Consider the following 121896-nt stretch of genomic DNA (forward strand, 5'->3'; position numbering starts at 1 on the left):
GTGACATTACAAGTGTGTGTAGCACATCTTTGACAAGGCAGGTGAGAAAAGCTTCTCAAACCAGATGCTTTGAACATGCTGTGGTGAGTATGGGATGGATAGGCAGGAAATCACAGAGTTGGGGGACATCTAGCAAGCCTGGTCTCGAGAGACTTCAGCCATAAACCTGGGCTGAATAAAGCCTGCAAGGTGTGTGCATCCTCATTCCTAAGCCCAGAGGGGCTGCACACTCAATGCATGGTGTGGCTGAAGGCTTTCTAGGTGACTCTCTGCCCATATGGGAAGGCAGGGCGTGAAGGCAGGTGTCTGGCTGTGGCTGTGTGTGTTTGACTCCCACTGGGGCTCTGCAGATGCATTTGTCATTTTTCCTGGTTTCTTCCTGCAGCCTATCTGTTTCTCACTGAAAGCCATCATTTTGCTTGGAGGTCCTCTCTTGGGTTGGAAAGCGTGCTATAATCTCTGACCAGGCTGGTCGTCTTGTCTCCTGGTCTTTTTCTTCAGTAGCCACCGTGTGCATTGGCACCAGCAGGAGCATCACACTGCAGCGGTAGCTGGTGCGAGCAAGGAGAAATCAAACCCTTTGTCTCCTGTCCTTCAGCACTCATGCATCCTCTGGGAGCTACTGCCTTCATCCCTGACACTCCTAACTCTACTGCTTGTTCTCGCTCTGTTTGCCTATCTGATTTGATCTTCTTTTTCTTTATCACTGTCTTTTGCTGTCCTTCTCCCCCATGCTCTTCCCCATGTGTGCGAATTCCTAATCAGTGCAGAGAGCAGGTCCCAGGTGTGTGCTGTGCCAGGCTGCTGCGGCAATTAGCTAACGTTTGGAGAGTGCTGAGCAGCACAGTCTCTGGCATGCTATTTTAAGATGTGCAGTCTTGATCACATATACTGGTCTACCTGGCAGGAAAGGAACTGAGGCAGAGCATACAGCTGACGTTCCCTGGGCTCTGGACGAGGGCAGTTGTTAAATGTACTGTTTAGCAGTGGGAAGACCATTTTCTGCAGAGAGAGAGAGCAAGCAGGCACTCGTTAGGACAGGCACAGTCCAGTGGGAAAGATTATATGCCCCACTGTCAGCAAGTGCTTGGTATCTTCACCTATTCAGGGTGAATAGACAAGAATCCCCCTCCCTCCAAGATGAACTGTAGGAAACCTTTCTCCTTTGTGTCACTTCCACAGAAATCATCGGGATGATTTGCATAAATATGCAAGTGGTAATCAAACCTGGGGAGTTCAGCTGGTTTATGGTACATTTTTTTGTACATGCTGTGCATACAAAGCAAATAGATTTTCACTCTGCTTAAACTGCACAAGGTCACTGAATTGAGCAGGGACCAAAGTAATGGAAGGCACATTTTGATCCCCTGCTTCTTGGTATGATACCTCTCCTGGGATGTAATACAGTTACTGTCACAGCCAAAGAGCACAGCAGATCTGCTGGTCCTCTAGTAACGGTCCTGTTCTTCTGCCTGCAATTTTCTAACTAGTTGAAAGCAGTAAGTAAATGAGGACAATTACAATTGCTGATCCTGTTAAGAGACCTTTTCTTTCATGTATATTTTACATACTGAGACATTCTGATGAATCTAATTTACAAGCAAGAAAGAGTCTACGAAGAATTAAGTGACTGAAATTCCTCACTCTTGACGTTTTCATTTTGTTTTCTGCTTGATTCCCTGCTTGTTCTGATGTTCAGACCAGAGATTAACACACACTCCACAAAGCTTCCTGGTATTTTATAGAAAGTACTCAAGGTTTTTTGTGTGGCTGTCCAACAATGGCAGAGCAGAGGGCTCCAGAGCTTTACAGAATGATCAAATATATAACTTCAGCCATGTCAGTTCGCATGTCGTTAAAACTGGGAACTAAAGATTTGATGATTTTTCAGAACTGAAGTAAATGAAGACCAGCATAAGAACTGAACCAATATGAGGATTTAAGTATCATTCTCTTAATTACCTGACACAATCCTGCCATTTTTGTTTTAATAAATTACTTAAGTGCCAGCTAAAAGAAAGTCAATTACCTAGAAATCTGGTAATCATTTATTGAGTTGTCTAAGAAACCAGCACTTCCCAGTTACACAGTGAAATATTTATGACTTCTGACTAGTGGTGATGCATTCTCAAGGCAGATGATCAGATTGTACGTAAAACAAATCAGGCATCGGTAGTTTAGGAAGGTATCATTAAAGTCCACAGTTTTGAGGGGCTTGTAACTTTCTGATGCAATCACTTTGGGGAATGAAGTTTTTCATTGCTTGGTCCCTTCCCGAAGATGATTCCTTTTAGATGTTCATAATATTTCTAGCTTCATATCTATGTTTGAAGAATGCATTATATCAGCATACTGTTTCGTATGATTAACACTGGTATCTGCTGATGAAAAAAGTATGGTGATACAGGATAAGGAGTGGACTTAAGATGGTACATGTAACTCAACATTTCAAATGTTGAGGGCCAATGATAAATGCTTCACTATACAACTTGATGATGGCGATCTGATGTATTCACAGAGGGAACACATTTTTCATTGAAGACAAATTTTTATGCTACATTGGTTTGAATAATCTGATTTTTCTAAACAAGTGGCATGTTAATAAATGTTTAATAAAACACTGCAGAAATTATAAGCAGTGTTAAAGAGTACCCTTTTCTGGGATTAAGGTTTTGAAACTTTTCTCCCAAGTTTTGTATTCTGTTCTCATCTCCTTGTACAGAGATGGCTTGTAGAAACAGTTATGATTAACAGTTATGATTAACATAATATGCTTTAAAGAAAATGGCTTACCTGGATGAAGGCATATATTAGGAATAGCTGGTTTTTAATAGTTCAGTTTGTATTTGCATTGTGATAGTTAGTTACATTTTTGTTTTTGTAGGAAAAGCCATGTCTGCCCTGGCCCATACGGCACGATTGTCAGCATTTCTGTGGCGGCTGTCCCCCGGTGCTGAGGACTGGGGTGAGATCACCTTGGGCATTGAGCAGTGCAGACCTGCTCTATTCACCTCCGACAAGGAAGCTGGAAGCATGATGAAAGGTGCTTCTCCCCAACCTGCAAGTTACACGGATGCTTTCCACTACAGAAAAATGACGCTGTGAGATTAAAACAAAAGTAAGTGCCCTTCATCCCAGCTCCAAACATGGTTCACAGCTTTTTATTCAATAGCAAAACTCTTCCAAACAAAGCCTTTCTGTAGGGGCAGCTGTGCCCCCAGGATACATCCCTCAAGGGAGCTGCAAAGCAGTGGCAACCGGGAGGTCCCCCTGAAGACACCAGCAGCCACCACACAGGGCCAAGGAATGCACTCCCAAGTGCCCTCCACAAAGGCAGCGTGGGCAGACCACGATGCTGCCACTGCTGCTTGAGGCAAGAGCCGCTGCTGAAGTTGGCTATGGCCTCCAAGGAAAATGATGATCGGTTGCACTTTATTTTTATATGCTGAGCTTTCATCTTTACACTGGTAAAGGAACAGCTGCCTCTAATCTCACTTCTAAATCCCGAGCCTGGTATGGCAACCTCTCCGACATTGTGGATGCTATCCTTAACTGGCCAATGAGACTCAAATGCCAGCTATTATCCTTACGGCAACTATGTGTGGCATTAGTTGCGGGCCTTTTTTGCTGCCTATTTAATTTTTGCAGTAGCAGTTGGGGCTCGGGAGTCAGAGAAAAACTCCGCAGTCACTTCTCTTGCTAAACACTCAGATTCACTCACCGGAGGTGTCCGGAGGGTTGTTTGGGGCTGCTTTGACACTAAAGGTTTCATTTCCAGAGACTGTCACATGGTAATGCAAACTGCCAGGGGAATTTAAGCAGAGATGATTAATGCATAGTAATGTAACCTGTGGACTAGCTGAGCTGCTATTCCTCCAGAAAGACAGCCTTGTAATATCTCATTTATATAAGAGCAATGAGACACTCTGGCCTCAGAAGTGCCATGGTGTGAGTTCAGCATTTCCATAAGAGATGTGAAGCAGGGGCAGGAGGCTTCTCGGCAGGGTAGGCAAAATGCAGCTCTTCCTACAATGGATGAGACTCAGCAAAGGCTGCAGAGGCAAGGCTGCAGGAAAGCAGTCTGCTCTGCCTATACATAGATCTGGTCCAGCAAAGAAAATAGTCTCCATACACATCAGCCTCTTGGTGTATTTCTGCCTTGTGGAAAATAAAGGGGGGACCTTCGTTTCAAATGTCTGCAAGAACGTGGAAATGTATCTATCGTGCGGAAGCTCTTCCTCTATTGATCGGGGAAGAGCTCAATGCAGGTGAAAGAAAAACTATTTCCGTCTTCCCTGAGACTGGTAGTTAAGTATGAAAAGGCATTCCCCCTTCTTTTTGCTAACTTTTAGTAAAAGTGAGCAATTCCTTCCAAAAAAACTTGACCGCCACATACTCCTGTGTGGGTCAGTGGAGGCAACACTGAGTAAACCCAACTGCTTTGGAGGACAAATGAATGCCTGGGAAAGAGACAGGGGGAAAGTATAGAGCAAGTGCAATCCAAGAGACTGGAAAGACGTCATTTGCTCTTTTTGTCACAAAGAGTAGTTTTATAAAGGGCTTTGCAGTTGGTGCTTGTATCCAGATAAGATTTAATACATATTCTTTCTGATGATGATGGATCACATTGGTCAGAAGAGATCCTTTTCCAGATATGCAAGACAGAAGGCTTGGATGGAATATTTTCTGTTAGAGTGACGGGAGTAGTACTAAAGGTGCAAGCTGCAGTGTGCCTTCAGAGCTAGTGGTTTGCTGACTTAGCATTCCTCTTCCAGGAAAGCCAGCATGCTGAACGAAGACCAGGCATCCTTTGTGTTCCTGGCTGCAGGCTGTGGTTTGCTCAGGCACCAAGGGATTATTGTCATGTGTCCCCTTGCCCAGTCTTGACCCCACAGAGAATACAGTATTTTAAAATGTGAGATATCCTGGTGATAGAAGACATCAAGAAGAGAGATTCATGCTTAAAAATATGAATTCTTCTCCTGACTTAGATTCACCAGCCTTCCAGTCTGAGCCCATAGCCTGAACTGCTGAACACCAGCAAGTCATTTGAAGATGGTTCTTTTATATAAACAAATATATGCACAGATGTGTGCAGGGAGACATCTACAAATGTTTGCAATTCACTGTACTGACAGAGGACATAAACAGTATGAGGGATGTTGAAATTATTTTGCAGAGAAAGGTGCAATAACTTCAGCCTCACACAATTCCTACATATTCCACATGGCCTCTGTTGGTTAGTAACTCGCAATATGAATAATTTTTAAAAGTTGTAAAAAAGCTGTTTATCTCCTTTATCAGACTAGGTAACAGAAATGATAGCAGCTTCTATCCCATGCACAAGCAAGGCACCACTCCACTCCTGGCAGCATAGCTCCGAGATGTCTGGTTTTCCTCAGGGCCATGCTCCAGTGATTCACCCACCGTGTTCTGTCCAACCTACCTTCCTTCTCTCCCAGACTCATTAGCCTTTCTGCTCTATTGCAGGCACAGAGGAACCTTCCACCCACCTACACTAAACCTAAAAAAGCCAACAGAAACTTTGGGTCATGTATTGTCTGTGCTGAATATACTAATTTGCATAAATATATATTAGTTTTACTTCCTCTGCTGGCAGATTGCGCTGCCAGGAGTTTTTAATATTTATCATGCATGTACTGGGAGTGGTCCTGCTCGCCTGTGCTATCCCAAACACCTCTTGCTTTCCAGGATGGGAAAGGATAGAGAGCAGAGCAGCTAAGGAAGAAATGTGTCAGGCCCCTTCCACTAAATGAAGGCTGGATTAAAAGGGCAGATGCCCGACCTGCTGTAATGGAGACAGGAAAAGAAGTGAAGCTTTCCCTCCGTCACCCTGTGCTGAGTTCTGTAAGGGAAAAGGTCTCAGTGCCTCCTGGCAGAGTTTTGGGGCTTCTGTCTTGACCCTCCTTTTATCAGTGTATGCAGATTATTTTTCTTTAGACTTAAACAGTGAGAGACAGAGAGAAAAAAAGGAGAGGCAAAAAAAACTAATGAGTTTTATTATTCTTTGTTCATGGGCTTTGTCTATATTCTAGAATTGCCTTAGGATTGAGTCTTTTTAGAAATATGGAGAATATCTACCTCAGACATCATTTAATCTTTTTTCCCTTTTTATTGTATTAGCATATCCCCCCACATACGTTCCACTGAAAACCAGATCACTTTGAAATGCATCACCTGGGCTAATACTTTGTTTTCAACTGCACTGGTCATGCTTGAGTACTCTTGGTTCCTACTCTTCATGAGTTTGTAGTTATCAAGCAATATTAAAAGTAAACATGAAAGCCTTTTACACCAGCATTATAGTCCTGATCTCTCAGGGCAGTCAAACCCTCAGTTTTGTTTCTCTGCTACTTTTTTTTCTCAACTTGTTTGTACAATTTTTTTTTTCTACGATATCGTTACATAGCAAAGGCTAATCTGAAAGACTTTTCTTCATCAAGCATTGCCTTTCACTAATAAGCATGTCCTATTAGAGCTGTAGTGTTTCTCTCTGGTTCTTTGATTGCCCATCTATGAAAGTTCATAGCCGGTCCACTCGGCTTGAACAAGGAGAAAGCTGACAGGAAGCCCTTCAAGACCCTGTTCTTCTGCTGGCTTGCAAGCTAGTTCTGAGCTAGTAATTCCCCCTGAAAAGTAATAGCTTTTATTTTGCCTCATTTGTTCATTAATTCCCAGTTCAAAACAATGCTTTCATTACCTGATTTTGCTTCTGCAGCCACAACTAGCTTGAGAAAGACTGAGCTGTTTATGTGCAATTTAAAATGGATGTCTGAGACACTACTTTTTTAAATAATTGCTTTGTATCACTGACTGATTTTCTACTAAACAGGCACAGTTACTTAAATGATGCTGTGATATTCACACTTTGTCTTCTGTTCAGTTCCAGGAAATTTGTCTCATGAGGATTAGACACGCTGCCATCTGCAATACAGACATTTCTATCAGCGGATATGACCAGGAAAACCTACTGTTTATGAGTAATTTCTTCTAAAAATAAGCACTGTCTCTTAAAAGTGAAACAGGAGAGTGACACGTAGCTTTAAAACTATTCTTCTAGTTAGTAGCAGAAAATAACCCACATCTGTGACTATTTTGTGAGGCAAATACTGTGGGCATGGAGTGGGGTGCTAATCCCCTCCCAGCCCAAATGCAGCTTTTGAACTTCTGTCCCACAGCAGTGCTGGGACCATCGGCTGGGACCATCAGCTGGATTTCAGGGTCTCCAGCCGATGGTCCCAGCTCCATTCACCTCTGGGGGGTGTGAAGCTCCTGTTTGTTCACACGGTGGAGAGGAGTTGCAATAGCAAGGGGCAGGGGAATGGCACAGACACCCAAGCTACTGAGATGGGAAGGGAAAGCTAGCATGGGTCAGATTAAGGGGCAGGATCAGACCTTCTCCTTATCCCATAGGACCAACCTGGGCAGGTACCGAAGCCTCCATACGTCCTCTGAATGACATAACAGACCTTCTTTTGCAAACTGCTAAGCAAGAGAGTAAATCAGAGCTTATCATCAGTAAAGTAACATACGACAGCTCTTCTTGTCTCTCTCTTAGCACTAGGTCTTTTGTGCCACCAAGAGGCAATTAAATTGACACCAACTTCTTAATATACTTGCTTGAATGACAGGACTTTTGTCACTCCTAGCTGCACCTCTGCTTTAGCTTCAGACAGGATTGTTACCTTTGTAGATAACTGCTCAGGCAGTAATGCATTAGGTACAAACAGTAACTGCCAGTTGTCATTCTTTCCCACAGACCCACAAGGGGAGGAGATTTTTGTCCCCTCTCTTAGAGACAGGCCATAAAAAGATCACTGATTTAGTCTCTGGCACAACTGAGAGGGCAGAGACCTGTGGCCAGGAGGCAGGGGGTAGAAATGGGGCAGGAACCTCCTAGGCAATAAAAAAGTCAACTAGTTATAGTTTGTGAAAATGATAACCAGTAAACAGTCCACCATTTAACCTCCTACTTCTACGGTCGTACTTAGTCATTAAGTCTCAGTGTGACAAGTGAATGAAAGCCTTCTTTTCCAGAAGTGCCTAAGGCAGGGCCAACCTTGTCTTTAAAAATTATGGCTTTCTAACAGGGCCACCTGAAACGTCTAGCAACTTGGACTTCCAGTTCAGAGAAATAATCACTACTGGCACTGAAAACAGAGAAAACATCTTCCCATGCCCTACGTCTCGCTGTCCCATTGGCAAGAGTTCAAGGACAGTCCATTATCCACCCTTGGTCAGCAGTCAGTGGGGCATTTCTGGAGTCTTGTACTTCACAAAGTCCATGGAAGAAAAATAATCTTCTAGCAGTCTTAGCTAATGGGGTGAACACGATGTGAAGCACTCCTCTGCTTTCTGACAGCAGGACACATATAGACCGAATCAATTTCCATCTTCCAGATTGTCATTCTTACCCATAAGCATCTCCTAGAGCCATCTAGTAAACAAAAAGGGAAAAGTTTTCACACCAGGACTCTGAGCAAAGCAGAGGGGAGTCTGCTAAGCGGAGGCAAATGCGGAGCCAGCCGAGGGGCACTGTCTGGTGCATTACCTGTGCTCTGCTCTGGGCCAGGCATCCTCCAGGCAATTCCACTGATGAATGGGTTTCAGGGGCACTCTTTATTGGGTATGAGCATGAGATGGCAGAATCTGAGCTTTTAAATTAGTCTGATTTCAGATAGTTTTGGTCTGGGTTGCTTTTTGTGACTTGCCCAAGCTACAAAAGGTGTGAAAGCAACAGGAACTTAGCTGGAGAGCATAATCTGGAGAGCACATGCATGATGTAGTGCAGGAGAGAGTTGGGAGAAATTTGTGGAAAATCAGCAGAAGAAAATGGTGAAGGCTTGTCAAAAAGAATTTCTTTACAAAGTGATGAGCTAATCAAAGCAAGTTGTAAGAAATCCTGGCTGCTTGGACCCTACAATTACTCCAGGTGAAGAGAGAAACAGTCTGCACTGGCTGGACCTGTTCTTCTTCCCCTCAAAAGCCAGAGCTCTGGGGTGGCTTTTTCACAAATATTTTACAGCACAGCTCACTATGCAGCCGGCAGGCTGAGGCCAGTTGTGCGGCCATTTCTGTCCCTAATGGCCTGATCCACTACAGCCCATGTAAATCAGTGAGAAATATTCTCACGGGAAACTGGGGTCTTGAAAAAGGCCCTGAAATATGGCAGATAAATCAGCAGCAGTGTTGGCATTGCATAAAGGGCAGGGTGAATAATAATAGCAACAAAGAACTCCCAGCATCCAGAAAGCGTGGTAGAGGTTAGGCTCTGCCACCAAAACAGTTGTTCAGGAGAGATCGAAATGTTTTGAAGGAAAGCTCAGCAGGGCAATTCCACAGGGAGCTACTAAAAGGCTCTGTTCAGCGCTGGCTGAGGATGCTGCCACAGAGCATGGCCTCTTCAGCACTTCTCCATCTGTCTCTGAGCATGCATGTCCCATAGCCCACTGCCCTGTTGCAGGTGGTTCAGTCCATGCTGGTGGGCTGTGAAAACCGAAGCCTGCTCCCCAGCAGCCTGTTAAAAGGTGCCTCCAGCAACCTGTGCTCTGGCCAGCTCTTTCTGCCCTCCCTGGCAGCCACCTTGGCCATTTGCAGCTCAGCAAGTCACTCCTTTTCTTATGGAAATACAAGCCTGGGGCTGGAAGCTCCCACCATCCAACCTCACTCTCCATACTCCCATTGCAGCATGTTGCCAAAACTTCCCTTGCAGACCCCAGCCATGTTCCCAGTGGCCACTGCATTCCCAGCAAATTCTCCCTGCATCCCTTCAGGGAAGCCTTAGGGGAACACATTACCAGAGCTATCTCTACTGTGCACTGGCTCTTTGGAGTCTGGACAGACTGCAACATTCTCAAATGTGTCTGTTCTTCAATGTATTATTTTTTAATTTCTTCAACAATTAATTATTGGTCTGTACCCTGACTCACTGAGTGCTGTACCTCTCTTAAGTAATGTATGCTAATGATCATCTGCTCTGGATTTTACAGCTAGTAGTGGTGAAAGATGAAAGCCCAATATTGCCCATTATACTGCGGCTACAGTCAGATATTAAAAAAAAAACCCCAACCTCCAAGATGACATCTGTTGTAGCCAAAGTTCATATATTCCTTCATGAAAATTCAACTACATTAAAAAAAAAAAAAGAGACTTTGCAATAGATGGAAGATGATTCATGCTTAAATATACAGATGAATGCCACTCAAAATTCTCTCTTTCCCCAGTCCTTGCTGTTTTGTGAGTCCTGCCAGGGAGGAACTATGATCAGCGCTAACAAATCTCCATTTTCTCACCTTGCCATTCAGCATTTCATCAGAGATAACAGTAAAATCTGATGCTCTTTTGACATCACACAAATAGCATTCCCTAGCTCTCTTCTCCTCTCTCCAGCCTGCTTTATCTTCAATTGAAGCAAATCTTCACTTGAAGCTAACGTTTAGCTGCAAAAATGAAGTGTATGGAGGATATGCTTGAATACAGAAAGTAGCAGGACTGTCACTGAACGGCCTTTTTTGGAGAAATTGGCCCCATATCAGTGGTTAGTGAACAGCTGCCTCCCAGCTGAGATTTGTCAGCTAAAGAGAAGGTGATACACAATCTAGCAAAAGTAATGGAGAGCTATGAAAACTGAGGGGCTTCTTTCTGGCTGTACCCTGGAAGTGCCTGAGCCTGGGCATTTACGTCCCTGTGAAGGATGCCCGCGTGTGTACGAGCAGCAGACCTGCTCCCAGCAGCTCCCACTGGGAAGAAACGGGCCCCTGCAGTGAAGGGATGATGCTGCTGAGTGCCAACTAGTAGAAGAAAGCAAAGCTGAAGCCCTGAGACAGGTGCCCAGATTGATGTCTGGCACAGTCTCCTGTATCGCTGTGCTGCAGAAGTAGGTCAGAAACTTAAGAGAGAGATTGTAGCATTTCTATCCAAGTAGCAAGTGCTTCCTTGGACCATCCCTGATTTACAGCTGTTGAGTGTCTTCTATTTCTCTTGGTCACTTCAGTCCCTTGGTCACTTTGGCTAACATCCAAAGCCAGCCTGGGTCTCCTGCTCCCCCTATGCAATGCCTCAGGCTGAGGTGGAAGCTGGAAAGAGGTGCTGGATCACAGGAGGGGGTAGGGTGCTACTGCAGCCATTGCTATCTTCCTTTCTGAATGCCTGCGGCGGCAAAGTGAGGTGGGACCATCCTTCCATGGACTCTTGTCTCCATTACCTGTTTCTGAGGACTACAATTGGCTGTAATTCAGAATGAAGTGATTGCAGTTTTGTGGGGGAAGATTAGCCCGCTAAGATGCTGGCCCACCTCCAAAGCAGCCACGGCTGGATTGTCAATGAGTTGGAGGCATGTGGCACCAGGTTGCAGGAATGAGACAGGGAATGTGACACCCATGTAGGTATCCTACAGAAACCATGGAAGGAAAAAAACGGGGCTGGGACCCCACGGATAGGAGAGCTGATGGAGAGAAGCACGCAGACATGGAAACCATTGCCCAGGGGAGTCTGGGGCTGAGCTGTGTTTTGCACAATACAAACTTCTAACATCTTGCTTACGTTACCAGTTAAACTGGGAGGTTTTGTCTGCCAGAAGCAAAGAGGTACTACCAAACGCCTAGGTTTTTCTTCTTATTTATATAATTCAGTTTTCATGTACCCATCAGTTTCATAGCAGGGCTGGATCCTTGGGGAGGATGCTTCAGCGGGGTCCTGCGAGGCTCCAGGGAGGGAGACCATGCAAAATATGCCACACCAGGCAAGGGAGGTAGGATGCCAGCCAGGAACCGTGAAGACTACTTTGAGGTTAAGTCTGGAGGTTTTTTGTCCTTCTTTCATGTCTCAGGATGTTCTGACTTCTGAGGTTTTTATGGTTGTTCTGGTAATTGGGTGATTCTCTGTGGGAAAAAAAATGTTATTTACAAAAATTCCTTGCAAAAAAGTGACAATTAACTGCCAGCAATTTTTGTAATATGCACTGCAATCACAGCTACCAGAGTGCTGATTAAAACCAAGGGCCACCCCTGCAGATACATGGGGAAAATCACTCATGGTCTCTTGCAAATTGCAATTTCGCATGCTGGCAACCCACCAAAGCGCCCCGGCTCAGCCCTGGCCAGTAAAAGCATGGGAACAGCTTTTTCATGTGTTTCTCCACTAAAGTCTGGCATTAATGGAACAGGATGTTCCAATAACCTTTTAAAAGGTTGGACCAATTCAGTCACTTGGTTTTGCGAGAGCCGAGCTGCGTTAGTCCAATTATTGGGTAATAAGTGAAGGGAGGCAATGTAGAGGGGAGCGGGGCAGTGGTTTAAGGTGATTTCACATGGCAGTTGGTATAAAAAGACAGATGAGCTGACCAGTGAGGAATTTGGCTTGCTGACAAGGGACCAAGGGGATAGACACCCACAAGGGTGTTGTCTCTCCCTGGCATCACCAGTCCCTGAGCCAGACTGCATCTGGGCAGCTCCAGTACTACCATCCTGGAATGAGAGGGATATGTGGAGATGAATAATTCGGCTGCAAATCAGCTCTCCGACTGCACAGCATTTTTTTCTGGGTTGCTATTTTTAATTTAGATACTCCCACATGTGTGTTTGGTGGATTAGAGACATATGAGAAATAGGAGAAGGCGGCTGACGCAGGCAGGTAGCAGAGCCTGGGGGTGGTGGAGGTTGAGCCAGCGCTGGCCTAGAGCAGGTCCGGTGCCACCTTCCCACTCAGGGCTGAGCACCTCTGAGTCCTCCTTACTTCAGTGGGAGCTGAAAATGCTCACCACTGCTTGTGTGGATTTACAGCCCTGTGTTGGCAAGCACAAAGAAACAGTGGAGGTGCCCATACGGTTATAGCCGGGGCTGGATGTCAGGGGATCTGGGTTCAGTTTTGAGGTCAGCTACTTATCTCCTCTGCACAAACCTTGTAAATCCTCTCTCTTGTTCTTCCAGATTCGTTAGTGGGAAAATCATTACCACTGCTTCCTTTGGTCTGCCTCACCTAGTTATAAGCTCTGGGGAAGAAACTGCTGCTTGTTTATAGCTATAGAAGATAACTCACGGGGGAGCCTCTTCTGTTGTAAGGTGGCATCTTCCTATCATATTTTTTAATCATGAACACCAGAAGGAGAGAGTCATCAAAATGGTTTAAGAGGAGAAAGGTTTTAGCTGCAGCAGCTCAATGAGGAGGTGAGGCACTGTAGGAAACAATGGGACAGAAAAGCTGCCAATTTGGGCAAAAGCAAAAGTATCGCTACATGCTCATCTTTGTGAGACTCCAGATTTCCAGAAGAGACTGGCTGGCATTTTGATTTGTACACTAGTTCCTACAGATTATAAAACCAAAGATCAAAGCATAAAGGAAATCCTATCATGTCTGAGAATCTTTTCTTTTTCCCCTTGCTGTGTATACAGTGTTTTCCAATAAATTACTTCAGATGAGACCTAATACTAGTAATAACTTCTTTTACAAAGCCTAGACTGCTTTTGCAAATCCCTGGCTGGTAAAGGCATTTCTGTGTTCCTGCGGACTCAAGGAAAGCTTTGAAATTTAGAGTAGTTCACCTTCTTCTTAAGTTTTCAGGAGTCTCAGCTTTTCAGCTGTATGTCACCGGATATGGGGAACCTCTTAAAAATAAGATAAGAGGGAAGCAAGTATTTGAAACCCAAAAGTGAAATAACTAATGTGAGATCATCCTGTAGACTACTGCCAGGGTTGGGGAAAGCACACGTGTTTCTGAGGCATGGTGTACTGTGCTACCCCTTCTCAGCATCGAAATAAAGGGCTTTATGTAAGAAAAGCCCTTTACTTCATTCTCTATTTCTTGATCTTAGTGATCAAGAAAATCTTGGACTATTGCTTAATTGCTTGATTCCAGGTCAGGAAAATCTGCTGCTGCTCCCAAATTTTTGGGGAAAAGAAGGGAAATAGAAAAGGAATCTGTAGCGATGAAGAAGCCAACATCCTTCGTAACAGAAATTTCATGACTAATGGTTCACAAAGCCTAGTGGTCAGTTTTAACCCTGTGATATCTAGGAGACTGGAACAAAAAGCACTCGCAGTTACACTCAGTTCAGAAAGTAGGTCATTAGCCAATGAGCTAGACATCTAATAAGCTCCATTTATCATGCACCTTTGGCCTCCTGACTTCTCCTGGGAAAACAACGAGCACCAACAAGTTCACACCACATGGTGGCTTCTCACACCAACATTTTACAGAGAGTAGCTACAATTTTAAAACACAACATGCCAGACAACGGTTTCTCTTTCTTTCCTAAAGCACGCATTTAATCTCCAAAAGCTACACTTAACTGCAGCCCCCAAACAGCCAGGCTACAGCACTGAAGTGGAGTCTGGCTCAAGATACAGAACCCTTGGAGGCATTAAGGCAGGAATGGATTGCTTTTTATCATTAGAAAGCCAAGACTGTCTACTTTCCTAGGGGATATAAAGCATTCAGTTTGCAGTTCGTACTTCACCAGATACTGAGCCATAGCGCTGCCCCAGAATTAGCTTTTGCATAGGCATTGCAGACCATTTTAGAGTTTCTAAACTTTTATTAAAAAATTGATTACTTTTCTTCTCTCTAATGGCATGTCTAAAGGCATGATGCCAACTTCTTATATACCTTTTTACCCACCTAATTCTCTGTCACTCCTTCTAGATTTTTGGAAAGTTGTTGGTATGTAAATTTTTCTTTCTAGTTGGTATTCTCCAGTTTTGCTGAAGCTCAGACAGATAGAGAGACAGCCCCTAACCAGCTTTCAACCTGTGAATAAGCTGCAGTACACTCACTTGGTAGACTTCTATCAGGAAAGCACTGACATTTGATTTCCCACCAGCAATTTGGTAAGTCATGGACTTACAATAGCCTGTGGTAACCATCTCCCAACACATCTGTGCAGCCAGTGTCTGTGCTGGCTCCTAGCTCCAGGCTCCCTCAGCACACAGAGAAGCTCCCTGAAACTCCACAGCATTAGGAAGATGTTTTGGAGACATCACTCAACAGCCTTCATCAGCATCACTCCAGGTTGTGGAATGGTCTCAGTACGCCAACATACGTTTGTGACACTGGATGTACAGGGGTACCACCACTCGCGCAGGCAGGGTTACTGCTCCCCAGCGTGTTGTGAGTGCCAGCATGTCCAGCAGTCCAGAAACTGCTGCTGAATGATTGTCCACAGTGTCCTGCGGGGAGCGTCCTGTGTTGGAATAACACCTCAGCCGCAGGCAGGCATGCATGGGAGAAGCCCTTGGTTTAGGATGAAGAGAAGTGAGGAGTACTTCAATGGAAGCCTGAAAGTGAGTGAGAAGTACTCCTCAATTTTTCTATCCTTCTTTATATAAATGATGGGCCATTTTTTCTCCACATACAGCAAAACACTTAATAAAGAACAGGCACTAAAAATCCTGGACAGGCCTGAAGAAATCTTACCGTTGTGTTCACGTAAAAGCAGTGCTAATGTTGGCTGGGGATTCTAGGTGTCAAGCTACCTTCTAATCTTAATTCCCCTAGTGGGCTTTTGAATGTTAAAGAGTAGAAAATAATATTTAAATTAGCATAAGGTTAACAGTATAAGTATTGGGTTGCAAAACCTACTTAAAAGCTGCAAACATTACATGCTCTGCTTATACTTGGGAATGTTAACAGGAAAAAAATATGTCCGAAGAAATCTTTAGAAGTAAGAATCAAAATGTAAGAATCTGACTGTATGGGCTGTAGGTACAGAGTGCCTGAATAGTGTTTTGGTATTTTGTTTACTTCATGCAGGTTCTTTTTCACAAGTTCAAGCTGAACTAAAAAAAAAGTGGAGTTTGGCTGCTGAAGCAACCCTGTACTTCTTACGTAGGACACAACGACAGGACACACAGACAGGTCACCTCAGCATCCCTGTGGGTCTGCATAGCTAGAAGCAAAACTTGCCTTGAATTCCAGAATATAACTTGGCATTGTTGAGTTTATTTATGGCAACAGAACCTAAAATGAGCCATACTCTCCAAAGAGACACTCTCAACTGTTTAAAGAAAAGTTGCACTCATGTAAAAAGTCTTACATTGTTGAAATATAGCTACTTAACATTTAAAATATATTTTCTTTTTTTAGATATATGTCTCAAACATCTATGAAGAAGCAATATACTCCACTTTCTTATACAGTTTTTGTGACATCTTTTCCTATAATTTCAGCTACAAAGAGAAAATGAGTGGCAGGTTTTATAACATCAAATCCTGAAAATGAGGTGTTAATTGGTATTTAGGAATTGCAGTCCAGACCATTCCATCGTCTGTTAGTTATCTAATCATTGGGAAGCAAGTGGATTTCTATCTGGTACCAATGGATCTGAATAGCATATGCATTACAGCTAACGACCAAGACCATTCTATGTAATGGACTTAATATCTCCCTAGTCTGTGTGGCATTAAATATATCTGTTTGATAGTCACATGAATAAATTAATAAAAATAGCAAAAAAAAGGAAAAAAGTTAAATCATAGTAGATGATCATTAGGAAAGACCGCCAGACTTCAAACAGCATCCACAATGCTTTACCAATACTGTGTTGCTTCCTTTCCAAAGAAGATTAAATTAAAAATTCCTTTAACAGGACTCAGAGCTGCAAATAGTGCTAATGAAGAATATAAGGTACCTGCAATTGCATGAGACAGCAGGGGACTATAATAGTGTCATAGCTTTCCCAGCTGTAATATATGCAATATCCTAAAGCAGCACGATAGTCTCTCTGCTGGACCGTGAGCAGGATTCCCCTCTCCCCTGTGCGTGCATCCCCGGCCATCATGGCTTGCTGGGTCCAGTATTTAGTTGCTCTTGTGCTGGTCCTGCCTTGGCTGCCCCAGCTAATAGCCTTCACCATTCCCAAATCTGGTCTGAACCCTTTCTGGGTGTTGGGGCTCCCAGCCCAGCACTTGTTTCCCCCCTCTGCTTCGCTATTGGGCTGAGAGTCTGACTTCTGACAGCAGGTTATCAGCAACTTCACTCCTCCTAGGACCTTCCCGTTAATCATTTCTTGTGTTTGTTGGTGATGGAGCCCTTACTGTGTCAGAAGAGTGCAGCACACAGATTTGGACAAAACATCACACTCAACATTTTGTGAAATTTCTCACACTCAATTTATCAAGCTGTTCTTACATGCTGTTGGCTTTTCGGCAGGTTTTCTCCTTATCCTGGCATCACAGAGAAGCAGCAGATTGGTAAAGGAACATAAAATACTGATTTTAAAATGCAGAGATGTCCTGCAGCTTTCACATCTTCACAACAGTCCATCATGCCCAGAGGGCACGGGTGAGTGAGGTGTCGACAAAAGCTATCCTTAGGGGAGGCCAGCTCCCTTCTTCGGCTCCTTCTGTAGTCAACGGAGAGAGCAGGGGTCTGACTCAGGTACCCTGTGTTGCTGCTGGATGAATGTTCTCCCTTAGTGCAAAGCCTTCCTCAGATAAAACAGGCCCTGGTGAACATTGTCCCCAGCCCTGTGCCCGGGGGGGCTCCCCAGAGTCCCACACGCGGCTCCTCACTGGCCTGGGACAAAGTGACCCACACAATCTGGCTACCTTAGGTATTAAATGGGTACAATGTCCTGGCACAAGAAAACAGTCTGTTTGTCCTTTGCAGCACTACCTGCTTTATCACCCCAAGAGCAAGGAGCTGCCACGGCTCAGTTGTAAAAAAAAGCTGATGGGGAACAGCACTGAGTCACCATCCATGACCATCGTTCCTGGGCTTAGGTCATTCTTGAGTGAACAAGTGATTTTCTTACGTCAATAAAGTATGAATCAAGGTATATCCTGTGCTGAAATTGCATGTCCTTTGCTTGAATCTGCTTTTTGGGACAGAAAGGCATGGAACATCCTCTCCTGCCTGTCTCTAGCAAGGCATTTCAATGGGAGTAAGGAATGCTGAGTGAGCTTATCCGGTACATCTGGTACGCCTGCAAGCCGTGCAGTCAGTTTTGCTGAAAAATGTGCAGAAGAACCTTCCCCCTGTCAAAATGTAAATTTTCATTTTTATTAAAGCATAATGAGCTTTGAAGGGGGAGCAGAAAGTGATTTAGAGAAATGCCAACTTTGCGTTACATCTATGAGACCTTCAGGTTTCCCACTGTACTGTAGGAGGGATAGCATGGCTGTATCTGCCTTACCTTGTGATTCCAGGCTAATTGCTAATTGTGGGAGCAGCTCGGAACACCTGGCATTTGAATCAAGAGTGAATGTTAGAACTTGTGCTGCATGTTTGCCAAGCCTTTGAAGAACTAGTTTTACAAGGTCAGGTCGGAGGACTGCCTGGTGTGTGCCTGGGAAGATGTGGCTGAAGACAGTCACGAGTATGCGTGTGGAGTGTGTGTTTATCTTTAAGTGTTCTGAGGAATGGCAAACATCCCAGTTGAGCCATATATGCAGTCCTGTTTTAGTAACATATAAATGTGCTGTAAGAGACAATGAAGAGGTCTTTTTGGCATTGCTTTGGAACCATTTTGTTGTCATCCCCAGTGCCTCTTTCATCGCCGCATTTTTGGTGCCCCATGTGAGGCTCCAGGAGACTGCAGAAAGCTCAGAGGAAGTTTGCGGCGACCTGCAACCCAACGGGTGAGTAATTGTGGCCACAATTCCTTAAAAATCAGGAACAGTAGCGTCCGTTGAATGGAAAAGCTACGGGGTTGTGTAGAATAGCACGATGGGACAAGCTGTATCACAAGAGCATCGCTTATACTTAAAGGTTTCGCAACAAATAGTTCGTGCAGCGGGATTTAAGCTTACTGAAAAGCAACTAGAACAGTTATTGCTCTCGGTAAAAGAGCATTGTAATTGGTTTCTGCAGAACGGTACCTTTGATACAACGCTTTGGGAAAGAGTGGGGGAGCACGTGCAAACAAGAAAGGAGCTAGGGCTTGCTTGCTGATTCCCGATTCAGCTATTATAACGTGGAAATTCCTTTTTGCCGCTTTACAACCGTTAAAGGCTTCTGAGGCTGACGCGGAACAAAAACCTGAGGCTGATGGTGATAATAACCGTGATTCTGGCGATGTTATGCCATCGGCTCCAGCGGCCCCCCAACCAGAACCAGATTTATATCCCCCACCGCCGCCCGCACCACCACCGCTAACGCACACGCCCCGCCGGCAGGCGGGCGGGCAGCGGGCGGGCGGCGCGGGCTCCGCGGGGTTGCCGGCCCCCACCACCGCATGCGGGTCCCCGCCGCCGCCTCCCGCCCGCTTCGCCGCCGCCGCCGCCCCCCCACGCACCCCGACCGCCCGGTACTCCCCCTCCAGGGTTTGCAGAACTTAAAACAGAACCTGGCTTTGCTGCCCTGCCTGTATCCCTTTCTCCTGCTAATGCGTCTGACTCTACGCCCCTGTCTAGTCCTGTGCCTTCTGCCTTACAGCGGTGCAGGGAAGAGGCTGTGTCACAAGGAGATCGTACTACTTTCCCTCTCCCTGTAATATTTCGCCAAAATCAAAACCCTGTTCACGGCGGCTTGCCTTATCAGGTTTTTAAAGAATTAAGGAAGTCCGTACAGGAAAATGGTTTACAGAGCACGTTTACAGTTGGAATTGTAGATGCTATCTCGAATTCTTATACAATGACACCTTGGGACTGGTTTGCATTAATGAAAACGGTGCTTACCTCAGCACAGTACTCTGTTTGGAAATTAGAATACCAAGAATTAGCTATTATTATTTGGGTTCCAAATTCAAAACAAGTTCCCCGAGGTGAAGGGAACTTTGGTAGCACAAATGAAAATGTCTTTCCGACAAAAGCTATTACTACAAAACAGCCCACATTAGAAATTCAGATACAGGGAAAAAAGTTTTCGGGACTAGCAGATACAGGTGCCGATGTTTCGATTATGTCTCAAAATGTTTGGACACCTGATTGGCCTGTAGAACCAGTACATACTACCATCACAGGAATAGGGGGCTTGCAAGTACCGCTTCGGAGCATTCATTTGTTAGCAGTAACTGGCCCTGAAAAAAAGGGGGCATGGATTCAACCTTATGTAAATGCAAACACCCATGAATCTATGGGGACGAGACTTGTTGCAGCAATGGGACATGACATTAACCACGGAAAAGTCAAATTTATTGTAGCGGTCACTGACATTAAAGCCCTGCTCAAACTGAAATGGTTAACAGAAAAACCAGTTTGGGTTAGTCAGTGGCCATTAAAAGGGGAAAAGTTAACTCATGCCATACAACTAGTCCAGGAACAGCTTCAAACAGGGCACATTGTTCAGTCTTATAGCCCACGGAATACCCCCATTTTTGTTACCCCTAAAAAATGAGGGAAATGGAGACTATTGCATGATTTGAGAGCTATTAATGCAGTAATGCAATCAATGGGATCTTTACAACCAGGAATCCCAAATCCTACCGTTTTACCAGCAGACTGGAACCTTTTCATAATCGATTTAAAAGATTGCTTTTTCACTATCCCTCTCCATCCTGAAGACTGTGAACATTTTGCTTTTTCTGTGCCTTCTGTAAATAATGCACAGCCAATGGATAGATATCATTGGACTGTGTTGCCACAAGGAATGATGAATGGCCCTACAATTTGTCAACTGTATGTTGCTGCCGTTCTGGCACCCGTTTGACAACAGTTCCCTTCTAGTATCATTTATCACTATATGGATGATATTCTCACCAGTGCTAAAGAACAAACATATATTGATCAAACCATAGAACAATTACTGATAGCACTTCAAGCTCATGGATTGCAAATTGCAAAAGAGAAAATTCAGTCCATGCCGCCCTGGAAATATCTAGGGTGGGTTTTATCTGAATGACATGTTAAGCCTCAGACACTAAAATTAAATGTACAAATTGGCACCCTCAACGATGCTTAAAAACTGTTAGGAGCTATTAATTGGGTTCACCCTATGCTCGGATTAGCTAATCATCAACTGTGTAATCTCTTTAATATATTAAAGGGCGATTCCAATCTCGCTTCGAAGCGAACATTGACCTCTGCTGCAGAGCAAGAGCTGAAATTAGTTACTGAACTCATTTCAAAGATGAAAGCAGATCTCATAAGGAGTTCTTTGCCTGTCTGTTTCTTTGTACTCAGGCCAGAGCATCAGCCAATTGGATTAATAGGACAGCTAGAAATTACAAACAAAGTATATTATTTGGAATGGATTTTTCTCCCCAACACGCTAAAGAAAACAATCACTACTCCAGCTGAACTGTATGCTCTTCTTATAATGAAAGGCCATGCTCGGGTGCAAAGTATTACTGGTTATGATCCAGAAATAATTCATCTGCTGCTCACTACCTCTAATTATCAATTCCTTTTAGAAAATTCCGAGCAGTTTCAGATTGCGTTGGCTGATTTTGTAGGCAGAATTACATTTTCCTATCCACCCGATAAATTCTTACATAACTTAATATATTTACCTCTAGCTGAAGACATAATTGTTCAACGGAAACCTATTAACGATGCTAAAACTGTTTTTGTAGACAGCTCCAGAAAGACAGGAAAAGCAGCTGTATTGATTGTGGCATGACAACAATAAGTTGAAATATTCAGAAACAAAACATGACGGATCTACTCAAAAAATTGAACTCTGGGCAGTTTTGCATGCCCTCACCTTGTTTTCACATGAGCCCTTAAATATAGTATGCGACTCTGAGTATGTTGTTAATATTGTCCAACGTATCAATGGTGCCTTTCTGAAAGAAATTAATGACAGAGAGTTGTTTGATTTGCTTTTTCAAATTCAGTCTTTGATTTCCCATCGAAAACATCCCTTATTTATTGTTTACATTCGATCTCATACCACTTTATCAGGACCCTTGACAAAAGGTAATGCAATAGTGGATTCATTGACAGTAGCTGTATTACGATTTGATTATGCAAGAGTATCTCATTCCTTTTTTCACCAAAATGCTGCTGGCTTAAGCAAACAATTTCAGATTTCTTTATCTCAAGCCAAGGACATTATTCACTCTTGCCCTGATTGTCAGCGACTGACACCACACAGTTTTCCTAGTGGTGTTACACCTCGACGCCTACAAGCTAATGAAATATGGCAAACAGATGTTACCCATGTAAATTCTTTCGGCCGTCTTAAGTATGTACATGTATCTGTAGATACCTTTTCTGGAGCGCTGTGTGCGTCTGCACACACAGGGGAGAAGGTAAAAGATATCAAAAAACATTGGACCCGTTGTTTTGCAATTCTCGGGGTTCCTAAAATGATAAAAACAGACAACGGGCCTGGTTACACCGCTAAAAGCACACAATTGTTTCTGCAACAATGGGGTATAGCTCATGTCACAGGGCTACCCTATAACCCACAAGGACAAGGTATAATTGAACGCAGCCATGCGACCTTAAAAAATATGCTGTTAAAACAAAAGAGGGGGAATATGAGCCCACAGGAACAATTAGATGATGCAATTTATACCTCAAATTTTTTAAATGTGAATTCTCAACAATCTGTCACACCCATGGAAAAGTATTATTCTGGTGAACAGGTGAAGTTTACAGAATGACCAAAAGTATTATATCGAGATCCATTAGTAAGTAACTCATGGCTTGGTCCTATTGCACTAATAACTTGGGGAAGAGGGTATGCGTGTGTTCTTCTACCAGCAGGACCCAGGTGGCTGCCCGCTCGTCACGTCAAACCCTATCATGAGCTGATGAAACCACTCAGACAACCCAATCCTGCAGATGAAGACTCTGAATTTGAAAGAGTAGAAATGAATGAAGAGGAAGTGGCGCATCGAGAATGAAAAAGCTATCACGTGGGGAGATTTGAAGAGAATGCAGCAACAAGCTAGCATGATGATGCAACGTGTAGGAGCAGTTCCTAGTCCAGAGAACGCCTTTTTTAGCATACCTGGCAATAGTGGCCAGCAACAGTACTGTAAGAATTCTGATCTTTTTTCTTTACATAGTCACCATGGCTCAACCACAATATTTTTATTGGGCCCATGTTACTGACCCTCCCTTGTTTAGGCCAGTAACGTGGTGGGATTCAGAGATTCCTGTCTCTAGTAATGACACAAAATGGATGGGAGGGGTATGGTTACCACCTCCTGGCCCACTAGAAGAAAAGAAAGAATGGATCCGTGTCAATGACACACATACTTATTATTCTGAATTTCCTCCTTTTTGCTTATCCAATCAAGTTGTAAATAATTGTTTGCCAGTGACACCCAAATTTCATTTGCTTTATCAGCAACATGAGAATAAACAGTCCCATATAGGAAATTTGACTTTTATCTCTATTACTGGCATTGATCATGATTCAATCATTAATGACACTAATCTTTCTGATTGTAGATTGGGGACCCAGAAGACACCTTATAAGTAGTTCATCACATCCAGTTAACTTCTCACAAGTAACGAATGAAACCCTCAAATGGTCCGAGGGAGGATTGTTTGGGCCAGTATTACAAGCTCAGTATAATAACAACACTAGACCCTTTTTTCATGAAGTCATGGATGATAGGTATGCCATTTATAAAATGACAAATAGCTCATGGTGATTATCGAAAGAACAATTCGTTGTATACTTTGAACCTGACACAGAATCACAAAGATTCAGTGATGATATGTACTTCACATCCTTATGTATTTGTAGCAGCTCAATCTGTAGATACCGCTTTACATAACCATGCTTTTGAAACTAATCTGAGTCAACCTTGGTATTTTAGCTGTTTTACTCATAAGAATATATCTGAACTAAGTCTTATAGTAATCATGCCAACGCGACGTCATGCTGAATTGTGGATCCCCGTAAATATGACCAAATCATGGGAAGGGGAATCAGGATTAAGTCAATTATCAAGGCTTTTAAAGCAGACAAACAGTCGCCCAAAATGATTTATAGGATGGCTAACTGCCTTTATAATATCAGCTATTATTATTGCAACTACTGCTGCCGTTGCTACCATGGTGCTTGCGAAATCCGTTCAGACTGCTCACACAGTAGCTAGTGTATTAGAAAATGTTACAGCTGAAATGAATACCCAGGTACAAATTGATCAACAAATACTAGCACGATTGGACGCTTTAGAAGCAGTGGTAATTTGGCTTGGAGTGTATTGGGTTTGTGTGGCAAGGTTTTGGTAGCAGGGGGTTACAGGGGTGACTTCTGTGGGGGCTGCTGGAGGCTTCCCCTGTGTCCAATGGAGCCAATGTTGGCTGGCTCTAAGATGGACCTGCCGCTGGCCAAAGCTGAGCCCATCAACAATAGTGGTAGCGCCTCTGTGATAACATTTAAAAAAAAAAGGGGGGGGGGGGGCGGAGAGAGAGAGAGAAAAAGAAAAAGAAAAAAAAAAGGAGGGGGGGTGTGCGGGACACACAGAAACTGCAGCCAGAGAGAGAGTGAGAACATGTAAGAGAAACAACCCTGCGGACACCAAGGTCAGTGAAGAAGGAGGGGGAGGAGATGCTCCAGGCGCCAGAGCAGAGATTCCCCTGCAGCCCGTGGTGAAGACCATGGTGAGGCAGGCTGTCCCCCTGCAGTCCATGGAGGTCCACGGTGGAGCAGATATCCACCTGCAGCCCGTGGAGGACCCCACGCCGGAGCAGGTGGGTTCCCGAAGGAGGCTGTGACCCCGCGGGAAGCCCGCGCTGGAGCAGGCTCCTGGCAGGACCTGCGGATCTGTGGAGAGAGAAGCCCACGGAGCAGGTTTTCTGGCAGGACTTGTGACCCTGTGGGGGACCCATGCTGGAGCAGTCTGTGCCTGAAGGACTGCACGCCGTGGAAGGGACCCATGCTGGAGCAGTTCGTGAAGGACTGCAGCCTGCGGGAGGGACCCACGTTGGAGAAGTTTGTGGAGGACTGTCTCCCATGGGAGGGACCCCACGCTGGAGCAGGGGAAGAGTGTGATGAGTGCTGCCCCTGAGGAAGATGAAGCAACAGAGATAACGTGTGATGAACTGACCACAAACCTCATTTCCCGTCTCCCTGTCCAGCTGAGGAGTGGGGAGTGATAAAAAGGCTTTGGTGGGCGCCTGGCTTTCAGCCAGCGTCAACCCATCACATGGAGATAGACAAAGTGCATTACAAAATAGAATGAAATTACATTGTGATTGGGAATTTCGAAAACAAGGGCTGTGTGTAACTCCTTTACAAGGGAATGAAAGTGTATACGATTTGAATCAGGTGAAGGCGCATTTACAAGGTGCGTTTGCTATTAATATTGCAGGAGAGATCTAAAATCTTGCACAGATATTACAAGATCAAATGGGAAATATACACAATTAGCAGAACAAGATGGTTTTTGAAGAATTGTCTAATAGTGGTAAATGGTTAAATCCAAAAACATGGTTTGAAGGTTTAAATCTGTGTATCTGAATTTTTATTGCTGTCGGAGGGTTATTAATCATTTGTATGTTTGTAGCAATCAGAATCATCTAGGGAGCAGTACAAGGATTGGGTCGATTCAAAGCTAGAGTCCTCACTGCCTTCCTTGTGACTCTGATGTTCCTAAACAAAAAAGGAGTAGATGTGGGAGCAGCTCGGAACACCTGGCATTTGAATCAAGAGTGAATGTTAGAACTTGTGCTGCATGTTTGCCAAGCCTTTGAAGAACTAGTTTTACAAGGTCAGGTCGGAGGACTGCCTGGTGTGTGCCTGGGAAGATGTGGCTGAAGACAGTCACGAGTATGCGTGTGGAGTATGTGTTTATCTTTAAGTGTTCTGAGGAATGGCAAACATCCCAGCTGAGCCAGATATGCAGTCCTGTTTTAGTAACATATAAATGTGCTGTAAGAGACGATAAAGAGGTCTTTTTGCTGCTGCTTCGGAACCAGCTCGTTGTCGTCCCGAGTCTCTTTCATTGCTGCAGCTAGTGAGCAAGGCTCCCATTTTAAATGTTACTTCACAAGGTAATTTAGCATTTTTCCAGGGAAATACGGACTTGGATGACCAGTTACAGTATTTAAAGAGGCCACCAGACTCTGGCTTTCCACAGAGATCATGCCACATCATCTTTTCTATTAAGGGGTTGAATTTTGTCCTAAAAGTTGCTAAAGTTATTGGAGGGGGGAGGCTGTTTCCACTCCTCTGGGAGGTTGTTAGAGGACCTCTCCGATCCAATAGTGAGAACCTGCTCTTGCTTTCCAGTCTAAATGTAATATGGTTACTTGGGGTTTTTTATTCTTTTCCCTAAATAGCTCTTCTCTGTTCCTGGTATTAGGCTAACCAATATATTCTTAGAAAGAAATCAGTATCCTACCATAGCCTTTATTTTTTAGACTAAGCAGCACTTTATGTCATCTTTTGTATGACATGCTTTATGGGACCTCTGCACTTGTTGCAGATGAATTCATCTTTCTTAGAGAAATGTGACAGCAGTTGTGTTGCAGATGTGCATTCATCCATGCCTTCTACAATGACACTTTCTCTTTCTGCTGGAAATACCTTGTCTGATGCATGCTATGAGCATGTACACCTTCTTCATGGCCTCATCCCTTGGTCGATTAGAGTCACCCTGTGATCATCTACAACACCCAGAGTTCTCTCCACCCGAGTCATCTCTCGTCTCCCTTAGAGAAATTCCTCGTTAACCCTGACATGCATGCCCTGACATTCTGTTCTAGTGAAACACTTCTTTCCACTTACCTACCTGTCAGAGTCAGAAAGGTTTTAATATATGATAGTCTTCTTCCATGTTAGCAATGTCCCTTTGTCTTCAGATTTCAAGAGCACACTGACTTCGTAGGCTAATGTACTTAATGAAGATATTACCAGCACTGGTCCTAAAATTGACCCTTGAGGAACTCACAGTAGCTTGCTTCTTGACTCTTTTCTTGCTCTTCCTCTGCCCTTTCCCATCAGTCAGTTCTTCCCCACCTTTCGTGTCCTCTGTTAACCTCCATCGTCTTTTGCTTCATTAATATTTTCCCATTTAGGAGTGTATCAAGTGCTTTGCTAAGGTCCAAATGAGATTTACCAAATTTTCTATTTTGGAAAATCCATTATCTCATTTAAGGAAAGCTATCAGATTATTCTGGCACCATGTTCCCTTGGTAAACCCAGGCTCCTTTCATCTTGTTTTCTGTTTAACTAGAAAGAATAATTTAATCATTCTTTCTCCTTTAGTAATTATACTGTGTCTAGAAATACTGAAAAAAATTTGAGGTAGATCACATTTATTTCCATCTGGGGCACATTTATATGTATATAGACAGAAAACATGCATATACATATTTGTATGTGCACATGTGCGTTATGTGTTTTTATATATATGTATACATGGACAACATATACACATACATGTAAATATGTGTATACAACAGCTTCCAAGCTGCACTGAGCTTTTTAGTAAAGATTAGCATTTTAACTTTTCCATGCAATAACGATCAATTAACACTCATTAATTTTAAGACTTGCAGATATTTTTCCTCCTATTCTACTCCAGTTCTTCCTCTGGAGCCAGCTGACAGCCAACAAGACAAACCCAGTGTGCAGGATGATTTTACCCAGCACTCAAAACTGTTTCCTGCTGTCAGATATCATTACAAAGTTTGAGTGCAATCTAGTTGTTAGATAATTGCAATGATGAAGTTTGGCCATTAGTGTAAAAAGCTGGTTTAATAGTCACAGTGAACGGAAAATGTCCATTTTAGATATGAGGGCCTGGTTCTTAATGAAAGAAACATCATCACATGACAAGGGTTTAATTAATGGGTGTCTGTCTTGTTATTCTTGTCTGACATGGTAGCAGACACTTTTGTAATACAAAAATTAACTGTGAAAGAAGGTGGAGAAAGAGGGGCGCAGTGCCTCTCTGTAAGGTGGCTGTCCAGATGGGTGATCTTCTCCCCGACATACGTATAGAGGGAACGTACTGTATCAGCGGGGCAGCCTTCACTGATGGCTTCAAGCAGCTGGAATCGCCTGCCTCTTGGCACACAACTGACTTGCCATCTCAAATGACAGGCTTCAAGAGAGGAGAATTAAAAGCCAGGTTTCCAAATTTTGCATTCCTAGCTGTAATAAGGAGACATAACATTCCCAGATGCATTTGAGTTGCGGATAGCTTAATGACAATATGGTATCACCATAACCAGAGTTCACCAGCTTGTGAGGATTGGGCACTTAGCCCCGTGACTCTAAATTCAAAACTTTATAAACAGTCTTACAGCTTTTTTCCAGATTAAAAGCAAGAAACATAGAGCTTTGAATGCTGCAAAGGGCTAATTTTGCTCACCACTGTGTATAACTAGTGCCAAACAAAGGCAAAATTGTGCTAGTGAATTAGAAGGCGGCCAAGATGAAAATACAGCACAGATTTCTTTGCTTGAAAACTGGACTGTTGATGAAAGGCAAAAAAGTGAAGGTGCGTTGATTTTGATAACTTCTCCCCACTTACACACACCCCTACTCACAAACTTTAGTCTGAATCAGTAAGAAGCTGCCAACTGTCACAGACACTGGTCCAATACCTTTGTGTGGAACATCAAGGATGTGCATTTGGGGTTAAATGCACCCCTCTGCAAACACCCAACACAATACAGGTGCTGCACAAAATCCCCTCAGAATAAGGCTCACCTAGGACTCAAAATGGACTCAGCCCCATGTCCCAGCTCCAGGCTTAGGGGCCAACATCAGCCTGCTAAAACAATGCTGATAAATACGATTCCACTTATTTTGGATCTTGCACATCTTCAAAATCCTTCCGTATCCTTCAGTGGTTTAATGAGTGGCACAGGGACAGGCACAGGTTCATGGATTTTCCAAGCAGACAGGGCCATCCTAGTCAGCGACCTCAGACCCCTGGATGGTGGGGTGGAGGTTGCTGACTTCTTATTTAGTTGATCTCTTCTTCCATTGACGCACTGTGTAAGATCTTCTTCATCTTGCAAAACCAAGGAGTGACGAACCTGTGTTGGTTTGGATGACAAGAACCTCCTCTGCCTTCAAGGCCAGTCCCCGGCTGGAGCGGGCGTCAACCACATCATGCAATACTTGTTATGAGCAGGTGAAGCTCCACCCCTAGTAATGTGACCGGTCTTGCCCAAATCCATTCCTTTCTATACCAAAAGTATAACTCTACCTCTTCTACCTGTTTCAACAGTTTATTCTTCCATTACCACAATATGTGAGTGCTTTTTAAATAAAATCTATTGCAAAAATGAAGCTTCTGTTGATCTTCATGAGTTCACTCAGAATTCTTCCCTTTGAGATCTAGGCTCAGATGGTGGACATGGCTTTGAGAGGTTTGGGGTTTTTTTTAATTTAGTCTATTAATTTCTTGCTTTTTTATATTCTCAAGTGCTATTCTTCACATCCATGCAATCCAATCACCTGCATTTTTTATCTGACCTTGTGTTTTAAAGCAAAACCACTAAATACATGTATATGTAAACAAAGGCAAAATGAAACTCAGAAGCAAAAGCCACTCTCATGGAGTTTAATGGAAAAAAACAAGCAAACTCTTTAATTACATGAAATGGGGCTGGGATTTGAAGTATGCAGGCAATAAAAATTATTTTGTATTCTAAACGCTGGTTTTTAATCCTCTTTTGGTAGGAGGCTGGAAAAATACCAGTCATGTTGTTGATGTAGGAGCAAAAGAGCAATGCCAGGAAACACAAGCATCAATTCTGGTAACCATCAGCAAAGGCAAAATTATACTTGTATGGAAATCTGGGAAGCACATCTATTCAAGTGACAGACAACTGGGGCACTTCTGCACATTTCCCATACAGGAACTAAGGAATTACCTAACTACTTAATCATCCCCAGGCTTTGCGTTGATTAAAAAAAATGCTAACAAACAAGTTAGTATAAAGTCCAAAAAAGAAAACGGGAATGTCAGCCTTATGGAAAATAGTTTACTACCAAGGTTGTTATTAAGGCAAATACAAATGTCATTACATCATTAATTTCCCATAATGAAAGGAGACTGAGCAAACAGCCCAGGTTAACAAGCAAAACCCCCATGGGGAAGGTGGGGATCATGGGAAGGTGGGGTAGGTCTCCTGAGGATCTCTTGTATTCGTCCCATTACAATACACCCCACCATTTGTGGGGTTCCTAGTTTGATATTTTGGCTTAAGCCCCTGGCACATCCGGACGCTCTTGAATGTAGAAATTAAAGAACAAAGCAGAGGCAGAGTAGCCTCTAAACTCTCTGTAATTTTCAGCGATATCTCAAGCTCCCTCTCATTTAAAGAGAGCATAATTACCCCTGGTCATTTTCTCTGGCTCTTTTTCTGTTTGTCATACATACAGATGGTGAATTGCCTTCCTTTCACAACCTGGCCAACCTTCCACCCATCCAAACACGCAGACAGGGCACAGCAGACAGGAAAATCTGACCTCCCATTGCTGGATGAGGAAGATAGAGAGGTTAGCAGACTTTGATGCGACTACAGAAAACTGTCAGTATCAGACTTTGGAGGAAAGCTTTGGTGTGCTTTTGGCTGTTGTCTTCACACCATGGGACAATCATTCATTGCCATATCTGGGACTTACTGCTGACATGGGGTCTCGGTGTTTTTAAAACAGTGATGCCAAACAATTAGTGCTTAATAGATAGGCAACTCACTACTACTCTTACCATGAATAAGCCAATGAACAAGCCCAGATACCAAATAACAGTGTGTATCTGCATTGGTTTTGATCTTCATGGATTATCATGCTACGCAAATTACCTTTGCTCTTCATTCCTTCTGAGTATGCTTCTGGTTGGTCTCAGTTTTTCTCACCTAGTTTTAATTTCTGTTTACAGATGATCTTGCACCTTGTTTAGCTTCATCTGATATTGGCTGCCTTCCTCGCTATCAGAATCCAGACAGCACAATAAGCTTCAATAAAATCAATGGGAAAGTGACACAAATTAAGAGTTCAATACATTCTCAGAGTAAGTCCCCATTAGTATCTTGACAGAAGTCATCTTCTACATGTCCTGAAGTAACACACAATTCAAACTTGTGTTGAATGTGCTTGGCTTGTTTTTGTTAGCAGCTAATCAAAATCAGACCAGCAAGTCCTCCCCGAAGAAAATAAGGAATAATAGAAAATGGTATTCTTTGGTTTTTAGTTTCCTCCCGTTTATTTTTTGGAAATAGTGGGTGCAAAGTGGCACCTATAGCCAAGACTTGGCACAATACTGTGCCTCCACCCATTTATAAATCCCTCCTGCAGTTCCCATTTCAGCAGTATCACAAGCTACATCTGACTTTAACCAAGCCCAGTTTGGGTTGTTGCATAATATGGTGAATAGAGAAGTGCTGGAGGCTCCACATGGGCCCAGACCTAAATCCTCCTGCGATATGGCAGGTCTGCGTTTGTGTATAGCATCCACCTAACTTCCTTGGAAGCATTTAAGATTGTGATTAATTTATTATTAATCTAAACAGATTATCCTCAGCTTCAAGCAAATGAAACACGTAAGTAGATTGTCAGGATGAGAAAGCAGTATTTTAGTGAAATGAATGGATTAAAAAGATAAGACAAAGGTCTGACTACTCAATCAGCTATAATCTTGATGGCAGGCCTTGAAAAATATAAGTCAATATGTTTAATGTTAGGTACTTCAACAGTCCAGAGATTGAAATGTATTTAAAAAATCATAAATCTAAATTTGAGGCAGAGATTGGGCTTTCAAAATGTTTTCAAGACAACAGAAAAAAATTCACTTGTTATTTTGCTACCTCCACTCACTCTGAGCTCTACCGTGTTGTCCCCAGTTGAGGTGAAGGGCACTACACACCCAAAGTAAAGAGGTGCAAACAAGGATGGCCAGCTCTTCCACATCAGGTCCCTTCTCTTTGGAAGTGGGAACCTCTAAGGTTCCCGAGCTGAATCCAACAGGGATGACAAATCAGAGCTGTGAGCTGCACAGCCTACCATACGAATGAAAATTAAATTCAACAAGGGTTCATCTTAATAGGCCGGGCAGGGGTTGGATGCACTGCTTGCTCATCTATCTCTCCTTAGCAGGCAGTAACCCCGGCAGAGCACAGGGAGCGAGCAGGGACACAAGCCCTCAAACGGCTCCACGTGAATCAGGAGAATGCAGGGGGCAGGGCCAGTGTGAGGGAAATCACCCTTTGAAGTGAAAACATGTCCCAGCTGGTCATGAGCTCTGGTTTATCCTGGGGAAGGGTCTCAGACAAGGACTGTGCTGCTGGTCGTCCGCCTGCCCTCCCCCCCTGCCAGCCAGGAACTCGCATGGCAGCTCAGAGATTTGAGATGTGAAGGTCTGTTAGACCAAAGTCACCATTGCTTGCTGAAAGGGAGATCAACAGGAAAGCAAACTAAAATTGTGCACACAGTCCTGGTGAAGCTGTACTAGTTTATAAGCAGGGTAAGCATCACAGCTGCTCTCAGTTCATTTTTGCGGTGAAAAGGTTATAATTTAAGCATGCTTGACAGGTACACACAACCAAGCAGAAAGCTTATACTCAGTAAATACTGATTTTTAGTCATCGAAGAAGCCCATATCCCTAGAGTACAAAAATGTTCACTGTACTGGAGGCATTGCATTGCACAAACAGAAAGTGTTGCTTTAAACTCTGCTGGAAACACAACAGTGAAGAAAAAGGTTTAAAAATGAAAAGAATCAACAGTTACCAGCAGCAAAAGGGCACAATCCCCAGGGAAAAAAAAAAAAAGTATTCTTGTTCCTTGGAGGCTACTATGAGCTACTTGCAGTAATTAAAACCAACTCTGAACTGTACAGTGTTGACAACAGGGTAAGATGTTGTTTTCCAGCCAGAGGTAAAATTAATTACACTGCTCTAGATTATCTTTATTGACTTCTGCTTTTTTTCTCATTAGTCCAAAATATGTCACAAAACAACTATTGGCTTTATTTCAGAATCTGTATCTTAAAAAAAAAAAAAAATTACAGAGCGAAATAAAATTACTGAAGACAAAATGCTACTGAAATCTAGCCCTAAACTATATGGTCACTTTACAGATTATCTGTATATGCTGTGGAGGCAAGCAATATTAATCAAACACTGTGCAACTTACACAGACAATCCCAGTTAATTTAATGTTTTTATTTACTGTTGGTCTCCTAGGTTTGCATGTTAAATATCCAAAATACAAAGATATAGTGACAAATGCAGCCTCACATTGCCCAGCACAAGATCCTGTGGACCCTTCAGCGTGCTCTTTGGTGTGCCTCAGGTCACTACCTTGCTTTGATCCTCCATCCTCCTCGTCAAACACCTACTGAAACGTTTGCAGGACTGAGGGGCCAAGGACTTGAGAGCTACCAGGCCGCCAGTCCCAAGGCAAAGACTGTGATCTTGGTAAGCCCTTGTAACGTGTAAATACAGTCTACATGCTCTGTCTGCAGTGGGGTGCTGTTTGGTCTTCTAAAATGCGTACCCGTACCTTAAGCCATCAATTAAAACGGTTGCTACCCACCTCTAGTAGGTTAACAACTGCCTACCGCTGTTGAAATTCAATTTTTGCCCTAGATTTTGCAGGGCAAGTTTTCAGTGCAGGCTCACAGGGGAACTTGCCTAAGCAGGCATGGCGCCCGGCAGCCTTCGGAACGGCTGCCCTGTCGGAGGCCCACGCTTCCCTCCCATCCTGCCTACTGTGTCGGCTCTCAGACACTTTGGTTCGGGCTGAGGGCCACGACCCGCGCGGCACGGCCTCGGGCACTTGACTGGGCTGGGCGGGCCGGGCCGGGCCACGGTAGGCTGGGCTGGGCTGGGCAGGAGGGGTCAGGACTGGGCCGGACTGGCCTCCAACCAGTCTTTGGACGCCCACCGCCCGCCCGCGGGGACAAGCCGTTCCGCACCACTCCCCCTGCGCAGAAGCCCCGGCGGGGCCGGCGCCGCGCGGCGCATGCGCGAGAGGCGGGGCGGAGGCGGCACACGCGCCGTACCGGCCGTCGGCGCCAAAACCGAGACCAAGATGGCGGCGCCCGCAGCGAAGAAGGGAAGCTGAGGGTGCGCGAAGCGCGGTCAGCGGGCTCCCGCGCGCAGGTAACGGTCCCTCAGCGGCGGGCGCGAGCGCGGGGCTCGCCTCCTGTCAGGCCAACGGCTCTAACTGCTGACTGTCTCTGCTCCTCCTCACGCTCCCCCTCGGGCGGCCTTTGCCTCCGGTGCCTGCAGCCGTACGCCTTCCGCGCTTCCCCCGGCCCGCTCCGTTCGTCTGGCTGCCCCCGCTGCAGCCCCTCGCAGGCGGCCGTGCCGGCGGCGAGGTGACCCGCAGCACCCCTCTTTGAGTCTCCCGCCCCGCCGTGACTGGTCTTTCCCGCCGAGGGAGCTGCCTGCCTCCGTGCCTGCTGCCCCAGCAGCCGGCCACCCTCCCACCAGGGCTTTTGCTGGTTAAACTGCGGGGGGGCAGGAGTGTAGGGAGGTTTTGATTTTTTTAATTCAAATTTGAGCCGCAGGGTAAAGAAAGGAATTTGATTGCCTGCCTCACTTGCAGGGTGAGTGAAATGTGCTGGCCCTTACCAAGCAATTTTCAGTACTTTAATGCAGTAAAGGTCCCCTCTCCTGTGTGCTTTTTCCATCTTTCCAAAGCAGGATCTCAACCTTTGTTCCTCTGTCAGTCCAGCTCCTTCCTCCCTTCTTGGCACACCTGCCCAAGTTGGACAGTTATGGCTGGTAACCTGCTCCTTTGAAGACCCACACAGTGCTGGCCTGGGATGCCCTTAACTGGGGCAGGGAGGAGCATCCTTCATCTCCTAGTCCCATGCACACCTGTCTGGAAAGGCAAAACCATGTAGTGCCACATCTTTGGCATTTGGTTGTCCTCTGTGCTGCACGTCCTTGCTTGGCCCAGTGTGTGGCTTGCTGATCGTCGCATCTTGTGCGTGAGGGGGTCTGGGAGCAGGAAAGAGACTGCAGATCTCTTTCTCGTCCTGGAAGTCCCTGTGTTTAAATGAGCTTTGCTCTAACGCTGCGTAACCCAGGCTGTGGTCCCTTTCTCACTTGCATCCAGTGCTTGTGTGACCTGTAGGGCCTGAAATCACCCAAATGTGCCCTGGCAGACATGACATTGGCAGGTGGGTTTCTCTTCAGCTGTGCGCAGGTGAAGAATTCACATGTGTGTAACTGTTGTGTTTTAAAGTACGTATTTTGTAAGTCAGCAATGCTGAAAGCGGCCTGCCATAAGAAAGTGCTCCTTTCTGTTGTAAAATAAATTGAAGTGATGGAAATAAGACCTAAGTAATACGGAAATCATGAATAAGAATAAGCAAAACAGTAAAGTACTGAAATGTTCTTGCTAATTTTGAGCTGAGTGAGTAAGTGTAAGGTTATGGAAGGGGAGAAGTTAGGTGTCTCCTGAATAACTCGTGTGCACCTGCACTGGGAATCCCGAGTTCAGCCCTGGATTTGTTATGACAAATGAGCGATTTTAGAGATTAGCAACAAAAAATTCAAAGCACTGGTGTGTATGTAAATAAGTATGTAAATGTAAGGCATGTATGTAAATGAAAAAGTGTTTAAAAGAGCCTGCTTGATAAGTAAGAGGGAAGAGGTGCAATTCTGTAGATATGTAATGAGACAGGCAATGAGGGCTTGTGTACACATATGTGGTGAATGTTAAGGAAGTATAACTCGCACTAGCTTACTGGGGACCTAATTTAGGTGGTATAGCAATTATTTCTACTGATAATGTTGCTATCGTATGGGAAATACATAAATAAAACTGTTTCTTATACAAGGTTTCTCTACACAGAGATTTTACTGATGTAACTGCAAGAAAAATTATGAACAGACTGAATAGCTAGCTTGGTACAACAGTCACGTATATAGGCCAAAATTTGAAAAAAACCCCACCCCACAACCATAGAGGATAGGAAATATTGATGTAAATAAAGAAACAAGTTTTTTAAAAAAGGAGTTGGGGTGAAGACGAAGAAGAAATCTCGGAGTAGGCGGCAGTTTTTTAATGCTGTATTTCCTACTGTAGGAAGTAAAATCAGTAAGTATCTTACTGAGACTGATCCCAAACATGCAGGCTATTTGATCTTTCTCAAATCTGAGTAGTTTTATTTTAGAAGACCCACTCTAAAGTGTATGAGGAGTTCTTTTAACTGGATTTTTATTTGAAAGAGAACTGGATTGCTTTACTTGCTTGACTTGTTAAATTATATCTTGTCTGAACAGTGTAAGTTTCTCATGTAGTTCTTGCAGGAAGCTATACTGACGAGGAAGCCCTTAGCAAAATAGTCAATTTAGAATGTCTAGTTGAAATCTACTAATTATAGTCATCCTCCCCCATGTCTTTTCAGTGATGACAAATTCAGCAGTTTTGCAAGATAATTTCATCCAACTTCCTCTTCTCCCTACTTCATTCTAAATTTTACTAACACCCTGTTAGCCATCTTCTGTTCAGGCAACTGAGCTTCTTGAACCTTCAATTGACTGATCCTGCTTTTATGGGAGATTGAATGTGAGAATTGTATCTTATTAGAGAAGAAATCTAACAGAACAGGTTTGTTTCGTGCAAGGGCCACAGTTAGTTCTCTTGGCTAAAAAATAAATGCTTTTATAATTCAAACACATGGGAATAAAATGCAAGTACCATGGAAAACAGCCAAGTAATCTAAATCAAGCTAAAATATGTTTTATAGCTACCAAATTTCTGTATAATCATAATAACCACTAAACTCCTGTTATATAGTGCAGACTGAAATACATGTTTTTGTCTTTTTCAGATATCATAACCTTAAGAATGCAGTCAGTTTGTCAGAGAGTTGGCACTTGTTCCTCATGTTTGAAGAGACAACTAAATGGCTTCCTGGGATTAATTAAATGGCAGAGAAGACTGGTTCCTCCTTGTGTCAGAACTATTTACAGTGAGACGGGGAAATGGGAAAAAAGCTATGGGTTGGAGACAAGAAAAAGAGTTGAAAATTGGTGGCTCCCGAGATTAAAGGATCAGGTCTGCAGAATTTCAGAAACTAATGTAAGCATTATGAGAAATTTGGAAATTATATGTTTGATATTTTTGTTTTCTCAGAGTGAAATTAATTGAAACTTACATAGTACAGTTGGCTTATAATGATGAGATGTATATTACATTTTGGGGGAAAATACTTTTATATGGTAGTAGATTATTAAAAACTGTTGATGAAATAGGTGGTAAAATAATAAAAAAATCTTGAGGGTAAACAGGGTGATAAGCAAAGTATGAACTTGTAAATTTAGGAAGTGTTTAATCAATTTTTTCTTTGAATATTATACCACATTTAGGAATTAATTATTTAAAGTATTAAAAGAAACATCTACGTTCGTAACTTTTGTAAACCATTTTCTCAAGTTCTTGTTCCCAATGGTTATTGCAAATCTATTACACTATGCACTGTGACTCATTAAAATCTATGTTAAGGGAAGATAATTTTTCAAGAATAATTTCTGGTTTACAGTGTCCTAGGAATAATGAGTGACTTGCAGAAAAAACAAGTTTTGCCATGCAATAAAAGATCTTGAAAACAGTGGTAATCTCGGTCTCTGACTCTTTTTGCCTTCTCAATTATGCTCAGTCACATAGGTATAAAACCATTTTTGTGCCCCTTCATGTTTGTTTGTTCTTTCCTAAAATGTGCCCCCTCTCCAACAAAAAACTGATTCTATCAAAGTGTCGAAGAGAGAAAAGAGGCTTGCTTTTTCTGAGGAAGAAAACTGAGATGAAAATGGTGTGCATGCATACAGGTAGCAGGGAAAGCATTAAGTTAGGCTTGTGTCTTTTATATCTGACGACACATGTATACATAGGTATCATATATATATCATACATATGATAAGTTCTAAATTGTATTTTTAATGATACTTTTGTTTATCCTTACAGTTGAAGTAGATTTAATAACTCATATTAAGAGGCAGATAGTGTATAGTGCTGCAATGAAGTATTCAGATTATTTCTGATTTTGCTATTATTGAACATAAGTGGTAAAGGAAGTAGTATTTGACAAATATGAATAGAGTTTTGTTCAGAATAGTAAAAGCTGCCCATAATTTTTTTCTTTCATTATTAACATAAAAAAATAATTACGGGAACTTACCAAGCATGTATCGATGATAAATTCAATGCTAATCAAGATGTATTAGGAATAATTTATGTGAAAGAGATAATGTTTGGTTTCTTTGTAACTTTTGTCCATTTACTCAAACCTAACTAAATGAAATTTTTACTTTTCACTATGCAAGGTACTGCTTGTAAGATGTCTTTGGATCTGAGCATGCACAGTGGAACTGAACAGTTTCACTTCAGTGGATGTTCATGCAATTGCAAATGATTGAGTTTGTCACTCAGCAAGTTACTGCAGTTCAGCTGACAAAAAGCAACTGGCCAGGAGTGAGCTCCATGTTTGTTGTAAATACAAAATACAACACTTGTTTAAACTGTTAAGAGGATAATTTAATCTGTCATGTTTTCATTTTTTGGTGGGACAGATTAGGAATGCATAGATAATCAGTTACAGATGCTATGGTAGGGAATGGTGATTTGTTAAGCTGCAGTTACATTAATGTATCTTTTGTTGAGTAAAAGTTAATTAAAAACATAATTCTCGAGTGCTGTATAAATATCAATATAAATTGATGAGATGGCAGCAAAGTCTGGTAAAACATCTCCATTTACAGTCCCAAAGAATTTGATCCGATGAACTTTGTCGGTGCTCACTTGGATCAGTTCCAGCAAAACCTTGTTTCTCTCCATCGTGCCGCGTAGTTTATAATGTGCGCATGTATTCAAGTGAAATGCTAACTCATGTCATTACAACTTTCTAAAAATTTCTTTCTAGAAATCAAGACCAAAATTTTATGTGCTTTCTATGTTCCCATATCCTTCTGGAAAGCTTCACATGGGCCATGTTCGTGTCTACACCATGAGTGATGCAGTAGCTCGGTTCCAGAAAATGAGAGGGATGCAGGTAAGAAAAGATGGGCAGTAGGACTGGGTTGGTTTTTGATGTTTTAGTATCGTAATTGGTCAGGAAATCAGTATTTTCCAGAAGCCGTGAAGGTTTATTTGGAATATATGCTATAGGTGCCTAGATAATGACCTGTGAAGCTTGGAATATTGAAATTGGAGACTTTTTGAAAACAGGTGGTGTTAAGAACTCACTGTTGATAACAAATTGTTAGAAGCTATCTCAAATGATACAGCTGATGCTGTATCAGCTACTTGAATGAATCTGTTGATGCATGGCACAGTGTCGATGAGACCTGTGGGCCCTGCCATTTCTGTAAGAGGAGACTGAAGACCCTGCTGCCATGGGGGAGGAAAAGGTGTAGCAGGCAAGAGAAAAAGACACTACAGAAGTCAACTCCTTTCACCTCTTCTGCTCCTGAGAACCGATGTCCTTTGTCAGACTCGGGGATGTCCTGCTCCTCTGTGCCAGCTGGGAGGGAAACCCTTTTGCATGACTGCTACAAGTCAGATGAGCAGGGTCATGTCGCACGTCACATCATGTGGAAGAAGAAACTAGAATCTAGTTTCTGTTCTGTAGCGACTGATCCCTTGGTTTGCCTCTTTCAGCCTTGCTCGTACATACAAAATGCTGTCTTCTGAAGGTGCAAGCCTACCAGGTAGGCTAAGAAGACTAACTTACTTGCTGCATCTGCAAGGAGAAATCCCACTTTCCCTTCCACATTCCTCCATTTCCCAGTCTGCCCCATGCCTGCCATCATTTTTCCCTTGTTCCCTTCTCTCTCTCTGGTAGGTAGAAGGTGGAGCTGAGAGTCCCTGCAGTCTACAGGTGGGATCCTAATTGGTGTTCTGCAGTAAAGGCTGGCGGGTAAAATTTGAAGGATGTAAGAGAATTGCAGCCTGAGTGACAACCATATTAAGGAGGAAGAAGACATTTGGTAGGCAGAAAATGTTAAGAATTGGAAACAGTAGGAAGGAGGAGCACAGAAAGAGAATACCCAATTTTGGGGCAGGGAACAAAAGGAAAGAAATAGCTTTAAGCAAGAATCTAGGATGAGACTCAGAAAGGAATTCTCTCTAATGTATGAGAGAGGAGGAGCAGCTCAAGAATATAGGAATCAGAACCTCAAAAGAGTACAAAGAAAATGAAATGGAGAAATAAATGTTAGTTGCTGGTTGTGGTACTAAGTGCAATTTCCTTGCTACAAGTGCTGTTGAAGTGTAGCGTTTCCTGGATTTATCACCATCCATGAGACCCTTAAAGGTATCGTCACTGAATTATTCAGTGTGCTGCCTTTCCAAATACTGTGTATTTTATGCCAACGATGAACATACCATGCACTGAATATGTAATGCTGCTTTACAGAAATGCATTCTCATGCTTTTAAAATTACAGGAAAAAGAAATAACTGCCTTAGACTTTAAATGAGAAAAAAACCCCAATGTCTGTTGTTACACTCATCTTTCCTAACTTCTCTGAATGACCAGAGCTTAGATCTCAATAAAAAAATTGTGCTAACTAGGCTCTTGAAGGGACTGTTGATTCTTGCTTGATGTTAAGACCACTGGAGACATCATTTCAGGACATAAGCCATCTCTCATCAGTAACACTGGAGATACTAAATTTCTGTTCAGAAAGATGAAAACTTGCTCCCTCTTGTACTAGCTAAAATAAAGTGAAAATAATTGTCTACGTCCAGTAGGATGCTGTAGGTGTTAGCTTTTGAATACAAGGGAAGTATTCCAGCTTTGGCGAAAACGAAAAGATAATATAGTTGCAATGAAGTACAAGAGCCGCTGTGAAAGCAAGTTTTATTTCCATGATTGCCTGTTTTTTCCCAGAAAAGTTTTGAAAGTCTTATAAAGTTTTTAAATCTTGCATTTCAGCTTATTTTTATATTTCATGTAAAAATTACTTTGAAGGTATGAGAGTGCCTGTAGAACATGCTGAATTTCTATAAATGCGTGTATCTTCTGTTGTGTTAACCACTTTGAACATCTATTTATGACTAAAGGTGGGCAGCCAAAGAATTTAACCTTCATGTACAATTAAGAGACGTTAAAGATCTCTTAGATGATTTCCTGAGTATGTCAGACTGAGAGCTATTGTGTTAGTGATGTACATTAACTTGTTGGAACTTATATTTGCCTTAAAAAACCTTTTCTTTATTAGCCATGCTAATTTCTCCATCACTTAGAATTAAAGCCTTTATAATTGATTTTCTCCTCGCAATTAATTTATCAGCGTCTGGATGTTTTCTCTGGCCATTGTCATAGTTATACAATCTGTTAAAATTTCTTTATTGTGATGGTTGTAGGCTATGACATGGTTATGTCTTATCATACATAAAATTAGATATTCCCAAGAAAAATGTTTTCCCCTGTATTCAGGGAATTACTGTAATTCTTCAGTACATAAAAAGAAAGAATGCTTTAGAAACAAAAAATGTTAGTATGCATAACTAACTTTGAAGTTATTCTATTGATTTCCCCCCCCCCCCCCCCCCCTTTTCCGGAAATTCAGCTTTAATATTGCATGTTTGAAAGTTCAGGGACTGCTAATTTTTCCCAAGTCAAAATTCTAAGTAGAAGTGAATACATTTCAGGTATTGAAGGCAAGTTTAGGGTAAGACTTTGGAGTAGTAATGTTGTTTAAACTTTTCTTCCATCATTTCCGAACTAAAAAAAAAGGAAGAGTAATTGAAAGTAATATTAGGAACTATATCTCTACATACAGGTGTAGAACTGACCCTGGTTAGGAAGTCATAAAACTGTGCTAGAAGCGATACAGGTAGGTTGAAAGTGTTTGTAAGGCAACGAGGAATAATGGGCTGTTACCATGAAAAACAGAGGCAAAAACATTCACACTTAAAGTTCCCAGGGAAAACTTCAGACTGCAATGTGTATTTGTTGTCTAATAAACAGTGAGGGAAAATATCAGGGAAAATATATATGGTGTGTACATAGCTGACTAGTATATATGGTTGAGTAAGACAGTAGTGTTTGTTCAGTAAGGTGGAGATATTTTTCATAATGCCTTCGTGAGAAAATAGTAAATTAGTTTCATATTGATTTAATCTGAGCAGGCAAGAATTGGCTTATTTGTTGTAATACTTAAGTAAGGATAAGCTTGAATGCCTTTAGAAAGGGATTAGAGCGCCTTTAGAAAGGGATTAGAACTCCTTTAGTAAATTGGAGCCATTCTTTGGAATGCATTTGTGTAATTTCTTCATATTGGAGGTAGTTTGAAATCTTAACTGGGAAAGTGTTAAATCATTTGGATGCTGGTTTTTTGTTTTTCTAAACTGCAACATTAGTATTTCACTTTTCTAGCTGGATAGGATCTGATTTTGTTTCAATTAAAATATTCTAGAGAGGTAATATGCACTGAATTCTACTGATACTTGCCAGAAACCTGTACTTCACCAGCATTTTAAGTGGGAAAAATAAATATTTTTGCTCTTTTTTTCCCCTCCTTGTTTTTGGAAGAAATACTGCTTCAACATAAAGCCATAGATGATATTGGTAACTTACGACACTGAAAATGGGCAAACTGATTACCTAATGAGAAGCAGCCTTTTCTGCAATACGTGACTGGCTAGTCATTTATTAAATGCTGTGCAGGGTGGGATTTAATGCAAGTGTAATGTTGCAATAGGTAGTCAGTCACTTTTTCAGTGTACTGGTGAGTGGTAAGCTTTGCAGAGTTTTCACTAGGGGGTGCATGAATTTGTGTGTTGCAGTACAGAGGTAATCACTGGAGTTGTATCGATATGGGGCCAGTACATCGATTGTGCCGATGGGTGGTGAAGTCCCATTTGTTTTACCTGAAGATCTGACCAGTGAAGCATTGTCTTGTTCCAGTAGTCCTCGAGGACCCATAGGCAGTGCATGGGAAACAAACTCTGTCATGCACTTGGACTGGATTGCTGCATAAATGATTTGTAGAGTACATCTGTTATAAGATAACTTGTTTACGTTCTGATTACTGAAGATGAAGTTGGAAGTCTTTGCATGGGAACTGTAAACCATATAGATTACTTAGCAGGAATGCACTGAGCTAGTCTCTTTCCAAAATGTGTTAAGGATAACATTTTTCTTGAAGTGCAGTTAAAACAATTTTTTGTGTATGGAGAGTTTAGTCACAAATCTTATTACAAACCAATTTCTTTTAAAATGCTATGAAAAAGTAATTTATATATTTTAAATTACAAATTTGTATCTATTAATAAACCAATCCAGAACTATAAAGTGCAGTTTCTGGTTGTGTTTTCTCTGTGAATTTACATGCATGTTGTGAATTCGAATGTAGGAGTTTTGTAAGATGTTAAGAGATTTCCTATTCATTATTTGAGAGTGCCATGTTCAAATTATAGAGCTATTCATGGTGATTTTCACCATGGCAGATTTCCAGTCTGCTGCTGCTCAGGGGAAAAAGTATTTACCATTGCTTTATCATGCTATCATTATCATGTCTTTGATAAATTCCAAAGTGGATAATTTGTGCCTCTCAGAGGACTGAGAATTATTCCCTTAGCAATCAGTAAACAGAGAGTGATTCAGTTCAATAGTTCCTGTGATACCTTTTTAATAAAATTTTGAATTGAAATTGATACCACGGCAAGGCTGTCACATGTGTGTGTTGTGCAGAAATGAGAATGATCATTGGACAATTCAGGGTGAAATTCCTGTACACTAGGAGCAGATTTCTTAATTTATATTTAGACTGCTCCTGATAGGTGGGATTGGAATATTGTCAGTGATAGTTCCACAATATCCCCAAATGACTTAAAGAGTGTTTTTGTTTTATCCAGAATGTCTTCTTTTTTTAAATTGGATGTATTTTCCTTAATTGTTTTCCCTTTCAGCAGTGAATCTTAATATTCTTGAAATTGCAAAAGTGAATGGTATTGAAGAAAGACAGGCAAGTTTAATTAAACCTTTACAATTAATTAATCAGTAAGATGAATTATTTCAATACAGTTCCATTTTCTGATCATCATTAGCTGCTTCCACCATTTTTTTTGTGTGAGGCTGTTGTGTCCTTTTGCCAAGTTATTTTCTGTGGTATAAACCAAGTGGAAAGTATTACAAGTATCCTATCCTGTGTGAATTGGATCTTACTTAAATTTAGTTTTCCAGTAACAAGTAGTGAAGGTGTTAATGAGCTCACTCTGTTTCATTTTGAAAGAAAAAGAGAAAATGAGGTATTATTTTAAATGCAATTATGTTAGACAAGAATGTGTGAGATTAAGGAGGTAAGAGACACCTTTGTTTTCTAAACGTTTGTGGTAGCGTGTGGACATAGAATAATTATTCATATTTTGTATCTTGTGAGAACAAGAAATAAATGAGAGCATTTTATAAGCAGGCTTATGTTTTAATAGAAATCTTCATGGGTTGATTATTTTTTAATTTGAAAGTGCCTTATCAGAATGCTAATACGCAGCATTCTGTTGCAGAGAAGCATTGAAATAGTCCTTGCTAGAATATACGCATGAGTCAGAAATTCATTATTTTAATCTATTTCCAGGTGTGCGTTGTCTGCTTGGGGTTTTTTTGTTTGATGGTGATGGTAAGTTTTAGCAGTTGTGTATTGGTGTTTATTACCTAGTATGCTTAAAAGACAATCTAGGCTGCATTCAGGTGGAGGTCTTGTATTTAAAATGTGTTGTATCTGTAATCTGTCAATTTACAAATCCGATTTTCAACATGTTCAGCCTCATTGTAGGTGGCCAGTGGAAGGGGCAGCCGTCCTCTCCTCTCCCCTCTCCAGCCATGTGTCCTTACTGTCTCACTTGTGTGTGGTTGCACAATTGTGAGATAAGTGCAAGGAGGATGACAGAAAGTTGCTGCTGGAGCCAAGGGTGTTCTGTGGCAGCTGAAACTCTTGACTACAGATCACCTATTTTGTCAGCCTTTCTTGGTTAGTTCACATCGAGTGTGTCAGGGGGCTGTAATAGAGACAGGAATGTAGACTTTGCTGTATTGATTCAAATCACTAATCTGTCAGCAAGCCTCTTCATTCTCATCTTTGGTTGTCTTCTCTTATCACACATTCTCTGAAATATATTTATTTACAGGCATTTTTGACACTGATTCTGCTATCTTTCTTAAAATTTAGAATATACTGATCTGGATGTAAGAAAGATACGTCAGCTCCCTGGTCATAGTTTTGAGAGCTACTGAGCATATCAGGAGAGCAAACAAGTTGTTTGTTTCCTTACAAACATTAAGGAAAATTCACTGAATTGTCCATCCTAGTTATGTTGACAGAGGCATGGAACTGAGTGTTATGAGATCTTTGTCAGCTTTGCGTTACAGAGTACTTGCTGATCTTGCCTACTAACGTCAGTGCGATGGGCTGATTGTTACAGCAGTGAATAGGTGAAAAACCTCTGAGAGGAAGAGCTGAGATCTCAGAAATGAATTCATGGAGTTACTGTGTCTTCCTCTGCTTTGTCCCACAGTCACATTAAGAGCTCTAGCCATCATTATCGATAGATTTTTGACCATGCTGTGAAATGATTCTGAAAGCGATGCTTCGAGCTAATATGAAGTGAGAGTCTTTGCGATCTAAAATGTTTCAAGATGCGACTGTTTTCCTTTATAATAATCTGCTCCTGAAAAGACCGCTCAGTGTGGTAGTTACCAAGTGCTTTGTTCTCCACACGCTAATTAATCATTTCCTTGCAACTTTATGTTCCTGTGCAAAACATAGTATGTTGAGTGGTAGAAAATGCCAGTCTTTCATAGCTGATCCGGCCTGATCATGTGAACTTCTGAGGATTTTAAGCCACGTAATCAGTGTTCAAAACTAACCTAGTAGTTTTAACCAGGAAGAGTTTACCTGTCAACTTCTTTGTGAAGACCAGAAACACACGTCTGCCTTTGGTGATAGTACTGGCTTCTGCCATCTTAAAATGACGAAAACTATAACCTGCCTTCTTTTACCAGGTATAGGCATCCTTAGACTTACGCAGTCCTGCTGTCTTGCAAGATATGTTCATTATTTGTTTTTCTTTCTCCTTGCGGCTTAGAGAAAATACTGTCTGGGCAGAGAAGCCATGCTTGGAAGAACGGTCACTCTAGTGAGCAGAATTGATCCCTCAGTTGCATAAGGTTTAGAGGCTGCTGTCAGAAGCAATCAAGTCAGCTTGAAATTCAAGAAAGTGGATGACTTTTTTTCTTCTGCTCATCTGTAATTCTGGAGTGAGCAGCCATGTTTTCTGCTAGTTAGAGCCTATGGCCAAACCATCAAGGAGCTGTAAGGAATACCCTTTGGTCTTCAAAATTGCTTTCTTCCTATTTTTCCTTTGTTTTGAACAGCCGAACTGGTCCTTTATTCTTTGTGTCAACTTCTGACATGTTAGTTGTATATTTTCTTCTTCTCTTCCATGTCTGTCGAGGTTTTTTATGCTTTCCAGAACTGTATAGTTAATCTCAGTCTTGTGTTTTATGTTGTCTAAGTAGAGTTAAGATGTAATGCCAAGTCCTATGTGGCGACTGTGCCATTTTAACTGTAGATACGTAACACACATTCCAGCCAGAAGCTGCTGACCTGTTGTTTAGACAAATGCCTTTCACAAACCTTTCAAATCCATTCACGGTAGAGAAGTAAAAGAGACAATAAACTTGAAATAATTTTCTAAACCACTGTGCATGTTACATTCATCTCTATAGCAACTACATAAATAGATCTATCCTGGAGATTAATTTGAGGATATTTTTAATGTCTCTTTAAATTCAGGTTTCTGATTGAAACTTGAATTAGCATACTTCTTCAGCCCTTTAACTTGAAGAATGCTGTTGGTTCTTAAATTGAACTGTCTTTTGAATGTGATAAGTGAATACACTGTATGGTATTTTAAAATACATGCTAGAATTGGGAAGATCTGTGTGAGCAGATAACTCCTGCTAGCAAAAAAAAAAAATGCCTGCACATTAGCTGTCTGGAGCATCAGTCAGTCTTTTTGGGGAGTCTGTAGCCAGTAGTGAAGCTGTTCTTCCCACATCCTTTTGCTCATGAGCGTGAGAAATGAGATTGTGCTTTGCTTTTGGCTGCTTATCTATATCCAGGAGATCTTCAGAAGCCGAATTTTACAAAAATTAATTGAGTAGTTTTTCTAATCTCACTTAATGTGCATCAGCTTGTAGTAAAAGAAGGCATTTGTTGGGATGCAAATGTAGGGCATTTGTCTAAACAAAGGGGGTTTAAATAAGAGAAAACATGTATTATACATGGAAAAAAAAAATCTGGTTTATTTCATCATTTCTGTCCGGAGACAGGTTGTCAGCAATAGTAGTGGTCAAAAAGAGCTCAGCTGCAGAAACTAATATTTTAGTGTGTCCTTAAAAAATTCTGTTGAGATTTGTAGTTTATGTAAAGTTTACCTTTCTTTTTTCTCTTTTATACCAATAGTTTTGATTACTCTTGAGGGGAGGGAGAGGAGAAGGGCTGGGGAGAGGTTTGCTTCAGTTGGGGGTTGACAAGTGGTTTAGACTCCAAATGAGATTTTCTATGTAACACCTATTATGTGGGGAAGTAAGGAGTTAGGACTCTTATTTCTGATGCTGTGATGTGAGGAACAATGATCTGTTTGATAATAGGGAAAACTTGTAACACAGAATAGCATTCTGATTTCTATTAGATTTATACATCAAAAATGTGCTGTGCACGGACCCTTATTGTGCTGGCTTGAATCACAGCTGTTGACAGGTTAGTACCTTTGGTTTTGTTGCTGCACCAGCAGAGTAATGATATACAGCAGGTTTAGTTTAGCTCAGTATTGAAAACGAGAATGCTGAGGAGTCACAGCTGTTAAATCCTGTTGCTTTTACACTGAATTGGTGCCTAGGGCACCTTTATAAACACATCTATAAAATATTTTTTATGAAAGAATCCATTGAAGTCAGAGGATTGGAAGGCTGTGGCAAAGAAGAATAAAAATAATTCAAACCAGTGAGAAAAGTAGCTCTTATGCTTCCAAAACGAGCAGATTTTTCACATGGAGATAGTTTATGAGATTAGTGTTGCTGGGCTTGCTTTCTTATTGCTTGTTTGCTTACATGCCACTAAAGAACAAGTTCTTTATATAAATACATATTTTAAGGGGTAAAAATTTTGATTTCTTACAACCTGTAAAATGTTACTCAATCATGTTTTGCTATTGTTAAACTTGTGTAACTTTAATCATAATTACTGAATTTATAGCACATTTGTAGGTGTAAGAAATGGGATTGGTTTTATCAAGTATTCAATATACAAGTGTGTTTAATGACAGCATCTTAAGTACTGGCCTTTCTTTCCCTGGTTATTAAACAGGTTTTTTGAATGCTTACTGTATTGCTAGATTATTTTCCTAAATAATTTGCATGTTAATAGGAAAGATACATAACTATTTCAACAGAAATTATCTATTATATTTTGTAGTAAACATTTTTTCCCCCCTTTACTTATTTGTGGTCACGAAATACAACTTGTCAGCCTGTAGTCTGTATTTACAAAAGATATTTTAGTAAAATTTGACTAAACCGGTTTTCCCCACCCTCTTCATTTTATCTGTTGGATTTAAGGTTATCATACGGTATTTTTCTTTTTTTTTTTTCTTCAACAAAAATAAAAAAAATAGTAGGCTACACATCCGGTACAGTTATAAAACAGTTGGTGCAATTAGTTTTACTTGCTTTCTTCTTCTCCTTCTTTGGAATGAATATTTTTTTCTATTTAGCAGTAGCATCAACTGCTAATTTTGACCACGACACAAATTTACAAAGCATTGATTTTTGTCATTGTCAACCTGGTATTGAAATAGTCATGAGGATTTACTTTAATACTTAATACTTCAAGCTCCCTCTAACATTGCATTGTAGATAGCAAGTATGAGTCGTATTCATCTTTTAAAACAGACCTAGCCATAGTTGGCATGTTTTGAAGAGGTTCAATTCAGGCAAAAAAAATGCTGAAATGCAAAACACCATTCATTATTTGGAGGCCTGTGTGTGTTGCTGATGCCATTCCAGAAAGTTACGTAAGATTGTGTTTTTCCTTTTTGCTGACAGGTGATAAATCCAATGGGATGGGACGCATTTGGTTTACCAGCGGAAAATGCTGCAGTTGAACATGGGCTTCACCCTGCAAGCTGGACACAAAGGTAGTTTTTAATGAATTTAAGTAATATGCATTTCCACTGTGAATACCTGTACTGTGGCCCCCATAAACCAACAAAACAGAGCAAAACCAGTGTAGAAGAAAGACGGTACAGAAAGAACCAGGGTTATTTGCCAACGTTTTATGGGACTCGGCAGATCATTCAGTTTTGAAAAAAAAAAGGTATCGGGAGGTTTTAATCTCAATGACTTTTAAATTGTAAAAAGGTAGAATATTGAAAGAGTGACAGTTCCCAAACACCCAAATTGGTGAGCAAGAAATAAATCAGACTTTCATTATGGTGAGCTAAATCTTAGTATAGAACACACAGTTGAAAATTATGAACTATGTGGTTAGATTTACTAGCAGTTTTCAGTACCATGCAAAAGAGGAAGAAGATAGTTATTTCATTTGAGACTGGGTCTTGGAAAGTGATAAGCAGCCATTATTGCTGCTGATTTCTGTGAAAATTTTGGGCTTTAGGCCGCAGAATTGGGCGTTGTGTTCCCCTAATATTCTTTAAAATGAGTAGAAAGTTACGTAAGTAAACATTAATTTCTATAAATGACTCAGAAACCAATCTTAAGTGAAGCAGTTCGATGTGCTCTGGATGCAGTAATCTAGCTGTGGTATCTTTTTGGACCTTGATCCATTTCCTCCTTTGGTAATGCTGTTTCTTTTAAGTTTTTCTCATGCTTCTGGTCCCACGTTGAGATACTTGATACTTTTCCAACTAAAATATGATGGCAACTGATTTCACTTAGGGAGAAGGCATGAGTGCACTACACAAATTCTGAGTTATGCTAATTTTTTTAAAATTTCTTCCATGTATGTTTAGATAAGAATATGCGTGAGAACCAGTTACCATCAAGACACAAAAATCTGGTTTTGTTCTTTTGAGAGAGTCTGAAAAATCACTGTGCACGGTGTGTTGTGGGCTATCAGATATATTTTAGCATGGTCAGTAAATGGATGATTTCTGCCTTCCTTCAATAAGCCTACTGAAGCTCAGCTGTAAAACAAATCTATGTATCTGTTACATCCGAGTGCCTCGTTTTTACCTCAGTTATCTTGACGGAACCTTCACCAGATAGAGCGTTACTGTGATCCTTGCCTACATGACAAATGAGGCACAGAGAAGGGAAGGTTGTCGCTTTGAGACTACGAGGCTGACATTAAGTACTTGCTGACTACAAAAGGGTTAGTGTTCTCCCCTTCTCTCTACTACGTGGTCCCTCCTCACCTATTACACTAGCTTTGGCACTTGTAGGACATTGTGTTGAACTGACTTGGCTTGCCAGCTCAGAAGAAAGCCATTCTGCCATCTGCCTGAGTTGAATTGGCTCAGAAGAAAAGCACAGAGACTGTGCCATAGCAAAGAACTGAATCAGCTCAGCCTGTCTCATCTTAGCAGTTTGTCAGGGTCATACCAAAAAGCTTGTGGCAGGGCACAGCCTGAGCTGTTTCTCTTCTGCTACTTTCTGTGCTGTTTCTGTTTTCTTGTAAATAGGTGTGTATTGTTGCATACACTTAAAGCAGTTTAGCTAGTAGTTACAAGTACAAGATGTTTTATACTGGAAGAAAATTTTGCTTTGAAAATTGCCTTAATACTGAAACAAGTGATTGTCTAGTTTTAAGAGCTAGATAACAATTTTATAACAACAAACTGAAAAAAGTTAGTGCATCACCATTGGGACTGATTATAACAACATCCAAATAGGAAAATTATTTACATACCCAATTTTTTGGTTGATGCTAAGGAAGGGAATTGGTTCATCATACAGGCAGTTTAAATTCTGACCACTGAAGTAATTGCTGTCTCCCATTTTTCTCTGCTGTCACTGTCCTGAATGTTTCTCATGCCTGCAGCAGGGATGACTGAACTGAACATGATGCTGTGATGATGTGATAGCAGCCTGATGTGTTTTAGTCATCCCTGGCACGGAGACAGCCGTAAAAGGGGGCACACTGTAGGCATTCCAGCTTACTTGTTTCAGGAGTGAGCAACCAAATTTCAGAGCATCCTGATTTTTCTGACAAAGGGATTTAAAATGAACTCCATTTGACTATTACTTATTATGTTCTCAAAGTTAGGAAAAAAACATAAAACAAATTGAAGACAGAGTTAGTTACATAAAACACACAGAAATTTTTGTTAGTAAGAGTTAGTGTAGTGGCAGAAGCTTTGTGAAAATACACTCAAATTTGAAATTTTTTTTTATTGGTACAGTTCATTTTGAATGGGACTTTAATATAAGCAGTACTACTGAAAGTATGGTTTGTCCCAGTCTAAGCTGTGAGTCTATAAGAGGATTTCCTAGTATACCCATACCAGGAAAGGTACCTTACCAGAAAAGGCAGGCTTTTTCTAGTGTAACTGGGGCTCTGCGACTGTTAGTAGTGGATACTTGCATTACTCGGTTATTCAGCAGTGCAAGTTCATTCTGGATCAGAATTAAATGCTTGGTTTTATGACTGTCAGATTAGCCACTGAGGGAGGATGGATAATATTTTATCTGACGTAATGCATTTTAGTAGAAAGTTAAAAGTCCACAAAAAAATTTAAGCAATTTTAAAGTATGTGAATGAATTCACACCAGGTCACTAGTTAATATTGTGTAATTGTGGCTATTTTGGTAAACTGTATTTAGTACCTTTTCAAACTAAAGCTTCGCTGTATATTCTGATGTATCTTATTTTACATTTTTAATATAGTCCATCTGGAGCAAGGTCTAGCCCTACAGTTTTGCAGTTGACTTAAGTTTATCTATAGCTGTGCTGCCACCAGAAGTTTAGGACTTCCTTGTCACCTCCCAGGATATATGTTCCCACCACCTCCTTTGTGTTGGCTCAGCTGTTTTTGTAGCCACCATATTGGTTTGATCAGCTCATTGATCAGAGGGAAGCAAGAAAACTTGTGGGGTTGTTTTGGAGAACTTTTCGTAGGGCATGTCTTCAGTTGAATGGGTAAGTTGATTCAACTCATCCTATAGCCACGTGATCGCCAGAGCCAAAGCAAAATACAGCCAGGATAGCATTGCCAATAGAGCAGGATTAAACTGATGGTGAAAGTGCGTTCTGCTGCATCGTGAAGGTTTCAGAGGGTCCTTTGGCTCAACTGCAGTAAAGGTAATTAAAAATAATGAGAAGCGATGCTTCAGGAACGTTTCCCTCAAACTGCAGTGTCATATTTGCTTTTCAGTTATGCTCAAATCAAGAGAAGAAAAATTGTTGTCTTGTATACACAGCCATTGAAATTGAACCAGAATGCACTAGGAACTTTTAAAATTATTATTTGAGTATTCTGACAGTTCCTTGAGTTTGACTGCTAGTGAGATAATAATGTTTAGAGGTTAACTAGTGCTTTTGATTTCTCAGAACTTCATAAGCACCTGATTTTAAATATGACCACATGATAGAAATATTTTAAGTTAATTTTTTTTTTATTTTGCAGTAATATTCAACACATGAGGGAACAGTTTGATGCACTAGGTCTGTCTTTTACATGGGAAAGGGTAAGATTTTCTTTTTTAAGGGGATGCTGCTTTATTTTATTGTATGATGGAACATTGAAAAATATGGAATTTCACCATTTTATTTATGACAATATAGAAGTATTTGAAAGTGACCAGTTAAAATTATTAAACTGTAAAATCGAGCTTCTCTCAAGCTTTTTATCAGATTTCTCTCACTTTTGACATACTGATATCATCTGATAATCTCAAGGTTTAGGAGAATCTTTCTTTTCTTTAAAGTAATTTCAGTTTTGCATTTGGATTTTTCTCTCTGCTTTTTCAGCACTTTCAAAGTAGCAATTTTCTGTGTTAGAAATTAGGCAATAGTCTAAATAGATACTTATGAAACAGCATGCCGTTGTGTTAAGGTATATATGTTTTGAGGAGAGCTTTTTTCAATGTGTATGTTTTTATAATATACTCAAGGTTTTAAAGCTTGTAACTTGAAAAGGTGGTTTGGTTATTTTATTCTAAATTTGAAGCATAAGTCTGCATTTTCATAGGTGTTGCAATCATGACCGTTTTGGAAAACAGAAATTTATTTAAAACACTAATGCTTGAGAATCGGGTGTTCACTTTAAAAACCTTACCAAACACGATCGGACATAAGCTAATGTCATTTTCAAGATAAAAAAGAAATTAATTTTTGAAGCAATTGTGAGGTTATTGCATTTACCATTGAATCAAAGTCAGCCACTACCTTTATATTCTCAGCAATAACTGTTGCTTATCACCTTAATATGATTTTGAATAGAGTGATGGAGATGCTAATCTTGGATTTTTATAACAGTATTATATATCTGAAAAGGATTAGTTTTCTGGCAGTCTGAGACCTCCCATGTATTTTCTTCAATCTTGAAGGTGAAGTTGTTTATTTGCATGTCTTGCATCTAAAAAAACATATTTCGTCATGTCATATATATGGCAGGATTTTTCAGTGTAAGGCTTTTTAGTAAGATTTAGTTTTCTTGGTAGCCAAAAAGTTGCTCTGAAAAGAAAAGATATGTTGTGGAAGGTTCACTGCACATGTTCTTGGCAATTATTTTCTTATATTTAAAACTGTTGGTATCTCAGAGATTTTCTGCATGTGTAATACAGTGATACTTCAAAACAGTGAAATCGTACATGTAGGCTGTACTATGGAACACACAGGAGTTGAATGTTGCAGATTTGCCTTTAAAGAAAATTGAGAAAATTCCCCTCTGTATATGGACTTTTGTTTAACGCTTCCTTTCTGAAGAAGAGATGAAGAACCAGCAGTACTGAAGACCATGGCAGGAAGTATAAGTACACAGGGAAAAGTCATTCGTCATCTCCATGCCTGTTCTTTTGAGGTTTACCTCCACTTTTCTAGTAAATCATGTTTTGGTTAATGACCTTTCAAGTCACTGAATACATGTGGAAAGGGCTTTGAAACTCTACAACTAAGTCCATTTGAACAGTTGTGTAATTGAAATACTTAAAAAGCTCTAGGGGCACATAGTTTGTGTTTTTGAAAGGTAAGATTTTGAAACAGCTAAAAAGTGTTTCTCAAAAACCAATTAATTTTGGAGTTTTCACTCCTTAGCTTATGAGTTAAGTTTTATTTACCTAGAAAGCCTGCCTTATTAACTGGAGTAAGAGTGACCTGAATGGTAACCATTAGAAAAAGATATGTTTCTTTATTGCAAAAAATGTATCATGCCTGAAATATATCCGTATTACATGATCTCCCAGTGCACAGATATTTGAGCTAGCCATGAAAGAGCTATCTTTGGAAGCGGAACGGCTAAGCTGTAGCAGAGTATATTTTCCAGGCTGATAAAGCCTGCTTCTCTGCAAGGCTGATTAGGCTGGGCAGAGCATCTTGCTGCTTTAGCTGTACTGCTTCTGGGCTAACTCAAGCATCTTTGCACAGCAATGCGCTGTGCTGTGCAGGTACTTATCTTAAAAGTGAGCTCTTTGAGGTAAGGAATATTTTTTTTTATTATTCTATACTTGTATGGCACTAAATGAGTGGCTTACAAAATACTGTGATAACGCAAACAAACCCACTAGCCTTAGTGACACCTATGAAAAGTGCAAGAAAAACACTTTTTGTAAGGGTTGGTCTAATTAACCAAGACTACTGTATAAAACAGGAATTTGTTTTTAATTTAATTTCATTGGTGTTGCTTAAATGTGCTGCTTCATTGTGCTAGAGCATAGTACTTGGCAAATACATGCTGAAGGGAACCCATTGCCCTGCCTTAGATCCATATTTCAGCATGCAGTGAATTGCCTTTTTAACGTGCTAACCTTTTATGTTAACTGTCTCTGTTCTGTGTGGCCAGCTTAGAGTATACGCCTAGATGACGTGAAGGAAACTTAAGTAAATTTTACCATTTTAGAAATGTTAAGGGGGGGGGGAAGTGGAAAAACAATAAAAAGTACATTTTGAATACCTAGTGCATGTAGCTGTGCTGAAGAAGCTGACTGCTTATAAAGTCATGTCTGGTGTTCAAGAAAGTCCTGTCCAGGAATATGAAGACTAGTTGTAGTTTTATTGCTTGGTAAAATTATTATGAACAAATCCCAGTGTGTCTGGGATACTAGAAATTTCCTTTTATTTATCTGGGGTTTTTTCGTTGTTCTCTCTGTCTTACAAATCAAAATGTAAAAGTATTTTGTTTTAGCAGTCAGTGAAATTAATTAACCCGTAAGGCATCGCAAATAAGGCATTATTAAAAGCTAATTAGATTATTTCAGAAAGCCAGGTTACAAAGACACTTGAAAACTATTCTCCTAAACAGAAAATGTAAGCAAACTAAAAACATAATTAAATGCATGAAATAGCTCTGTAAGTACTTTGCTTTAGAGTAGTTTTGAATACTAATAGTGATCTGATATTTTTTCCCTGAAACAGGTAGGTATTTTAAGTGCCTCAAGTAATAAATGTTACATTTTTAAATCACTTTGAAAATGGTGTGATTTTGGGGAGAGATTTTAATAAAATAATGAGAGAGAACATTTCTATTCTGAACATTTATGTTTGTCAGATCCAGGGTTTAAAAGCTGCAGTTTGAGGATGGAAGAAATGTCTCGGGCATTAAAAACACCTGGAAGATAAAAAAACCCCAACATCGTGGCTATGTTTTGTTTTTAAGATAACAATAATTTGGGCATTCCTGGTGATCAGATTTCTCCAAAATACCATCTCAGACACCATAGCAAGCTGCCTGCCACTTCTTTTAAACATGATTTTCAAGGGAATTAGACAATATTATTTTCAAAGATTCATATCATCAGTAACAAGGGATGGAGAGCATATAACATTTTTCCTTTCTTTTGCTCAGGAGTGTCGTCAGACTGAATGCATGTTCCCAGTAAGCCATCAGTTCACCACTGTATTATCAATCTGTAACTTTCTGCTAGAAGGTAGCTCGTTCTGCCAACGTTTTTTAGTTCTTTCAATTCATGCATTCCAAGTGATATAATTTTTTGTATAAGAGTAATGTTCCCCTTCTGCTCTGTACTTTAAAAAAGGTGAAATCTTTGGTAGATTTTCTTTGTGCAGATATTTTTCTGTTTAGTTTTGAAGTTGTCATTCTTGTGTACTGCCTGAGCATGCATAAAACTGTAACAGTAGATAGAGCATTACCTATTAAATTTTCTTTTTATCCACATACCACTGATAATCAGTCACCCTACTTGTAATTAAATAAAAAAGGAAACCGTTGATACAAGGCTACTTTTTTGCAAGAAAGATATTCATGCTCTAAAATGTAGACACTGCATGACGTTTGTATTTGTAGCTAATAAAGCATAAAACTAAGGGCCTTTGAAATACAAATATTCAAATTAATTTAGAAATGTACCTTGGTCTGGCTCTAAACCTCTGAAAATCAAATAATTATACTCCCAGATGTGGTGGTACATGGCCTTTAATACCAAAATAGGCAAATAATAGATTAAAGACTGTTTAATCTTCCCAAATAGATTTTCAGAAAAATCCGTTCAGACTTTTTCTCCTTATCACCTTTTTAATAAGTATCAAGTGTAACATGTCTGTCTTCTGGATAGCATAAGACTGTGCTAAAAATAAAATTATTAGTAATAAACTAGGAAATTACTTCTGTCTAGTCTAGTTACATGTTATTCACAAAGCCTGGTGGATCTTACAACAAATAAACACTTTTATACAGCTTGTAAATATTATTTTTATTTAAAACGACAATAGTCATGAAAGTAGCTTGAAGATGTATCCTTCTTAAAAAACAAACAGAAACCAGTTTTACGATCAGAGCTACATAATGGAAAGTTGTAAGAATGGAGCAGGTTTAGAACAAATAATGAATTATAAAACAAGGCATTTGAAAACTAGGTTTTTTCTTTTATTAATGACCAAAATCTTCCATCCAGTTTGGTTGGGGTTTTTTTTAGGGGGTTTTTTGTTTACCCAGGATTCTTCACTGTTGGTTTTCCCATATTTTTGGTAGCTGGAGGCTTATTTATCAGATTTTTTTAAAAATGAACAGCCCTTTAATCTTAACATGAATCAGTTGCTTCCCAAGTTGCAGTGCTGTCAAATCTAAATTGTAATACTGCTATTTAGTCTGTAACTGAGAATTTATTTGTAAAAATAAAGAAGATACTAACTCCTCCATCATGTTACTTGTTAGGAACAGATTGCTGTGCTGCAATAAAGGGATTAAGGTGGTTTTTGGTAAAGGTGAGGGTCTTTCTCTTCTATACCTTGGCAGTATCTGCTATTTTTAAAAGCAGACTACTTTTAAAGGTGGTTTGTTTTAATTGTTTTAATGAATTGTTAATGAATGAGTGTCATTCCTATAGGAATAAGGAGCAGTAACAGTAACCAAAGATAAAGATGCATTTTGGTGACAGTATCAGATATTCTTTTTAACTGGCAAGTTGACAAAAGGAAAAGGGAAAATGGTTGGGGGAAGAGGGAGATGCTGTCCCTCCCATTTCATATTACCTTTGGAAATGCTGGGGCGATGGGTTATCACTAAATCTGTCACAGAGCACTGAAGAGCACGTGCAGTGGTCAGCTGAGCAGCATTTTTCATATTTGTAAAAGGGTTCTGATTTTTAGCATATATTTTATCTTTGGAGAAAATATGGTAATATCCTGTTTATATACATTTAGTGAACTGCTTTATGATACGGGGTTCTATATGTGTGCTAATATACTAGTGCTCAGCTCACAAATGAGAAGCAGAAAGTGATATTTTTTTGGCTGGGTGGAAGGGGTCCATCGTGCTATTTTGCAAACCGTTTAATAAACCCTTTTTCTGTATTTCTGAGTTAAGTTAGTTCTGTTAATGCACTGCAAATCTTTGTCATACTCATAAAGTATGAATTGGAACGTTAACATTCACCTTAATTCAAGCATGATGGCAGCCTAATGGAAACTTTTAACCAGACATTATTTATTTAATCAAGATCAGTAACTGGAATACATGGAAAATTATTTTTCACTGTAAGTCTTAATATCTAAATGGTAGGGAAAATAACAAAACACATTTTGAGATTGACAAGAGGTTGCTGGCTTGTCATCAGCAGCTCGCTTCACTTGGTAGTGATGTGATTTCTCTTTCTTCATTAATTCTGAGTGTTACTGCAAACCTTCATGGTTATAGAGTTAAATGATGAGCTTGAGTGATTTTTTTGCAGCTCAGTGACCACACAGCAAATATTTTTCAGTGATACGGTCTGCTGCATTTCTTTCTAAGAAGTCAGTTTACAACTTGTGAGAGAGCATGTACATGGGATTCTGTGCCCAGGGGTTTGTGTAGCTTGTAGCTCAGTCTAAACATGCCTGTTTGGATTGAGAAATGTCATCTCTTTTTGTTTCAGTTGACACACTTCTGTTCAGGACCAAAAGGACAAATCTCAGTCCATTTTACTGTTTTTATTTGACAACTCACTTCTGTTGTCTTACCTGTTGTCTGTTGTTCACATAATCTTATATTGTACCAAAAGGGATTGTCTCTCTGCTTTTGTGTGTCTGATATTCCAGTGATGAAACTCCATTGCCTGTAGTGGCATCACACTGGCAGAAGAACTGATGTCACTGTGCGGAGAAGCAGGGGAGAAAAAAAGAAAAAAGAATGATTAAATGGATAGTGTTTTAGTTGGAGAGATGGAGACCAGACTTTTATCGAGTGGGTTTTTTTTCAGTGCAGAGCACAGGGATTTAATCAAGCAAGTGTTTTTCATGGCTAAGTCTTCACATGCTGTGCTGAAAACTTGCCATTAAGTGTCTCTTTCTGATCTTGAAAGCCTCTTTTACACACTTCTGAGGCACAGCTATTCAAAGGTCATATTAATTGTTCAAAGCAACGTTTTGGCACTGGAATATAAAGTTGTAGAAAAAGAATAACATTTTTATGCTAGAGTGTTTCAGACGTCATTTGAGTAGCAGGTGATATTGCTGAAGTCATGTGTAGTGGGAAGCTTAGATGATAGGAAAGCCTGGGTGAAAGACATTTCACATTTGGAGCTATTTCAGGTAGTTGATAACTATTTGCAAGTGGAATAAATTTTGTCAGTGGCTTACTGTCAACCTTGTAACTCTAAAATCAAGAGATGTTCTTGTTGATTTGAAGTTCAGCATAGGAGTCATCTTCCACTTCAATAAGTACATAAGTGGTCAAACAGAAAGTTTGTAGAAATTTCTTCTTTAAACAAGTGCAAGTTAAACAGGAAAACTGTTGAGGAGGGAAATGGGATCTGTTTATTGTTACATATTTATGATGTAATGAGCACTTAAACACTGAGGTACACAGTTCTTTTCACTTTGACCAAACTTTAAAATATGTGGGTGCAAGCATATGTGTTTCCATTGCGCCTGTGAAACCACTGTGGTTGTGTAGAGAAAATTGGGAGTCTATAGTCATGTAATCCTTTAGTCTTCTTTACATATTGAGATGTTTGTTTGAAATGCGTTTGTTTTTTTTTTTTTAAGAACAAACATGTAAAATATGGAACTTTATAAGCAGTTGATAGGTAGGTTGTTTGTTAATTATTAGAGTTCTCTAAAAACTTAGAAAATGTTTGTAGGTTTAAAAAAGCTATCCATTATATTGTTACTTGCTGTTCTCTTAACTGCCATTCCTCCTTCTTATGTTGTCTTTTATTTTTATCTCTATTTCCCTTTTAACAATCCCCCTCATTTGTGACTTCTTTTATGACTCTCATTTTTTCCATACTTTGACCTAGAGCATTCTCCTAACTTGAGCTGGCTTGCCTTTTGAAATGGTTGCTTATTTGACCTTTGATTGTGAGAGATCCTTTGCAAGTCTTTCATCTTGCAGTTTGGTGTCTTTCCCCATATTCCGTCCTGTCTGCCCCAGACGCTCCATCTGGTCTCAGTGCTGTTCTGCTGTCCTCCTGTACCTACTGCTTCTGCTGTAGGCTCTCCCGGTCTGCTTGCTTCTCTGCAGCCAGCTCCTTGCTGCCTCAGAGGAAAAGGCAACCTGGCTAAGAGGACATGTACTTTTTTCTAGTTTTGCTCAAGTTTCCCCGGTCAGGCAGCTGTGGTCATTTCCATTCATCTTCTGTTCTTATATCTATCAGCATTGATCTTACAAGGCTCTTATATTCCATGTTAACAGGGAAACTTTTCTTTGTGCTTCAAACCCACACAAAGCCCATGTTCTCTGGTTTTGTGTACAGGTGAGTATCACTCGTTATAAACATTACACAAATCAGTTTTGTACATAAATGCATACATAAACAAACATTTGTGTTTTCTCTGTGGAGTATATTACACACTCTTGAGTTAACTGTTTAAGTTAAAATGCTGTAGGAAAATACTAAGAATAGCTTTGGAAATTTTTATTTTATTTCTACAGGAAATAACCACTTGCTTACCAGAGTACTACAAATGGACACAATATCTCTTTCTTAAGCTTTTTGAAGCTGGGATAGTGTATCAAAAAGAGGTAGGTGCAAACTTCGACGTTTATACTTTGCAGGTGCACTTGCTCAAGTCACTCATGTCAGTGGCACATTTTTGGATCGTTCATTCACATTCATTAAGTGGATTGTGCTCTCTTGGTTTTAAATCACTGCAAAACAGAATAGATTTTATATATAATTGAATTTTATATGTAACTAAATTTTATATGTAACTAACTAACATGAATGGGTATTGTAGCCAGTCAAATCAGAAATGTTTATTGTTAGTGATTTACATTGAAGTGCAGGATCAGAATATAGCTACTATTAGTTTATTTCATGGCTTTAATATAGAATTTTCTGGATCTTAACTTCCCTCTCATGAAAACGTACTAGATAATGTGATCCTTTGGAGTCTCTTCAGCAGTGAGATTATTTAACTGTACAACATTACTGTGATACTGTCTCAGAACTGATAGGTTTGGATAGAATAATAGGAGATTATGTGCCTAACCGTCCAGTTCCTGGACGCTGTTGGTGATCTCTAAAGTATTACAGAAATATTAGGTGCTGTATGACTATCACAGCTGTTTATCTGTTAGCAGTACTTTAAGAAATTATTGACCTTACAATATTTCATAAATAACATATATCAGGCTACCTGAAAAGGGAAGGGTTCAGTTAACTTCTTAAGCAGGAGGTGGAACAATGATGTTAAATGAGCATTCCAAAAAACTCTCTGTATAGCCAAGGCAACGCAGTTCCAAAATATGTGAATAGCTGCACGTAAGCAAAGCTGCAATTTAGTGAATGTTTCTAACTTAAAATGGAAACTAAGATTTCTTAAATATGCTTTGATGTTTCATTTGTATTCTGTAGAAACCAGGAAACTCCATAGGATATAATTAGGGATGTACTCTAATTATTCTCTGAACCCAGAGAAGGAAGTTGATGGGGAAAGGTTGCATTTGGAATGGCAGGGTGTTACTGAGCTACTTCTTCTGTTTTCATAGGCAAGATGTATTCAGAAATCTTAAATAACAACCAGCAAAAAGATTCAATATTTGATACTTCCTAACATGCTGGATTTAGGGTGGGGTTTTTTTCATGGTTTGTTTTTTTTTCTGTAATTATTTTTTGTGTTTGTAATAAAAAATTAACCCTTAGCTTTGCCATAACAAACTTATTTTTATCTGTAAATTTGTTTACTTGACAAGTGGCCCCAGGTGAATCTGAAAAGCAAGAGGCTTGCTGCTTCATTAGAAGCAGTGATGATATACAAACCAAATTTTGCATGCAGGCTCTAAGTAGTGTGGGATCCTGGAGGTGTTTGGGTACCAGTGATTGGATCTATTTCCCTCTTAAGAGTCAAGGATCAGTTTGAGGACTTAAATCAGCATCTGTCAACCTGTAGGGGATGTAGTTTCTGGTGGATATGAACCAGTTGCTTTTTGGCAGGAAACAGATGGCAGAGCTAGCCCATAACCCTGGGTCTCTTCAAACAGTCATATATACTTAAAGCATGTATCTATCCCACGCTGTCAGCGTATCTGTAATATATGTTAGGCAGTACTTTTGCACAGCTTGAAGTCTCCTGTATTACAATTTCATTTTGGGTACAAGAAGATAATTCATAGCCTTACTGTGGCAATAAGAATAATACATGTAGAGTGTTAGCCTAGTTAATGCTCTGTTCCAGGAGTATGTGTGTCTGGCCAGAAATTACCCTGGCAGGGAGACACAGAATGTCCAGGAGCTGCAATTACTGAGAATTAACAATGTCTGTCTGGGTGCCACAGCATCCGTTGAGGGCATCTTTATTCACTGTAGCAAAATCCTCTCTCCCTGCAATACTGATCTAGTCAATACGCTGTAGAGGTTATTGACCTGGCTAGATGTGGGTGTCTCATTGAGGCTGAGATTAATAGCTACCTAGACTCTATTATTTTGATTTGATAGCGGTAGACTGTAATGGAACTATAGACACCAAACCTGGAGATAGATACTTATGCTATAGATACCTGAAGTTAGACGAGATGAATCCTATCTTAAAACCATATGGTCTACATTGGTGTAGTGAGGAGATCTAAATAATTGGTGTGTTCTATACACTTTTGCACTGGGCTCTCTTTGTGTAGATGACTTTTAGCGGCTTCCTGGGGCCATAGTTTCAGATGCTGTCATTGTCAAGAAGGTGCCTGTGTGAGGTACAAGTAGGAACTAAGGATTTAATTTAATATCCAGATTCTGGATATTAGTCAATAGGCTGAGAGAGGTGGAAGGAACAAAATGCAACTTTAAAAATTCACAGACAAGACCTTTCAGCTATGGATTTCTTAAATGCATATTTGCTTGATTTGTTTAGATAAGTCTTCCTGTTACGAATCATGACAATATGTTATGCTAAATAATTATACTTATATAAATAATTTCAGTTGCCTTCTAAAATTTTCATCACAAATTTAATCCAGTATCATCAAAGTAGAAACAGTATTTTCTTCTCAACTTTGAGTCATAGCCAGTTTAATACAAGCATATGCTAATACTGCTTTATGCAACTGGCATTTTATCACTTCTTAATATTATCTGATTTATCTCTCTTTAGGTGTTATATTAACTTTGTAGTGGTGTGGGATTTTTTTCAAAACTTTTAATTTATAAAGATCATTACTTTAGAGCCAACTTCATAATGTGTTGTATCATTACTGAAGAAGTTGTGTGTTCTGAAAGTCTAGAAAATAGATCTGTAATAGTGGAATACATTGATTGCTCTTAATTTGCCAATGAATTTTCAGAAGCCTCTTATAAAAACCAGTGCGGTGTTATTGGTAGGTAACAGATAAAAGGTAGGCAAAGTGTAAAAAGTTTAACCAGTGACATATAAGCTTCATTTGAAGGTGAGTTTGTTTTTTTCAAAGAGTGACTTTCATTCATTTCATTATAATAAATTTTGTATAATCAGTGTAGGTAAGCAGACTTCATGCGCACAGATGCGTACACACACACTGATAACAAAACCGGCAACAGTATTCCTAAGGAAGAGGATCCATGCATCTGTCTTTCTGCTGTCCTCACTATAAGATTTGTAAAATGGTTGTGATATTTACTATTTCTGAGAATATGTAGCATGTTTAAAACTAAGCAATATCAGTTGTTTGGAAACTGGGGCATTTCAGAAGGTGATTGGTGATAGATAAAATGTAAAGTGAGTAATATGAGGACAGTGATTAGTTTTTAGATTGAGATACTAAGTCCTCCCCATACTTAAAGAATGCATTTGACATTTTCAAATAATGTTTAATGTATTAGAACGCTATGGAGCTGGAGCTACTGCTTTTCAGTCGGGCTGATTTAGCTCTGATTTAGCTCAAATACTAAATAACACTCAATATAATGGATTACTCTTCTTTATCGCTTTGGGGTTTTTTTTTTTCTTTTTTCTTGCTGTTCATTTTTTCAAGTTACTGTCTAGCATTGAATACCACTTCTGTAATGACCATTAGGATTCATTTATGGTCTTAGATCCTCTATGATAAATGATCAGCTAAACTGTTCAACACTGTGGGGAGTGAGTTTGATTTTTGCTCCCTCCCCAGTATGTTATGTCAGGTGTTTCAGTTAGCCCTCAAAAACCAAGGTTTGTAGAGTTGAACATCAACATTTATTTCACTTTAGATTTTCTTTAATGTATTTGTATTGATAAGGAAAGATGATTCCAAAAGTAGCTCACAGTTGATAGAAGTTATGTGCAGAAAATACCAACTCTTTCACTTGAAATATAGTTGACCGCTATAATATTTCTTTGTGATTCTGTCCTCTGGAGATCCTCAGTTATTCACCCCCCTCAGTCTGACTCAATGCTTTTGGATTAGTGGTGGACAGCTTTTAAGCATCAGACTATGTAATTTGCAGTATAGCCAACTGGAACACCTACCTATTTAATATTCAAGTGTCAGCCTATCCCGCTAGCATGATCAATCAAGGCAAATGCTGCCAACTGCATTCTTGAGAAGGTGAATATTCAAAACATTTTCATTTGAGTCCATGTTGTTGATTCAAATGGATGTTATAAAAATGTAGAAAAGTCAGGGGCCCAAGGAGTGTTTCTGGATAATTCTTTTGGTGTCTGAAAAGTAAGATTCTGGGTTTGAAATAGCTGCTGAAAATATTTTTTCTTCTTGCAACTTTTTTTAGGCCTTGGTTAATTGGGATCCAGTGGATCAGACTGTTCTAGCTAATGAACAGGTGGATGACAATGGTTGCTCATGGCGTTCAGGAGCAAAAGTGGAACAGAAATACCTCAAACAGTGGTTTATCAAAACTACTGCTTATGCAAAGGTATGAGAATACAGTTTTTGGAAATATGGTAGCACTTAACAGGGGCAACTTTTCCTCCAGAAATATTCATCAAGCTGAATGTGGTCTTTTATATATGCGTAATATATAATTATATAGTAATATATGTGATCTATCCCTGTGTATGTGTGTATATAAAAATTATTATCCCTGAAGTCTTTCAGTTCACGTCTTTAAGAATTCTAAGTAATTGGTGTGGGATTAAGTTTTGAAGAAATCAAAAAGCATAAATTAGGAGTGAATGAATGAATTCTGCATTCACACGTTGTCATCCTGTGTTTAGCATCAAGTGCTTTTCTGCATATTTTGAGTGTACAGCTGTGCAATCTTTTGAGCCAGAAACTTGTTTGCCTAGTCAACCTATTGGACTTATGGGCATGGTATAAGCAGTGGCGTAGAGCCTGTCACCTAATGTTCATTTCTACTTGTGTCTGAACCATAGTTCTTTATGATTAACTGCTCTTAATTGAAGATTCCATCTGGACCTTCTGTTTTACTTTACTTCATATTCCACTCTATTTGATTATCCATAATTTTAAAAATATTTTCAAGTTCTTTAAACATCCTGTTTTGTTATGAGCTCAGATTTTGATTGTGATTGGACAGCATAGTTTCCACACCTAGGAATTCTTCAACAAAATTTTGGCATTATGCTCTCTGAGGTGAAAAGTGTCGACTACCTGTTTTGTCTGAGTGAAGTTTTTATTCCATCCAAGTGTTCTGTGTATTGAGACTTCAAGTACAGATTGCGAAAGTTATTCCCAAGAAAATATTAAAAATTAATCTTTGACCCCTTTCCTGACCCTCAGATTCAAGAGATCAAATTTCTACCATCATCCAGGGAGAAGAAATCCAGGTCTCACTCTAGGTGCATTCATGATGATAAAGAGAAAAACTTTAGATATCCTGCCTGATGCTTTGATTTCTCATACACAGAGAGGGTGCTTGATGCACATTTTCTGATTTTGCTGCCTGTTCTGGCAGTAAGGAGGGAACATTTGCTGTAGCTGAAGGAAAAATGGAGCATGTCTGCACAATCACAAAATGATCACAATGTTCTGAGCTTTTTCTTGGTGCTCTTGTTGCCAGATTTCATGATCACCTTTGTGATATTTCAGGGTCTGCCCCAGCTCACTGTTTCCCTCAGTTTGAGGCTGGAGCTTCACTAGAGTTTCTACCTTTACTGATACATCTTTTGTCTATTGTCTTTATAAAGGTTGTAGGAAATAATGACTGGTATTTCTGGGCTGTATCCCTGCTTGCACCAAATCACTGTTCACTTATCTCCCTCTAAGAGGGGTGAATCAGCCTTAAATTTTTACTCCTGAAGACCAAAAGACAAGACTGAGGAGCTTTTCAGTAACCTTGAAAACACCCTTGGCTTATGGGATTATTACCTCTTGCTCAATATCCGCCTTCCTCTAGGGAGGGGGATTTATCTTTTGTCTTTAGTCTCTGATCTAAGAAATGTCGTTACAGGAGAGGCATCAGCTCTTGGGATGATCACATCTCCCACATGTCATTCTCCAGTAAGTAGGCTCAGCTGATGACAAGAAGGAACTCGTGCCTCCACAACAGCCCCTCATTTTCCCCCCCATAGATGTCACCTCAGGAGACTACCATATCCCCTACCTACGTAGGGTCAAAAGTACAAACAACCCCTTGTTCTTGAACATCTCAGTGGCATCATAAATGAGAGCTGCTTCTACTTTTCATTTGGGGATGAACATTTAAATCAACCTGTACAAAACCTTTAAGCATTACTACAGAGGACAGCTGAGTACTCTACAGATCTCTGTAAAGGTTTCCCAAAATTTTGTTCTGCACATGATTGATATTCTGTAGGGTCTATGCTAGCTGATACAACCAGGTTGATGAATGATGCCATATTGCTCCCAGCTCAAGTGCTTTGGCAAGCATTGTCTTCATGTGCTTCCACTTCTTCTACAGTGACAGATGCTACCAAGTATCAGCAGGTGGTTTGGATTTTCCTTTTTACTCACCTTCCACTGACTCCCATTTCTGTTGCTGTGGTTCTGGCACATTTTAAGCTGTCTCACTCTGCTTCTTTTGGCAAAGGCTTTGAACATTTGGTTATAGAGAGGGAGAAAAAATTACTTTTTTCCCCCAAACCTTCAAATAAGAATAGCAGATTACCAGGCTCTGCTGTTCTAAGTCCAATATCTAATATTAGATGGATTTCATGCTTTGGAAGATTAAGATAAATACATTCCCTTTTTTGGTACTTATGTTTTTTCTTTCAAGTTACGAGAGGCTAGATGATGTAGCATGTTGTGCCTTACTTTCTAAAGAAGACTGTTTTGGCCATACAGCTCTGAATAGCCCATGAACTGCAAGCTGCAACTGAAGATTGTCCATGGAAGGGAGACCGTCTCTGAGCTAGCACTGGCCAAGTACTTCAGTCTCTTAGAGACTCTGTGCCCACACTGGCATAACCAAGAAGTTTCACAATAGCATTTTGACAGAAGCCAAATTACAGATCTTAAATGCTACAACTTTGGCTCCTCTTTCTGAATATCTTGACTAATTATCCTCAAAACTCAACTTTGCACACATTTCTTCATTTCTTACCGTAGTCATCCCAGTACTTTTCAAGGAGTGATAAGAGACATGAGCCCTTCCTTCTAAATCTGTTTCTTTTGTATACTTTTTCTTTGGATTCAGGCTGTTGACAGTTGATCTGAATCTATATCATCCTAAATAGCATAGTGTTGAACACCATGGTTACAGCAATCACTCTTCCTAGCCTATTCCTCAAGCCTTCTTCCCCACCTCTTTTCAAAAGCCCTTCCCAGGAGACTGGACTTTATTGAAAGACGTTCATTTACTTTTATCATTTACAGAGCCTTTCATCTTGGAGTGGGGCATCCAGATTTTACAGAGCTAGTCCTAATTGATGTGGAGGATGGAGACATCTCTTTAAGAAGCTAAAGATCTTTAATCACTAATATGATTTTAGGATGATAACATTAGTGGTGATAATACCTTCACTTCAGCAGGGGGGATTATTTCATGTCTCTTGATCTTGAAGACACTCATGTCCATAAAGAGATTTTCCTGGCTTACATCATGGACTGGAACCACTACTAGTACAACTTCCTTTTCTTGAAAGTCTTTGCTGTTCAGAGACTTCAGATATTTGTGCTTCTAATGATGAATGAGTACAACAATTAGGTTCTTTATGGATCTCACTTCTCTTTTTCTTCAGTTTTTTGGGGCTTGCCATGAACATGTGTATAGTACCTTCTCTGCAGTTATTTTCAGGCACTTGAAGGCTCAGGATGCTGAAGTAGTAGAAAGCATTTTTATCCAAGCTGGGCTTAGATGGTGAAGGTTACTTATGGCACTCCATATGCCAGACTCCTGTAAATGGGAAATCTGAGAGGACATTAAAAAGATAATCTTTAGTGGGGATTTCAAATCCATGGTCAACATTTTTGCATTAAAAAAACCCTAATAGAAATAGAAGTTTGCCCTTCCAGAACTTGTCTGGCCCTGAGGTCTTTATTCCCCATTTCTGAGTCAATTGCTTGTTGAACGTCTTTTGTCCAGTTCTGCTTCTTTTGAAGGTATCCAGAAGGTTAAGGCAAGATGGTGCCAGATTAGCGTGGTCAAAATCATTCTGATCCAAAGATCTACGTTTTCTGTCAGTATAGAGTAGCTTTTAGGTCTTTGAGCTATACTGCCAGAATTTGTATCAGAACACACCTAGCCCCATATTTCCTGTATCTCACAACTTGGACAAGTTCATGGGCACAGAGCAGATTTATTCCTTCCTTGTGTGTGATGTTCTTACATCTGACATGTGTGAGGTTTGGGAAAAGGTAGAGAGCGAAGTGGATGAAGCTTTCAGTGAGTTGTATGGCTAGATTTCTGTTATCCACTGAAGTTTCACTACTTTTTATTTTGAAATTAAAAAAATAGGAGGCACGAAGAGATTATCTGATAGTAATTTAATCCTTGCACCTTTTGGGGAAGATTTTTATTTTTTTCCCACTTTGGCTACTTTTAGACTTAGAGGGTTAGTATTCTTTAAGTGTGTTCTACTTCTCCCACTCATCTTTCTCCAGTGAGGCCTTAATCTGGTTTTGGTATTTCATGGGGAAAGCCATTTGATTCTGGTCACCTTTTGCTTGCATCTTCAATGGTGACTTATTTCTTCTGAAAAGTTTACAGAAATTCAAGACCAAATGTCAGGAAGCTCCACTTTCCTTACCCTTTTTCTGCAAGAAGGCTCTCTGCAAACCTGTTCCCTATTCCTTCCAGAATTTATTCCTGAGTTTTCTTTTAAGTTGACACAGTGGAAAATCATGTTGAAAAAAAGCTTTATTTCTGGTAGGTAACTCTTTTCCTCTGTGGCTTAGAGGAAAATGTAAGTCTTTGTTTCATAACCATGTTCCATAGACAAGGTTCCATTTAAAACACATTTAATGAATCTGCTATCCCTTAATTCTTCATGCAAATTACCAGCTAGCAATAATGGCTGAATATATATGCATACAACTTATTTTCTACTTGGAGCATCCACAAATTATTTTGTTGTAACTATTCAACCTATTTATACTGAATATTGATGATCTTTCTAGTCATCTGTGTTCTGCTATTTCACCCATGTCTCATTTTACGTTTTTTCCTGTATCTCACAATCTTAATAAAAAGAAATATTAGTAAGGGTAATCTTCATCTGCAATGCTTAAATTACTAGGCGAATAGCAACAAGAAGTTACGTGATCAGTAATAGGCTGTGAAGTCATCTCCTGTGTTACAGGAGTCAGTGTTTCATTCTTACACACCCTATTCTTTAGATCTCTATTGTGTCCAGAGGAATCATCTTATGTGGATTTGCTTTGATTTCTTTATTGTTACTGCAGCAGCTCATAGTCCGTCCTTGAAATAAAAAATACAAACTAACGAAGCAGTGTTGGCCCACATGGCAATTTACCATTGGCAGTGAATTTTTTTCAAAGGGCAAAAATATTGACCATGCTTTAAACGCTTAGCAGAAAGCATTCTGGTTATGTAAAGTAATAAAGTAATCATGACCCATTTTTCTAAACTGTGTAGTACATCTGAAATGGTCTAGCAGCTTTTATGGATTTTTAAAGAACATTTTAATTGTCATTTTTCTTTTGACGGATTTCTTTGGTAAAAGTATAACGCCTTAACTGATGGCATTATTATTCAAATTGTTGTCTGTGCATTTAAGATGTTTAAGCTAAAACATTTAGTTGCTATGGTTACCCAGCTGAATCTGTAGGCAGATTCATTGGAAAACTCTATCTGTAAATGTTAGTATTTTCTGTGTGTACCTGTAAATTGCTATTACGGTTTTTTATGCACAGTCAACTGAGTCCTCAAATCTGAATCTATAAGGTTAGTCTTTGCATAGTCCCTGTTCTTCCTAAATTAATTTTATACAATATGTTTTCATATTTTGCTTTTCAAAAATCACCCAAATAACTGGAAAATAATCTTTTTTTGAACAAAATAAAATAAAAGCAACTTTGAAACTTCAAGTTTTGCCTTAAATCATCTCCCTTTTTTGCACAGCAATAAGATAGTGTATGTATGTTTAATTTAAATACTGGGGAAAGTGACAGGACATACAAAATTCTGCCACTCTAATTTACAGTTGCCATACAGATAAGAAGTGCTCTTTTTTTTTTTTTTTTTTTTTTTTTTTTTTTAAAAACAGACATTTGGAGGCAAATCCTTTTCATGTTCCGTGGAGTGCAGGAACTTAGATGTTTCGCTTGGTGCTGACTCTGTGAAGGAGAAGCAACAAATGGTTTACCAGTTCTTCTCCAGCTTTTCTCTGCATTTGCACTGCATCTGACAGCCCCTTTGGTCTGAATACATTTGGAACTATTTCACGTGATCATGTTTTGCTTGTTTTTTTTATTTTCTATTTCTGAGATATATTAAACAGAATGGTAATGAAATGTAATGAAACCGAAGTACTGCATTTTAGGATGTTAAGAGTCTTGACAGTACTTTGGATTTCATAGCATGAGGTAATGCCTCGTCACTGAGGAGAACAGAAATGCTGGCTCTTCAGTTTTTCATGCTTTGTGTGATTTTTTTTCACTTCCCACACCTGGGGTCTAGCTCATACTTGTCTTCTCCTAACAGGATGGGCCTGATAAACTGATAAATTCAAGTTCCTGTTGGTATAAGGTTAATCAAAACAGTGAATGCTCAGGACTACTAAAAATGATAACAAATGTTTTAAAGAGCTTTTACATTTATGGAATCAATCCCAAAGGTACGCTTCATTATATTGGAAAGGGAATATCTTCTCTTTGGCAGTTGCTATGATGAGAACAGCTCTGGAGAAGAACGCTTGCTTTACGTTTTGCTTTTGAGGAATCATTTCTTTGCCTCAGTTCTATGTAATCAAACCAGTGGTGTTTGTTGACCGTAAATTATAGGGTAAAGAAAGGGGAAAACTGCTGACAGTTCAGACATTTATGAGAAGGAATTTGAAGTATACACAGTATCTGTGTTACTGCTCCTTTTTAATGTATTTTTTCAGTATACTTCATACATGGGAAATAAGTCAAGAGTGACCTACAATAGCACGGGCAGAAACCACTGAACGTAAAAAAACCAAAACAAAACAAGAAGAGATTAAATACCAGCAGAAGCTGTACTGCATAATCACAATTGGAACTGTGCAATAGAGTGCAAAATAAAACAGTGGGCAACCTAACTTTAATTTCCTGTACTTTAGTTAATATATTGAGTTATATGAAATGATTTCATGTAATTTTTAGTTTATATTTGGTTACTCTTGTGGGAGCTTGATCAAATAAAGTCAAGAATTTCATTTTAATCCAAACAGATCTTGAATATTTTTTTGACTCTTCCTCAGAAGCAAAGTGGTTTATTTAATTTAGTAGAAGACAGTTTTATTTTGCTAATGAATTGAATGCTTTTGAAATGAAACCTTTTGCTGACCTTTTTATTTTAGTCTTGTTGTTATGTTGCAAATTTGTCAAACTTCATTGAAGTGTCTTCACTGAAAAAATAGTAAACATTTGGCTTTATAGCTTATATTAAGATCTTTCACTTTATTTCATTTACTCTCATGAAGGAGTTGAAATACTCTCACTAAGTATGAAATTAGTGGCAGGCATTGATCATACTAAAAATTTTAATTCCCAAAGTCAGAGACTGAATTTTTTAGGTGTTCAGCAGAATCTTCCCTCTTTGAACTACAAGCAGGGGGATTTTTGGAGTCAAGATACTCATGGGAACTTATAAAGCACTTCTGTGATTTTATGGACCTTTTTTGTCTGAAGATTGCTAAACGGAAGTTCTGTTTTCTCTACGAATCTTCAACAGACTAAACAGCTGGATATGTGAGATCAGTTTTCCACTTTCAAATGCTTTACTTCTAGTTTCAGTCTTGGTCATCATTGTCTGTGATGAATGTTCAGCAAACTCATATTGATTTTGTGACACTCTGATCATCTGAGTTGGTTGACTTTCATCTTCTAGCTGTGCCAGAATTCTCTAGGTGTTCTGAAAGAGTAAAGTAGTCCTGTGAAACATTAGTTTATCCTGAATCTTCAACTTCTCCAGCACTTAAGTCAAAATTTCCTAAAGGTGTAAGAGCCTTGAAGTCATTCTCATCCCTGAACGTAGCTTTGATTTCTTTAGCTTTTTCCTGAGTCTGTCTATCTTTAGATCTGGAAGACTGCCAAAATGTATTTATGCTTTACCTTGACCTGTGTTTAATTAAGATGGGAGTAATTTCTCCTGTAATTAGACGTTTGCATTTGAAGTTTTCTTGTCTCTTCCTGAGCTGTGAAAAATAAAAGTAGAAAGACTCTGCTACCTCATGTTTCCAAGTTTCTCACTATTAAGTCATCATCAGAAATTTGAAAATGGAGTTTATTTGATAAGCTTATCATTCTCTGCTTACTGGATTGTAATGCTGCTGCTGTTCTTTGTCCCTTGCAGAATTCAACACAGTTTTACTTTTGTTTACTTGCCTATGTGCTGGGAATCTTCTTGTTGATTGCCTTTTCTGTGTTACCTAGTTAACAAACTTGTGGCGCAGATGACTAGGAGTTATGTACATGCCTTTAAAAATCACAATTTTTGTTTAAGGAATCATATCAGTAATTGCAAAATAATAATTGGAGCAGAATTCATGGGACTACTTTAATGATTCAAAAGATGTTTTACCAAACATAGCAGTGATTTTAAAAATAAACATGGAAGCACAATTCATGGAGTTAATACTTAACTTTTCAAACACTAGCTTATAATATTCAGGAATTTCTATGTTAGTGTTGGTCAGCTTCAATTCAAGAGTTTTGTATAGCCAAACAGGCTATATGTAACTTTTTAAAATTAATAATAGTTTTAACATACATTTATAGATTTGTGTTTTTGCAGGGTGTGGTGCAAGTGGATTTGAAAATGAAAAGTTTTTTTAAAAGACTTTCCCTTAGGCAATTTTTAAAAACCTCCTAATTTGCCCAGATGAATTTTGAATGTACAAGCGCACTCGTGTGTAAGAATTAATGTTTTTCTACTTTCCTGTTAGTGAGTTCCCTAGGTTAATTTACCATCCAGAAACACTTATTAACATGCTAGCAGTATACATACTGTGTATTTTTTGCCTCTGTAACACTATGTAAAATGTTTGTGTGTTACACATTGTTCGGTTTCTACTTCACCTGCTATTCGTAGCCTTGACAAGAAACCAAAGTAGTGTTGAGTACAAAGAACAGAGAATCCGAATTCCATATTGAAAATTTTTTTAAGGTTGTTTTGGTTGGGGTTTTTTAATCACACTATGCGACTGTTTGTGTGCATATTAAGCTGTGAAGGGTTTGTGTTTGCAAACTCTGCTAGGCTGTGTCATCGTGCAGAATAAGATTTGTTATCTTCGTTCAGGTGAAGCTAAGTTGGCTCTTAATGTATTTAGCTACATGAAGCAACTGCATTATCAATAGAAGAATTGGACTAAGTCAGATTGGCTCCTAATAAGGCCAAGTAACTGGAGTTAAAATCATTATCACACTAGTATTAAGGATCTTGATGTATTAATCCTGCAGTGAAAAAACATCTAGAAAGTTTTGCTGGCAAGCAATTGCAGACTGTACAGTTTCAGTAGAGCACATGCACACTTAGCTGCTTCTGTCAGCAAAATGTAGTGTAGATTAGGATGGATATCCAAGCAGGAGAGTTTATAAAAATATGCTAATGTGTCCAGCCAGTTCTGTGTGTATTGGCACAATTTCATTCTTTCTAAAAGGCATAAAATTCTTACAAAGAATATATCCAACTGTTGTCTATATAGCTCTCTATATCTCTGTATATCTCCAGTTATTCATTATTCTTTGATAGGTTTATATGTACATGGATTATTCATGGCTGATAAAGCTCAGTAGTCTCTGGAACACTAAAATTAATGAGAATAATGAGAATTTGGAATTCTCTGTGACATAGTATGCTTGCAATTGTGAGCTAGAACTGATTAAAGTCACAGTATGATTAAAACCCTTCCAAAATCTTACCATTGTTTTATTTTTAAATAATCAGAAAATGAATTCGATTCTTAAGGATGTAGAAAGCAATAATCCCAAGTGGTAGTATGATATTATGATTTATGAAGGACATGCCCTTTGTTGTATTTTGAATGATAGATATACAACAGAGCAGTAACTAGAAAGTAATTCTTATAATGTCTTTTATGCATCTCACTTTGAAAATATTTATGAATGTTGTTAAAACACAACAGTTGAAAAAGAATGAGCTGTATATTCACTAATTATCTAACTACCCACTGTTTAATTTGAGCAGCATGTAGTAGCTACTGTCCATCCTTGCAATTAATTAGATAATAAAGAGCTTGCACACTGATGTTGGGAGTCACAGCTAAGGAAAAATTATTCAACGTTTTGCCTTATTCTTAGATTTTAACTGTAATTGTTCAGCATATCCACCATCGGTCCGAGTGACTCATGCCTCTGGCTGTACTTCTGCCAAAGTAAAGATTGTGGGCAGTCATGGAGTATTCACAACAAAAATGTGAAGTGTTATGAAGTGAAAAATGAGATGAGCTTTGAGTTATCCATCCCTTTGTATGTCGTCTTTACTTTTTTATAGATTTCATTTATTAAAAACATACTGTTCAAATTGTTTAGGCAAATATTAGTTGAGTTGGAATAGTCTGTTATGCTTCCATGCCACACATCAGAAACCACATAAATATATGGATATATCTCTTGCTGACTATAAATATACATCGAAGTTACAGGTTGGCTAATGGACATTATGGCTAATGAAGGAGCCAACACTTAATTTCTTCTCTGCTGCATAATATAGAATCAGAGAATTGTTTAGGTTGGAAAAGACCTTTAAGATCATCGAGTCCAACCGTTAACGTAGCACTGCGAAGTCCACCACTAAACCATGTCCCTAAGCACCACATCTACACATCATTTAAATACCCTTGGGGATAGTGACTCAACCACTTCCCTGGGCAGCCTGTTCCAATGCTTGACAACCCTTTCGGTGAAGAAATTTTTCCTATTATCCAATCTAAACCTCCCCTGGTGTAACTTGAGGCCGTTTCCTCTTGTCCTATCAGTTGTTACTTGGGAGAAGAGACCAGCACCCACCTCGCTACAACCCCCCTTCAGGTAGTTGTAGAGAGCGGTAAGGTCTCCCGTCAGCTTCCTTTTCTCCAAACTAAACAGCCCCAGTTCCCTCAGCCACTGCTCATAAGACTTGTTCTCTAGACCCTTCACCAGCTTCATTGCTGGTTGCTTACAATAATTATATTATTATTATATTATTATATATTTTTTTTAATTTTATATGAACCCTTATTATGATTTGGGTTGGGTCTTTTTTACAGGATGATATCACCTAAAGATCCCACTCAATTTTACAGCCTGTTGTGCTTGGTGAAATATCAATATGAAATATGAAAAATAGATTGGCAGCTGAAAACTATTTTGCCATTTTAAGTCAGAGCTTGAAAATTTTAGGATGTGTAAATGTCTTTTGTCTGACTGCCATCTCCAGGCTATTGTCTAGAGCAAAGAATCCAATGTAGGCTTCATACCTGCAAGCACACCTCTTACGTATCTGTAGTCTTGTTCAGCTCATTAGGTCACTTAAACTTCCCACAAGTTACAGTCATTGGGAATATTTTCTGTGTTTGTTTTCATCTAAGGGTTTTGTTCTGTGTTGAAGGTTTAGTCCATTCAAAAGGAAGGCTGCTTCTAATAACAACAGGGTCTTTGTTGGAGACAGCATGCCTCTGGCTTGTGCTGTGTTAATTCTGTTCTCAAAGAGATGAATTTGAGGCAGCAGCAGTACAAAAACACCTCTTCCTATGTTTTTACCAGCACTGTGTCATTTTGCTGTTGTTATAATTAAACCCATAGTCTTAATTTGTATGCTTACAAAAGCTGAATGTCTTAATTCTTTCTTTTATTGTATCAGGCTATGTTTGATGCTTTGTCCGATCTCCCTGAGTGGTATGGTATAAAAGAAATGCAAGCAAATTGGATAGGTGACTGCGTTGGATGCTATCTTGACTTCTTGCTAAAGGTAAGTCAGAAATTTCAATACTGCTATCTTGGTTGGGCTAACCGCAACCCCTGAAATGTGTGATGTGTGAAATGGGAATGGGTTTTCAGATCTAAAAATCTTGAAACCTACTAAAAGAGGTTATTACATGTTCATGCCCATGCCAGCACAGATTCCCCAAGAATACCACTTGTGGATTGAAGAGATACTCCCTGCTATCCTCCTTAGGAAAGGGTTTGTGTGTTCAAGCACAACATCAGATGCAAACTGGCTGTGTGTATTTATGCCAAAATACATGCCAGCTAATAAGCATTCCTGAAAGCCAGGACATTTAGGGGAGCAGTGCCAACAGCAGTATCAAGAGGTACTGCACACGTCAGCTGGGATCTAGCTGGGCTTTTGCTCCTCCTTGCACAGCATCTTCTCTGTCAGACCCAGGCTGACCTCAGGCGAGTCCCTTTACTTAGATTTGTCCATTATTTCATGTACTACATCCAATAATTAGAATAATGAAAACCACACAGTTAGGTAGTGATGGACCTACAGAGAAGTCTAGGTAGAAAGAAAGGAGAGGAAGGAAAAAGAAACCTTAAGACAGTTATAATCATCTACAGAAGGACTTCAGATTTTCCCATTTTTCTCAAGAGGTGCAAAAGGCTTCTTGAATACAGTAGTGACAGAAGAGATTTTCAGAGACCTGATGGAATTTCAACCTTTGTGCTTCAAAGCTTTATTGTACTTATTTACTCTGGTATAAGATTTTTAAAGTGACTTCTTATTTTAAAATACTGAATTTTTGGGAACTTCAGATTGAGACAGCTTAAACTTTCTTAATACTTCTGAACTGGACACTGCTAGAAGGTGCATTTTTGTATTTAAGTTGTTTTTATCAATTGTTTCTGAAAATGTGCATCAATACCTGTTGTAGAAAAATCTCCTTCTTAGACTCCCATACACTCCACAGTTAATTGATATAAAGCCTGTTGATAGTGCCAGGTGGTAGTTCGTAAGCAGTCTTCTAAGTTTATTACTTGTATTTTATGTCCAGTTGTTTTAATGTTGTCCCACCTTTTATTATTTTATTCCTGTACATAAGTTGCAGCATTGAATTCATCAGAGAAGTGTGGTGGAAAGCCTGGTAGCTGAAAAATGTTAAATTTCTTTTAGATTTCAGAGGTTACATCTCATTTCTGTTTCTTGGAAACAGGGCATGTGTATTAAAAGTGAATAGAAGGATTCCAAGTTACTTAACGAAGGATTAAATCCCTCTCAGTAGCACAATGTAATATACCATAGGATTTTAGAAAAAAAATTTTATAGGTACATCTGGAAAAACTGAGGCAAGACTGTAAAGCAACTTTCTCAAGGTCTTAAAAGTAAATTTTGTCAAGGTTTGATTCTGGAAACTCCCTACAGTGGGAATGCATCTGGCTTTGATATTCAGAACTGTGTATTTCTACAGGGTGATGTAGATTTGTTAGTTGCATAAAAAGGAAGGGGAATGTAAAACCACTGCACTTCCAGTAGGAATTTTCCTGCTCTTTTTCAGGTTAATGGTGAAATAACAGGAGAGAAGCTAGCAGCTTACACCTATACACCTGAAGCCATCTATGGAGCTTCCCATTTATATATCTTACCGACTAACAGACTGCTGCATGGGAATAGCAGTCTCAAGGAAGTCTTTCAGAGGGAGTTTGTCCCAGGGAAAGGTGATATTTTTCTCATACTGCATTTTGTTATAGAAGACTAACAATTTTAGAGAATGATTTTCAGAGAATGTGTGTCAAGCTGAGCAGGAGCTGTTCCTGTTGAGACGGAACAGGTCTTCTGATTCTTAGTGTATGTCAAACAGTATCACATCAGCCTGTCCTGGCTTCAGATGTGGTACAAGCAGCTACGTTAGAATTCCTCCTTTTACCATGGCTGTAACACTTCATAGTATATAAAAGCAATGGAACAGATTCTTGTTTCCTCATGTACCAGAAGTGAGCAGTCCAACTCTGACTGTGTCAGCCCATTGGAAAATCTCACAGCTGTATGGTAATTTGTCGTCAGCACAAAGACAGCAGAACCATCTCTTGCACCAGTGATGATATCTTCCTGTCGTAGGGAATATAAAGAGGGCAATAGATCACCAATACATAGCAAAGTGGATCATTGATAGATAGCAAAATAATACTCTGCTGTGCAGATCCTTAGTTAATACAAGACTCTAATGGAATAAATTCAGAGTATCCCTATGGCAGGTCATGACTTGTACGGAGGATACAAATAAGTGGTAATTCTTTAACGGGTGTTAACTGGTTTCCTGAAGACTCCTACCACCAATTTGGCCTGTATTTAACATTCCTGGCCTACTACTTTTTTGTTGTTTGGAAAACCTGAAAATTACAAGAGTAAATACAACGTATACTGAATATTTTTTGTTTCCACTTCAGGCTGGTGTTCAATATTTATTTTTTTCCTCACTGGTAAAGATGAGGCTTCATTGACTATATAACATCTGATGTCAACAGCAATGAAGCAGGAATCTTGTGGGAAATTGTGATGGTTGTACAGAACCTGCTTTATTTTCAAGTGCTTTGTTTCTATAACCTTAAAAAAAAGTTTGTTTGCTAGCAGAAAAAAATGGAGCCTGAATGTGTTGAGTATGTAAGAGCCCTTGTCTCGGGGCTGAGCAAAGCTTGGAGAATTTTTGTTAAGGAACAAAGGAACAAATTTGCAGTTCTTACAGTTCAGCCAAATCAAAGCACTAGCCGCAAAACGCACATTCATGCATGTGCCTGTGTCTTTGTTGGATCTTGTGCTTTAATCCAAACCACACAAGTGCAAAATTTGTTTTTAATAAGGACAACAGTATATTTTTTATATTGTTTTTACATGGAAATAATTGGAAAGGCTTTTTTGTGTCTGTTAACAATAAACTTCACCTTTTGGTTTAGCTAAAGAAACTCTGATTTGGAATAATGACAGCCATAAGTCCTTGAAAAAAAGGCACAATTCCAGAATCATAACTCTGCTATTGTTGTGTACTCCTGCTACTTGCAGATACACTTATATGCATTCTTATATGCAGTTGAAATTGGCTGATATTTCTTACTATTTCTTGAGCATTTCAAAGGCACAGACTGGTATTTTTCAAAGAAGAGAACATAAAGGAGAAGAATTTCTACATGGACTTTAAGGTTTGCATTTCAGCCATGGTACATATGAAGGGCCAACAATGGCATTTAAGTAAAAAGAAATTTTGGATGGCCTTGAATAGACCATATTTTCACGTTAACCAAGATTTTTTTTTAAAAAATCACCAGTAACATTAAAATTTTAATTTAATTAATTGTGATTGTCTTCTTTTCAACGGAGATAGTCTTGTAACTCCCTTTTTTGACTGTGTTGTCATTTAAATAATTAGGAGGGTATGTTTTTGTTTTCTAGGCGAGAAAAAAAAAGCTGTTGTATGGCAAAGTAACTTAAAGTTCTAATACCTTTACTCTTGGAATACAGCTCTGTATTTCAGGCTATTACTATTTAAATAGAGGTGAGCAGCCAGTTTTCAAACATTGAATTTTTTAGCCTAGAAAAATTTATGTTAATTTAGAATCTGGTAAGTCTTCTAGTTTTGACAGCATGAGGTGTCTGAGATTTGACCCTTACATTGCTCATTATCTCATTATAATACTATGTGTACATTCTTTTACATCTGTAACTGTAATCCCGTCTCTTTTCGGCTGTTTTAATAATGATGTGAGCAAATGAGCACAAGAAGGAGTGCCTTCATAAACTGAAGTTACTATTTTGGATTCCATCATAAAATTATTGCTGGTTGGAAGAGAGAAGTTATTTTTAAAAGCAGACTGTCCTACCCACTCAGCTTCTTGTTCATGAGGCTTTTTGGGTAGTTGCTTTTAAAGAGTGAAATGATTCCTTTTGTACTTTTTTTTTTTAAACAGAGGAGGAAAGCTGTGTGCAGTGGTTTGAATGTGAGAAATTTTCTCTAGAATCTGGATATCTCAGACACCTGAAATTTCAAAAAGTAGTAATCAGAAATAAGTAAATATATCGCTTGTGTTAAGAAGGGTGATGAGATATAGTAGCCCTGTTCTCTAAAATGCTGGTACTTTATTTCAAGCAGATTTTATGCATTGCAATACAAGCCTAAGCCGTCTGTATTTTAATTATTTTAATTATCATCAACTTAAAGGCACTGAAAAAGTTAGAAACAGGCCCAAATTGAGATCTGGGGTTTGAATCCTCAGAAATTGGAGCATTTGGGTTTGATTTTCTTCTTGTCGAGCCACCCAAGCTACACATTGTAAATCAATTTCAGTTTATCACAGTTCTCGCCCTTGATTGTCTCCTCTCTCCCCTTCCCTGTAGACATTGGGTTCCTCATCTCTAATATTAATATGAATATTCTGTTTGGAAATCAATAGGTTATTTAGGTTGGTTTTTTGTTTTTTTGTTTTTTTGGTTTTTTTTTTACGCTGGTCAATATTTCTTGTGCTTTGTAGTTCTTCTGTAAGAAAGCAAATAGTTAAGTGTAGGATATATGCTCACCTCCAGTTTCATCTGAATAACTGGATTTTTTTTTGCGTAATTTTGTAATAATGTATGCTAGTATATAATTCAGGACTTAATAGAGCTTTGCAGCAGGCCTGCATTTTGGTCAACGAATCAATTTTTTTATTACAATCCAAATCTTACTCTGGCTTTTTTCAGGTGTTTATTATGTTTTCTAATCATGAAAATGTATCAGTCCGACTTACTGAAGGTTTTGATATGTCTGAGCTTTTTAGAAATGTGATTAGGCTTTTCATTTTCATTCTTTTTTAAACAAAATTGTAATTCAAATTTCATGCATGTTTAAGATAAACTGAGTTCTAACAGTAAGTAACGTTCTTAGCATATCTTCTGTCATATTTTGGTTACCATGTTCATTACATTTGTTTTCAGACTCACTCACTTCAGTGACAGCTGTGAATTTGCTTACCGATCAGGAGATTCCTGTAGTCATTTCAGCAAAAACCAATTTTGAGAATTTTCTTGATACTAAAATAGGTATGTGACATTTAATGTGTAAGTAGAATAGTACAGTTTTCAGTTGCTGCATTGGAGCATGAGATACCATTGCGGTAAATCTTTGAACACAGTGGCTCTCTTCTCGACTTTGGAACTCTGTTCTTCGTTCCTGTTCTTCAGTAGTGAAGAAGGCAGAGAAGAGTAGCTATGCGGGATCTGTCTGGGGGAAGAGATTTACAGGATGATAAATTTTAATGGAAACATTATAAACTTAGTATGTTTAATGAGCTAAATTTGAGGATCTGCATATCTTAAGAGGATTGATTACTTACAGTGCATGTGTATTTGGCTGTCTCTCACCATCCTGAATCAAAACAGAACTGTACCATTGTTTGACATAAATATTTTGCAAACAACCCAAACTTTTAGCTTTTTTTGTGTCTTATGTTTACGTAAATTATGTGCATCCTTACAGAGAAATGTTTCAGACAGTAAATGTACAAAACTTCCAAGTTTGACTTTTATCTGATAAAATAAATATTTGTGTCGAGGTCAGTAAAATAATTCAGAATAGGTAATAATTCTGTTCAGGTAGTCTTGGACAGTTATCTCGGATCCTTTATCTCTAAAGGAAGCATTCCCATAATTTAGGATTGAGGATCCATAAACGGAGGGGGAAGGTCATTGCTAGAGTCGCCTGAATCGCCTGAATCGCCTGGAGTGGGCTTCTGTTCTCAAAGTTGTCCTGTGAAGCAGCCTGTCTTACCCCTTTCCTGCACAGGGAGCCTGGCCCCTCAGCGTGGGCAGCTGAGTGCATGTGGTTAGGTGATGTGACTGTCCTTCTAAGGAAAATCAGAAATTGTACTAACTTTTAAAAATGGTGTCAGTTTTAATCTGCACCCACTGAGCTTTTTTGTTTAGTCTTGTGTTTTGCTGTGGTCTCATCTCAGCTGCATTGAGCAGGCAATGTTCTGTGCCAGTCCTAATAGGAAATAGTTATCTCTTCTTCCCCCTTTCCACTACCTCCCTTATCCTTTAACTCCCTTTTGTTGCCTCCCTGTTGTTGATACTTCTTTCCTGCCCTGGAGCTGCTGCTTGCTTTTCTACACCACTGCCAATATTGGCTGTTCCCGTACAACAACTGGACTGAATAAAACCAGCTGACGGTGCAAAAATCTCTTGGATGACCGTCAAAAGGCTGATGGAAATTACCCACTTGGGCTGTATACCTTACTTAACAACATGCCTGCATCTTACACTTTAGAAATTAATCTGGTTTTGAGACCCAGAGCCTTTCCTGATGGAAGAGAAGCCAAATAATTGAGATACCTAATGTTATTTTTCATTGAAAGCTTCCAGCTGGCTCACTGGCACATCCCTTGGCCTTACGTCTGTTGGGAACAGCCCAGCTCTTCCCGGGAAGTTCTGGATGCCAGCTGTTGAGCTTTGTGAATGTACATTAATAGCATCATCTTTTCAAAAGGAGGAGGACCAGAAAGTGGGACCCACTTTTTTCCATTTGTAGAGCATATTGTGAAGCCACCTGTTGCAGGCTGCAGGGCTCTTTGACAAATTAAGATATGTACATTATTCTATAATAGGGCCTTGAAACGGCAGGAGCGTACATCTGCTGGAAAGATAAAATAGCGACTCCATATTTTGCTAGTTAAGGACTTGTCACAGGGGAGTTCTGCTTGGTTTTCTTTAGTTATCTGCTTCCCAGCTTCCATGTATTGACAGAGTTAACATATAGCAGGCATTTCATTGCCTGAACAAAGACAATTGTTACACTGGTTTTGAATGAAGTAGTTTGTATGTTAATAATTCTAATGTGCTCAGCAATATTTGAGAGTTTTTGTCTGTAGTTTTCACCAACTTAATGTTGGCATTGGCTTGTTGGAATAAATTTCTTTGCCTTTTAAAGATGACAGCAATTGTGCAAGATTGTTCAAAATGTTAAATAAATTATCACTGAAAGGAAAAAAATGTGCAGAAAGATGTATCTCTCTGTGGAAGTAAAAAATCTGTTGTTATCTCAGTGTTATTTCAGAATACATGTGATGATAAAGTTAAGACATTTCTTAACTCATCCTGAAAGGTAGTCCTCCAAAGTAGAACTAGGATGTATGACTGTCCCAAATAATAAGATGCAAAGGGAAAGATAGCATCAGGGGCCTTAAATACTGTGACTTCTGTAACTGACGTGAGCAGCAGTAGGAGGTGCTCTCAGTAGTTATATTCTGAATAGAAAATTGATGTTATTTGAATTGTTTTCCTGACTTTATAAACAAATCATGTTGTTCATAATAAGTTAAAGGGATAGTAATGCTAGAGACTGTTGTGTTGTGGTACATTTTAATAAACTATGAAATTAGAAAGAGATTAAATTACTATTGAAACAAGAAGACTATCTTGGTTGTTTGTTTAGTATTTGTTTCTCATATTAGCAAATAATTAAAATTTGCATTATTTAAATATATTTAGATAATATAACTGTATTGAAAATTTTATTATTTATCCAAATTTTGTAGCTTTATTTTTAGGCTTTTTTGGAACCATCAAATTTTCAGCCTTTTCTGAGGTAGGACATTGAAGAACATTTGGATTACAGAGAAACTGAGAAAATGTGTTTGTAATTATTGCTGCTTGAATTTCACTGCTTAAAGAACATGAAAACTTTTTTATTGTTCTTAGATTTTTAAACTCCTTTGGGCAAACGTAAGTCATTATAAAGAGAGCATCGTAGAAAAAATACATTTTATCCTCAAACTGATGATTGATATCCATGTTAGTCAATCCCAGAACTGATTTATTTTTTCTTGCCTCCTAGGAATTCCTAGTACTAGTGCAGAAGATGCTGCAGTAGCTAAGAATCTGGGCATTTCTTTCACTGAAGTCATTGAGACATTGCCAAATGGTTTGGAGAAAGTCATTAATTCTGCAGAGGTGGGTATACAAGTATGGAGTTCTTTCCAACTTACAATAACAATGCAAACTAAATAAGTTTTCTCAAGAGTGCCAAATACTTTGTATGATTGAAGGGATTTATTTTATTTTATTTCTTTTAAAGAATCAAGCCAGGCTTATGCTACCAAATTTCTAGGAATAATGTAATGATGAAATGTGTTGGCTATTCTGTAGCAATAAACTGAATTTTTTCCTTTTGTACATGAGAGGAAGGTACGGTATTGGTCTGAGTTTTATAATGGAAACTGAATAGTTAAACCCATGTTAAAAGTTGATTCTTATTTCATCATCTCAATAGATTTTTAAGCTAAATATTAACATATTAGTCCTTTTTCCATGTGTTCACTGAAATGTGGTGTAAGCCTTTATGGTAACATATCTGCCTGAAGTGACATAGAAATCTTGTCTTTAAATAAGATATATATGGTGTTATAGTTCTCAAAAAAATGCATTTGGTAGCAGACACAAAGCTCATATTCTGTTACATTAAAGGTAGGGTCTAAGTGGTTCAGATGTATGTGGAAGCAAGAATAGAAAAGCCTAAAATGAACACAAGCGAACGAAAGCTGTTTTACCATTTGCATTTCCTCAGTCTCTACCTTGTGTTGGTGATATTCTGGAAGTTTCAGTGTACAGCAGTTGATTAAAATATCAGCAGTAAATGCAAATATCTGCCAATACAGGCTGAAGAGGTCTACAAGACTCTTTCTTAGCCTTGTTCTTCTATTAAGACCATGAAGAACATTATCCCTTGAGCAAGAGGGGTTAAATGAGTAGCTGGTAAATGAATAGTCTCTTGGGTAGGAGGATGTTAAGCAGTGGGAAGGGGGAAATTAATATGAGGCTCAAACTTTGACTCTTAGAAATTGCATTTGTGACTTTTTTTGTCTGTTCTTGCATTTTCACTGACAGCAAGTATAAATTTTTCTTTCTTCTTCTGCTTCTCTTTTTTTTTAATCAGATCACAGGCATGACTCGGCAGGAGGCTTTAAAAGCTGTTACCCAGCAGGCCAAAAATAAAAGAATAGGTGGAGACCTAACGAGTGACAAATTAAGAGACTGGTTAATATCTCGACAGCGGTACTGGGGAACACCTATTCCTATCATTCACTGCCAGACATGCGGCACTGTCCCCGTGCCTTATGAAGACTTACCTGTGGTGTTGCCTAATGTAAGCACCTTCACAGGAAAGGGAGCCTCACCTTTAGAAACAGTTCCAGAATGGGTGAACTGTTTCTGTCCCAGGTAAGCCAATGCTGCATTTACTGCAGACTGGGAGAGATTGCTTTGTACCTGCCTGTTTCTTGTGCTCTTTCCGTAAGTGTTCAACTGACCACTCTGAGACAGGATACTACTCCAAAATGATGTTTGGTCTGACCCAGCGTAGGTTTTTTTTTTTTTCCTTACATACTCCATAAAACTCCTTTTTTGCAACACAAACACCCACTGCTATTTCTTCATAAACAAGCTGAAGCAAAGCTCACTGTTTATAAGTTGGAGGAAAGAAAAAAGGGAGACTAGAATGATTTTCTTCCTACCCCCCATTTCTTAACAGTATTTCTTACTTCATTTACTACAATAATTTTCATTATCTTTCACCAGCAGAGTTCATATAAAGCTTATAATGATTATTATGTCCTTTTGTTAAGGAAGCTAACGCTGTATTCATTTGCTTAGTAATAGTCCAACAATAAAGTGTTTCCTCAGCTATGTAATTCTTTATCATGAAGAGTCACGCTCACTGTACGTTACAGATAACAGCATGTAATTCAGATTGAAGGAGATAGGAAGTATATGCATCTTGTCAATGCTGTAATCTTTATTGTTTGTAGTCCAGCTGTTTAAGAAATAAGACAGCCTAAATTAAGTAGTGAGAGATATGTCATGAAAATCAGTTGTCTAATCTTGAGGGCTGCTTAGATACTCTGTACACTGGAGTTTGCATACAGATTCTGCAGAAGGAACTGGTAGAACACGAGATGTCCCAGAGAAGTTTTTCATCAGTAGTACAATGCAACACTGCTACTAACAGACTGACCAAACGGGAACATTATCAGGCTGCCAGGCAGGAGAATCAGACATATAAATGTCATTAGGGGTCTCACTGATAACGCAGCAGTTTCATAACATCTAACGTTATTTCAACATTTGAAGGGTAGAATATCAGTGTGGTTTTCATTTCTAATTAGGTAGCTTACGCACAGTAGCTCTGTGGTTCTCTGGGAACATGCGTTTTGACCTTTGTTGATGACATGTATGTTATGTAAAACATTTACTTCCATGTTTCTGCATAGAAAATTTCTTCTCAGATGTGCCTATTTAAATTACATAGTGTATTTTAAAGTGTGACTCTTGCAGGGAAGCCTTACTAAACAAGTAGTTTAGTTTTAGATTTTTTTAGTAAAATCCCTAGAAATGCCTTGGTCTACAATTCCTAATTTCAACTGAAAAATTTTCCTGATGTGACTGGAAGTCACTGTCTGCACTCTTGGCTGTCTCCTGACCTTAATTAAAAAATGATGATGTTGTCTACCAGGCAGCAATGTACTTTTGATGTATAGCAAATCCTTATGGTTTCTGGATAGTTATTCTGGCTGCCCTACTTAGAAGTTAATCAAGGGCATTTGTTTAGTTAGAACTAAGGGCATACAGGATTAGTTTCTTAGCCTAAAATATGGTAGTTTGCTGAAATTAACTTTTTTTAAAATTCTCACCTTTAGTTGGCTTCTTAATTCTCACCTATTTGACAGCTGTCTTCAGTATTGCTCATCCATATGTCTGCTACAGTTTCAAGTCTGTTGAGCTATTACTTTTGTGTGTGCGTAGTCTTCCTTGGTTTTCCTTGCTCTGAGAAGTTATGTCATCCCTTCCTTTAGGCCTTCTCTCCAGTAATAGTTTTTTTATTAGTTGCATTTAATACCTAGAATTAATAAGGAAAGCAAGATGGAAAGATACAAAAGTCTGTGAGTATTTGAGTGACAATAAAGTTAGCAATCGTAAATGGGAGGAGATGCCCAAGTTATTCATTGTTATACAAGTCCAGGTAATTGGGTTAGTTGTCTGAAGATAGTCTAATGAGATTACAGTATTGTGCCTGTAATCACAATATTGATATAAATTGCATAAATTTTGAAAGATGCCCATGCTGTCTCTGTGTTAGTGAGCCATGTCCATTTAGAGTACAGGCAACATCAGGGGCATGAAGCAGATATAATTATGGTTCAACGATTCTATTCTTGCTTTTGACTGAAAAGCCATTCTGTTTCAATGTAATACAGCATTATTTTACATTGGCCAAGTCTGCTTATACGTACAGTTTAATTAAAATGCTTATTCTATATTAAAAAGCAGTTAGAAGTAAAATTTCTTTTACATTCTTCCCATTGAAAGAAAAATTTGCTGGTAGAGAAGGACCTGGGGCAGCGACAGAGCGAAGGAAAAGGTTAAGTGGTGATACTCTCGTAAACTTGCCTTGGCAAGCCAAGCTGAAGTATCAGGCAGACAGGCAGATACATGTTGCAGCTCAGTCATCCAGCCTGATCAGAGACTAAATATGCACTTGGAAAATATTAAATAGCCAGTCCCTATTTATTATGTATATTTATTACACATATACATACGTTTAAATTTACATACAGTTATAAATTGCATACATTTGTTACATATAGCCAGTGGTATTTATATAAAAGTATGTCACAGGTTGCAAAGTTTTGTTGAAATTAGAATAATGCCATTGTTCTAACAGTAAGAGTTTTAAAGAGGGATCATTTACAACAAGTGGAAGTTTATTAAATGTGATTATTGGCTCCTACAAACAATTTATATTCAGGGAGAAATTAGCAGAAAGTAACCTGAGCTTCTAAAATTTATTTTAAAATTGTTTCTCAGGGCTGCCAGTATAACTCCAAGCAAAAATTGATTTGCTGTAATCACAAATTAAAATTGTGCTACAAGGTCTGGAAGAGATTTGCTACATCTCAGTGAAAGCTGAAATTAATCTAAGTTCATTTTTTCTAGAGATGATAAATGGAATCTGCAAAGACCTTTTTGTACAGACAATCAGTGAGAGGCAACCACCTGCTCCTTCTGCTAAATATTTATAAAATGATTTGTCTGCTGGTACCCAATGAGTGTTATATATATTCAGTGCCCATTAACTTTATGGCAAATTATGCTTGTCTCTGCTTTAAGACTTGCTTCATTTCTTTTAAAATGGCAACTCTAAAAAATTCCTGGAACATATAATCAAGAGGGCTGTCCGGTGCGGTGCCATCTTCTGCTATTGCTGGATGCTATAGCTGTTCAGGCTTCTTTTTGGTTTGCATTTTGTTTGGTTTGGGAGGGAGAGGGAAGGAGAGTCGGCCCTGTTACTGGTGTTGGACTTTTTCTGAACAGGTCATTCCTCCGACTGTTCAGACCCATTTGGTTTTCAATCTAAATGTCTTCCTGGCCACTCTGTACACGGCTGTTTTCTTCCAAGTTTGTCACTTAATCTGAAAAGAGCTTTTCTCCTTCTCTCTTGCTCAGGTGTAAGGCAGCAGCACGGCGAGAAGCCGATACCATGGACACATTTGTTGATTCCTCTTGGTACTACCTGAGGTACACCGACCCTCACAACAGGGACAGGTGAGGGCTGCAGGCACAGGGCTGTCATGGGGCAAGCCCACTTCACAGAACAGAAGGGACGGAAGAGGCCAGACACTCCAGTGCTTCTAGCTTCTACCTGCCTTTGCAGAAGGTGGTGTAAACCCCTGTGCTGCCCTCTTTTTGTGCCTGCCCTCTGGCCTGAGTGCCATGCAGGGTAGACCTGGAACTGCTCTACAAATGTGGCATATGGTTGCTCCCATGGCAGGAGATCTACAAGAGCAGGATGTGTAGGCACAACCCTGTGAGCTACAGGGCAAGGGGCAGAAGTTTGCATGGAAGGGCATTATGGGGCAGGGCACAGAAGAAAAGTTCAGCTGAGGAACTAAAGATAGTCCTTAGTGGAGGGTGCCATCAAGAATGACGGCCAACCATGACTCTCTCCAAGACTGTGGTAAGTTGCATGGAGTGTATACCCTCCCCCGCAGGACACTGAGTAGTTCACTGCATGGACAGACACTGCTTTTCCACCGGCAAGAAGAGGAACACTGGTGTGACATCCAGCTGCCGAGAACGGCAGCTCCATTTCTCTCCTTTTGAATTCTGGTAACTCTGGTACTTCCTCAGGTGCAGACCTAACATGAAGTAGCATCGCAGCAAGCTCCTGCTGTGTTGGCACTTCTACTACATGCATAATTAATGAAAGGAGATTTTTTCATATGCTGTGTATTAGTGGCTGCAGTGTGGAGAGCGTGGGAAGATAGATGTATTTATTTAGCTGGTTTTCTGCTTCATAGTCTGCCTGTAGTAGCACTGCTGATAGCACTGGTTTTTCCAAAGAGGAATTAGTGGAACAGCTCTACCATGTAGTCTGAGGAAGATAGAAAGAATTGCATTTTTAAGATATTGATACCACATGTAGGGCTGTTTGGGGAGTAACTTGTTTTTTTAGTGTCCAGAGCAGTGTCTGGGTACATACTACATCCCAAGTGATTTAGTATAGCTAATTGAATAGCCAATGTATAGCAACTGAATGGGCCAATTAGTTTTTTTTATATTGGCAGCACTGGTTTAGTTAAACTAAAGAAAAATCTTCTGTGAACACTTTTATTTCATGTTAATTTTAATTATTTTCTAGTGATAGTGTGAATTTATTAGTACTATTATTAAGTTAGGCAGATTGCTTCCTCTCCAGTGACAGTTTGAAATATTTTTTTGTGCGTGGACAAGAAGGGCTTTTCCAGTAGTTGAAGAAGAAGTAGTCAAATGTAACATCCAGCTGTCGAAGTAACAAAGTTTAATGCAGCTAAATCTGTTTTATATTGAACATATATATGGACTTCTGCACTAGAACGCTGCCTCCATTTGATTTATTTATTTGGGTTTTTTAGCTAAGCTGCATATATGTAAACCCTTTCTTTCCATAAGCCATATTTCACAGGTCTAGAATTCAGGAGAATTACTCTGTTGATTTTTGGAACACTATGAACAAGTTAGTTTTGACTTGTTCTAGTAAAGACATGAATCCCAGATCCACAATTTGCTTCTGGGCTCATCTGTGAGGAAAAAAGTGTTGCTATTACAAAAATTACAGATGGAATAATCAAACAGACTGACAAAACAAGAAAATTTGCTAGAACAGGGCCATAAAGCATACATTAAAGAACATCTATACAAATGGTATTTTACAGGCAGGAGCCCATTACAGGAGACATAACAATATCTAGTGAAGCAGTAAGCAATGCTAGGAAACCATGCAGGTGACCTCCAACGACCCAGTAAATATGCTGCAAATGACAAATTTACTGTAAATTCATCAAGCATCCTTCAGTTGGAGTGCGATGACCCATCTGACTCTTCAGAATGTTTTGCAGCCTTAAACTGCTTCATTGCCCCCTAATGGCAACAGTGCAAACCTCTGATTAAAAAAAATGAACTGGTTTTGAGTGGGCATGTCTTTTGTCTTTCACTCTAATATATTTGTATGTAAAACTTGATAAATACTGAAAAATTTAAAGGCTAGCCACAGGGTATTCATTAAAAAAAATTGTTTAAAGAGCAAGCAAATATTTTCATCACTTTCTCAGGCAATGTATGTGAAATCTTAGTTGCTTGCCTAAAATATAGGAAAATAATATTTTTGTGGATCTGCATCTCAGTGGAAATTAAATTTTTGTCTATAATAAGCATATCAATTCTTAAAAATTAAAAAGATCTGATAGCAAAATAAAAGTTTTATTACAATGTATTGCTGTCAGTAAACAGTGGCTGCCTTAGTAGAGCTGATCTTTCTTTTCCACATTGTATTTTTTCTATAATTGTGTTTTTTCAGGCCCTTTAACAGTGACTTAGCAGACTACTGGATGCCTGTGGATTTGTACATCGGAGGAAAGGAGCATGCAGTTATGCACTTATTCTATGCAAGGTTTTTCAGCCATTTTTGCCATGATCTAAAGATGACAAAACACAAGTAAGCCTTATATATTTCTATAAAAATCTTTTCATATTTCATTTGACTAGCAAGAGTGTTAGTGGACATTGTTATGATGGTAGAACATTACATTGAATAAGGCTGAATTTTCCTGCTCATCAGTCTTGGCTAACTACTTGGTTTCTCACAGTTGCATTTTCTGTGTGCATACATACATAGCATTTTTATTACATGAGTATTAACTAGCTGAGAGCAAGTGATAAAATGCTGCTGTAGATTTTCAGCCTGCAAAAGCTTGCATAAATGAGTAACTTCAGGCATTCTGAGCAGTGCTATTATTTCAAATTAGGTAACTTCCTGCAAGTAATACTATTAGTTTCAGTGGAACCATGCATATGTAGAAAAATAAGCACTCCTATAATTCACTGCAGTATTGGAGCTGAACAGTGCAAAACACTTCTTGGTAAGCAAAAGCAGTATATTTATCTGCTGTCAATTTATTTTTTTATTTAATGACTTTTATATGATTACTTTTAACTACTCTCATTGCTGATGCTGCTATAGCCTAATTCATTATCCTCTGTTTAGGTAAGAGGTAAAGTTTGAGGCAGGAAGGTGATTCATATGATGTTCTATTCTTTGTCTTCTCAGTCAGATTCCTAGCTTGACATCCCCATTTCTGCTGAAATTCTGCCCTTCTTGTACCCTAAAATGCCATCACAGGAATGCCTCAGCTGGGAGGATCCTAGTGTCAGAGCAGTGAAATACTGCCCGGTGATCTGTCCTGTTCTCCGATCAGCAGAGACATTTGAATAGATTGAGTCAAAATGAGTGATCCCATGAGAAGACCTGCTCAGTAATATCTCAGCTGGCAACTTGTATACTTTCATTCTTTACTGGTATCCACTTTAAAAACTTGATGTTAAAGAGGAATCTATATATACATGGCACTTGGCTCTCTTGAATGTAGTAGTTTTGCTACAAAACTAGAACTTAAGTAGCTGTGTGCCAGAAAAAGATGGACTAGTTAGTGGAGCCAGCAGAATATTTCCCTAAGTTATTTCATAATCATTTGATGAAAATAGGCAATGTGTTTTCATTGCTCATTCTTGACTGCAAAATAGTTTGCCGTGAAGGCTGTATTTGAAATTTTGGTTATGGATGATTTGTATACCTGTGTCTCACTCTCTTGTCTCCAGTTTGCATAGCTGCAGCAGGAAGGCTGTTTCTTCTCTCACGGAGTGGACCTCTTGAAGCAGACCCTTCGTCTCAGAGGCACTATTCCTTTAAGCAGATAATTTCAGAGCTTTCCCTTGCAAGCAATTTCAGGCTTATCAGTTCTACAAAAGACTTTACAATCCTAATCTATCAGCCATCTAGTGGAGCTGTAACACACAACAGCAAAATGTTCTTTTGCTAGTCAAATTCTTCCACCTCCCAAAACGACATTAACTACGGTGGCTTAAGTATTGTCACTATAGAGTGAGATCACAAGGAAGGGGAGGTTTGCTTGCAAAGTGGTCCACTCTGGTGTGCAAGAAAGTGAGGAGGCATGGAAAGAGGCCAGCTTGGCTGAGAAGGGACCTACTGAGTGAGCTCAAGCACTAAAAGAAGTGCATGGAAAGTGGAAATGAGGATGGGTTATCCCTGGAGGAATGTGGAAGCATCGACTGGGTAGGCAGGGTGGAATTAGGAAAGGCCATAGCTCATCTAGAATTGAAACTGGTGAAGTATCTGAAGGTAGTGAGAAGGACTTCTGCAGATACATTGAAAAGAGCGTCAAGGAAAATGTTGGCCTGATGCAAAATCAGACAAAAAGCCTAGTCGCAAAGGACAATCTTTGCCTTGGCTTTTGCTGTCAAAGTCTGTGCTGAGTAGGAGACTTCAAAGGAGAGAGGTACTACCCACTGTAGAGTAGGATTGAGCTAGGGATCACTTAAGTAAACCAGACACATACAAGTTCCAGGCGCATAAAAGACAAGGTGACTAGGAGTGTAGCCACCATGGATTTACCAAGAGGAAATTATGCCCAGCTTGATCTGCCTTCCTTCTATGGTGAGGTGATTCCCTCTGTGGATGAGGAGAGAGCTGGGCATATCTTTTACCATGACTTTAGCAAGGCTCTGAACAAGTTCTCCCATGGCATCCTTGTAGTCTAACTGGGGAGATACAGGCTGAATGGGTGGACTACAGCGTTGATGGAAAAACTGTCTGGACCATCAGGCTCAAAGGGTCCATGTTCAAAGTCTGACTGGCAGCTGCTTGCAAGTGGTATTCCTCAGGACTCGCTGCTGAGATCAATTCTATTTAAAGTCTTCATCACCAACCTGGGCAGTGCAACAAAGCGCTCACCCTCAGCAAGTTCATTGATCACTGGACACTGAGAGAAGCCATTGATACTCTGGATGGCAGGACTGCTATGCAGAGGAGTTTGGTGAGTTGGAGAAGCAAGTCTGAAGTGCTGACATGAATCTCAGGTACATGGAGCAGATTACCCACAGAAACAGCTGGGGCTGCGCCAACTATGTGGGGAAGATTATGACAGAGAAGGGCTTTAGAGAAGGGTGGTGAACACCAAGTTAGATGTGAGTCAGCAGTTGGCGTGAGGGTATACTGCGCTGCATTAGCAAAACCATGTCCAGCTTTGATTATCTCTGCTCACCACTCGGGAAGGCACATCTGGAATATTGTGTCCAGTTTTGAGCCCCCCCTAGTGTGAGGGACATTGTCAAACTGAAGAGGATCTAGTGGAGGAGCACTAAGATAGTCAGGGGCTGGAGCATATGGCATACAAGGAGAGGCTAAGGGAGTTGGCTGTGTTCGCCATGGAGAAGAGAAGGCCAAGGAGGGAATGTAACTGCAGTCTACTGCTACCTAAAGGACGTTTATAGAGAATGCAGAACCAGACTCTTCTCAGAGATGTACAGAGAAAGGAAAGGACTAACAGTCACAGATTGCAGCAAGGTCCAGCTGGACAGAAGGAAAATAGTTTTGGCAGCGAAGGTGATCAGACAGCTTGACCAGAGAGGTTGTGGGATCTCCATCACTGGGTATTTGCAGAACTCATCTGGACGGGGCCCTCAGCAACCTGAAGTTAGGTCTGCTGTGAGAAAGGAGTTGGACCAAATGACTTCCAAAGGACCCTAACAACCTACATTATTTTAAGACTCTGTGATTCTGTAGCTGTGTTAATTTGGAATGTGTTTTGTTCACACTGCACTGTGACAGAGCAGTAGCACCAAAGCTGTGTAGTGTAGACTGGCTAAATATAGTAAATTGCAGAAGAAAACTCTAACTTCAATCAAAAAAAATGCTTAAGAAGCACTGACTATGTCTAGTGCCAATAGCAGAGATCAAAACTGCTTTCTGTAGAAGCAGTTTGCAAGACTGTGGAGAATTCCTTTGACGCCATACACAATCTCAAGAACGTTGCACATGTGGAGAAACGTTACAGCATTGCCCCTAGGATCTGTGGTTTGTACTGCTTATACGTGTGCTCAGACTGCAAGATGACTGTAACAAATTCATCATCATGCACAAAATTGCTTGCTTTAGCTCTACGCAAGTTAAAGCATTAGGTGCTTTTAAGCCATGAAGTCAAATTAGGATTTTGTTTTGATATGGAAATTGCAACTCCTTTATAAATATTACCACATGTTTTAAATGTTTTAGCATTGGTCAGAAGCCACTTTTGCTCAGTCTTCTGTTAGGACTGCTCAAGGGCTGGTCTGACAGATCTGAAAAGGTTGATTAGAAACAACAAGCTTATTGTTAGGAAGCTTAAAGTCATGGTGTCAAAGCCCACAGCTCAGAGAGAGAACATAAAAATATTAAAAAACACTGCCCTCTTGTGCATTTTCAGTCTTTCTCTAGTAGGTCCGGTCTGTTCACTGATTAAATTAGTAAAATTCTGCTATATCTCACTTAATAAGAGCTGCCACCATTTAAAGTGTTATCTAGTATCCTGACATATTTTTATGATTCCCCTATTAATCTGTATTAATTTTTCATTTTGATAGGTTTTCTTCATGGAAATTTTCGTTGTTTGGCATCTATCCTCTGACTTTCAAATCCATTGAAATATTTCCTGATAGTCTTTAATTCTGTACTAATGGCTATTAATATAATAATGAGGTTGAAATCAAAAGTTAAAAATTCCATAGTTTAGATTTTCAAAGCAATCTCTTCAAATATGATGTACTTCATTATTATAGAAATATTATAGGCATCATACATAAAATAGGCATTTACAGACATCACACATGCTTTCATAGAAAATGCAGTGCTTGCAGACATCTAAAATTGTAAAGGTGTCAATGCAGTTTACATATCCCCTGAAGATAGGGCATGATCTTTTTTTTTTTTTTTTTTTTTAATGCATTGAACTGGAGATGGTGGGAAATGTCACTCATTTCCTCAGTAATGCCAAGGCAGAATAAATGGCACCCTCTGGGTATTGATACGTGTGAGAACAGATTAAGCCCAAATTGATGTCATTTTTTTTTTAGCAATCTGGTCTGTACAGTGCATCGGTTCTAGAATTAATTCACAAGCCCGTCAGCCCTCCCAGCTGTGACCACTGCTGGGAGAGGGGCCAGGTAGGCAGCTGGGGCCAGTAACCTCCTCATCTGTTCCAGCTTAATCCACCATGGCAAGTGTGTGCTGACACACTTGGTTACATCTGCTTAACTGTGTTACTGCAAGTACAAGTTACACAGAATTTGGCTCTTCCCTAGACTTTAGTAATCTGTTCTGTCTGATGAATAACTGGAAATGGGATCTAGCGCATTCTCCCTGAAGGATTGTAAAGCAATAAAAAACTTTATTGTTGCCATTAAGTCAGCAGATCTAACTGATAGCAAATCTGTGAAGTAAGGAGGCACTATTTTCACATAGCTGTGTTACAGAATAAAAGAAGATATGTGTGTGAGAGAAATGGCTTATTCTGTGAAGGAAGGATGTTAGAGCTTCTCTATGTTCATTGGGGATTTTATCATGAGTGTTGATTTTAAGTAAAAGCACTCAGCTATTGACTGCGTAGAATCTTGAAACATTCAATACCGTTTGATATTTTTTCTGCCTAAAATGATCAGCTTCCACATCCTTCAATCACTTCTGTTCTGGCCTTCCACAGGGTTGCCAGGTTGTTACAGCTAGACCTAACAGCAGGTTTCACAGGAACCTGAACTCATCAGGCAGTGACTGACCAAGATCTTGTCTTCACTCCAGGGCACAGCATCGGGCTCTCTTGGCCTTTCTGAAGGTGCAGGATGCAAATGCACGCAGTCAGCTTCCTTGCTAAGGCTATCCCTTCTTCCAAGTCCGCTGTTGATCACTGTTGTAGGCTTCACAGAGTCCTTCCAGCCAGGTCATTTGTAATTGGATTGAAAGTCCCACAACTCGCCTTGCACGGAGCAGGGCAGGGAGTGTGAGGATGTGGCACTGAGCAGGAGATCCTGGTCTGCCAGTCACGCTTGTTTGTCCATCCATTGCGTGCTCCTGAATAGAGAAATTGGTCTATCATAGAGATGAACCTGTCTATGAACATTACTGAAAGGAAAAAGATGGATTACACACTTCGTGGCTAGCACAGCTGATCCTTCCCAGAGGTGTCAGGCAGACTTCGCAGGTGGGGTCCCATCTGATGTACAACATGATCAAAAGCTGCACACAACTAAGGCCACAGTGCCCATACTCCAGCATGGGCACAAACAGACTTCACAGGCAGGTGAAGGCATATCCTGTTCCAGCATCCTTACAATCTGAAATGTGATCAAGCACTCAAAGAAACTCAAGCTGCCTCTTTGTTTACTGTGCTGGAAATGTCTATCTGTCTGAACATAGCTTAATTTCCATTGTTTGCAGTGCTATGGCTCAGGAGGTGTTTATGACACCAGGCCATGACTGGGTGCTGCAGTATTTTGATCAGAATTGCATCACACCTGATGTGCTGCGGCATCTTCGCAGTTCCTTTCCGCAGCCAAGAAATGCATCCCTTTCTTCGAAGGGGAGGGGTTTAGGTGTGCAGTTTTATTAATGTAAATTAAAGTGTAACTCTGCCTGTGAGCATGAGGTGGAGCCACAGCACTGGCAAAATCACTGCGCTTCAGGAGAAACTCAGTACAGGGCTCTGTTTGTTTCCCAGCCCTGTGTTTATTAGATGGGCTCTGGCTTTCTCATTTTGGGCATGTCTCCATTCTCCTGCGGTCTCCCACTAGGAACATGGGGGGGGGTTCCCCATACTTGGTAATGTATTTTGTATTGCATTTTTGTAGCTTCTGTCAGCATAAACAAAAATAGGAAATGCTCATTCCTGCATTCAGCTTTTAATAACTTGGCGTGTGATCTGAACTAACTCTTTGTCATTAAAAATAAGTGTTCCTTGAAAAATCACTTCCACTGGAGAGCCCTATCTGATCTGGATGTTCTGGCTACCTCATTAGCTTTATTTTGGATAGTGGCAAGTGTAGCTATTTTAATAACTGTTTGAGATCTTAAACAAACTGAAGTACTGAATGATAGGGGGGGAAAATTCTTTTTATTTTTTCCTTGGTGTAATGTCTTTAGTTTGCAGAAGAAACTCATCCTGAACAGTTATGTTCTGAAGCATTTTTCCACCATTTGTTGACAATAGGATTACAAGATTTTTTTTCCTGATTTTCATCTTCTAGTTCACGTGGATAATTTGAGATAGTAATTTGAGATTTTAGACAATTATTGCCTCCTATTTTTTAAATACTTTTTCTTGTATGTACTGTCTAAATTTGACTTAAGTTCTCACTCTTTAAGTTCCTTTAATTTATTTCAAAACAACAGTGTTTTTCAGGCAGCCTGTGAAATATTGTCTGGAAAATATTTACAGAGATGCTTGAATTGCAAGTCTTACTTAACATTGTTGATAAAACCAGGTGGCATGGCAGAAACGTGTACTGCTTGATGACTGAATGGTATGCCACTATGTGCCAGTACTTGCACAATATTTAGAAGTATACAAAATATGCAAGGAAGGAAACTCATGTTCAAACATGAATATGTTAAAGTATGAAGCCTGTCACTTTCTCTTTCCCAGTTTAAGGCTTTTCTTTCAAATATCTCCTTAATTCAGAGTCTTCAAAGGATTTAAAGACTAGTACTTGGAAGATATCTGCTTTAATACAGTTAAAACATGCATAATTGTTATATAATTTAATAATATTTTAACTATATTATTAAATAAATTGTGTTTTAAATCATGAGATGTCATATAATTTATATTTCCTAATAATGTAAAATAATAAATTAACTCCTTAAAAGTGAGTGGTGTTTTGGATTATGACTTTTTTGTACATGTGAAGTAAAATGTGGAAGTCTGGTTTTACCATTTCTTCTTTAGATGGATTTATTCTTGCTTTTTAAAAAATATGTAAATAGGAGTAATGCATTCTTTTTACATAAGTTGTTTTGGTAAATATGTGGGGTGTCATTAGGTGGAAGTGTGGAGGATTCAGATTGCTTAATGTTGAGCACACGTGAGCAGTAGGAGGTGCAAGTCAGTAGTAACCAGCGCTGATTAGCACGTCCTCCAAAGTGATGGTCACCAATGTCTTTGTGTTGGGGGTCCCATGAGGAGGCTCCTCAGACTGTGTATGCCTTCTGCATCTGGCTCCATACCTCCTCCCTGGCCCCTGCTCTTCTTGGGGTTGCTGTTAGAACTGCCTTACTTTCCTGGCTTATTGAGTGGCAACCAAAACTCTAGAGATTAATTTTGTTGTCTTTTTTTTCAGTGGAAACAGTGACAGACATCTGACTCAAATTAGAAATGCAAGATCATTAAAGGAGGTGGCCGCAATAATGTATCTGCCAACTAGAGCAGTGCTTACTTAGAGTTTATGTGTGTGTGCACTACTGCCCTTAGCTTTGGCACTTTTAAGGCTCTTTTTAGCTCTATCATACGCACATTTGATGAGAGTTTACTCTTCCTGATGTAAATTTTGCTAGAAAAGTAAAGTTTTAATGTTCAAGATGCTAAAAAAATGATCCGCTAACATAATAACTTTCCAGCATTGCCGTTTTTCTAGTGTACTTTTTTCCTTACAGCTAGGTCTTCATGGCTAGTTCTGCAAAGGGACAAGGCATGCAAGTGCTAATGTTAGAGAAACTATCTTCTCCGTTTATAGAAAGAAATGTGCAGCGAGATTTTGATTTGTTCAAAGCTAGAACTAAATATTTGTAAGGCAGTGAGGTCAGGTACTTGAATGTTTTTACACATGGGGATTTAGCTTGAAGTTAGTGACATTGCACTGTTGGCCAAGAAACTTTTTTGTATTATCCATGTGCTAATTTGAAAAGTGACGTTAGAATAACTCAGTACTAAATCAGGATGCAAGAATGTGTGCAGAATACAAATAAATACTTATACTTGCCAGCCAGGCGCCATGAATAAGTGCACAAAGTACTCTTTCTAAGGTGACAACCGTTTACGTATAGTGAGCTTGACATTCTTGTTGCATTAAATAATTGTGCCTGATTGGCTCAACACCTGAGGCTTATTATAAAGTATGCTTTTGACAGCTCTTTTCAACAGACAAGTTTCTTTTTCCTTCCATCCTTAGGGAGCCTTTCCATAAACTCTTGGTTCAAGGTCTTATCAAGAATCAGACATTCAGACTAACAACAACAGGCCAGTGTTTGAAGAGAGAGGAGGTTGATCTCACTGGTAAGAGAGACTGCATGGGAAAATTGGCATAGGTGTATCCAGAAAGTCAGGGACTGCTTCAGTGTACAAGTCTCAGTGCTGGGAAAATTTATAAGAGAGAATGAATCCTTGTAATATTTAAACTGGAGAGCGACTTCTGTGAGTTTTGGATTCATATGCACTGCTGAGTAGAGACGCTACTAACCCAGCAGCTTTTAATTGCATCCCAACACAGCAACAGTGCTCTGGTATTATTTTAGCTCCAGTATAGTCCAAAAGATCGGAAGTCAGTTTTGTTAAGACAGTGCTCCGCAGCTTGCCGAGTGCAGCTAGTAGTCCCAGCAAACAGACGACCTACAAAAACATTGTGGCAAAGCTAACGCAGATGTTGGTGTATTCAGTAGATATTAGGAATGTAAAACGTGTATAGGAAAAAGTGCTGTTTCTCAGATTCTTTCCAGTGGCTTCACTACATAAGCTGGAGCAGCAAGTCCTGGCTTGGGGACCTGTAGCAACAAGAGTGGTTTGGTCATATTTGCCTCCCTTAAGCACTCTCCTCTCACGCAACCTTGTTTTCACTGTTGTTCTCCTATATACAAACCCCATAAGTCAGTTAAACAAACAAACAAAACAAACCCCTTATGGTTACCACTGTCTACTATCCTATTTTCTTCCAGAAAAGCTAGGGCTTTTTTGTAGCAGGTGATTTTGCTGGGTTGCACCTTTATCAGTGTAAATGCCCCTCTCCATCTCTAAATCCATGCAACAGAAGGCATGTTGTCAGGATAACTTACTGCAATTGAAACATATAAATCTTGTGTTTGTAAAAGCTAAGTGCAGGTCAGAATTGTACCAAATTAGTACACCTATCTAGGAGGTTTTAAATGTCAGGTTATAACAATGCTTAAATCTCAGGGGCTGTCAAGGTAGTGCGTAGGATGAGTGCCAGATACAGCTTCCACATGGCAGAAGGAGACTTTCTGTCATGATGCAATGGAAGCACTGGAATATTACTTGTGTTAAAACATTAAAGTAGGAAAAACTTGGGAGGGAAGAGGGTGTTTACAATGGTTGTTCTTCCTCTTTAAGCTGTTTGGAAACCAAAAAACCCCACTAGAAATAGTTGTTTCTTCTTATGCTTAGAGAACAAAATTAATTGCTATTACAAATGAGCAAAATTTGTTTTAATATTTTGCATATGTCTTAATATTTAGGAACTGAACCAGTTCACCTAAAAACTGGTGAGAAGCTCCAAGTTGCTTGGGAAAAAATGAGCAAATCTAAGCACAATGGAATAGACCCTGAAGAATTAGTCAAAGAGTATGGCATTGACACCCTACGTCTTTACATTCTGTTTGCTGCTCCTCCAGAACAAGATATTTTGTGGGATGCTAAAAGTAAGTCGGATTGTTTCTGTTGTTTGTGTTTGGTTTGTTTTTTTCTAGTGTGTAAAATTTTAAACACAAAATTCATACAGATCTTGATGCCCAAGTTTTGGAACAATTGAATCAAAAAAGTATAATGAGCAGGTTTTATTGTTTGTTTCTTTTAAAAGAGAGCGGGTCACAAAGCTGTCACTGAGAGGCAGGCTTGCAAGATTATTGCAGGCAGCTTACCTCTTAGGAGCTAAAAGCATGTATGTAAAGTACTTCTTAAGTGGTATTTTCTTCTGCAAACTTGGACCTCATTCTCTTATTTTTTTATTAGTGATGGTTGATTGAAAATGATTATTTCAAGATTATTTTCTTCATTATAAGCTGCTGCTTAAATCATACCAGATCACAGATAAAACTTTGCAATATTTATTATTTCCATTATTTACACATGTATGCAATGGCTTTTGTAAGCTGGACTATGAAATACTTCTCGGAAGAATCTTATTAGAAGATAATCAGAGTTCCTAGTAACTAATATTTGTACACACATGACATTTTTATGAGCTTATTTCTTGAACAAGATTTATCTTCCTACGCACTTATTTACTGCCATCATGCACACTGACAGATTTTAATTTCTTGTATCTACTGTGGTTCATACATTTTAATGTCTTATGCATACATTTAAATCTAGCCCTCTTGTTGCATAAGGCTTTAATGAAACACTCCATGCCTGGTACTTCTTCATTCTTTCTGGTGTTAGCTTCTTGCTACCTACTTCAGCCTGCACTAAGCATTATTTCAGTTGGTATCTGTCAGTTGGTGTCTGTCACCCTTTACATTCATATATGTTCATTTATCTATTATTGCATTATGGAATGTACTGGAGGAGTGGGCTTTAGGACTTTTCTCAAGTTTACTTTCTGTCACCATCTAATCACAACCACACAGAGCTAGGCAGATGAAAGGGTCTTGTAAAAAAAACAACCACTTGGAATCAAGCTTTAACTCCTGCATCCCTAACAGTACACAGGTACATAATTCCTTCTGAAGCAGCTAATTCAGTGATGCACAATCTTTTTGCTGTACTTTTCCATCTTGAAAATGGAATAATTAAATTAGTGCGAGAATCATGGGTACAGAATCTTAGTTGCAAAGTATACTAGAGCTTGGTGGTTAAACATTTTTTAAGAAAGCTAAGCACATGCAGGTATAATGCTAGCAAAAATGCATTTAGTCATTCAAACCAACCTGTTTACCACTTGAGAAATACAAAGAAGGATTTCGGAGTTGTGTCATGTTGGAAGAGTATTGGGAAACGTGAACAGAAGGAGATGTCAGCAGCCTAAACATACTTCCAGGGGAAAAAAATGGAAAGTAGGTAAAAAGCATCTCTTAAATCTTTAAGCTTTGCTCTAAATTTCTTAATGATAACAAACTAGTGAATGTTTAAATTGAAGAAATCAGGCAAGTTGTGGTGGGTTAACCTTGGCTGGAGGCCAGGTGCCCACCAAAACCGCTCTATCACTTCCCTCCTCAGCTGAACAGCGGAGAGAAAATACAACGAAAGGCTTGTGGGTCAAGATAAGGACAGGGAGAGATCACTCGCCAATTACCATCACGGGCAAAACAGACTCGAATTGGGGGAAATTAATTTAATTTATTACCAATCAGTGAACAGGGTGAACAGCTTTATAATCTCCCCATCGCAAAGAAAGCTGTGTCAAAAGGTGGTACCAAGGATCACAGCCTATACTCATTAGCGCAGTAGCATCTCGTAGCAACAAAAGTATATGTGATTTCTAAAATCAAATTTTAGAAGAAACATCTCAATTTAAAAAATATGTGTGCGCATGCATGTGTATATATATGTACGTTTGTATTCTTCCATGAATTTGAAGAATGAGAGCATGTAGAACTGTTTTGTTGAGTCATTAAAACACGAGGTGAGCATTCTAACATTGACATAACATTGGGTTATTTTACAGATATAGCAAATATTATTGGTTTATACATTTATATATTTAAACCAGCAAATATATGTTTTAAAGTCGTTGCAGAAAAATACTTTTGTTTTATCTTATTGATTTCTTTTCATTAAGGCAACCCAGCATTATTTGTAAAGGCATTTGTAATTGCATTGACATTTTTCATTTAAGATACAGGGTTTTTTTAAAAAAATGTTTAATTCTAGCATTCAGTTTCCTTTCTGCTTTTCTTTAAAGTTTTGGATTCATTCATTGTAACTGAAATTTGTTTCTGCAATCTTTCATTAATCTCAGCTGATGCTATGCCAGGTGTTCAGAGATGGCAGACGCGCCTCTGGGCGCTTGTAACCAAATTTATTGAAGCAAGGACTTCAGGAACCGTGCCCAATCCTGAGCTTCTGAATAAGAAGGAGAAGGCTGAAGCCAGAAAGATCTGGGAGCGGAAGAATCTGGTGATTTCTGAGGTTAAAAGAACACTTACATAGTTTGTAAATGACTAAATAAGTTGCTGCTTACGCTCAAACTGTGTGCTTGACTTAGAGCCAAAAGCTTTTTCCCCAGATGAGTAGCTCATAATTTTTAAGTGAATTACTCTCTGTACAAGTAATTTTATTTACCAACAAATTCTATGGGACAGAACTTTTTTGCAAAGTAGTAAGATTTGGATTGGCAAAATTTCTCTGCTTTGTGCCTCATTTAAAGGATGAAATGTTATGGCATTGAAATGTTATCTATCTGGGTTTCAAGTAACTCCATTTCCAGTAGCAAAGCTGTAGGTGAGTTATGCAGGTTATTCCTAACAAAAGCTTTTGATCTGTTTGTTTCACACCTCATTATGATGCCTGCTGTTTCATATAGAATGAAAAAAGTTGTTGGGGAAAATATATTAGCATATCCTAAAAAAAAAAAAAATTCACTGAAATGATTGTTCATCTCTTCTTATGTATTGTTTCATGCTGTGATTAATGTCAGTTCAGTTATCCAAGACTCAGAAGTTCTGAGACATAAATACCTGCAAAATTAACTTAAAATATTTTTCTATGGATAAAAACTTCTCCTGATTTAAACCCTGTGGTGAGGGACCTTATAGGTCTTTTAACAGACTTTAGAATTATAATCTTGCAATCTGTGGACAGGCTTTCACCAGCATAATTGGATTTACAAGTATGAAGGCCTCTTGTAGGGGCAAATGGAAGATACTTTATTAAAGGAAATAGAGGGTGATTACTAATACACACTTCTCATTGGCATTGTTTGAAGCTTTTAAAATCCTGAAACAGAGGGAAAGCTAATCAACTGAATTTTTATGATTTTGTTTTTCCCATACTCATGTGATTGCATATATGATGTGTTTGCATGCCAAAGTGATTTTCATGAAAGAGATAAGATGGGTGTGTTTCACAAATGGAAATCGACTATCAATAATTCTTTTTCATTTAAAAACCCAATATTCCATGTTTGAGAATGTTAAGTAATTAGTGACAGACCTTTTCTTCTAATACAAGGTAACAGAGTACTTCACAAAGGATCATTTGTTCAATGCAGCTATCTCCCGATTGATGAGCCTCACTAATATACTCCATGTAAGTACAGGATATTAATGAAGGTATTTTTCTCCCAGACCCTGTTCCTGTAAGTCTTTATACAAAGGAGGAGCTGCCTGAACTATAGGTCCAGCTTTCCATAAGCCATTTACTGTCATAAACATTGCTACTAAGTCAAGAGCTTTGTTGAATTATTCACTTCAAAAGCAGCATGTTCTAGTATCACTGTGACCCTGAAACTCATGGTTTTGCAGGAAGACCATGATGGTATTAGAGACACTAGGTTCTGGTGTTTACGCCTGCATCGTGTAATTTCAGAAGGATACATTTTGTTTAGCTCTGTTCTTTGTTCTCTTTTGTTTTTAACCAAGTTTCTTAGGTAGCTAGGTATAGCAGTACATTATAGAATTACCAAACATTCTGACTAAAAGAAAAGGGTTATTACTTGCAAGGAAAATCACACATAATCTTAGGTTCCTCAGAGACAGCTTTCACCACTGAACTGTCTGCTAGTAATAGAGTTTGCAAATTCCCCTTTTTAAAACAAATGTAACAATAACTTAAGTCTTTAGCATTTTTTATTTGGATTATGTTGTTTATCAGCCAGTGGCAATAGAGCAAATATAATAAACTATTATTGTTGTTTTTGTTACTACTCTTAGATCTGATTGAGCAATCCTTCAGGCATACAATGGTAACCTGATCTAGATGAGAAGTCATAAATCTGGATTTTTCAACTTCTCTATTGAAATACCATTTTATACCTTATGGATTCCAAGGAGATCATTGGCAAAGTAAAAGAACTTAAAAGAAAGTTAAGTAGGGTGTGCGTAAGTGCTGTATTGAGGTAACTTAAGTCTGGGGTACTGTGTGTTGTTGGGAAGGTATGGTACTTTATCTCCAACTCAGTGATTCATATGCATTTTGGGCTGGTGGATGGTGATGAGTGAATGTTAAAAAAAATAAATAAATAAAAATCAGTATCCTACAGACAGCCAGATGTTTGAACACTGGCATATTTCTTGACCAGTGAAGTCAGTGCAGTATCTTTCAAGAACAAGTTTCCGTACAGCATGCTGACACTTCCTCTTTTGCTCCCCTTTGAAAGGAGGAAGTGGGGAGGTGGGTGAAGATTAAATACAGAAAGCAGAGAGTAGTTACTAAAACTTACTCAAACCAAGTTTGCACTGAGCTCATTAGTATCAGTGATAAGAAGATGTCATCTGACAACATTTGTGGTCTATGTCAAACAAATCACTGGTTTTGGACAATTTTCTAGTAGACGGGAATGGGTGTTCACCATACCTACCAAATAATTCTCATAAGCTAACGTGTATTGACATTTTTCTGTGCTGTTTCATTATTATTACAAAATAAACACAGAATCTGAATTTACCATGCGATGTAATCTCTCAAACAGGCGAAGAAGGAAAAAGTTCATCCAGCTACTTTTAGTGCTATATCTTTTCTATTAAGATACAATAAATAGAGGAGTGAAGGTTCAAATTTTGTCAGTCTAGCACCTTCTGCAAGAAATTGAAGATTTTCTAAACTAGAGAAGCTGACCACTTTACTAAAGCAATCTGGACATCAAACTGTAAAAGGCTGTGCTGCACTGTTCATTACCAAAGTTTCCTTCAGCTTTAAAACCTCACTTTGTCATTAAATTCAGCTTTACTTAAGCCACTATAGGATCCTGTACAACTGAACCTCATCCCAACAAAACCCATGCTGCATTCAGCACAGTTTGACTCTCTTATACAAGTACTTCACCTCTCCTCAGATAGCTCTGGTTTTATCTAAGATTGCACTTCTAGAAGAGGCGGCACTCAAAATGTTTTTGAGGGCCACTGTTGGCCACGTGGCTCTGTGCTCAGCTCCTGTATTAGAGCAGATCCCCAAGGGTCTGCATCAGCCTCTTCAGGATCGGCTTCCAAGTGTTAGAGAGCAGCACTCTGTGACCAAGAGTTGCAATTTTAATTCTCCAGAACTTACCATAAGTTTCCAATTTATTGTGAAATTATGCTGTCCTAAGCATAGACATTGGTTTTGGATTTTATTACTACTTTTTTTTCTTAAACTACTTTCTCCCCACCTCAGAATATTAACAATTTATTTTCTTTTCCTTCTGTCTTTTCACTTAGCAAGTTTCTCGGCCTCTTATTCTCCACAGCACAGAATTTGAAGATGCTTTGGCTTCACTCTGCATTATGGTTGCACCTATGGCTCCACACATTGCATCAGAGATGTGGAAAGGTATTTATAGAAATAAACTTTTTATTGATGTTCCAGGAAAAAAGGCAAAAAGGTTGCAAAAATGTCTTTAGCGTAGTACATGTGTCACTTAACCCTGAATTCTGCATCTGTCTTGTCCCTTTCTGTCATAATTCCTAAACAAACTTGAAGATTGTGGTGTTCCCAGATCTCTCTTTCTGCTTTAGTTTCTTTCCCCTTGCATAGAAAGGTGGATTTCTTGAGACTAGGCAGAGAAAGGGAGAAGGAAGGAAAAAAGTCAAGACAGGACTTGCATGAGGAATTCACATGTCAGCTGCTAGCTGCTCCGGCATCTGGATGGCAGTATTAAGAGCTGAACGTAAGGACAGAAACAGCCCTTTTTCAAACAACTGTTTCAGAGTCTTTGGACTGCAAATATTTTCTTTCAGGAATTCAGCCACAGAGAGCCATGTCAGAGGGCTGTATACTAAAAAGACTAAAGGAGTGTTCAATAAAAACCCTACTCTTGTAGAATTCTCTAGAGACTGAGGGACGTTATGCTGCAAATTAACCTCTCGTGGAAAGTGGGAATGGTAGACAGGAAATCTTTTTTAAGATCTGTCACGCTTGTAAACCTTGAGTTCTGAATCCCAAGTGGGCTAAGTTGCGTGGTGCTGCTGCAGTTAAAGCCTGTGAAATAAGAGACCTGCATGCCAGAGTTCAGGCATTGCTTTTAAGGTTTATTGGGAGAAGTCCCAAGACGTATGTGGGAAGATAGCAATATATTCTGCATTAAGACTGGCCACAAATTGCTATGTGGTTTTGGACCTAACATTAGCTTTTGGATGCTGTTTTAACACTTTTATTTTCAACAGTCATCCTAAAACTTCGTGCATTCAAGTGTTTACAGAGCAGAGCTACTAAATTGCTTGTATTTCAGAGTTGTGCATGGCCCTATAGTAATGTTACCTGCCAAAGAAAGGCTGCTTGTGTTCAAAGCAATAACATAGGGACAGACTCTGGATACAGGAAGATATATTAGGGAGAGCGGGTTTTTTTTCTGTTTTCATTTCCAATGTTTTTAAGATGTCATAATACAACCTTAATTGTTCAGAATAAAGAGTGGCATCAGACATCTGGAGAAAACTACTGGTCAATAGTATCTTACAATATGAAGTACCATCTAATTAAAATTATACTTAAATGGAAGTAATTGCCATGACTTGTTTTCCGCATTGGTTGAGATGGAGGCAGAAGAGGTCCAGGCTCATTACTTAGACAGACAGTGCCTTGTGAACTTGAAATTCGAATACATGTTAGGGAATACAGAATTATCAAATATGTTTGATAAAATGACAACACTAGGATGTCTCAACTAACATAACTTGTCAAAGGTGAAGCTTAATGCTGTAACGTTTTGAATGTTAGAGAAGGAAGTCTTTTCTTACTACTAAAATCACTGGAGAATGAGAATGATAAAACATTTGCTGGATCTCTTTCTGATGTAAGAATGAAAAGGTAGCGTATAAAAATTGGGAGTGTATTGTCCTCACCTTCTGTCTGCATTTAAAGATAAAATTTTGCTTGTGTGGCCCTAAGACTGTGCATTGTAGTTCAGTGCAACTAGCACACAAAAACATTGTGTGGTGATTATTACCTGAAGAATGTTATGACTAAACATGAAAATCACAGTCTCTTTTAGCATGATCATCATTACATTACATCAAACTTATTAAACTATTTTATCAGGAGAACGTATGTACATTTAACTACTGCGTTGTGGTAAGAAGGCTGTATTATTTTGAAATAGCCAACATCTAGTAATTCTGTCCTGGGATTGGGATTTCTGGTGAAAAATGTCCAACTGTCGTGTAGAGAAAGATTCCCCAAGTTCATGCTCCGAATTGGAATCTGGTTCCACCAACTCTTGTTGCTCTTCTGATGTAACCAATTTCTTAAACTTTATTATGAATAGGTGATGATGCTTTCTTATTTTAAATAATTTTGATTAAAAAAAAATCAACCTTTCTAAATACTCTATTTCGTTTTCTTTGTGCTTTAGTTCTCCATATCCACACTTACAGTAAGTCTCTCTTTTTGTACCTTGGCTTTGCATCTAAATGTAGGGATAGTGCTGCTTCCTCTCTCGTAAACTAGTCAGGAAAAGGACTTTGTGTATTATTAGCTCTATAAATAGCACCTATAGCAGTGGACCCCCACACTCTGATGGAAGCCTCTGTCTGCTGCCAATAATAAACAACACATAAGCAACGTATTTATAATTAAATACTGACATTTCATTCTAAAATAAGTTGTACGCAGCCTTTACATTTTGTTTTGTTTAGTGATTAAAAGCAGGAGCATTTTTCTTTTTACAGGGGAAAATGAAACTGGGAAACTTGGAAGCCGTGTAGTTATTATCAAACAGATACTTTTGCAGTTGAGTAGGAAGGCTGGTAGGAACAGTGACTTGGATTAACTCTGAACCACATTATGCTTCCTTGTGTATTTAAGCTTTTTTTGAAGAAAAAGGGTTTTGCTTTCTTTTTAGTGTTTCTCATTAGAAAGTGTTTACTACATAATGACATATGCTTAATATTAATTTTACTACAGCCTTAAAAGAGAGAGAAGAAAAGAGCGTTCTCATTAATTCCAACTGTTTGCATTGTGCTTCACAGGATGAATAATACTTTTAATGTTGCATTGTAATCTCTCCTTTTATGCTTTTCTGATCACTGATTATTGTCAAGAAACATTTAAGAAGAAATTACGATAGAATTTAAAACTAAATGCGAAATAATGACAACCTACGATAAGACCCTGACTTAAGGTATTGTATTAAGTTAATTCTGCCAAAGATTTGAAGGCAGTTAAACCACAGAACTATAGAACTTTCTGGCTAAGATGAGGCTTTGTGGAGGTAATAAAATAACTTTTGACAACTGGAAGCTCTTCCGCAGGTGCAAATAGTATTTTTTTCAGTTTAAATGACAGGTGTTCTGGAAATTGAAAAAAATCAGCCAACCTTTCTTCCTTTTCTAGTTTTGGAATAAAAAGCTAGGCAAAAGAGGCTAGTATCTATAAATATTAAAATCTTAAAGGCTCTGACTTCCAAAACCATCTAACACTGTTAGTTTTATTCAGTAATTACATTAATATTCTCCTTTGCTCGAAAAAACAATGTTTAACTGCAAAACATGTTATGATAAATTTTAAGTATCTAACAGATTTTCTTAAATAATTCCCTTCTGAATGCATTTATATTTAAATAGCAAAAAATGCTTTTTTGCATCTTAATTAATTTCCATTTCAATCTAAAAGCTATTTGACATAGATGACAATGAAATGTAAAGAAAAAAATTGTGAAACAGTGTTTTCTAATACAATAGCTTGTAAAAATTAAAACTAAGTGTATAAATGTGTATATAGGTATCCTCTTGGTTAGCAAAGAAGTTCTTTACAGCTGGATTTAACTGCAAACCAGTCCATCTTAATGATTACCAACTAATGAAAAGAGTAGGAAAACTACAAGGATTATTTTAGAGTGTTAATTAAAGATGCTTTTTTGACATTTTAAGTAAGGACTAGCATCAGTGACATAAGTAATTTTGATTGTAGTAATGCTATTGTGCTTTGCAAGAGTTGCATCAGAGTTCATTTGAAATTTTAGCTTTTTAGTCCACTATGTTTTCTTTGTTAGTTTGTTGATGAACTTTGCAAACTCAGAACTGCAGTTTGATATCCTGAGGATGCTTCTGATGTAATGTGCAACTTTTAAGTATAATTAAAGTAAAATGAGATAGATTCAAGGTACAGCAAGTTTTGTTCTTCTGCAGATGAAGAATTATTCTCCCATGGGGTTTAGTTTGTATTTGACCTTCTTGTTTTCATGCATCAGGTAGAAATGAAGAGTTTGGTCTCTTTGTGAGCTGGCTGAAGAGCGTACTTCAGTATTGGCAGTACATATTTCCAGTTTGAGTGAAGGAAAAGCTGCTTGAATGCTCTTTGAGCAGTGCCTCACCTTTCAGCAGCTGAACAATGATAACCCGGTATTTTGTTTGTGAAGGAGCTCTTTCTCCCGCTTAGAGGAGGAACAGTTTTCAGTATTTTGGTGTGTCAACCTAATGGTCTTAACTGTGCAGTGAATACACTGGTTTATCACTTAACAACATAAAAAGCGACTGTAGCCCCTCAGTGTGGGAAGAGTTCATCCGGCTGATATCTTGGCAGTTTATGAACACTAACAGGATGAGGAAATCTGTTTCCTTCCTGAAACCTTGTATCTGAGGAATATACAGACACCATTTGAGACATTTTGGGGTTTTTTTAGTTTGTAGTAGTACAGTATTGTGCTGTTCAGACAAGGATATGAAACTGCTTATTGTGAGTTGTTAAATTTTTATTAGATATGGCACATGAAAGATATATACTGATGATAAACATAAGATATATTGAAATTAAATATAATTATTGGAATTTGTAATGGTGTAATTGTCTTGGCAGCATTTTAACTGTCACCGCAATAGCTCTTTTGCAAGAATTTCTTTGAATTCAGTCCTTGCTGAAGAAGGCTTCTGTAAAGAATAGAGCTGACTAGAAGCTAATTGATGTTGCAGATTTTAATTGAAAATCTGAATGCAGAAACCCCCCTTCACAAATCCAAGAAGAAACACAATTTGGAATTAAATATTTTTTTCCTCCAAGAGTAATAACCCAAAGTGAAGGATAGTAAGTTCGTACAAATGGAGGAAGGCAGATTATTTTCAGAAGGTTAAAAGGATTCACGTGGAGTTTGCTGTATTGGAAACAGATTCTAGAGTTAGCTTTTAGTAACCCAGGCTTTTCACAACCCAGCTTGGTGCTCCACAGCTCTCACTAGGAAACATAAAATGAATCCCCTGGTACTGTATTGAGTACATGTAAGTTTTCCTGACTTAACCCAGTTCTGTACTACTATACCAGTAGTATAATAACGGTTTTTCTCAGAGCTGTCTGGAAACAGCTGTTACTGTCTTGCTGTCATTTCTTTGAGATTGCAGACCATTTCACATATGACTGACAGACATATTCCTCCTGGGCTGCAGAAAGGTATTTTGGATATGCAGCTTGCCTGAATCTGTCAAATAGGAAGAGTCATTAAATAGTAAAAAAGCATATCAAAGTAACAAAGTAACTTGGCAACCATCCTGTCCTTGGAAGAGGCTGCACAGGGGAGTAAGATACTGACCCAGAATGCGTCTGCACGTACCCTTACACACTCCCACTCTGAGCTGTTTAAAAACTTGACCTGCTTGTCTGATAGTGTGGTGGATTTTTGCTTAACACAGATTTCTATTGGCTTGATTTTGCTAAATCCAAAAGGTATCAGCATTTGGATAACGCACCCTCATAGTCACCTTACACTGCTCCCGCTGATTTTCTAACAGGAAACACAAGGAGATCCCTTGTCCTAAACTCCGAATCTGGCGTTGCTTCAGCTGCCTTCGTTAACTTCCTTTTTGATGCCCATTAAGACTTCCGTCCTCCTTGCCTTTTCTGCTTTGTTAACCTCTCTGTGCCGGCGCTTGTCCCATGCCAGCTCTTACTCAGTTTACTCCATAATCACATCTGTTTCTCTTGCCTACATAATTTTGTGTCCAACTAGTTGCACTATTGCTGGAATTTTACTGATAACTTTTTCTAGTGCTTTTTTTCTGTAAGACTAGAATTACCGTGCTGTCCTAACACCTTGCTGATACATGATTGCTTCCACATCTTCCTTCTTAAATCTCTTTAATATGAGAATCTGTTCTTCCCTGCCAAATAGCACCTTAGGGGAAGTATTATGCTTATGAAATACTCATGTAATGCTGCTAAAACATTGCCATGAGCTGAAATGTTGTTAGTCTTGTTCTGTCCTCTCCTTCTCTCAACTCACTCATTTACAGTAACATAATACACATTTAACTTGGTGTTTTAACTTGGGCTCCAATGCTGTGAGTTACTGGTTAGGGAAACCTTGTTCTCATATTAGCTTGCTAGTCAGTGAAGTCCACTGAAGCAGATCTCAATAGCAGGATGAGGGCTTCAGATTGAGCACAAGTATTGTGTTTGATCTGTCCTGTATGGCTGTACAGATGTATACATATAAGTAAGCAGCTTACAGTAAGTAAAAATGTACTCAGTTGGCTTTGTCCTACATCTGCAAGGGAATCTATAGCCATAAAAGCAAAATACATCAAAAAAAAAAGAAAGCAAAATGCACACTGCTTCATAAAGTGAACTTTACTAGGCACTTTCCAGTACAATAAGACAGTAAAACACGTTTTTAATGTTTCCACAATAAAAGTCTGTGAAATGGACAGTTTCTAACTTCTCAAACAGTGCCTTTGTGTAGTGTCTCAGAATCAAGTGGGAAGTCTGGAGGAGGGTTCTGTCTGGGTCCTGACAAGTGGACCATCACCATTCTGGATCATTGCAATGAAGTTTCTGGTCTTGTGTGTGTTGCATTTTGAAAATACAAACCAAATCATTGTGTTTTCTGTGTTCTACAGCTCACGAAATGTGAATTAAGGCAGGAAGCCAAACAGGCAACATAACTAAAACCTTCATTTTGGTTTCCTGTCAAACTGTTTTCTGAAACTAGTTCTGTTGACTTTTGCACTTTTTTTTTTTAATACGGATGAGCTCATGGCTCATTTTGTAGCAAGAAAACGAAACAAAGGATCGACATTGTGCTTAGTCACACTTTATCTGCTTCAGAATACATTTTAATTTTTTTTTATTAGTAGGTGTGTTAGGACTGACAGCTTCCACAGGGATTAAGAGTGACACTGGTTTTGCTTTAGTAGATACAAAGCTCTTGACTTATATCAGAAAGTGGTTTTTAAATATTTTGAAGAATCCATTTCAACAGGAAAATAAGGAGTGGCGAGTATGCATGATTCTGCCACAAGGCATGTGATCAGTTGGAAAGCAATGAGCTCATCTGGCTGTTCAGAAGCCAAAAAGGGAAGAATCTAGTAGCTGTTGTCTTTAAAGTCAATGTGATAATGAATCACCAATGCAAAGATTTTTTTTTTTTTCTGCTTGAGTTCCTATCTTTTACTCTTTCAGTTTCTGAGCTACTGTTGCAAGAGAAAAAAATACACAAAACCAGATCCACTGAAGTGTTTTAATCAATTATTTACTGAATAAGATTGTGGCTTAGTTGTTATTCTTAGGAAATGTGCACATTCTTGCTTGCCATTAGAAATAGCTCCCATCGGTCCACCCCAGTGCCCCTTGCTGAATCATTCAGCAAATAACAAGGCTGTGTGTCATTTTACCAAAGTGCTTTGTCTGAAAAAGCGCTGACAAAAATCTGGCAGATTTTTCTGGAGGAAGTTGCGTTCTCTTTATGTCTCTGTCTGCTGTTATTCCCAGTCTTAACCTAAACAATCCAGCTAGGTAAATTCACGTATGTATTACGTGTGGTTGGTTTTGCTCCTAGGTCTGCCGTTGTGCTGTGTTTTTGAACAGCTTCAGGTACCTCAGTCTCAACGGTGGATCTTGTGTTGATGGGTTTTCTTCATGCTCTTGCTGGAGTTGCCCTAAACCAGATGAGATTTCACATACATTTTGCAGTTCTGGATGAAGCCTGTGCTTACAAAAAGTTTTAGTCTGTATTCTTATTCATACACAGAGAATGTTTTTAATTTAAAAATCCCCTGGCTTTGTGAGAATCACAAGAGCAATCATCATCAATATTGATCATATCTGACAGCCTCTTGTTAAGTGAAATCTTTTTATTTTGTCATACAGCTGGAGTAAACAGCAACATAAATGCCACTCAGAAGCTTTTATTCAGTTAAAGAATGCAGCTTCAGAATGAATTGCATCCTATTCTCCTATTAGTCAAACAAATCAGGAATGAATTGTCTTGGGAAGAGCAAAGCCTATTTAATAAAAGGAGAGCACTTATAGCCATTTTAGGAGTTTTTTTAAATAAAATCGAAGGATAAAGTGTTTCAGAATGTACGTCTCATAAGAAGGAAAGCAAGCTGTGCAAGGTATTCTTATGTAGCACCTTTAATTTGTGAGAAAATAGATACTTCACAAAATATGAGAAAATCTTGCAAGTAACTTGACTTGCAAATTTAGAAACTACCCAGCATATTACAGATGGTAAAATAATAAGCCATAATTGTTTATCATTTTGATTGAGTTGTTAGTAAAATTTTAATGAAACTGGTGGTTTTATTGAAAAAAAATTCAGTATTATGATTGACTTCCAGAAGTAGAGGTCAGCTTGTGTTGCAGTATTACAATTTAAAGTAATAAACAGTGGTCTTCTGTGCTTTTGGCAAAGTTATGAAGTGCTAATGCAAATCTAAAATGGGCCCACATTGTTCATGTTAGCATCCCTACACATGGCATAAAACAAGCACTTCAAAGATATATATCTTTCTGTTTATAACGTGCTCTATGCTAATCTAAACAATGTTATTTCCTCCAAAGGGACTTGCTTTTAAAGTCAACTTTATTCTGTTCTTATTTATCAAACGAATTCCAAAGATCGAATGTTCTGGTTACAGTACAGCTAAATGTTTGACTGGTTTCATTTTCCAGGTTTGGCACATATGCAGAATAAACTTTGTACTCATCATCACTGGGATGCTGATGTGCTGCATCAGTCCTGGCCCAAAGTAGACCCAGAGTTCCTTCAGCCATCAGATGTTGTGGAGATGTCTGTTCTGGTATGAGCGTTTTCATGTATTTTCAGTGGTGGCCAACTAATGCATTATGAGCTCAGAGGATGACAAAATTTGTGCTCTGGTGGAAGTCAGTTCCCTTTTTACGTGGCTCAGTGAAAGGTCAGCTAGAATAGAAGCTGCATTTACTGTTGTGCTGAGTAATTAAAATGGTTTCCTAAATGAAAAAATGTAGCAAATCTGGAAGGGAGACAATCTAAATATAAATATTTTTGAGTGACTGAATATTAGTACCTGTGGAGATTTGACCGATGAAGGGCTGTGGGCAAGGACAGTACAGTCAAAACTACGATCAAAATACAGGTCCCTCCAGATTTTTTGCCAAACAGTGCATTTAGGAACTTGGCCCTGTACAAAAACGTGTAATTAGGTGACATTTCTTGTGGTACCTGTAGTGCTTTGGTTGCCTAATACAACCTATCATAAGCTGGGTTAAGTTGCTGTGATTTTTCCCAAATTATGTTTCCCATCTGCCTCGGGACGAACTTCTGGCACATTTCAGCAGAGCACATTTGCAGGAATGAGGTTGAAGAAAAACAGGTATCTTTGGTAATGTTATAACTGCATTCCGGTTTCTCTTTGAGCTCTAACACCTTTGTGGTCTAGGGAAAGAGCTAGCAGTTCAGTAGAAGAGTGTACATATAACTACATATAGTCAACCGGTAATTCTCCATCGTGTGTGTGCGCACATGCACAGTGTAGGTCACTGTCTTTTTTCCCACATCTCTAGTTAACTAGCCTGTATTCAGCATGCTCCCAGCCATCGTTTATCATTCAATAGCGCACAGTAGCAGCAAGTGCCACTGCAGGCCATAGAGGGACTGCCTGGAGCCAAGGGCGTGGGATCCATGAGTAGTGTCTCCGCTCTTCCATCAGCTGACTCCTGGTCAATTTGCATTCAAGTTCTTCATGCTTAGGCATTATGATGGTCTGTAATTTCATAGTTGCATACTATTAGATCTGCAGGACTCCTGCCTTTTTCACTATTCACCAAAGAATAACCTTTAATATACCATGCAGACATTCTAAACGTAAATGTTTTAAATTAAATTAAATGTTTCAACTTAAACTCTTTTTGTGTTTCTGGATATTGAAAGAGACGGAGCCTCTAGAAGAAATGTCATTTGGTCATGTAAAACTGCATGTTCCCTCTGTGTGTGTGTAAAAGAGAAACAGAAGCAATGCATTTCATCTGTATTTTATTGTGTTAGCTCCTTTGGGTAGAAGTAGTAAGGCAGTTTGGTTATTTTTGTTCAGCTGGATTTTTTTGAGGAGGGAAGAGATTGGCTGGATTTAGGGGAAGTCATGTTGCTGTAGGTTTTTGTAATCAAAGTATCTTTGCAAATAATTGCATATCTTGCTAGATCTCTCAGTTGGTCCACTTGAATAGAATGAGAAATGCTGCTAAAACACTAAATTTTCTAACGTTCAACATACCTACTTAGCAGAGGCCACAGAGTATGTATTTTTTGAGGAAATTTTCAATTGTCATGTTTTCCCAAACCAAGGAGAAGGACTTAAGTGCCAGCTGGGGTTAATAGCAGACTTAGCCTAATATTTACTGTGGGTTTATTGCTTGCTTGCTTGCTTGCTTTAAGTGATAAGCATTTATTTATACAGGTAAAAAGGTCATATATCCACAAAAATCTTCACTGAGGTATGATCACTTTGCTCAAGCTTAAAATAAACCTTCACCTTCAAGCACAGCTAGCAAACATCTTAAACTCCAGTGTTCAGTTTATAAGGAAGTCATAAATGAGAAATTGTGTGATTATAGAAACTTCTCTGCAATTGTGGTTAAAGCAAACGTTATTAAACATATCTTTAAAATAAAAACTTCAGCAATACAGGGAAATTTCTGAACTCAGTGTTTTTAAGACTACACAACTGAACATGAAAATGCCTAAAGAAACCAGAAAAAGAAAAATTAATTTTGCTTTAAACAACTGTTATGAAAATTATTTTTGTTTCTTTTCCTGGTTGACTTTGTCAAAGCCATAGCCTTGAGTAGAAGTCTTGTAATAAGAGAAAAAGCAACCCCTGTGTTCTCAGCCATATATTCATGGAAGAATATGATGTATGTAAACACCTTCCTTAGTTCTGAGAAAGTGAGGTCTGGAAGACCAGAGAGACAAGTTCGTTTTTTGAACTGGGAATAATTCTTAAAAATAGTGCCTAGGGGGTGTGCCTGGCTTTCTGCCGTGAGAGTAAGGCAAAAGGGAAATATGGAGGAGCAGGGAGAAGTCACCATAAATGTGAATATTTTAAAGTCTTGTGAACACTGTAGTTTTTTGTATGGCTGTAAAAATAAATTGCCCTCATTAAACCAAGAAACACTCAACATATGGATGAATTGGTTAGTTGCAAAGAGGCAGTGTCTCTTCACAAGGCTGCACAGTCAAACTGAGTCTTTGGGCCACAACCCTATTCTTCTCAAGACATCAAACTGCCTCAGGGATTTGCCTGCTGAGACATTATGGTTTTATTTCTCTTGACACAAAATACTTCATTATTTCCTGTCTGTGCTGGAGTTATGGCTTTCCATATTTAACCCAAAGCAGCAAAAGCAACCAACTCACTGCATCCTTGGCTGATACAATACAGATTGCCTACAAGACGGACGTTTAAATTCACTGGATATGCATGGTATCTGTTACTCTAAATGTTACTGCAAAGTTGAATGTTTTTAATCGTACCATATATTGTTAATGCTGTAAAAAATCTGACCTGAATGTAGTGTGCATTTTATCCTATGGACATGCTTCTGACTAGCATTCCTCACATTTTCTAGGTGGTGCAGAACTGTTAGCAGCTGTGGTCTTATGACTGATGTTTTTATAAAACAAAGTTGGTGTCATGTTTCTTGCTTTGGCGTATGAAGAAGGCCTAACAGTGCACAGATTTTTATTTTCCTTTACTTCTCAGAAGGATTATGCATCAATGGTAAAAAAATATTTGAGTTGAACTAAAAATTCCTCTCTGCAGCCTCCAGGTGCTTATTTTTCAGTCTTTTGTGATTTCATTTCATCCTTCATAACCTCTCCAGTTCCCTCTAGCTCCTTCTAGAACCAAAATAGTCTAAAATGTCAAATGTTAAAAAAAAAAAAAAAAAAAAAAAAGAAGAAAAGAAAAAGCAACAGCTTCCTTCCTTGGGAGGAAAGGACCCAAGCCTCATTTATTTCTCCTCTTGCAGTTTGCCATGGTTTTTCAGAGAAACAAGGCTGCCAGCACCCAAGTTTCTTGTGCTGGCATGTTTACCTGGAGCGGCCGAGGGTTATGCTGGTCTAGGGAGATACAGAGAGAGAGACGGAGGCATAGCAGAAGATATTTGTCCTGCTGAGAATCTAACCCCTCAACTAAAAGAATATGTGAATAGGATGCTTGTTACACACAGTGTGTGATTAAATCTGCAGATGCTTCTTTTAAGAATGGTGTTAATACATTTGACTTTGCATCACGATACCTACGATATAATGAAAGCCATGCTGCAAACATGTGCTGAAATCATAACCAGTCTGCCGTTGGATAGGATTTTTGGACTCAGCTCGCAGTGTGGTGTGGGAAGATCAGGAGAGATGCTGTGGGAAGGTACACAGTGTCAGGTCGCCCAGGCTTCTCGACCTTTCTAGGAAAACACAACCGCTAGCAGTCATTTATTTACTAAGTTGATTTAGACTGCTTGGCTCTTCTGTTGAGAACGGCACCAAATAGGCTAGTTGTGGCAAGTTTCCCCCTGCCAACATCCATCCTCTGGGACATATTAATTTGCATCATGGAGGACAGTGAATGACATTTTAACTAAGCAGGCATAGTTTTGAACTGTAGGCTGTGTGTCCTAGCAGCGAGCTGACAATTTGGCTTTATATACTCACTAAAACTGTATCTGTTTGGATTTTACTGTTTTCTTTTTCCTGTGGAATGCATTTCTTCTCTGAAGTGCCCTGTCAAAAAGAACTACTTGTATTTATTTTTTACAAAAGCTTTAAAAATGAACTCTTCTGTGTTTTTCAAGGGATTTACTTTGCACCAGGTGCTAAAGGCGAAGTTTAACACAGCCAGCCTTTTATGATACCACGTTATGGATGCATGTAGGAATAGTTAAAAGCCGACCTACATTATCACTGCAAATTAATGTCAAGTCTAGTAAAAAACCAGAAATGACTCATCCCAGCTGCATTTGAGACTTCATCTTGTTCCTTAAAAATCTGTCCCAACTTCCTCACTTAGAGAATTGCACAGATTATTTTATTTTCAATAAAGTACAAACTAAGTGAAGTAGGTCTTTCTCATTCGTGGTATGTTGCATACATGTATCCTAGACAAAATCCAGGTGAAAACCAAGCTGTGTGCATTTTTGTGTCCAAGCTGTATGAAGCAACTTATGTTCCTTTTAGATGACTGAAAACTCATTACAATGATGTCTAAAGGTCAAAGATCTGCAGTACCTGCAGCAGATTTTTATGCAAGTGATTTGATTGAGCTGGATTAAAAAATTCAAATTATTTCATTTGCTAAAATGTGGGATTGATATTATTTTCATTAATCCACTGAAAGTATTCCATATAAATATGAAAGCTTTTGTAATAATGAATTTTATGCCAATTCCAGAAAGGTACTCAGTAAGGCTCTGTAGTCTCTGTCTGTTATCTACTCTTCCTGGATGACAGAAAGGATTTGTAAGACCATTTTGTAAATTAAGGCCACTGAAGGCCTTACTCAGTTTTACTTACATGATTCTGCCCTGCTGATGCCAAACCAGTATGGAAGCTGCTCTGAAAACCAGTCGCACACAGGAAAGCATTACCTTATGGTGGTTGTCGTCTTTGTGGTCAGTGTTGGCTTAATGAATCATGCGTTTAGTACGAATGCAACATAGAATGAGTTAAAGCCTATTTTTCTAAAAATGAGCGATGATGAATCTTTCAGATATCTTTTCAGCCACAAATATTTTTATTTTAATAAATCCTGCATTTGAATCTCTGCAAGGAATCACTTAGCTCTAAAGAATCCAAATTGCAGCCTAGAAGTATGTACAAACCAGGATTCCCACCTAACAAACCATTATGTTCACTCTCATTATTCAGCTTGTGTAACTATTGCATTTTTAAACTTAAAAGATTGCCGCATTGCATAGTCACATGCTGCTTGCTATCTTCAAAACTAAGACTTCCTTTGGCCACTTCTCAATTTTCCTTGAGTATCATGAGTCAGAATTTCATTCTCTTATTTTCTGGTAGATGGACAGGAGGTATGGAGCATTTTACCCTCTACGTAGAAAGTTTGGTGTTGGAGAAAAGAGTTTGATCCACTTTCCCCCCCTCCCCGTGTAACGAGATGGATTGGATTTGGGAAATGAAATTGTATAAATCAGTCTAGTAACTTCTGTTTTTTCTTGTTTTCATGTCTCTTTTTCAGATCAATAACAAAGCTTGTGGCACAGTTTTTGTGCCTCAGCAAGCAGCCCGCAATTTTGAAGAAGTCCACGAGCTAGTTCTTCAAAGTGAACTTGGCATCAAGCATCTCCAGGGACGAACCATTAAAAAGGCCTTTCTGTCTCCCAGAACTGCCCTTATCAACTTCTTAGTGCAAGAATAGCAAAGGCTCTGCTGGGCTGTAAAAGGGAACTGGAATCTTTTGAGATGAAACCAATTCAAAAATACTAGTTATTTAAATCTCATGTAATGGTGGGGAAGAAACGTTATTAAAATCAGGTTGCTGCTAAATCTTCATTTCAATGTGGAGAAATGCGCAGAATTAAAGTTTCTTACCGAGTCACGGTAAGGTGCTGTTTGTCCGTATTCTCTGGGAGAATGAGAAGGAAGCACAGAAGAACTAAATGATTGTAACAGGATGTAAATGATGTAAGGCGCATGGGTTTTAGTGTCAGCCTCAGGAATATATCCTATTGGAAAGTTGGATTGGCTAAATGCAGGACTAAACAACTGCCCTGAGTATGTGCTATACCAAATGTTCAGGTGTGCTACAGTCAGCCTTTGCTCCCTATATCTCATGTTTGGGTACCCTACCATTAACTAACATTTTA

At 39.1% G+C, this 121896-nt stretch overlaps 1 protein-coding gene across 2 annotated transcripts; it reads left to right on the top strand.

Annotated features, from left to right (window-relative positions):
• Window positions 1-33803: 33803 nt before the first annotated feature.
• LARS2 (leucyl-tRNA synthetase 2, mitochondrial) lies at window positions 33804-121634 on the top strand. Of its 2 annotated transcripts, XM_052794649.1 has the most exons (22): window positions 33840-33933; window positions 34916-34961; window positions 36621-36871; window positions 38709-38837; window positions 48899-48990; window positions 52441-52501; window positions 60340-60429; window positions 64580-64723; window positions 76238-76345; window positions 77874-78033; window positions 81278-81382; window positions 84174-84289; window positions 85272-85555; window positions 88838-88936; window positions 91227-91364; window positions 99917-100020; window positions 101214-101396; window positions 103658-103827; window positions 104869-104946; window positions 107052-107163; window positions 115711-115838; window positions 121269-121634. In XM_052794649.1, the coding sequence occupies exons 2-22, from the start codon at window positions 34949-34951 to the stop codon at window positions 121446-121448; spliced, it is 2745 nt and encodes a 914-aa protein (XP_052650609.1). In that variant the 5' UTR covers window positions 33840-33933; window positions 34916-34948; the 3' UTR covers window positions 121449-121634. The 2 variants fall into 2 exon arrangements, with proteins under 2 accessions (XP_052650617.1, XP_052650609.1); XM_052794657.1 differs by lacking the exon at window positions 34916-34961 and having other exon boundaries at window positions 33804-33933.
• Window positions 121635-121896: the final 262 nt, after the last annotated feature.

This window comes from Harpia harpyja, chromosome 1, assembly GCF_026419915.1.
Source record: "Harpia harpyja isolate bHarHar1 chromosome 1, bHarHar1 primary haplotype, whole genome shotgun sequence".
NCBI classification, from domain to species: Eukaryota; Metazoa; Chordata; class Aves; order Accipitriformes; family Accipitridae; genus Harpia; species Harpia harpyja.

Coding starts and splice junctions, on each gene's coding strand:
- LARS2 (XM_052794649.1), top strand. Junction 81,383..84,173: donor TTTTCTTGATACTAAAATAG/GTATGTGACATT, acceptor CTTGCCTCCTAG/GAATTCCTAGTACTAGTGCA. Junction 88,937..91,226: donor GACCCTCACAACAGGGACAG/GTGAGGGCTGCA, acceptor GTGTTTTTTCAG/GCCCTTTAACAGTGACTTAG.